This window comes from Cricetulus griseus, assembly GCF_003668045.3.
Source record: "Cricetulus griseus strain 17A/GY chromosome 1 unlocalized genomic scaffold, alternate assembly CriGri-PICRH-1.0 chr1_0, whole genome shotgun sequence".
NCBI classification, from domain to species: domain Eukaryota; kingdom Metazoa; phylum Chordata; class Mammalia; order Rodentia; family Cricetidae; genus Cricetulus; species Cricetulus griseus.
In genome coordinates, this window is record NW_023276806.1 from 108,442,318 (window position 1) to 108,586,496 (window position 144,179).

General features: G+C 43.5%; 1 protein-coding gene across 6 annotated transcripts; it reads right to left on the bottom strand.

The window, feature by feature from the left end:
- Positions 1-601: 601 nt before the first annotated feature.
- On the bottom strand, positions 602-55,485 carry Jade1 (jade family PHD finger 1). Of its 6 annotated transcripts, XM_027391915.2 has the most exons (12): positions 55,332-55,472; positions 54,982-55,208; positions 38,614-38,691; positions 29,071-29,156; positions 26,278-26,435; positions 24,207-24,397; positions 21,005-21,216; positions 17,583-17,750; positions 16,447-16,563; positions 12,919-13,440; positions 7,701-7,818; positions 602-4,312 (listed from the first exon to the last, which is right to left on the bottom strand). In XM_027391915.2, exons 3-12 carry the CDS (start codon positions 38,663-38,665, stop codon positions 3,429-3,431), a joined length of 2,508 nt encoding a protein of 835 aa, XP_027247716.1. In that variant the 5' UTR covers positions 38,666-38,691; positions 54,982-55,208; positions 55,332-55,472; the 3' UTR covers positions 602-3,428. The 6 variants fall into 6 exon arrangements, with proteins under 6 accessions (XP_027247716.1, XP_027247717.1, XP_027247718.1 ...); XM_027391916.2 differs by lacking the exon at positions 54,982-55,208 and having other exon boundaries at positions 55,332-55,485; XM_027391917.2 differs by lacking the exons at positions 54,982-55,208; positions 55,332-55,472 and adding an exon at positions 53,890-54,020.
- Between the last annotated feature and the right edge of the window lie 88,694 nt (positions 55,486-144,179).

Below are 144,179 nucleotides of genomic sequence, written 5' to 3' on the forward strand. Positions count from 1 at the left end.
ATGGCTTACTATGGTTCGATGCCTAGCACATGCTTTGCAACTCTAGTAAAACACCAAAACATTGTTCTTTACAGCAGTAGAGATGGAAAGCAGGGTCTTGCACATGCTGGACAAGAGTTCTCTCTCAGAGGTACACCCAATTATGTTTTTAGAGGTGTTGTTTTTGAAGATGTTTGAGGAACTACCTATTGATTCTTCTTCCTTAACCTCCAAAATTACAGGATAACAGGCCCATGTCACCTTGCTGTGGAAGTTGAGGTAGGAGGCATAAGCCTCTGAGAAAACTCAGGCTCATGAGGCTTAATGACTTAGCTATGGTTATGTGAACAGTAAACCACAGCTGAGCCTTTAAACCCTAAAGTCTGTGTTGCTTCAATAATTGTGTTCAGATCCAAATAATATCCTGTCAAGGTGGCAGGTGGAGACAAATGGACCCACACTGGGCAACTATTAGTGACAGTGTCTAGAAACCAACCCAGTGATTCCATGTCCTCTGTATAGGTGTGTCCCCTACAGTTCTCATTCTCCATATAACAGTGAGACAACAAACCCACAGAAGGACCCCTAACCAAAAGCAGATTAACACAACAGAAACTTAAAATGTATTGCAAAATGTACAGCATTTATTCACATACAGACAAAAAGGCACAAATTCTACTAAATAGTTCAACAAAAAAATACAGCTGTCTTCAACTAGTTTTATAAATACTTTCAAAAAGGGGGGTAGAAATAAATACAGGATTGGGCCATGTAATATAAAATAGTCATCTCTACATATACTTTGTTTAAGTTCTGATTTTAACTCTTCATGCACCTTTTTTTTTTTCAATTTTAGCTGAATGGACACCAAGCTAGGCACATAGTGAAAAATCCTCTGTACAAGGTTACAAATGTAATGACAAGTTTGTCCATTTTAAAATAATTAAGATTTGTACACAACACATAAAACCCTTCATTTAAATTTTGTGTTTATAACCTAACAAATGACATTCCAGGCAACTTTACAAAAGTTTAACTAGCCTACATTTTGACATAATACATTGATCATAATCAAAGATATTTCTTGGTCAGGATGCACAAGGAAGATTCAAAAGAACAAACAAACAAAAAAGCTCCATACTAATAAAATGCAAGTGGGTAGGTAGGCTGTCGCTGTGTATGGCCGCCTCATACAGAGTTCCCAGCATGACATGAAACTAACTTACAAAGCTGTCGTTACACTGTCAGAAACCGTGCTCTATACCATTTGAACTTCAAAGCAGTAATAAAAAGTGGGCTTTTATTTTTTGTTTTGTTTTTATAGGGGAATTTTTTTATTTTTTTTTATTTTGTTTTGTTTTTTGGTTCAGCAAACTTGGAACATTTGAAAGCTTTTCAACCTAAATATGGGGGGAAAACAGGTAAGGCATTTTTTTGCACAAAACTAGCATTCCTAATAGTGCAAATGGATCTGGTGCCCCTTAAACTGGTGAGAGGCTATACACTCACTAGATTAATTTAGGTTTTCTTTCTATGGCTTCACAAATTATTCCTCTATAAATTCTATTCTCACCCAGTGCTGTTGCTGCAATCCAAAGATAACTAGATAGAGTCCAACCTTTTCCTGGATCCAGCAAAAGGTTTTTGCTCATATGCAAAACATCTAATTTTTAAATTAGTCTACAAGCGGAAGTACAACTTGGGACTCCTAAGAACCTTCAAATACCGGTAGCAACAAGCTGATCTGGACAGCAGTCTCAAAAGGAGCTCCACAGCTCAAAAATAGTCAATCTAAAACCTGGGTCATCCTTTCCCCTCCCCTGAATTAGCTACTACAATGTACTTGAGAAGTTAAGACTTGGTTTGAAAATATACATACAATGGGATGCATCAGATCTGTCATTTGATCATCTGATAAAACTTGCATAGCAAGATGGAATTCAATAAGCCTTTTCTGTTGTTTACGATCATCTGGAAGACTTGAAAGCTTCTACAAACTCAAAGCATTGCTCATTAAATATCAGAATGTCCCTGCCACATGGAAACAGATGTATAAATGAATCAGGAATCTGAACATTAATATTAACAAACTAAGGGTAATTTAGGGGAAATGGGGCTTATTCCAAATGCCCTTAATTCTAAATCTCATTGCTATTTCCTTGTCTTAAATTTGATTCACAACTACACTGAATGCCAAAGAAAATAACAGGACTTTAACACTATCCACTTGTCTGAATACATACGCACTACGTGAGTGCAAAAACAGAACATTGTACTCAAATTCAATGCTAAATTTATTATTGCTGATAATTTACTAGTTATTGCCATTTGCAATTCGAAAGTCCAAGTTACAAATCAGAGTTTAGAACTCCAACTCCAGGAAACCTATTCAAGGACTGACTTCTTTCCTATATAGCCTTGGTCAATATAAGAACTTGACCCAACATATTGCCTTTCTATTGTTTTAAAATATAACCTGTTTTACCTTTTTTTTTTCTTTTTTTTTTTTTTTCTTTTTTTCCTTTTTGCTTAAGGAATCCATTCATGGTGGAAGCCTGGATTCCCCAAATATGCACTAGTGGTCGACTCTGGGGAGTGAGAGTCACCAGAGTCTGAAGTTCATCACTTGAACTTGAATAGTCATTGTATTATTGGAAGCCAGGTGGTCAAGTACTGGCAGTAGCCAGGGAAATCCGAATTGGGTCCAAGGACCAGCAGTTAGGTATGAGGAAAGTCAAGAGGACTAGTAACACTTGGGTCTTGGCTGCCCTTTCTCACAGAACTTTCTCATAAGCGTCCTCTCCACCCACTCTATGTCCACAGCCCACTCTGGGGCACAGGCCCTAAGTCTCACTTCAGCAGCTCAGCTCTGTCCCTCCAGCCTTCCATCAATGCCTGTTGTGTAAACTCTTCCCCTGGATGCCACATGTGCAAGATCCCAGTGTTGCTGAAGCTTCTGAGTCCCAGCTACTCACACCCACAGCCTGGGAGCCAAAATGCTGTCAGCATTTACCATTCCTAGAAAATAAGCTTTGTGGGCTATAAATAGTAGTGAAGGCTTCTATAAATAGAATTTATTCATAACACAGAATTCTATCTGATTCTGTACTCAATCCAAGAGTTTGTGCTTTGGAAAAAAAAACGTGGAGGGCAGTAATGCAAGGTGCCTTTCAAACCTGACCCTCTCTAATGTTACTTCATTTTTAGTGTTTAGTTCAGGTTCTAATCTTAGTGTCTTGTGGTTACAATCTACTCTTCTGTTTCCTCAACAAGTTGCAAATAACACAAACTTCTCACAAAAATGATTTATAAATGACTCTGGAAAAAAATTCAATCTGAATTGCAAGGAAAAATATGTCGCTCAGAAATAATGGGTTTTGCTTGCCCCCATGTCAGAGCTCTCCTCAGCATGGCCAGCAACAAGCCACGTGCTTTCCACGTCTGTTTCATCAAGAGGCTAATATGCTTCTCCTGATGATGTCTGTCCTCCTGCTGATGGTGCTGCTGGCATGGATACATTTCTTCTCTGATGCTTCACTCTCCGAGTCACTCATTTCCGCATCAGGGACATACCCATCGTTCTCACTGTCGGATCTTAACCTGTTCTTTGCCCTTTCCTTGCCTGGAACTCGGCCTAAACCCAAGTGGGGACAGTCTGAGTGCTGGTGGCAGGCCCCCTCCAGGGCTTCTCCTTGCTGCTGCCGTTCCCCTTTCTTTGGAATCCGAAATCCTCCCCAGCTTTTCACTGGGCTGGCAGGTGTTGTAGGCACTTTGACTAGGGAGCCATTGCACTTGGACACAATCTCCTTCCTCATGCCAGGTGCTGACTGCCCTATTCCAGGGGAGGTGGCAGCTCTTGTGTTGTCCAGATGCCTCTGGGATGTGTCTGTAGACCTGAGAGGCTTGTGACTCTGTTTAAAAGATTTGTCCTTTAAGTCTCCTTTAATGAGATCACAATGAAAACGATTGTCTCTTCTTTTCCCATGGTCTGGTGTCACCACACCGTTTTTCTGTTGTGCTGATGATATGAGGCGTGCTTCTGTAAAAGTCTTTTCAAAGCTCAGAAAGCTTTCTGGGACCCCCAGCCCCTCCCTTCTACCACACAGAGCTGGCTGCTTTAGCAAGGTCTTCCCCTCACTCCCAGGACTATTCTGCAATGGATCTCGCTTATGGGACTTTTTCATCGAATGAACCAAGGAAGTACTACCCATTTGTTTCCTGAAGAATGCAGAATGCCACTTCAAGTCCTCTATCTTAGGAGCATTGGGACCCACAGAAGGACTATTGAACAAAAGCATGTTCTCCAGTGAGGAGGAGCAGGAAGAAGGCACACCTACAAACAGAAAAACAAGGGAAAATTAAATAAGCAAATCCAAAAGAATAAAGTTCTTGACCTGAAGCATCATTTCACAAACTTGCCACCCAAGAGTCACCAGCACTTTGTAAAAAATGTTTTTAAAGACATGACCTGATTTAGAATCTGCTGCTTTCAATCTAAGTAGTAGTCCATATACTACATTTTTTTCCCAAACCCACTAAAATACAAATTTTCCTGAAACTGTTCAAGGACAAACGAAATTCAAAGAGGATATGACTTTAAAAGGAGAATCCATTCAGAATCTTCCCAAGAGCTGCCACTTCCTCCACCTGGCTACATAGCAGCAATTGTACCATCTACCAGTCACCATCCACCACTTCCCTTTCTGAGACTAGCCAGAGCTTTCAAGTTTTTCTCCAAAGGGCCATTGAGAACAAATATATGTAAATGTATAAACTGAATAAAGGTAGGTATTCACAATAATTCTGGACATGTAATATGAAAAAAAGTTCATTCATTGTATGCAAAATCTATTTGGGTTCAACTTGTTGTCCAAGTTAAAGATAAGTTAGTCTTTTATGTAAATCATAGAACTTAAGTCTCATAGCTTAACTTATAAAAGGTTGTATTTTATGAAATTTCAATTCTCATCTCTTCAACAGAAACTGACACTTCCTATTTTTTAAATTATGTTTTATTTCTATTTTATGTGTATGGGTGTTTTGCCTGCATGTATGTCTATGTACTACATGGGTACAGTGCTTATGAAAGCCAGAAGGAGGTGTCAGATCTGGAGCTAGAACTGGAGTTTATTATAATAGACAGTTGGGAGCTACCATGTGAGTACTGGGCATCAAACCCAGATCCTCTGGAATGCTAGAGCAGCCAAGTACTCTTGACCACTGACTGAGCCATCTCTCCAGCCTGAGACTTTGTAGTCTATTTCATAGTTGTTCTGTATGTTAGTCATGATCCACTAAATTTATCTCATATCCTCCTACTCATTAACCCTGGTCTGAAAACTACTGATGAATTCATAAGGACCATGATTCTTCAAGAGTATCAAGACCAGCTACAAAAAGGCAATTCTCACATTTTGTGTCTCCTATTGAAGAGAATAAGGTTCAGTTCCAGTGTATCACGGGAGCCCTCACAAGACCTTATTATCCATCAGATGTAGGCATAGCAACACAGCTGAGGCAAGCTGTTGGCTTGAAAATGCCTGCTTTCTCAAAGTAAAAAAAAAACCATCACTGGAGTGAGTATTTTTATGATAGCCACGTGTGAGATGGGTTTTCTGTTTGTTTTACCGAAATACCCTAGCAGGAAACAGAAAGGTAAAGAGGGTACAATGTTGTCTGAACTGTAATTTCTATCTAATGGACTTGGAGCCTATGTCTCTCAAAAGTATCTAAGATAGGCCTCCCATAAACACCATTTCCACTGAAGATGCTCTCCCTACTTGTTCCCAGAATCACAACAATTTGAGACATGAATTCTAAAGAACACATGTAAAGTCGTGGTCATTGCCCTTGAATCTGTCTTACAAGGCAGGATACTTTAAGCATCAGAGTCTAGAAATTACAAAGAAAAGCCACCCTAGAAGGCTTCAGCAGCATTTGCTATGGCCATCCCACAGAAGAGTAAGTCGTTTCAACTGACCACTTGCCACTTAACTCAAAATGAAGGGAAGATAAAATTTGTTTCTCTTTTCTGTACTTCTGTTTTTGTTGTTTTCTTTAAACACGGTCTCATTATGTAGCATGGGCTGACCTAGAACTCACAATGTCATCCAGACTGACTTTGAAATTTTGGCATTCTTCCTACCTCAGCCCCAAGAATGCTTAGATCACAGGCATGAACCATCATGCTCAGCAGTACAGAGAATTCTGGATGAATCTACATTACAGTGTCATAATCCAAAACACATCCTAACTTTGTGAAAAGAGTATTATTCACTCAGCCAAGTATAAACCTCAGCCACGACTGCTTTCAAGCTACAAGAAAGATCATCCTTCATGGGTAATCAATTACTGATCCCACAGCAAGTACCAAAAGCTTCAGCTAGCATGAGTCTGCAGGGTACACTACATTAACCATCCCAGGCAACATCATCTTCCAATGGAAGAATGAAGAGATGGAGGGTAACCTTAAAGGACCTAACCTGCACTGCTTTACCTATGAAGCTGTACTATGAAAAACTTACGTTCAAAGTTTTGCAATCAAAGTTCAAGGTCCAGACAATGCAATACAGTTGATCCCTTTGGAAAATACTTAATCTTAGCAAGAACACATCTAAGTTAACGTTACTAAGAATATTGAAAATTCCCCTCAGTCATTTTTGTGTGTTCAACTAGTCAAGTTGTATCTAGTCACATGTATATAATTCTAAGCCAGACTTTGGATTTCAACAGTTTCGAACCATAATTATCTAGAGAAAAGACCACAAAAATCAGTGAGGGAAGAGTGAGTCGACTATGACTCAGCACACAACCAAGTGTCAAGAAAGTTGTTATTTTATTTTATTTTAAAGGGCAGTCCAAGGTGGAGCAACTCATCCTCTTCCACTGAAGGCCAGCCCAAAATCACCAGTCCCTGACTCAGGGACTGGTGTTGAACTGTGTTGAACAAATTCCCAGGATAGACTTCCTCCATGAAACTCTTACATTATCTACTTCTTGGATTGTCCTCATAGAACACTGGTGCTAAAAGTGTGCTTTTAGCACACTTTAGAGGTCATGGTTCTACACCAAACTAATTAAAGAGCAAATGAATCCCAGAGTGAAACACTTGCCCAGCATTACACATGGTCTCCAAGTAACTGACACACTCTCCAGTTGAAGAAGCATACATCCCACATTTTGACTGGCCAGAACAATGTAAATAGAAGACACTAAATAAATGTCCCACACTCAGAATTCCATCTATAGCTTCAGAAGTCCACCCTAAGTGTTATAAAATGAGTTTATTTGGTGAGTAAGTACTCTTACCATTTATTTACATGTCAGGTCGATCCAAAGGCTAGAGAATGCATACCTTTGTAGCTACCCCATGTTTATCAAGAGCACTGCAATATACTCTCACTTTCATTTTGATTTCCTGATAGTTACAAGAGCTAGCATTCCCACTTCACATAAGGCAATTAGAGAAGTAAGGTTTACAACTTGCTTCTATTTAGTCAGCAGGGATATGCTACAGGTCTCAAATCCTATTTAAGGCCAAATTCAGCTCTTTCCCTATAACATAATGCCTTCAATGTTTAAAGGTGGTCTTTAAATATGAACAGCTGTACTATTTAAACTTTATACAGGACAGATGAAAGAGCAACTGTTTTCCCTCAATAGCAGTGTTAAGGCTACAAACCCCTGCCCTACATTTTGCCCTTCTATGGCTTAATGCATACCTGAAACTCTTTCTTGCTCCAAGAGCTTAGTGTAAAGACTGAAAATCTGTTCCTGGACTTTGCACACAGATCGTTTAATCTTTTCCCTGCGGGTCACCATATAAGTGAGGTTCCGAACCTAGAATGTAGAGAATAAAGATTCTAAGTGAGCAATACAGTAATGATACTTCAGTAAATTCAGTTTTCCTTTACCTGAGACATACTGGCCCTGCTCGGGCCTTGACAGACATGTGAAATCCAAACGTGTTTTAAGCATTTTACCCTACCACTAGAAAGATTGTGCTTGTTTATCCCCTCAGTGTCTGCAGCAGCCACAGAGTGACAGAGGAGGAGCAGCAGAGAATAGAGTCCCACTCCTCCCTACCAGTCTGCAGTATAGAGACCTCTACTGTTTACTCAGGACTTACTGCCTTGTGCGTAAGCTCTGCTTACCATCCAACAGTGTCATCCCAGCAATCTTACTGCCAATGGATCTAGCAAGTTCAGAAGCAACCTCCCTGCATGCTTTTATCAAGCATCTTCCAGGCCAAAGGCATAAGAGGAATCCCTTGCACAAGGTTCTCTGGAAGATCTGATGAGCTTCTTGGTCTACTGAGTACAACTTTGCAAAACCAGACCAGCAGTGCAGTGTACTCCAGAGAGGTATGCAAATGCCTGGGAACTGTTCCTGCATCCCCAGTCAATCTGAATCCATGGATCATCAGTTTAAAATTGCTACTAACCTCATTCTAGTTCATTTGTAACTGAAAGACCAAGTGCTGAGATTCCCCACTCAGACAGATCATGTACACATCCACTAGTTTGTGGTCAGTAATCTATCTTAAAGCTACCTGTCATCAAAACAAAAGAATTAACTCACTAAACCCGACTGATCCCTTGATCCTAAAGTCTCCTGGTAAAAGTGACTAGATTGGCCTGGTGGTGGCGCATGCCTTTAATCTGCAGCATTTGAGGCAGAGGCAGGTGGATCTCTGAGTTCAGTTCCAGCCTGGTGTACAGAGCTAGTGCCAGACCAGCCAGGGCTATACAGAGTAACCCTGTCTCAAAAAAACATGACTAGACTGCATGGGCCTGAAGATAAAATGTCAGCTGCAGCCCACCACTGAAAAGTTGAGCCTTTCTTCAAGAAGATGCCCATAAAACCTCAACAACCTCAGTGGCTGTGGCAGAAGTGGAAAATGACCACATGCTCAACTATCATTAATGGCACCCTAAAAATACATCCTTCTTTTGAGCAGTCTCTTTGTGCCATACTGCAAATTCAAAGTTCACTAGCTGCTTCTCTGGCACAAGCCATACCGTTTTGCACACTGACTTGTGCAGAGAGCTCCCCACCACCAAGGCTCTCTAAATCCCAGCTGCGTTCAAAGCAGTTTACAGGAGAACAGGACAGGAAGGTAAACACTATCAGACTTTGCTGACCCTGACTGACTCACTATCAGGGTCTTCCTGTCTCTATTTCTACATTAATCACTTACATTAATACTGTTAAAAAATAGGCTGATTAAAACATTAAAAAGGAAATTACTCTTCTTGTCTAAGTTAACTCTAAGAGCCATAATCCCAGGCAGAGAAGTAGGAGTTCTTTAGAGAAAATTTAATGACTAACAGGATATTCCCTCTCTTTGATAAGTAGTATCCCACCCAGATGAGATTATGGGTGGAAGTTCGAAAACAAAGAATCAAACCTAAATCCTCATCTCAAATTCAAAACTTAGGGCAGTCCACATAAGTCAGCTTTTACATAAAGATGAATCTGATTTTTGCAAACATGAAATGGGCATTCTAGTTCATGCTCATATTCAACTCAGATGGACAAGCAGATACATCTCAAACTTAATTCACAAAAATTAAAGTAGGGAAGCCATATCTCAACTTTGGTGGCTGTATGCCAGGAAATTTACCATGGCCTCTAAGTCAGAAAAACTCCTTTATTTCCAGTGACCTCAGATAAGGAGCTTCTTTCTAAATAAATCCACAAAGCAAAAAGGCCATGTTTTCCAGCTGGGATCAGTAAGGCCTAATTGATCCAGCTCTGGCTGGCTAGCCATTGTAGAGTTGAGCGCCCCAAAGTAGACGACCCCCCCCAAAAAAAGCATTCTTGGCAGGAATCTAGTCATGGCCTCATGGCCTTTGCCCAGAGAACTTGACTGATATCACTCAGCCAAACTTCCCCAATTCACATTCCCTCAGCTTCCAGCATCAGGAAGCCAAACTCATCACCTCATGTCCCAACACCAGGCTAAATCCAAGTCATACTTTCCTCTTAAAGGAAATTCACAAACAGAAACAATGCTGATGATACCTGATTCCAGTTTGCACTTTTAGGTTTCCAGAATGTTACTGTTACATCAGGGACTGTATCCTGAGAGACCTACCGGCCTAACAGCTAAGAATAGTTGCAGTGGGTTTTCTTAACTCTAAGCAATGCTCGACACACAATGCCTTATACACATTTTGTTCAGGGGACAACTGTGGTCTCAAGTGGGTTTTCAAAAAGTTCTATTCCACTAAGTGACAAATGCATAGGACTGTCCCTCAGAACTTGGCGCCTTTCCAATACAACTACAGAGTGCAGAGGGAGGATGTCTTTATCCGAACTAGTACTCAGTTTTTGAGCTAACACTTAGTACATCTTTCTAAGCAGATGCAATAAATCTCCCAATTAGATGGTCAGGAATCCTGTAAGAGTGAGGTGGCAGCTTTGGGAACTTGGAGTGATACTCCTCACATTACCATCTTCTCTTTTTATTGCCTCCTGATATCCATCTAACTTTCTGGTCCAGAATTGGTACCCAGGTGTGCAAGGCCCCCCCGAGGTGTTTATTTGCCAGAAAGAGCAATTAACATAATCTGAGTCACCTGCATTTCTAATAAATGCTACTCACTTGTTAGTTCAGGAATGACCACATACCTTGATTCCAGTCACCTATGTTAACTGGTTCTTGAGTGCCTATTGTGTAGCTGATATTGCATAAATACGCAGATCACTAACATACTGAGAAAACAAGTTATTGTAACTTTGGATTTTTTTTCTTTTGTCATGCCTGCCCTGATGAGCCTTTGGCCTGATACATTTGTTTATAATTGTAAAGCATTATACAACTCTCTAGGGCCTGGCATAGACCACAGCGTTTTCAGACAGCACTCATAGCAGATGAGGAAAACACAACTTTTCATTATAAATAAACCCTTTTAAACTGACACTGAATTCATTAAAACTTTAGACTTTTTAATAATAAATGTTAAGTAATGCCACCCACACACACATACACGCATTCGTGCACAAATCCTGATTTATTCCCTTATACATCATAGGCATTATTCTACTTAAAAGCAAAATGACGACTCCAAAAAGTTCAGAATTTAATTATACGTGTATGTTAATCTCAGTTATCTTAAATACAGAAAAAGAGTTAGTACACCACAAGCATTTTCTACACTTTTATTCTGTGGTGATTGTGAAACAAACACAGTCAAAACATGAGACTTCTCGTCCTTTGCTCCCAAGGACTATCTGACTCCATGCACCCCAGTTACAGCAGTTGTTGGGTTAGGATGGTAGCTTCTGACCATAATACCCATTTACCCTGAATCCCTTTCTCAGTAACATACCTCAAATGCACGTGGTTCTTTGCACTAACCACCAGGGGGGAGTATGAGAGCCTCACCAACCTGCTCCTGCCTCCCCCTTAGCCTGACACCAGCCACCTTACCCAGAATCCTAACATGGTTTAGAAAGGGACATCACAAAAAGCCAGCATTAGAAGGTGTGTACTAAAAGGGCCTCTAATGAGCACTTAAAACTACTTTCATGACTACCCCATTGCTAACAAGGTGGTACAGGTCTCTGTGAGAACTGATCCTTTTGGCTAAGCACATCTGCAGTCAATCTCTGCCCTGCCTACACTCTCATTTCAAATCATTTTCGAGTCAGATTCTCTTGCTGAGCAGGTGATGAATCACTCCTCTCTAATAAGTGAGGGGCTTGAGGGAGATATGCATTAACTGTTGCAGGCCACTTGGGTGCCTCTCAGCACAGGCTGCTTCAGGCCAGAAACTTGCATCCCATCTCTGCCACACTAATGAATTTAATAGGTAGCTAGCAGTCAGGGGAGTAGGTGTAAGAGGTGCTGAAGACACATCCCCAATTAGTAAGCCTCAGTCAAAACTACCTAAGGGAGCTGGAGACCCTGGGGAGGACAGTCCACTCCTAATTATTCCTGCAGCAGGAAGAGAGAGGTTCAGACTAGGACTCCAGAGGTAAAGGAGAGTGGGGGAGGCACCAAGCAGCAAACAGCTGAGGGAAGTGCCAGCAGCTGAGGCTCCAGGCAGCCAGCCACTTCATCAGCAACCCAGTAGTATGATAAACACATGTCTGTGTATATGTATGTAGTGTACTGAGACTGCTAAGGATTCCAGACAGACCCAATGCCCCTGTGCACCAGGAATCACACACACACACACACACACACACACACACACACACACACACACACACACACACACACACACACAAAAGACAGGGATACCCGAGCACACACAAGCACACACACTGCATGTACACAACCTCTGTGATGACTTAGCACCTCACTACCAAGTGTCTTCTGTAGCAGGTGTGTGTCTAAATTCATGCACACATTATCAGCACCCATAGCCTGCTCTGCTCGGCAACAGAGCTGGGAATGCCCGTGAATTAGCCTAGAAGCAAAGATGGGCCATTGGGAGGCAGTGCTTAGCTCTGTCTGATGGGTCCTCCATCAGCCCCTAGGAAATGTCTCCCCAGGTTGAACAAGAAATTCCCCTACTGCTGCCCTCTCCCCCATTAGTCAGATACATCCCAGTTCTCAAAATCAGACTGTAAACAATGCTGAGTCAACCCTTTGGTTGTGTTCCTGGTGCTCAATTCCCTCCAGCTTTACAATGATGGGAGCGAGCAGGGGATGGAGGTATGCCCCATCTGATCTTGCAGAACAGTAAAGATTAATGGGAAAGTATGTAAAGAAAAATAATCACAAAGCAGCTCCCACACTAGCAGTCTTGCACACTGCAGTGAATTTACCAGCCCATAAATATATTTAACCAACACAACCCCATGCTGTAGTGTGTACAAGAATCTGAGAGTAACGACTGGCTATCATCTCTTGCTCTGGGCAAGTGCTCGCCTCTTTACATCTTCTTCTCTAAGTCATTATAAGGTGTCAGTGTCAATCATTACCCTCTCCAGGTCCTGCCGCAGGTGCGTGAACAGCTGCAGCCTCCTAAACAAGACATCCTGCTCCCGCTTGGCTAGATTGTCCTCTTCATCTTTCTTTGGGGTGATGAGGGGCTTATTGAAGTTGACCTTCCTCTTCAACTTCCAGTACTGGTACAGGAAATCCACTACTTCCTCAGGCAGTCGCAAGGCCCTGGCCACATCCAGCAGGTTGACGAAGGTGTAGAACTCATCCTCCAGCTGCTGTAGCTTCTGCTTGCGAACACTCACCCGGTGGGCCTCTTCTCTATTCTGCTCCAAACTGGCAAAGGGCTCCAGAGGGCTCCCAGGAGAACACTTGGGGGCCCCATTCTCCTGTGCAGCCCCCTCACCCAGGCTCTCCTCGGGTTTCCTGTGTGAGCTGTGCTTTGGGCAGTAGGACTTGAACTTGACTTCATCATTCTCTGCCAAAATGGTCTTCATCTCTAGGCCACGGTCAAAAGCACAGGTCACGTGGAAGGCTGTCCGGCAGTTCTTCACAGAGCACTGCAAAGAACACACGGAGACCATTATGGAGCAGTAGCAACCAGAGTCCCTAGTGCTGGCCACCCCACATGACGACAAAGGCACACTCACTGAGACAGGAAAGCTAGACAAGGATGAAAAGGGAAGGGAAGGTCAGAGATATCGGGGAACAATGCAAACAGCCCAAACTATAGCTTGCTTCAAACAGTCACGGCACTACAATCTGGGGGGTGGGGGGGCCAGCATACAACTAACTGGCCCTGTAGATGAGGATGGCACAACCCTCAAGACATGCACTCCATGTACAGAGTATACTCTGAGGCATTAATCTAGTTTCTCAAAGATTTGTGCTCACATAGTTTTATAAAAAATGTGAACAGCAATCTCCTCAGCATACACATTCCTGGTAGGTTTTAAAAAAGACTGAATCCTCAGTACAACCCCTAGCTGGAAAAGGTCCCAACTCAGGCAGGTAAATACAAGCAGACTTCCTGGAAGCAGCATCCAGGATCACACCAGAGGAAGGCAGAATAAGGGAGGATGGAGAAAGGCCTCCCTGCTAGTGTAGAATCACCATTGCATCAGAGGCTCCCTTCCTGTGGGCCCCAGGGAAGTCAGCACGGCGGCCAGGCCTCATCAAGATGCACTGAACACCCTGCTCCCTCCCCGCCTGCACAAGGCTACAATTTAGTGTCTTTGATCCAGACACAAGCCTCTGGCCAGCAGGAGCAAAGTGATTAACTTCTCCCGTCTGATCTCACTGAGCAAATCCCTAGAAAGAGGTACCTCTCAGAGGCTGAAGCCAGTCCCTTAAAAGCAACTTATTGTGTGAGGCCAAGGGATCCCTGGGGCATGCCAGGGCTGCACAGACAACCAAGGATCTTGTGCTCCAGGACAGCTGAAAAGCTTAATTAAACTCATTCAACAGACCCTGCATCACATAACCACAGAGAGTTGAGAGAGACTGGAGCTGGATTCCCCCTCATCGTTTCAGTATTTGAGATACAACTCAGTGCCAGCCACAATTTAATCCTTTACTAAAAAAATCCAGCCCCTTCACCACCCCCAATTCCAACCACCTAAAACATATGCACTAAGATTAATCTCTACCTTTATAACTAACCTCAATTACAAGAAACGTGTGAAATCAGCTTTGGTGGCAGAACACACACAGACACACCTGGCCACTATCATGAAAAGGCACTACTTCTCCCCAGCAGCATGAAGCCAAGTGGGAAGTAAAAGTGGGAACAGATGACTGAGACACAATCTGCGTTTGGCTTAAACTACACTTAACCCAGGCATTCTAACCTTAAAGAGAAATGAGCTGCAGCAGAATATTTATACAAGACTTTGAAAAGACGCCAAATGGCCTTCCTCTGGGATTTCCTATTCAGGTTGACTCAGCAAACAGATGTTACAGAAACATAAACCAGAGTCTTCCCAGCTGCAGACATTTTGGAGAGGGATTCTTTTAATAAAAATCTAGTTTGTGAAGATATGAAAAGTCATCAGCCTTCCTTGGCCCCTTCTTCAAATTAATACTCTGGGAAAAAGAGGTCAATGGCAATAGAAAAGTCATTATATCGCTTCTCCTTGAAAGACAAGGCTCCCATCTGCCTCCGATGGAATGCCAATTAAGGAACAGGGTTGGTATACTCAAAAGAGCAGCTAACACAGACATGAGGACAGCCATTTTCCCTGATCTGCAACAAGCAAAGCATGTGTGGGTGTGGTGTGTGTGTGTGCGTGCATGCATGCGTGTGTGCTGCACACATGTGCAAACACTAAAATCATTCTTGACCTCTCCTCTAATTCTGCCCAACCCAAACCTCAGGCAGAGGCATTTATCATTTTAGTTTTCAACAAATTCTACTTATGTACAAAAAAAAAAAAAAAAAATTACAACTTTTAAGGTCCTGAAACCAAATCCTCTCAGGTTCCCTGTGCTAGCCCTGATATCCTTTTAGTGTTTTTGGATGCCTGAATATCGGTGGAAATAGTAGTAGTCAAAAATAAAAACACTTTATTGTTTAAAAACAGGAAAAGAATATAATACCACCCATTATTATATTATATCGGGTACCTTACTCAAAGAACCACTGATCAGCCAAAATATAACATATTCTGCCAAATGAAGTAATGTGTTTAAAGTCAGAACCACACTTGTCAAGTTCATGAATGTCCGTGTTGCATTCCCTGCATTGGTCTCTCAGATTTCAACAGAGAGACAGAGAGAGACAGACAGAGGAAGAGACAGAGAGAATATCTGATACATAATGATGGGTCCATTCCAAAGGAAGATAGACTTCACCTTTAAAACCTCAGCCACACACAGCATTCCAGGCCTCAAATCATAACTGACTAGTAGTTATCAATGAGTCCCAGAAATCGATTACTCAGTTTCAGGCAATATGAAGACACAGACAGCCCATCAACACCACTTTCTCCTGAATTCCACCCACCGACCTCATGACTTTCTGCACTTACCTGTACCTGAACAAGCCAATGCAATCAGCATTTTTACATGCAGGCTGGCTCTCAGGAGTCCAGACCATACTCAGATCAGGTAAGACTCATACAAAGATCACCCAGGGCAGCAGCTTGCTCGTGCCCTTTTCCCAGCCAGTGCTCCAGGACTCGTTTCTCAGTGTAAAAAGCATAGGTCTTTTTACATAGGTCTTACATAGGTCTGTTTACATAGGTCTTAACACGTCAGCTACTGGCATCCCCAGGAGGCAGTCAGAGGACTTCTGGGTCTGTGTGGTGTAATATGACTACAAGTAGGAAGGTAGGCAACTCTTGAGTGCCACAGCCTAGGAGTGTCTTTACCAGGAATGTCTACTTGTGGAAAGAAATGGACACAGGCATAGGGCCAGCAAACTGAACTGCCTCCACACCCAGATGGATGTCCAGAAAAGCTCTCCTCTCCTAACCAACCGATGATGTGCAAAGTCCGTCCCTCCCTGAATCCTGCTCCCTACCACACAGTGCAGGAAAACAAAGCCACTCTTACTGAGCTGTTACCTGTATGGAAGCCCCAAACTTCTCATTGCAGAGACTGCACACGAGTGCCCACCGACTGCTGGGGATGTGAGACACCTTCGTGATAGGCTCCATCTTCTCAGGGCTGCCAATGCTTACCTAGAGATCCAAAACAGCAAGATGAGTATAACAGAGTTCATCAGAATCCTAACACAGACCTGAGGGCCCAGCTCTGGACTATCAGCAGGAGAGCCCACAGCTCAACCTCATATGGCTCAGCATGCCACTCTATAAAAACACATCTAGGCTTTTACACTTCTTTTTAGTGTCTAATGGCAAATACACCTGTCTTAATTAAAACAGTGTACCAAATATCTAGATTGACAAGAATTTGTCAAGACTAAAAAACCCCATCATAAATATATTTAAATCATGAAGTGAGCAAACAGATAAACTTAATCTTAGTCCATCAGAACATGAAACTATATTAAAAGTAAAAATCTACCAAGACAAATATGGTATTGTTCAGCCTGGATCACTGAACTGCAAACTGGTTAATATCAAACCAGTGAAACCTCAATGTAAATCACACCTACACAGTTTTCCTCTGGAGGGGGAAAAAAAAACAAAAAAACAAAATACCAAATCACATACCAAAATACTGGAATTTGAATCACAAATGACATTCTCATCACAAGCCATGCAAATTAAATTAGTTAAGGTCTGGGACTGGAAATAAATTAGACCAGACCTGAAATTAACAAGGCTGAGGCTGAGTAAGAATTTAAATAAAACTCACAGACATGTGGCCCAGAGCACTGTGGTACTGTACATGTAGATTGCCACACACAGACTGGCAGGGACAGTAGCATGGCCACCCTCAGGACATAGTCATGAAGGTGCCAGGCCTGGCTCTGTGAGTGGTGTCAACCATGTTAGGGTTCCCAAAAAAGTACTGGTGGGGTGATGTGTGGACCTGACCAATCTGCAGCCCAAGCCATTTCTGCTTGTAGATAGCCCATCTACAGACCCACACATGATGATGAGGTGGCAGTGCTCAACAGCAGTGTGGATCCGGCAGCTCTACTGCAGCCTATGAATCACTCCCACCCACCTGCCCAATTCCACCTGAAAACCAGGACCATCTCCACTAAGATGCTCTTAAGACCCGGGCTTACCTCAGGGATCCACAGGGCACAGCTGACATGGACCCACTTGGTTCCACTGCGAGTGGGCTTCATAGCTCCACCTTTCTTGGGACACAGCAAACATTTTGGCTGAACCCCCAGGGCACATGTCCGGCATAGCCAACTACCCTCTGGCACCTTGAGGATTCCATAGCAAGCCTGTAAAGCCACAACATCAACAGAGAAGGGAAAGAGAAAAGACTTACATTTCCTATTTGATTTTTTGTCTACTGTTTACTTACTGTTTATTTGTGTGTCTGTGTCTTTTGCCTGTATACATTCCTATGCACCACATTTTTGCAGTGCCTGCAGAGGCCAGAAGAGGGTACTGGATCCCCTGGAACTGGTTGTAAGCTATCAAAGTGGGTTCTAGGAATCAAGCCTCAGTTCTCTGGAAGAGCAGTCAGTGTTCCTACGGCTGAGGCATCTCCCCAGCCCCTATTAATTAACTTAAAAACCACCTAGTAAGATTCCACAGAACCAACACCAAAGCAGACATGTACATATCCACCTAACTGTGATACCAATCCCTGAGGAAATATGCCAGTCCTTCTCCGAGCACCATGTGCTTGAACCAAAGACAAAGCGCACGCTTACTAAGAACTTGAGAAGGGAAAATTGTAACGTAACTGGTGCTGCAGTGTTCCAGAAGAGCTATCCATGGGAAGTTCCCAGCCACTGAGCAGCATACTCCAACCTGGCTGAAGATTGAGAGGGTACACCAGACCTCTCTGCCTTCATAATGGACATGATGGAGACAAGCACAGAAGACTCTCACGGGACTGCTAAGGTGAAGGGATTGAGAAACTGAGGAGCTCTGCTGCCCAAGCTGGACACATTCCACCAACTGGAGTCCAGCACTGTCCACGTGAACAAACAGCCCCGGGAAAACAAGACACTTCAAAATGAGAATTTGGCTTCTTTAGCTGATGTTTAAAACAAAGCCTGTTTTGCACAAGTTGGCAAAATTACACAAGACAGCACAAACTGCAAAAATCAAGGCTTTTACAACTAAAGTCATTATGCTGGTTTGAAGAAAGAAAAAGCAAATGTTTCAATGAGCAGAGTGAAGAAACAAAACCACAATGTTACTAGGAGTGCTTTCAGAGAGCCCTTTAAAACCTAAACTGTTCACAACTTTATCCTTAAATGAACTGGAAGTCAGTCAGGAAGTCAAGTCACAGGAACATGGCTCTATTTCTCCAGACAGAAAAAGCACAACCGCCATGAAATCTGAATGCCCAGGACACAAGAAAGGAAACCACAGGGAAGAGCTGAACACAGCAAAGGAACACTAATACTGGAGCCCTGAGAGCGCACTGAGGCCATGAATAAGATGCTGTCAACAGTCTACTGGAAAAAGACATTTTGTTAGCAGATCTAAACAATACTATGAAGGCTCCAAACATTAAGGTTCTGCATCTGGCATTCTAGAGTTGCATTTGAAGAGAATTTCCTTTGCTGGAAAGGCATATCTACACTAATTGAGTATGCCTTAAAGACAAATCATGAAGGATTTCACCAAAAGAAAACTGAAGTGAACATTAAGTGTGTCAAGAGCAGAAGAAACCGAAGCCTGAGTACCAGGACAACTCTGCCACCTCCAAGCTAATGCACTGGCAGGCAGCCTGACATCAACTTCTACTTCCAAAACACAGAGCACAGCTAGATTTCAAGCAGAAATCTTGTAACAGAGCAAATGTCCACAGGGTCACTCAGGTAATCAAAAAGTACCAGCAACAATGGTGGTTACACGGCTTCCCATCTTAACACATCACCACCACAGGGACTCCAAAAGCCACCACCAAAGATACTCTCTGGACCATTTGAAAGTCCAGAGATACAAAATGAACATTATGGTCTCAAGACTCCTGTCAAAACAAGCTGAGACAAGGCCACAGCTGATATAGTCCTCAGTTTTATAAAGCCCTAGAGGTAAATTACAGACAAAATCAAGACCTCCAGGGTATGAAAGTGAGCATGGGCAATCTCAGCACTCATGAGGCAGAGGCAGGAGGATTGTCTCAGTCGGAAGCTATACTGGTCCATATATTGAGCTCTGGACTGGCCAGGGTGACTCCAAAGAACAATAATAAAAAACAAAGTTCAGGTCACCCAAGCAACTCTTCCACTTTTCCTAAGTTTGCTTTAAATTTCAGTGTCACTGTTGGCCTCAAAAGTACTTCAGGACAGCTCTCTAAATCCTAAAAGTACATAGTACACTTGTCCCCACACAAATCCACATCACTTCATTACTGTATTAAAAAGTTAAATAATTTGAGGACAGCTCAGTGGTTAAAAACACTTACTGTTGTTCCAAAGAACCCAAGTTTGGCTCACAGCAGCTCACAACCTGTAATCCCAGCTCCAGGGGGGACTGTCTCTGACTTCCTTTTGGGGCTCCCTTGAGCATACACTCACACAGACATACACACATAAAAAATAAATTAGTAATAATAAATCTCTTAAGTTAAATGAGAGGTCAGAGGCCCGATATCTGTGATTAAGCTTTGTAAATTACCCAATGCCCACCTTCACTGCAGGAAAAGACAGTAACAAACAACCACCATATTCTACTCCCATCTTGAAATAATGATCAAGAAAAGGGGTTCTTGAAGGATGGCTCAGCAGTTAACAGCACTGGCTGCTCATGTAGAGGACCCAGGTTCAGTTCCCAGCACCCACACAGTGTCTTGTCCCAGGAGATCTGATGTACTCTTCTTACCACTGTGGGACCAGGCACAATGTGGTATATAGACATACATGCAGGTAAAACATATATACACATAAAAGTAAAGTCTAAAATGAAAAATAAAAGGAGTGCCTGACCCTCCTTCGATAGCTAAGTTTATATGCAAACACATATTAATGCTATAGATTATCCTACAAGCCTATATAGCCTATATAGCCTATCCAAAAGATAGGCTCAAGTCTCTACCACCACCTGAAAAGTGACCTTTAGGAATAGTCACTGGACATGCTGTTACTTGGAATGAGACTACACTGTTGTGGACAGGCACCTAATCCAACAGGACTAGGGATTGTATAAGAAGATAACCCTGTGAAGACACTCAGGGAAAACACATGAGTCCTAAAGGCAGCTACAAACCAAGAACATCAAGGGCTGACAAGAATAGTCACCCCACTTATGGTACTTAGGAAACTAATGAAGAGTTTAACTCCCTTTTCAAGGATTTGTTTTTCAGTGTTCCCACTTGGATCCTAGTGCCTTCAGGTTGTAAAGGTAGAGACCTATCCCCTGGGATTGGGGATGGCAATAAAACATTCCTAGAACACATCTGTGAGGATGGGCCCCCATTTGGAAGCATCCTGGACTCCAGAAAGCACAGGCTAGCTGATAGGCTCAGCCCAGAACTCCAGGAAACTTCTTTCTGGGCTCTTTCTAGACTTACCTGATGCACACAGATGTTACACTTGTCACAGAATACCATCTCGTTGCCATCCTCGCCATCAGGTGACTGGCAGACATCACAGACAACATCTTCATCATATTCAATCCCCAAGCCCTCTTCTGTCTCTATGGCATGATTCATATTATCATAGCATCGTTGTTCAAATTCCTCCAAGACCCTTTCCATGGTATACTCATCTAGCTCAGGCATCCCTGAAGGAAAACACAAGACACTTGACTAAGTGCACATTAATAATTACTATATAATGAAATAACACTGGTGTGTTAAAACTCCTAAATAAAACATAAAAGAAAATCTGAGTGCCAGAGAAATCTCCATCAAGTGACTCAGACCAACCCACAGATAAACACCATTCCACAGTGTTCCTTATGAAAGATGCAATAAAGAAGCAAGCCCTCCCAACCATCTCAGAGGCAGGCCAGGATATAACTACACACACTGTTAGATGCACCACTGTTGCTATGACACAAATTTAACTTAGAAAGTTAGGACCACATACTATGGTGTTTGGGTTTTGTTGCTTCTGGTTTGAGGTTTTTATTTTGTTTTGTTTTTAATTTTCTTTCTTGCTGCTTAAAACAGTGCCCTGAAGCAGATTTCACAGAAAACATCCAAATGTCTTTAACTGGTCTATCCCTCTCCACTCTGAATTCACCAAGCTCAAAGGCATAGTCAGATCCACCAAAGGCAAATAGGAAGAAATGTCTGGAGCAAAGAAGTCAGTTTACTATCCGTCAAATAAAATACAACACACTTCTACAAGAACCACGAAAAATAACTTGAGGGTGCTCAGTGGTCAAGAGCAACTACTGCTACAGCAAAGAGCCTGAGCTAGATTGCCAGCACCTGTGTCATGTGCCTCACAATTGCCTGTCTGTATTTCCAGATCCAAGAGATCTGAAACCCTCTTCTGACCTACCCTGGCACCTACACACACCCACACAGATACATGCATGTAATTTTTAAAAAGCCTTGCAAAAAGAAAGCCAAAACAATAACAACACACACACACACACACACACACACACACACACACACACACACACACGAACGAAAGTGGCTATTGTGGCCTAAGTGGTGGGAAAAGAGCTATTGTCTTCTATTTGCAGATGTTCTCCAAATTGCCTATAATGAAAATTTTTGTGAAGAAAGAAGTTCTGTAAGAAATCCTCATGAGTCAGGCATGGAGCTCATGCCTGTAATACAAGAACTCAACAATAATTAGTCTCAGGACAGCATGTGCTATATTATGAGATATGGAAGGGGGTGGGGACAAACTTAAAGATGGGGGTAAAATAATTTGAGCCTATAACTTATATGTGTTATTATAAAAATGAAAACCATCACATTTTCAAGTTTACAATTTTGGAGATTGGCTGGAAAGCAGCTGTTCTCTCAGAGAACCTGAGTTCATTCAGTGCCTAGCATCAATGTAAGGCAGTTCACAGCCACCTGGAATTTCCACTCACTCCAGGGGTCCAATCCCCTCTTCTGAACCCCTAAGAAGCACCCACATGCACCCATACCATGTGCGCGCGCGCGCGCGCGCGCGCGCACACACACACACACACACACACACACACACACACACACACACACACACACACACACACAGAGAGATCAATCTCTTCTTTAAGGGAGAACATACTGAGAATGTATAGTGGTAAGCACTACACACATTCAGGAAGCAACTAATTAAAATTATGAAATGTTTTCACAGGGTGCTTTTCACCCAGGGCCACCTAACTTGGCTTTGCCTTCTAATGAACCTTTACCATAGAAAGGTCAGTAGCAGCTGGAACAAACATCTTTAAACTGGTGTTCAATCTCTATCAAAGGACATGACTTATTCTGCCAAGTTAGTTCATGTTACCTAATGCCATACATAGCCAAGTGAGTCCTTACGATTTAAACTACTGCAAAGCCAGATTTTCGGCTGAGTCTTTGGATAGGACCCTGGACTGGACGGACACCTACAGATGGTCAAAAGCTTCACACTCTCTTTAGCAGTTTTAGATAAACAGTGTAAAGCATTTGAACAGCTCAAAAGACAGAACTGCACCTTCTACACTGGCATATTATAGAACTCAGATATATAAACCAAACATAATATACCACTCACATAGAATATACCACCCCCCCCCAGAGCCTTCTAAAGAGATTTTAAAACGACTCCAGGCTTGCCACTGTTCTGACCACTAATACTTAAAACAGGGAACAAAAGCAGGAACATCTATCTACTTAGTAACACATCTAAGTAACTCACCAGTAGGAAATACCAACATACCCAGCTCAATAACAGTCAGTCCCATTCAACTGGGTGGGACTCTGTTGAGGACAAGCTGCTATTGGAGTTAAGGCTGAGGTGGGCTCCATGGAACACAAACTCCAAACAGCCCTTGCTTGCCCTTCCAGCCTTGGCAGACAAACATATGTGACTCTTTCCTATGAGCTTGAGTACAAACAGCCCATGCCATCACTTCCCAACCCTGCTTCTACAACACTAATGCAGTCATTCATGCAGAGTCCAGTGTGTCAGGGCAGACATTGAAGACAAACATTCAGAACAACCATGGGAAAGGAAGGCTGGAATGTGAGGAGATCCATGTCCCATCCCAGCCTCCACACCATGAAATGCAGGTAAGAAGTCTGAAGGTCCCAGGAGAGAAACCATCAAAGACCACACTGTCAGCCAGGGCCATACGTCACTCAGAAGAGTGTAAAGAGGTAAAAATCAAGAGGGTTTGGAGCGGGCTTTATAAGGCTCACTCTGAGAAACAGCAGGCTGCAGGTTGGGGAAAAAGTGGCATTGTATCACAACAGCAAAGTGTGGGTGGGCAGGCTACTGGACCAGACCTCTGACTGATCTCTTCCTGTATGGTAACTCAGGGGTGGGGGCAGAGCATGACAGGAATCCAGTCACTGCAGCCAAAACAAGCCAGGCTTCCACCCAGGGAACCATCCCTCATCAGCCCACCACTACTCTAGGAGCTCCAAGTAGACTCCGCATCTCATCACATGTGCCAAAATCAGATAATGTGGTCTCTGAATAGCTGGGATTCTGAGATGACAAAAGCAGCTATGACTGGGTGGGCTTCAACCTCTCACAGGACTCTATGAATCACTATGGACAGAAACAGATCTTTCTTCAAGGTGAACTAATGTAATAACACAGTCTCACCCATCTCCTTAAATTCTTCATTGGTTAGTTCTAGCCATGCAGCATCCATATCGTTGAGGTCATAGCGACATACGCTGTCTGCCAGTGTCCGGATATCAACGTAGCCCAACTCTGGAGGCTCAGAGCCAGAAGATGCAATGTACTTCTTGGGTCTGATGAACATGAGAGACTTCTCTTCAGACACAACCCTGCTTAACAAGAAAACAAGTAGCCAGATTACCCTTTCTGCCATGTACAAGAAAGTTTCTTTGCCCAGATACCACTTCCTCCTCCAATCCTCAAGCCCAGACCACCCCTACACTCATAAAGATTATGGGCTTAAAACCCAAATATCACAACATCCCCAGCTAGAAATCATTAAAGGCCACAGTGCCAAAGCGGAAGCAGATCCTGCAGTCCTCAAAAGCTGCTCTTCCTAGCATACAACCCTACCCTACCACCACCCATGCTTCCAAAGCCCACGTTTTAATAAAATTTTTAATAAAATAAAATTTTCCATACTTAGTTTCTAATTCCCTTCCTGTTAAACAGGCATGCTCATTCTCCCTGGAAGTTGTTAGAATCAGACAGACCTTGCTAAGCAGAGTTCTCAGGAACAGAAATGACAATAACAGCAACAAGCTAGGTGTGCACAGCACATGCTGCAAACAGCTCTGAACCCTCACCTTCCAAAAAGACTGAGCAAAACAGTGAGTAGGCTGTTGCCATTACTAAGAATCCCAAGAGTGAGAGCCCATACTCCATGAATATATGACCCCAGAACAATTCTTCTACTATCATTCTCTCACAATCTGTTAACACCCAGAGAAGGGCTTTCCAACTTCACCCTCGACAAACTAAGGGACAGCACGAAAAAGGAGCAAACCAGCTCCAGGCAGGAGCTGAGGGCTCTCAGCCCATTAGAGGCTGAGATCACAGCACTTCCACGTCTGTTTCTGCACCATGGGCACTCACGCCAGCAGGGTGCCCAGAGTTCATAGGTTTTATCACCCTGAAACTGATGGGAGGAACTTACCTGTGTGACAGAGATGAGCAAACTAAAGGGATTCATATCTCCTACTTGAGCAAGAGCAGGTGTCGAGTGCAAAGCTCCAGTCTATCAGGCATTTCCATTCTGACTCAGCACTACACAGAACCATCCAGCACAGGCCTCCTAGTCTCAGAGCCTCCTGGTGCTGGTCAAAGGGGACTACATGCACCCGGCACTCCATGAGCCCTGCTTCACAGGCCAAGACCCTCATCTAAAAGTGACTCTCAGTGGTCGCCTATGCCTGCCTAGCCACAGTGGACTACAATAATTTGAACATCCTTCAGAATTCCATACTCTTCAGAGATCCCAAAACGATGACAATCAAATCAATCGAGTGTGTGGGGAGACACGGACTAAGGGCCAAGAGGTGAATTTAGTCCATACTTGTCCACAATAAAAGAAGCTATTTCACACAGCAAGGAGCCAGCGGATACTATGGCAGCAAAGCCAGATGCCAGCAGAGCTACTGGGCACTCCATCCTCTCAGAGGACAAACTACACCAAAAGGATAACAGTGGGGAAAAAGTACCAACATGCCACAGCCCATCTCAGAGGAACGTCAAGGAAGACAAGCTGTGAAAGGTGAGTGGCGCGGCAGGAGGTCAAGAGAAAGCACCGGCATCCAGAAAGAGCCTGTCCATAGCAGAGCTAATCAAACAAATCCTTCATCTAAGCCACTGTCATCTCCAAAATACTATCAGCCACTTCAGGCCTGGGAAGCGCCAAGGCCATCACTGCTCCCACAAAACCACTCTGAGTCATATGTAATGCACAGAGAGAAACGGCCCCAGCCAGACATTCCCTAAAATGCTTGGACCTTCTATTCTCCAATAAGAAAGCAGTATGTCTCGTGAAGTTGAGAAGCCCACTGCCCTTTGGCTCACCAGGGCTTCAATTGTGTCTACCACACTTCTACCTCTTGTCAGGCCTCATGGCATCGCACTGCTAACTCAAGAACCCCCCTCTCAGTCTCCTGGCTTTCGGGGAGGAACAAGCAGTGGTGGAAAGAGAAGTATGTGTGTCTCCTCAGGGTATCTCTACCTGGCCACGGGCTGTGGGATGGTCCCTGGGCTCACGGGCACCTGGACTCCTTTCTCCCATTCCTGTCTCCAGGGATCCGCCAGCACGTAGTACTCATCGGGGTTCAGTTGGTAGGAGTCATGCAACTTCATGGCAGTGATCAGGTCAGTCCTAAACACCTGGAAAAAGAAAGAGACACTGGCATTTGATGTCTGCACTCATTTCAGAGCACTGGCAGCAGCAAAGTACCGTAGAGCCGCCCATAACAAGGTCACTGTATTAACACAGAATAAGTCGGCCTTATTACAGAAACCCTTCACCTGACACTCCTTTCCCCACCCAGGCCTGGGTGGCTCCAGGTCCCTCAGTCAACACAAGCAGAGGCAGCAGCAACTATATCTACATAACTGTTCCCCTCTCTAAGACCTCTCAATTCACCAAGGGCTGCTGAACATAGGCTCTTGGAAATCCTTCAGGGAAGGATGACAAGTCACTCGGGTGTGCTCTTTAGTGCCCATGTTTAAAAACAAAACTTCATTAGCCAATTAACCTCAAGGCAAAAGCCAGAACTACCTGGTAGAGTTCACTAGCTTCTAAACTAACTTGCCAGCCAGACCACTTCCTGAGGTGCTAGCATTTAGGGTAGGTGGCTAGTGAGAGCAAGGTTCACGTTTGTTAACACCAGGCCAAAATGTAAGCCTGCAAACCAAACATCTAGGAGTCCCAACAACAGGTCACTATGGAACCAAGTCAGGGGATGTCATAACTTCTACCCAGGAAGCGGTGTCTGTGGAAAGACAGAACCCTGTCTTTACAGCAATCAAGACGCAATGCTCCTGTCCATCTACCAAGAAAGTGCCCAACTCATCATGAAGAAACAACAAACAAAAGGGTACTGCAGGAAGGGCACCCCCCACCTCTGCTCCCTGCCCTGGCATGGGACTCATGGGCACTTGGCATCCACATCAACCATGGTGACCGACAGTACAGCACATCTTGTCTGGCAGCCAGGGCTACACAGCTGCTTCCCTCTCCGGCCTTCTCCTCAGCCCACTTATCTGAGGGTGCACAAGGATCTCTGACCTCGGCATGAGCAGGCCCCACCACACACCAGGTACAAAATGAGCCTGAATCTATAGGCTGTCCTCCGTGTACAGAGCCTTACTCCCTCATTCAGGACAGGAAGCTTCCTGGTGCTGCTAAGCGTGGATCACACTGTATGCCTGGTCTTTTGAAGAAATGAGGTAGTGTCTAACTAAAAAGGCCACTCCTCTGGCTGTTATTTTCAGTACTAGACTTCCCCCGGGATTCCACTTCTAACTTCTAGGAGCCCTTCAAGCAATAACCTAGCTATGTACCTTCTGCAAAGGGCACATAGGACATAAGGTCCACTGGGACACAAAGCCCCTGGATCTAGAGATAAGCCTAATACTGCCCCACCCCAAGAGAAAGGCCTTCAGGGTCAAAGCCCTGAGTCCATACCTTTACAAGGCAAATCAGGTAAAACAGTGCAGCTAAGCTGTACAAAGAAAAAAACAAGCAAATCTGCCAAAGGAAGGAGATGAGAAAAGGCAGCTAACTCCATTCCTAGAGACCTGGTAGAGGCTCTGGCCCAAAGTTCAGGTGGTGGAGTAGACCAAGGGCAAGGGGGACTGGTAACCTAGGTGCTTTACACAGGAAGCAGTTTGCTCTCACAGGACTGGACACAAACCGGGTCAGGACAGAATACATGCCTACTGCTCAGAGAGGCCGAAGAAAGAGCCGTATGAACATCAAAAAGGTTCAGTGCACTTACAGAGACAACTCAGGATTTAACAAGAGAAGTAAATACAGTAGCAGAGATGTTCCAAGGCCATAAAAAGTGAAGTGAGCACTGAAGGTCAAAATGGACACAAGGCCCATCGAATTTCCCACACCAGCCCATGGAAGCACTTCCTGGAACATCTCTACCACTTTCTGGTAGGCGGTTTTACTCCATCACCAAGAAACTCCTCTGCTCCTGGACAAATCATTCTCCAGTATCCTAGAGCAGCCTGGGAAGGGCCTCAGAGAAACACCTGTCACTGTGTAGCCATCGCACCATAAGCCAACTGAGGTCATCCCAGTTGGCTTATGCCAAGAGAAATTTCCCACGGCTTTCCCTGAGAAAGATGACAGGCTCACACACCTGGCTTTGAATCCTCAGAGCATAAGGAGGGTTGTAGAGAAAACAGATCTCAGGGCAACGGGGGCCCCAACCTACTAAGGCCAGCAGGGAGATATCTCTAAAAACAATTTTAGCAGGGAAAATGAACAACAAAATGTAGGGCACCAGGGAAACATAAAATGTGAAACAAATTGGGAAGGAGGGGGGAAGCCTTAAGCATAATCCCCAAAACAAAACTTCCAAAATTACATTGGGTTGTTGCCAAATAAGCCACAAATTCATGGCTAAAACTAACTTGAGGCTGGCAATGACTTGGCAGCAGCTCAACCCGCTCATCTCCTGGCCAGAGGAAAAGTTGTGGGGAGCCAGCGAAGACAGAACAGGAAAGGGAAAAAGAATACAATTAATAATAATAGCTAACATTCACAGTGCACTATATACGTGCCACTTGCTTGGCATGCATGAACCTATGTGTACTAGCCCACTTATTCCACCAGAGACTCCAATGAGACACACATCTGCTTCTTGCCATCTTCCCGGGGTACAAAGTGGGGCACAGAGGTTAACGTAACTTGCCCAGACCTGCACAGCATGAGGCAGGCATGTGGGCAGCAGGTTGGCATGCACACATATGTAGAGCACACATGACCAAGGCAAGCCAGAAGTACCTCAGAAGGCTTTCGATCTTCATGTCTAGAGCAGGCACTCCTCCCGTGCTGGGAACGGGAATGCTGGGACCACGTCGTTGACAAGCCTAAGGAAACAAATATCAAAACAGGAACCATTAAAACACACACACACACAGGGTCAGTGTTTCAGTGGTGACATGCTAGTTTAGTTGCAAGAGCATAAGGACCTGAGTCCAGATCCCCAGCACCCTAGGAAAAAGCTGGCATGGCTGTGTGTGTAAGCAGGGCCAGCCAGCCAGGCTAGGTGTAACTCTTGAGCTTCAGGATTAGTCAAAGACCTTGCCTGGAAAGTAAGGTGGAAAAAGAGAGGCAGCCATTCCATCATCAACCTCTGGTCACCACATCTGTCCACACAGGCAAGCACATCCTCACATGTATGCACACACACAGCACACAGACAAGAAAAAACTGTGCAGGTCACTGTCGGGGGTTCTACTCCAACAATAAACCTCCAGTGACAACCTGTTATGCCATCCCCGGCCCTCACATGGTTCCTTCTTTCCTGTCATTTTGACTGTGTGCAGGGTGCTCCGTTTCGTGAACAGAAAAAAAGGGAGAGCACCACAGCATACTCCAGGAGTGGAGGCTGCACCACACTGGTACAACCAATTAGAAAACATTCCCTAATTCTTCATTAAAGTGTCTATGCCAGATCACTGGGCTCAACCTAAGGCTATGGCCCAAAACATTAAAAAAGTCTACCTCCACAAATAGAAATTTAGCATTTCCTATTTAACATCACCTACTGCACTACTGCACCTCTCCCCCAAGGTGCTCCAACCCCCTCCGATGGCTTCTCACCAGGAAACCCAGGTATCCTAAGTGCCACCAAGACTGAGCTGACTGAGCACTCCCAGAGCCTGAAACTTCTGGGCAGCACTGAGAGCATCCCCTGCCTGAAATACCCCTTCTGCCACACTGCCTGCCTTCCTTCCTGGGGTCCTTATTCTCTGGGTTTCTCTACTTCCAAGCAGCTCCTCCATAGCTGAGACTCTAACCAGAACACCCAAGCAAGCCTGTGACATTCTTAGCTTAGTCTAAGAATGACTAAGTTCCCTCTGAACACAATGCAGACCCAATGTCACACTGGTGGTAGACATCAACTTCTCAGTCATTCTAAGATCTGCTAACTCTGCAACATAAAAACCAAGCTCCAGGCTTTGCTTGAGCTACTTCGACCTCTTCTATCCCTCCTGAGACGAGTCCACCACCTTTACCACCTTTACCACTTGAGGTCAGAAACCCACAAGTCATCTAGACTCCTCCTTCCTGCTCAGAACACACCCAGTCAGTAGCCAAGAAACAAGCTAACATTCCAATGCCTCAGAACACTAGCTCCTCTTGCCCACCCCCATCACTGCCGTTGCCTCCTACTAGTCTGTCAGGTGGACAACCACAATGGCCTCTGCTACATGCGCACACAACTGCAGCCAGAGCAGAAATTGCTGTCCCAACCACCTTCACATTTTGCCTAACTTGCTGATAATTCATTTCAGTCTCCTTTCTGTAACTACAACATCCGTGCACTGAACATCTATCTACCTTATTATTTCTCAGAAACTGACAAAACTTAACAATGTTAAAAAGCAAAAGCCCAAGAAGCCACCATTTACCAGGGAAACCACTTGTCACTCAAGCCCTTACTGCCACAGAATCTATAGACAGATGCGGCCAGACTTAGGACAGATCCCGCACAAATGCCTCTCACCCAGTTCTGAATGACCACAACTCACAGGACTGCAGACTCTGACAGGGAGTTTTACCCTTTACTAAGTAAGTCATCTAGCTGCTGTAACTTCCATGGAATGAGACTTACAGGTGACTCACGACATTCCTGTGACTACTTCAGAAGATTTTTCTGATTGAGAAGGAAGTGAGGCTGATGTGTAGCCTAGTGTACAGTGCAGTGTTCGTCTAGCATTCTACAGGCCCTAGGTTCCATTCCCAACTGCGCAGCAATAATGGTACTAAGATTCAAAATGTAAAGGGACCCCACACACACACACCCACACACAGGAAATAGAGTGAGCACACCAGGAATGAGGCAAACCTACAGGCTGGTCATCACAGAGAATAAAGTAGCTGGGTGGTCCCTGAAGCCCACAGAGGACTCTGTGGGCCAAGGCCTTCCTCTAGCACAGGGATCCGTACACCTTCCCACCCACCCTTGTTAGGTATGGCAAAAAAAAAAAAAAAAAGAAATCAAACATTTGCCAACTATAAACCAAAGAAATTCAACTTAAAAACATCTATTAGCATACACATTTTTCTATATTTATTGACAAAAGCAAATGTGCATACTAATAAAATGTGGTACTTTTATGTAAAGAATTAAATTTTGTTTGAATATTTGATATGCCACAATACAGAGAATCTACATTTTTCAGTTTGATCAGTATTTTGCCCTTTGCGTTTCTACCACTGTACACTTAGAAACTTTTTACTGTTACCCAATGTTTCATGACCCCCACATTCAGTTACTTGTGGAGAGACAACTCTGTTTAAGGGCTGGAGAGGTGACTCAGGTGTTAAGAGCTCTTGCTGTTCTTGCAGGATCCAGATTCAATTCCCAGCACCCACATGATGGGTCACAATCAACTGAAACTCCAGTTCCAGGGGCTTTAACACCCTTTTCTTGGCAGGCATGCATACAGTACACAGACAAAATACCCATACATATAAAATAAACATTTTAAAAAAGAAAAACATTAAAAAAAATCTTAGGAAGCCATAATCTAGGTCCACAGTCTGTAAAAGAAGGGAGCACGGCCGGGCTTTGGTGGCGCATGCCTTTAATCCCAGCACTCGGGAGGCAGAGGCAGGAGGATCTCTGTGAGTTCGAGGCCAGCCTGGTCTCCAGAGCGAGTGCCAGGATAGGCTCCAAAGCTACACAGAGAAACCCTGTCTCGAAAAACCAAAAAAAAAAAAAAAGGGGGGGGCCCCGCACAGGTAAGCATGGGATTCCCAGAAGGTCCAAGAGTTGGGCAGAAAATAATGGTCTCTTCTGTTGTTCTTGTTGGTGCTAGGGATGGAGCACAGGCTCTGCATGTGCTGGGCAAGTGCTTGAGCACAGCCAAAACCCTGGACTCTAAATTGCTCTGGAAATAGTTATACATCTGGAATAAAACAAGCAAAAGCTTTAAAGAAGAATCATTCCTTTGCAATACTTTACACCTAGCCATTAAACAGGAAGTGGAGAAAAACAGTTTGTCCATTCTCGGCTTCCACACTTCTCTGTGTCTTGTTGGGATGTCAGGACCCCTCCCAAGCAGTCCGAGCTTCCACTGAAGTCTATCATTGTGTGGGCTCAGAATGCAAAACTAAGAAACTGTAAATCTTGAAACACTGCTTATACTACATTTGCTTTTAAAACAGACACCCAAGCCGGGCAGTGGTGGTGCACACCTTTAATCCCAGCACTCAGGGAGGCAGAGGCAGGTGGATCTCCAGCCTGGTCCACATCAAGAGTCCAGGACAGCCAAGGCTACAAAAAGAAAGACACCCAAGCCCCATATTAACCAGTTGGACCCTCTTACTTTACCTGGTGTCAATCAATGTCATACAAGAATGAGCACAAGAAACATACTTCCCTTTAAAATTTATTTTCAGAAGACTGGAAAAGAACTTAAATTCAAATTATCTCTGACATATTTTCAATAGCTCACTTACTACAACTAAAAACCAATAATTCTCTCCCCTCATCAAGGGAAGTTTTCTTTGCAGACAGAGACCACAACCAATCAAAATGCAGAGTTGTGGAGCCCAGTTGCACTGTAGAAGAGAGGGCAGGGAGACGGTAAGAGTCAGAGGACCAGGGAGTTTGCTCTGAGATTATATCCTATGTCAGACATGACAGTCTAAACATGAGCTGAACAAGAGCAGCAAGAGACATGCCAAAGTAGATGGGGGAAGCCTGAACCCTAGACAAAGATTTGCAGGTAGCAAAGGAATTCATCGAGCAATTGAAACAGTCTTCCCCAGTGAAGAGCACACCAACTGGTTATCCTACACCAAATGGTCGGCCATGGAAACATCATACACTTATAATTATAATTATTTTATAATTATACTTATATAATTATAATATTATATAAATTTATAATTATATTATAGTAAGTTAATATTATAAAGACTGGACAAATTCTGTTTATACACTTAGAAAGGCATATATCAACAACAATAAAGGAGAGGAGGCCATGAATTTGAAAGGGGGGATACGGCACATGGAAATATTTGGAGGAAGAAAAGTGAAAGGAAAAATGATGTAAATACATTATGACCCCCCCCAAAATAATAATAAATACACCCAGAGACAATCTAAAAATCCACCACCAGACTGCAAAGGGATAAAATGAATTCTGACACATCCTTTCAATGAAATATTAGCCAGCAATAAAAAGGAACACTGTTTATGGATAAATACTGAAATAATTACACGAAGTGAAAGAAGCCAGACCAGGAAAAGGTACACTGCACTGATGTAAAAGTTCAGGAAAAGGAAGACTAATCGAGACTGACAGCAGATCAGTGGCTGCCTGGGGCCAAGTTGGAGGGACAGATTATTTTGATTCTGGATGACATAATAAATGTTAGCATGGCTAAACCTCTCCAAGTACACAATTAAAATATGTGCAGCTTGCTGTACATAAATTACCCATCAGGAAACCATGAGAAGGCCATCACTACTAACACGGCAGACCATTCTCACTCAGTAAGGACAGCGGCCACCTGCCACACAGAAATCCAAGACTTTGATGGGGACCCCAGAGAACAAGGGCAACCTCCCTGCTCCAGCATCTCTGCTGGAGACCTCTTTCCTCTGACCTTCCTGTTCAACACAGTCCCTGTTTCAGAGAATATGCAAGCATAAAGCACAGAGTTTGTCAGTACATGCACACACAGGGTTTCCTGTAAGCCTAGAGCTGAAGTCAGCAGGCACAGGGACAGACTCCTGTCTGACTTAATACAAAGATGTTTCTGAGCTCCCAGAAAATGAGAGCATTCAGCAGCAGGAGAGTCGGGCTCTCCTGCAGACCACCTGACCATCCAAAAGGACTCAAGCTACTACCTGGCTGTTATTAAAGCAGCACACTCCCCTGTGCTGTACTCTCCAGGCCTTTGTGGCTTTGGAGTGGAGAGTATCATCGGGATGCTCCTACTCCAAAATCAGCAGCAGCTTGGACTGGGTATGCAATGCTCTGCCATCCTAGCAACAAAGGGGATGGAAGCAGGCAGAGCGGAAGCTCAAGACCGGCCTGGGTGCGGCGGCAAGATCTAGTCTCAAAAAACCTAGTAGGAGTAATAGTAATTATTTACATTCCTCACTAATTAAACGGTCATGGCACACAATACTTTTCAGAAGGGAGTGTGTCAAACAGGAAATGAGAAGCCTCAAAATCTAGGTAACTCACACTACAGCAAAGACAGGGCACCTGCCAAAACTAAAAGCAGCGGTGACCAAGCTGAGCCAGTGTTCCACTCTGTTCTCCTGATAGCTGCTGATAGCTGAAGGCAAACTACAGGATACCGAAATGCATCTTCCCTCCTGCCATCACAACACTGGGAGGTAGGGTCAGGAGGATCAGAAGTTCAAGGTCATATGAGGGCAGCCTGCGCAACATGAGACTCAGTCTCAAAATGAAGACACAATATGTAAATCTTTGTTCCCTTTTCTGTATGCCTTCACCAAGAAATAATAATCTTTGCAATGATGTCTAAAATTATGGCCTTTCATGGTAAGTAATTGACACCTAAAGCTAAGTCCTCTCTATTGACAAATCTGACTTAAAATCTCTACCTGTACACTGCTCAAGTAAAAACAGCCTTGTTAAACTATCTCAAACACTGAAAAGAATAGGAGGGAAAGAGTATTTTCTTTTTTACTATGCCCAGCTTTCATCAGGACAGAACATTTGAGGCTAGCACAGTTAGAAAAGGCTCCAAGATCACAGCAGGCAGCAAGTCCTGCCCATGCAAGCATCAAGCCCCTTCTGCTTCTGCCAGACACCACCAGTACACCCCTCTGAAATATTAAAAATAGCCCTGCTGGCTTGCCCTAGAGCTAAAATAAGGGAAAAGCCTCAAGAGTAAATTTAATGCATATTACACGCCACCTCCCAGCTTTGGATCTGTTGCATGTAATAAGCTGTTCTGGCTCTGAGTTAGGCCCTACTGCCACCTCCAAAAATAAGAGGTAGCAGAAGATTACGCTGTGCAAGAAAGGTTGGGGAACGGGAGACCGTGTTCACACCATCACAAAACACAGACCACGAAAGCCCTCCCCCACTACCCCAATGGTGACTCTTCATGACCAATTCAAGCTTCCATCATTCTAAGTAAAACAAGGTAACATATAACATAGGTGTAGTAATACTTTAACATGTAACACATTTCTAGCAATACTGAGTGCCATGGGCCAGCACCCCAGAATCAGGGTGCAGATCTAGCACATTGCCTCTGAGCAAATAAAGCAATGGCCACATAAATTCCCAAGTCAAGTTACGCAAATAGCATCAGAACAACCTGTTGTCCATGCTGGGAGGGGGCCCTACACCTGCCACAACTCCCGAAGTCAACCTCTATTGTCCAATCTATTCCCACCTTCTGAAAAGCAGAAGGTTTGACAGTATTCCTTGAACAGTATTTAATTTTTCTTACTTTTATAGGGAAAATATGTAAGGCTATAGATCAGAACTATAATTAGCCTGACAACCAGTAATATTCCTGCCCAAAAAGGGATGTTTTATTCTAATTAGCCTTTGCAGATAAAATGAAATCTTTAGAAATAATGAAACTAAATGCTGGCCCCTACTCCCACCTTTGCCAGACTCCTAAGGACTAAGGACCCTGGGGTGGAAGCTGAAGTTAAGGGCTTGCTTCCCCAGGCCACACCTAGGCACAGGGTATAACTTCAGACTTTGGCTGGACTACCCAGTCCCAAGAGCCCAGCAATTACAGACACTGCCTACAAACACCCCAGCACTATTCCATCCAACTGCAGGGATGGGCCTCCAGAGCGGCTGGATAAAGACCAACAACCATGACTACAGCAGATGAGGGCACCCACCTGGCACAGAAAAGGCCCATCCATCCCCAACTGTAAATACCACACTGCTATTCCCCAGGGCCAGGCCAGCAAACAAAGCAATGGACTCCAGACTCAGAAGCCAGCAGGCCCCAGCTCCGCCTGTGGCTGGTGCGGTGGCCCCATGCTGACGTCTGCAGCTGCCTCTCCTCCACTTGAACATCCTGCCAAAATCCTGGCAGGCCTGCAGGCTGGACAGGCTGGGAGGTGGCCACTGCACAAACCCTTGCTGTAAACAAGATTCAGGACATGGAAAGCTATCACAGGTGGACCTCACCGCAAGAGCAAAAAATTCCCCAGATCCCTGAGTGTATAAAAGGGGAGGGGTCCCAATGAAGTTAATGGCTTAGTGGCAGAGGCCTATACCATGAACTAGCTAAGGGAGGACTGGGGGAAGTCCACAGCTGAACTATGCAGACACTGCCACAGGACCTGGCATTTAATAAGAGCTACTTGCTCACCACTATCATCACTCACCATAATTGCCAAGTCACCAAGCCTGACCAGGTAGGTAGCCATGAAGCACCACCAGCTACCATATGTTCTATACTGAAACAACTACACGGCAAATACACAGGTGACCTTCTAGCAACTGCCTTTCCTATCCCCCACAACCACATCAGAGACCCATGTGGAGCCAAGAGCTGTGCTTGGTGGCATTCTACCTGAACCTCCCAGATGAACAGACAGGATCAGAGGAGAAAGGAAATGGCCCATCACAGCCACGGTTTTGGGATGGACACTTTTATTTTGTGTGTGTATGTATACATGTGCTAGCTTGCACATGTGTGAGCACACACACACCTGCCACAGCACATGTATGGAGGTAAGAGGGCAACATGCAGGAATGGGTTCTCTGTTGGGGTCTGAGTGATGGAACTCAGGCTGCCAAGCTCAACAGCAACTCGACCCTTTGCCATCCCTGAACAAACTTGCAATGGGAACTTTCTAAACTTAAATAGCCCAACTTAAAAAAAAAAAAAGCTTCAGGACAAAAGTAGACAGGGACAGCACTTTTATAGGTGTCACAAAGAAAAGCTAGCAGACTTTTGCCAGGGGAAGTAAAAAGCAGAAGCTGAAGCTCAAATTGAGGGCCTCATAGCCAACTTGGTGTTCCCAAACTCACACGTGTGGCTTTACCTGCCTGCATGTATAGTGGAAACCTCAAGAGCCCCCTAGGAAGTAAGAGAAAAACTTTCCCTTGGATACAACTTCCTGCCTTCCTTGACTCCTGCTTCTCTTTCACAGTGGCTCCCTTGCTTCAGTTTCTCATCCAGCTGTTAGATCTGACCACAGCTCACCTCCACACTGCCCCCTCCATCACTCTCTTGGGTCTATACCACTGCTCCATGATTTCTACAGCCACAACTCATACAGCCAAAATTTGCATGACTGTTTCAGGTTTGTGGCACTCCCACCTTCTCCAGAACTGTCCACAGCAGTAAACCACACTCGTGCTGACCACCTAAGACATCAGGCCTTCAAAAACCCTATCTGCCCAAAGCTTTTCATCCCTGGGACCTGCCCAAACATTGTCTCCTCCCTGGGTCTTCCCAGACCTCCTCTCTTGAGTTCCTACATACCACTTCTACAGCACATCATGAGATCTGTATTCACATCAGAACTGTTCTTAATGTCTGAGGCAAAGTGCCTAGAAAGCAGGCCTGGCTCCCTTCCCGCCTCACAGTACAGCAAGCTTTCTTTCAAGGCTTCCAGAGTTTAATGTGTAATGTCAAACCTAAGCTAATGGGCTAGAGTGCAGACACTGAGCTAGGTACAAAATTCCCTGCTGCAGTCTGAAGGGAGAGCTTCCCTCGGCAGTCTGTTAGCTCCTCAACACAGACACTATGTGACATTTATTTTGACTGCCTGGAAGCCAACTAACTCCTGGTTCTCAGCTACACTGTGAAAATCTGAGGTTGCCAGAGAGCTGAGATGCAGACAGTGACAGCACTAAACACCGTCCTGTTAAACCAGGAAAGGGCAGAGACTCACGTGCCATCTATGAAGAACCTGGACTTGGTACCCTCACATCACATTGAGCAGTGCTCCGCCTGCCCTTGGAGGCCCAGGCAGGTTGAGCTAGTTAATAATTACCTGGCTTTGATTAAGTTCCCTCTTCATAGAGAGCAATGTGAGGCATCATAAATGATGTTTAATGAAAACAGATACACCAGTGGCTCTTGGAACTGAATTCTTCTCCCTGCGTAACACACAGGAAGCCTGTAGAAGGCCTGCCTGCAGCCAACCTTGCCAGCACAGATCTGGTTACAGCGCTGCAGTATCACACTCAGATGTGTTTCTCTCCAGGCCTTGCCTTTCTCTGACCTGCTCGATATGCAAAAGGCCTTGGCTATTCAAAGCATTATATTAAAAAATCATGTTTGCACACTGACCCCAACCCTAGCAGGCTCCAAGAACAACAAAGCAGGACTTACTGCCATTGTCGTCAGAATCCTCACTGCTGCTGGGAAGGCGACCTCGTTTCATGATCTCCCCGGGAGACAGCAGGCAGCCTGCAAAGCAATGAGACAGCACTTAACCCAAGATGGTAACAGCGATCATCAAGTTGTGCTTCAGATGGCAGCCAGGATGCTGCAAACAAAAGCAAACATAGGGCCTCGAGGAGCATTTGAATTACAAACAGTGAAAAGACCAAAGACACATAATTAGCTGGAATCAGTAACAGACCAGGTTAAGAGTCGAGGGAGGAGTAAAGTCACACGTGGGCAGGTCTCCCAGAGATGCCACCCTACCCTCCACAGTCCCCAGACATCACTGCAACTACTCCAGGAGTCTCCTCAGCCCTAGCAGCGAGCACTGCAGACAGCAGTCCACAGCAAGGAGTAAGGCTCCCTCCCCAGACAGATCCATGCTGTATGTGCATGTTGGGGGCAGGGATGGGCATGATTAGGCTTCTTTTGGAAATTTTGTTAAAAAGGAACCCCAAATTTTGCTAAGATGAACTAAGTAACAACCTGTGGCTCTAGAAAGAGTCAGTGGGTTAATGAGGAGACACCTGCAACCCCCTCAGAAGTCCACAGCTAGAACTGGAAGGCACTACAGCTTCAGGAACACTGATGCAGAACCCTCCCTTTTGCTCCTTTACAAGTGACTTCTCCAAGGTCACACTGGGTAGGGAACTCCTCATTACTCAAATCTTTTCAGGACAAATATGAACAAACGAAACTAATTTTAAAACAATCAGAGCTGGAAAGGCGGCTCAGTGGTTGAGCACTGGCTACTCTTCCAGAAAACCTGGGTTCAATTTCCAGTGCCCACATGGCAGCTCACAGCTGTCTGTAACTCCTGTTCCAGGGATTCAACACCCTCACACAGACACATACATGCAGGCAAAACACCAATGTGTATAAAATATAAATAAATAAATTATTAAAAATAATAATAATTTAAATTTAAAAGAAAGATCTTTTCTTTTACTGGGTGGTGGTGGCTCAGACCTTTAACCCCAGCACGCTGGAGGCAGAGGCAGGCGGATCTTGTGAGTTTGAGGCTAGCCTGGTCTACAGAGCAAGTTCCAGAACAGGCTCCAAAGCTACAAAGAAATCCTGTCTGGGCGGCAGGGGGGGATGAGGGAGAAAATCAGGCAACACACACACACACATATAAACACACACACACAAAAAAAAAAAAAAAGGAAAAGAAAACCAGCCCACACAACCAGCCCTCCAGCTAATACAGTGAAGGTCTCCAGTGCATCTCAGGTAAGAAAAAGACTTCATCAAAGAGGGCAGTGGGCATCGACTACTTAGACAGGTAAATCAACACTTTCAACAAGTCTAAAAAACTTTTCCAAACTAAAAGTTTTGTCTTGCCATCTGTGGGGGCCATTGTCTTACTGTCATATCAATGACTCCCAAAGAAAAAGGAGAGCTTTTCAAGCCAGAAGAATGGCAGCCCTTCACCCACCCATCCAACTAATCCCCCTTTGCTGGGCATCACCACACATGTAATAAGGTTTGTTTCCAGTGAACACACAAAGAAGAGAAGTGTGGACAACCACTGCACCTTTTACAGACTGTAAAAGGACAGTCAAGAGGCAGAAAAACAACAGACTACAAGAGGACCGAAATATGCCACTTTGGTCTAAGGGTTATTTGGAGTTGCCTTCACCCTCCCTGACCAACAGCAAGACATAAATTTCCCTTTTGTAAAGGTAATTCCACTTATAGAGGTGCCCCACAAAACAGTTCTCATTCATACACAATCCTCAATTACCAACCATTCAAACTTCAAGGTCATCATCTTCCCACAGCTTGCCTTCCTCAAAGTCCAAAGCCCCCTTTCCTTTAGTCATCTAAAGGAAAGACACCCCTGCTCCCCTGGGGGGTGGACAGACCAGGAAACACCTCTCATTCCTCACAACAGCTTCAGCTCTCCAAAGCCTAACAGGTTAAAGGAGTTTTCTAAAAAAAATCAAAAGTCACCACCTACAAGAGGGATTCCTTAAGTAGCAGTTCTATGCAGCCCAGCCTGAAGGAAGTTCACCACCTCAGGAGCAGATGAGAGAGAGCCTGGGAGAGCCTGGGAAGGCCCAGAGAACTTGTCTGCCAAACAAGGTAGGGAGCAGCACTTGCTCCATCTTCACTGACTCAGTCAGCTTACGGTTACCTACACAGAATGGCTTGGAAATCTCGGAATCAATCACTGCCCATCAAAATGCCTTCCTCCCAGCTTTCAGATGAAACTCTAAGCTAGACTGGTGCTCTGAAGTACAAGTGAAATTAGTATTTTCCTTCTCAGGAATTCCATTCTTGTTGGCCCTGAAGACCCTGAGTAATAGAGTTGAGCACAGTGTGCTCTGCCTGTGGTGGGGGCTAATGTTCAGCAAAATTCCCTCTTCTGTGGCTCTAATGTACTTAAACCTTGACATGAGGCTGATTTATCTCACCCAGGGTTACTTACTGTATCAGAAAAATCAAAGTCCCAGTTACTATCTTTAACACACACAGGAGGCTGTATGTTGCAAGCATCTGTCCACTAAAAGCCAGAGCAAGAAGGAGCGAGCTTCTGCGTCACTATCCCTGACTTTGGGAGCACTAGCTGATTGCTACCTACACAGATGGTAGGGAGCTAAGTGATAATCAATTGAAAGGGCTACTCACAACACTCCAGAGAAAGCAGTTAAGACACCTTCCAGCAGGCGAGGCACCCACAAAGACCTGAACAGGCGGGGCCCAGCTTCGAGAAGCTTCTGGCCTACTAAATGAAAACAGGCAAACAACAGAAATCCAGCATCCCCGGTACTCAACAGTGGTCAACACAAAAGTCTATATGAACCCAAAGGTTCAAAGAATCAAGGAAAGACACCAAGATGAGGCAGCCAGAAAGCATCTCTGTATGTATGACTCAGGGCACCATCTCCATACTCAAGACGTCAGTATTTTCCTTTCCAACAGAAATCCTTTTCATTTAGTGTGTATGGGTGTTTTGTCTGCATATGACTGTGTGCACCATGTGCGTGTCTGGTGCCTGAGGAGATCAAGAGAGTGAGAGGACATGGGCTCCCCTTGAACTGGAATTACAGGTGGCTATGAGCCACCATGTGGGTGCTAGATTTCAAGCCCAGCTCCTCTGGAAGAACAGCTCCTAGATATTCTTTCTTATTTATATGTGATTGCCAAAGCTCATTGATTGACATTGTGTAACTCTGTCAAGTCCCCCTATTATGGGTTTGGTCTTCAACCACTATGATTTGAATTCATCATTGAAAAAGAAAACATGTCTGAACTAAAGTGTAGAGAGGTGGGGAGTCATGGAGATGTTCAAAGGCAGAACCCTCATGACTGCTGCTACCTCCATGGTGGGTATCACAGAAGTGAATTTAGCAAGTTTGCCGCACTCACCGTGGAATACCTTCTACCTTCTTAGGAAGGCCCTTTCCAGCTGCAGTCCTTCATTCTTGGACTTTCCAGCCTCCCAAACCAGAAGCCTAGTAAACATCTATTGCCCTGAATTTATCCAGCCTCGGGTATTCTACTGTAGTAAGAGGAAACAGACTAAAGCACCCACTTCCACCTAGATTCCCTCCCCACAACCAACGACAGGAAATGAACCAACACCCAAGATGTCCTCAAGAAGAGCCACAAATCTCCCTCTCCAGTCCACACTGAAAGCCAAAGTGCAACCTGCCAGGAGGAAAAAAACTGGGTTCTCAGACCCTTCCCAGATGCCATGTCTGGAATGGGTCTCGGCCTGAACAAGGCTGCACTGCTGCCCTCTTCGCTAGGGCCAAGTTCAAAGATGCCCTACATCATCATCCTCCACTCTAACTCCATGGAGCTCACTCTGCACCACTTAGCACAGCAAGTTTCCTCTTCTGGATCTTGTTAAGTTGCTGTGCAAGGTCATTATATACTTGAACAGTTAACAAAGCAGGACGTGGTGGCACATGTGTGTAATCCCAGCACTCAGGAGGCAGGTACAGGATTTTCCTAGTTTAAGGTCAATATGAGCTCAGAGATCTTCTCTCAAAAAACACACACTTGGGTCCATCAAGATGGTTCAGCAAGTAACGGCACTTGTCAGCAAGTCTTAAGACCTGAGGTAGACGCCCAGAACGTACACGGCAGACAGAAAGAATTAGCACACACATGCAGGCACTGTATGTACATACAATACACACACATACAAAAAGGCATGCTCGCACACAGACATGCACATGCATAGACACATGAACACATACACATGTATATACACACTTGTAATTAAAAATGTAAATATAACAGTAATGGAAAAGAAAATACGTTAAGGCAAATCTCTTCAAAGGAGAACATGGCAGTCTATGAAGTGACCACAAGTTGCCTTGCAGTGAGGGAAGATGAAGTCAAGGCAAAAGCAGCACACAGCCCAGTTGAGGATAAAGGAAGGGTCAGTGTGAAGTTCCTCTCAGAGAACTTCCAGAAAGAGGTTCTAGCTAAACCAACTTGGTAAGATGAGTGCAGAAGCCCAGCCAGATGAGTTAAGAGTCCAAACACAAGGGCAGGTGACTTTCACTGAACTGACTGAGCAAGACTCCATTTTTATTTTATGTATGTGGTGTTTTGCTTACATGTATGTCTGTGCAACGCTTGTGTGGCTGATGCCTGAGGAGGTCAGAAGAGGGTGTCAGATCCCCTTAGAACTGGAGTTAACTTGTGAGCAGTCGTATCTGGGAATTAAACCTGGGTCCTCTGGTGAAGCCAGAGCTCTAAAGCACTGAGCCATCCCTCCATCTATCTTTGGGCAGGGTGGGTAGGTGGGTAAGTGGGTGGGTTGGTTGGTTGGTCGGTTTGATTTGGTTTTTCAAGACAGGGTTTTTCAGTGTTGCCCTGGTTGTCCTGGAACTCTCTCTCTCTGTAGACCAGGCTGGCCTTGAGCTCACAGAGATCCACCTGCCTCTGCTGGGATTAAAGGTGCATACCACCACCACTCAGCCTATCTTTTGGTGTTTTAACCAGTTAGCATACAAAGCAATGGGTTAAATTATGATCCTTACACACTTAGGTGGTTATACTTTGTTTTTATTTGTCCCCCCTCCCTCTATTCTCCTCTCTCCATCGTCCCTCCCCCCCTTGCTTGTCCCCTTCCTCCCTCCCTCCAGTCTCCACTTCTGCTTTCATGTCAATGTATTCCACTGACCCTTCCTCCCTACTCCCTCAAAGTCTGTGCCTTTAACAGCATTGACAGGGACAGAGAGGAAGGACCAAAGCACTTTGAGGTCCAAGAGTAACTGCCTACCAGCATATAGTGTTCTGAAGATTATTACAGTTTCTGGAGAACAGTGACTTCTTTTTACAATGCCACCAAACCTGACTTAGAGGAATCCAATGTCCAGGAGCCCTGAGAGTCCCCCTGCTGTGAGAAACATGACAGCTAGATAGTACTAAGTAGCAGGTACTGGAAATGCATTTCCAGGAGAACACTAGGAAGTCGGGTTTCATTGAGAGCATCATTGGTCCTTCCTAGAGAACTAAAAAGAGGTAGCTGGCCAAAGACCTGGCCGGACCACTAAACAGCCATCTGGCATCATTGTTCACTGCAAGGTGAGATGCGCCAAGACAGTTGGCCAGCTGTGGTGGGAGTTCAGGGCACCATGTCTTTGGAGGACTGAACACATTCAATGCCCTCTGTCACATGGGCTAAAACAGTCATTATACACATCAACTCAAAGAAAACGGCACCAGGTAGGAGGCTACAATGTGAACAAGCTGTGGACTGCTCCCTTCCTGGATGGGGCAACCACAGAAGCTGTTTGCATGGTGAGAGCAAGGTCCCTCCAAACCTTCATGCTTGCATTTCCTTTGCCTGAAACTGAAGAAGTTGCCAAGTAGTGAAATGAAAGAGCCAGCAGAAGGTTGAGCCACCCTAAAATAGCCCCAGAACTTGAGTCAGAGTTCAGTGGCCCCAGAGACAGAGCAGAAGGAATTTTACCAAAGATTGAGAATGTGGAGGGTGTTTATTCAACACTATTCCTAGGAAAGGGACTCACAGTCAGGACTGACTGGACCAAGAAGGGACCGTTTATCAGGCCATAAACTCCGAAGCCCTAATAAGGATCACACCCCAGCGATTTTACTATCTTATGGCTCATATGCAAAAAGGCTGCCTTTTTCCTCAGAGTGTCAATTTTATGCACTATGTCTCCATTGTTATTTATGTCACTGGCAAGAAGTTCCAGAAGGTACTCAATTAAAACCTCCACACACTTCCTTAGCCATCGTATAGCCCAATTCAGTGTGATGTACTGAAATTACCTCCTGGATAAATGGCTGAGATCCTGCACATGGCCTATGCTCGTTCACAGGCTCACCTTACTCACTCAGGTATCTAACTGACCTTTAACTGGAGTACCATCTGTTATGCCAGTGTAAACCTTGCAGCTGTCCTTCCATTCTGTCACTAAAACGTTCTCTCCTAAGGAATGTACTTTCAAACACCAGGTGACCTTACACAAACCTGAAATCATGTCAACTACGTTGCCGAATTCACACATTTCAGTCTTACTTGAAAACTGACCCCCAAGATGAAATAGTGAGGCCCCCCGAAGATGACTTAAAAGAGTTCTCCCCCTGGGCCACCTTCTGTCCTGAGGAGCGGACAGCTTTCCAAGCAACCAGTACACAGAGAAACCTGTCTACCTGTCTAAGAAACCCCAGTGGTATCTGATCTCAATTCTTAAAGCAAGAGCATAAAATACCCAAATTACCAACAGTAATCCATATGCTCAGTACCAACAGCTTACACCACATTTCCCATTTTAAACAAAATGAGAAGCCAGAACACATGTAGCCATATCTAATACAAAACAATCAGGAAATTAACTAGACCCTGGTTAAACTTACGGGCACTCCAATCTAAGTATTTCAGTCAAAATAAACGGGCTTTTTAAAATGTATGTCATATACCAAACTTTAAAGAAAATGCTGTCCAAGCTACCATAGCACCTTGCTGTAGAATTGATGTCAGCAATAAATGTCCTCCAAAAGAGAACTCTGACAACTGAACCGGTACCCACTCTTTTTCAGGTGGTGTAAACATTAACACAACCCTGTAAACACCAGCTCACGTGGGTTCTTTACCAGTAAGTTTGAACTCAGATTTTAAAAGGTAAGAAAACCAGCTGGGAGAATCTTAAGAAATGTATAAATGAGTGCTCCAGAACAAATCACAAGCTGCTCCACTTGCCAATTTATCAATGACTCAATCACAGCTTACACCTAGGACAAGCCTTTGCATCACCCAGGTCTGTGACTGAGCACTCAATTAACACTCAGAACCCAAGGAGGTTAAACAAGGAGATATGCTTCACAGCCAGTCTGGGCTACATAAGATGGAGTTCCAGGTTGGCCTCCTGGGCTACACAAGCAAAACTAAAGGGGAGGGGGTGTGGACAGGATGGGACACACACACCCTGAGTAAAAGCAGCTGTGACAGGAGCACTGTGGGTCATTGGTGCCTTGGTGCAAGGATGTATCTTAACTTCATTTAACAAAGGAAAGTAAATAAATTCATACCCAAACAGCATCAGCAGTTACCCTGGCCTCAACCTTTATCTTCCAGGCCCTACTTTCTTCTAGGAGGCATACCTTCCCTATGATATGTGGTCACATATGGAAGGACGTGCCAGGACAGACTTAAAGCAGGCAAGCTCCGAGTGTAAAAATTCCAACAAGAAATAAGCCCACTTACACGTAAGGGAGGAAGGCAAGGGACACATACAATTCCTCATACTCAAAGGCAACCTTGGAGAAATGGAAAAGGGTCATGGTGGCTCTGAGAAAGGAGGGCAGTGGGCAGTCATATTCTAGACAGAAAGCCACATGCACGCACCCCTTCCTCAGATGGGCATTACAGACTCCTCAAGAGTTCCTGGAGGAAAGGCACACAAGAAAAGCTTATTTTCCAAAACATTCAAAAGTTACCATTCCATTCTGCCTTGAGGTCTCTGCACCAGGTTCTAACACACAGGTCACACTCGACCAAAGACATTTTAGGCAAGAATGAATGAACAAGGTAAGTAAGGGTGGGGGAAGGATTCCAAACCCACTACTGCACCCTTGGTGGAGGACAGTATCTACGGGGTAATTTAAAGATTTTTAAATGCTCAAACAGATGTTCATGCTGGGGTTATACAAATTAGCTTTTGCAGAAACCAGGCTCGAACAGCTAATGACAATTATGCTGCGCAGATTGACATGCAGCTGCTTCTGAGGAACTTTGGTCCTTGATTAGAGCCAATTGTCAAAAGCGATCAATTACCCCTAACGATGTTAAGTTACCAAAACCTTTATAGCACTGTCCTAAAGGAAGCAAGAACATCTCAGAAGTGTGTGTCCCAAGACTGACAGCACACTTAGCAAGCACGTACTTCGAATCACGAGTTTCACATGAGAAGAAACATTTCATCACAACTGCACGCCGAGCTGAGACGGCTGCAGAAACATCAGATGGTCTGAAAACCTCGCAGAAGGTCTGCAGAAGGCATCTCACAACCACACAGCTACACGGAAGTCCCCAAAAGAAACCGTAAAGCCATAATTGCAGAGCTAAAACAGACTCCAGAGATTAAAAACTGGGGTGCACTCTCAGGACTTTAAGAAGTACCCGGAATCCCGGAGATGACCAGCAGCTTGAAGAGAATTCACAGGTTGAGGGCAAAGGCACAAGCTGAATCAAAGGCCCCTTGCCATGTTAGGCCCACCTCCCCCTAAACCCTGGACCCTGGGCTTCCCAGATTCCTGGAGGACTGCTGGGTAAGAACTGCCTCTCTAGAAGACTGAGGACCACATTGTGTTATCAGTGAGCAGACAAGTAGCATGAAATCCAAACAGCAATGTGTCAAATGAAGCGTGGCTCCGGGCAAGCTAAGGTAAATGTGGTTGCCACTGCCATTCTGCCGAGCGGAGGATAGCATACAAAGGCAGAGCTGGAAGAGTCCATTAGAAGCTCCATAGCACTAGCCACCACAGGAAGCCAGCCCTCAGAACAGCAGGCACACACTGCTTGGCAGGACACATGCACTCTGCCTGGCATCACCTCCCTCTCCGGAGGAATCTAATCAGAGCACACGCTGCTCACTCGGGACACCTTATCCACACAAGTGACTATGCAGGCACACAGCATCCCAAGAGGAACATTGGAGCCTCAAACCACAACTCTGAGTACACTGATTCCAGTCGGAAATAATAGAACAAAGTCAATTAAGGTTAAATAGATGACTGATTGACAGGTGACAGATAAAGGAAGAATGAAGGACCACTCTCAGTCATATATCCCAGAATGGCCTCCAACTCCCTAGCTTCAAATGACCTTGAACATCTAATGCTCCTCCCTCCACCTTCTGAGTGTTGAGATTACAGGCACATATAATCATGCCTAGTTTATGTGGTGCTGGGAACTAAACTCAGGGCTTTGTGGCTGTTAGGAGACAGGTTAACACTGTCTTAGTATAAAGCCAGAGGTCAACAGCCTGTTGTAGAATTTGGATTATGGACTGTTTTCAGATAGCTGAAAAAGGAGAAATGATACAAGACTAAAATTGCTGGCCATGTGCTGTCCTCATATAGGTGCTCAGTAGCTGCAGTGGCCCACATGACTCAGAACCTAGGACACTGACTCCCTGGCCCTTTCTATCAATCAGCATGCTGGCAATGTGGTGTACAAACACTGGGTATGTCTGCCTAGAGGAATCAATTACCAAATCCTGGGCAGGGACCTCAAAACATATAATCGAGGATCAAACATGCTCAGTCCCTACCAAGTCCTAAACTAAAACAGACAAAAAAACAACAAACCAGAGGATATGGTGAGCAGCTGAAACACAGGTGAGAGTCAGAATGCTGTGAATCTCCCTCAAAGGCAAACCCTGACCCTGTAGGCTCCTGCTTGGAACTACTGGCCCCTCTGTAATGAAAATTCCCCAACAAACTGCTTACCTGATTTTCCAGCTAATAACAGAAAAGCAAGCACTCCAGATAGCAATTCAACACCAAAAGCAAAGGATGGAAGAGAAACCTACAAAGTCACCAGAATTCAAATGCTTAAAGGAATCTTGAGTTCCTAAAAGAACATGCAAAAGTCTGTACTTCCTACCCCTTCAGGGTACCCTGGAAGCCACAAGCTACCAGCCATCAGCCCCCAAGCCCAGGCTAGGGCAGAGAGCCTGGCATCATTGAGAAGATTTAAACTTTGTCTGAGCATACCATGTGCTGAATGGAAGCAAACCAGGCACTTCAGCCTCAAGAAGCTGCTAAGCTGGCTCTATTTCTTGCTTGGTACTTACCCTGGAGTAGGAAGGAAATAAAAGCTACCCAAATGTACTCCTCAGCTTGAATTCACCCCCGAAACCTTCACTTTGAATAACTGTGCAGAAACTGTCTTGGTTACGGGAACTTGGAGTGCAGGAAACATCTGACACTTGGTATTGTTTCAGTTATTCCAATTGAGTGCATTCAACAAGAGCAAACTATGGCTTTAATTTCCTCAGAAATAGCCCAAAAGAACCTAAAGTTTTAAAACAAACTTAGAGCGCTGGGTGGTGGTGGGGCTTACTGATGGAATGAGTGCTTAGTGTGTGTGAGACTGAGTTCCACCCCCAGTACCCAAACTGTAATCTAAGAATAAACCAACTTTAGCAGCCTCAGTTACTTTACTGTATCTTTACCTGAAGAACCTAAAGCAAAAAGGCAAATACGGATCTTGTTTAGAGTAACTGGAAGTGTGGTTGGTGTCGGGGCTGCGGTTTTAGCTCAGAGGTATAACACCTGCTTAGACCACAAGATGCCCAGGGGCTCTTCCCCAACACTGAAGAAAAACCAAGTCTGCTCTCTGAACATCTGTTGAATGCACGGTACCTACCACTAGGCTAGCATTAATAAAGGAGCAAAAGATGAAAGTGTGCAGCCTCTCCCCCAGGACCAAGCTGTCCAGTCCAAGTCTAGTATTTTATTTCTGTTTTTCTTGTGAGTAAAAACTTCCCAGTAATCACTCAAGTCCTGGGCTAGAAAAGGTCTTGTGCTAGTGTCTAGCACAGACCCTGCTAAATTTAAGTGTCACATTCAGGTGCAGGGTAAGGGCCTCTAAGGCTAAGCCTGCATTTAGAAGACAAAGTAACTCCCCAACAGTGCCACCAACTGACCCCCCTCAAAAAAAAAAATCAAAATATACACCTTCTTTACAGACCTAAGTTTGTGCAGAAGAGAGTCCTAGAAATGACATGAGACTTTCAATTAAATCTCAGTCCAAGATACAGTCTGTAAATACCAAAGTAGCAGGGGCTGAGAATGCTTCAGTGGGACAGTACTTACCCAAGGTCCTGTACTGTGTCCAACGCCCAGCACAGGGGTAAAATAAATGAAATAACCAAACAGTAGTTACCAAACATAGCAGTCATCCAAATGCCTAGAGTCACCGAACTAGGAAAAGCACTGTCCCACTAAGCTGTTCACCCAGCCCTAAATTCTAAATGCGTGGATCAGAACGCTGCAAGATCCTGAAAGGGGAGAAAATCAATTTACACATAAAACTTTCAGGGAAACAAAGAATTACAATTAAACTACTTTGCTAATTAATGTTAGGAGGTTAATACACTTCATGAAAAAGTGAAGGAGTCCCAAGCAATCCCCTGTGCCAATGGGGGAAAAGGGACGGGAGTAAGGAAAGAATACTGCATATAGGACCAGTTTCCTAAGGTGAGAACCTAGACAAGGGAATGCGTTTAAGATGCTCATTGTTTCTACCAAGCCAGACCTCTCAATGCCATTTCAAATCATTCAGACGTTGCCTGCAACATCCTAACAACCGTCAAGGGCTATCCAATCTATAAACCTGCAGGAAAATTGGTTTACGGAGCCAACTCTGACAGACCACTGACTGTAATTATGTAACAGGTGCCCTTAATACTAAACCACAAAGAAGAGCATGGATAGAAGCGGGTGTGTGACAGTGGCAGTCAGTCATCAGTCATCAGTCATCTACCTCCTCCTCACTCCCAAACACACAATCCCCATCCAAGACTTTCCCACAGGCTATTCCAGCCACCTCAACTGAAACTTAAGACCTTTTTCCTGGGCAATCTGAACATACATACACCAGTCAACAACGCTTCTTTCAAGCACTTTTCAAACAGATGACTTCCGAATCCAAAATTCCCAAATTACAATGATGACGTTTGAGTTGCAATTTTAGCCCAATTAACTTCATGGCCAAAGGCTCACCTCACTCCATATCAGGCATTTTGTCAAAATGTTAGGTCCAGATGCAATGTATGGTCCTTCAAGGGCCAGCAGTTTCAAAGAAACTTGCTTTATGATACAGCAGGATCAAATGGAGAAAGCAAATATGCCTTAGTAATCAATGAAAAAGTTTACCAAGCTAGCAGACAGGGGCACCTTACAGACATTCATGTAGACCTTATTTTCAATCAAGCACAGGCGTGTGTGTGCATGCACAGGCCATCACCTCTACCTGTGGTGACTCCTGGGTGACAGCCAAGTGTCCTGTTCCTCAGTATCAACAATGTTAACACCACTGCCCAATAACTTCTTAACCCAAGGGCTATCACCTTGGGGGCATATGAAGTATCTCCATGTTTAGTTCATCTCATCACTGGGCTGGACAAGCTTTGGTAAAATCACTGGGCTGGACAAACCTTGCTTCTAAATGACTTAAACTCCTTCCCTTCTGTACCACAAGGATGACTCCCTATCTACTTACTCTTGTAACCTTGGTAACTACAGTAAAGTTTCTCCTGGGTTACAAGGCTTCAAGTGATGGAAGGAGAAAGAATATGCCCCTCCCCTCTTTGGCTGTGCTGGTGACTGAATCCAGGACTTGATACAGTCTAGGCAGTGGGCTCTACCACTTAGGTACAGTCCCCACCCAGCTTTCTCTGACAATTAAATACCTAAGCTAGGAAGCAGCACAGGGCTCTTAAGTAGAAGGAAATACGACCATGCACTCATCTGACATGGGCAAGAAGTGAGGAAAACTGGCACATTAACTGGAAACTGTATTTGTTCTAGAAGACGAATAAATTTGCAAACTTTACAAAAGGGCATAAAACACCAAACATTCAAAAAATTATCTAACTTCAGTGCTTGATGATAATTCCAGACTCCGGAAGAATCTCAGGGGCAGAGAAAACATCCATATGCAGGCAACCAGGCTAAAACTCACACATGGTTTGACATTTTGAAGAGGTCACTTATATCATTTAAGATAGATATGAATCTACGGTGAGTATAAACCTCTAGTGCTACTAAAGAGACATAGTACATTCCCCCACGCACACATTTTTCAGCTTTCTCTGTGACAGTACCCTCGGTCAACCACAGTCCTACAATATTAAATGTAATAAGGATTTTCAAATGTGTAAAAAGGCTATAGTGAATGGGACTAAAATCTCTGGGATAAAAAAGACTGAAAAGTCTGAGCTGCCCAAAGTATGTGATCTCCCCTGAAGATGTGGTTGACTACTACCTATGAGAAATCCCGAGCGTGAGTGAGCTTACTTTCAATGAACTCTTCCTTAATCCAGGTAGATGTTGTTCTATCCTAACTAGTGTGGTCTAACCACCGATGAATCACTGCTTACATCGGCTTTCAGGAAAACTATTCCCTGTGTCTTAAAACTAGTTCATTACCTTTGAAAGGCATTATTAGCCTTAAGCAACAAGCAGCGAGAGGTACCCTCCACCGCAGGTATTCTAAACCGGAAAAACACTCCACCTAAGGGAGTCCTTTGGGAAAGACCCACACAAACTTTACCGGGAATGGGGACCTCAGGTCGTCCTCCACTTTGCTAAAAGCGGAGCTCCGTGGCCAAGCCAAAACTAACATTTCACAAAAGGAAATTTTAAATCCCCTCCAGGCCCGGGTTAACACAAGGGCGGAAGACCTTCGCCACCACCTTTCTAGAAAGTCACCTAAAGCAGCTTTTAAACGGTCTCCCAGAGAAGACGAGTTCTAACTGGTTTCGAAGGCACATTTAAATCGCCCGCTTTTTTGTTGTTTGCTCACAGCAATTCACCGGCGCCGGGAGTGCGGCCGCCCCCGCGTGCCCAGAAGGGGGAGCCCGGGTGTGAAGCCAGAGCGGGGATGCGGAGCCCGGGAAGCCGCGGGTAACGGAGGCGGTCAGACTCGGGGTCTCGGATGGGTGGGGGAACCCGGGCCAGGGAATGGGAGGTCGGAATGGGAGGCCCGGAACCCAGGGTCAGAAGTGGGGAGGCCCGCAGAGGGGAGCTCTAGGGGATGGAAAGTGGGGAGTATGGGGGAAGGGAGAGAAAGGGGCCTCGGAAATGGGGTGCAAGGACCCGCACCAGGGCTGGGGAAGGCCCAGGTGGGGCGGGGAAGCCGGCTGGAGCCCCGGGGTGGGGCCGTGGACCGCCGGCATCCCTGCCGCCCGGCCGCCCTCCCGCCCGGCGCCGCCCCCTCGCACTCCCGCTCCTCCCGAGGCGACAGGAACAACAGCACGGGAGGAGGGGAAAGTAACTCCGGCCCCGGTGCGGGGATGACACCGCCTCCCCGCGGCGCAGCCGGCCCCGCGCCCGCGCCGCCGCCCTCGGCGTTTGAAAGTGGCCACCCCCGCCGCCGCTCCCGCCCGCCGCCGCCAGCTGCACCAATCCGCTCGGCCCCAGTTGCAAATCAAACGCTCCCTCGCGTCCGCACGCCACTTGCGCCGCTGCAAACGGCTACGCCGTCCCTCCCCGCCCGGCCTCCCCGCGGGCCCGGGGAGCAGCAGAGCGGCGGCGGAGCAACGCGGCGGGCTCGGCTCGTGCTCCCGCCCCCAGACAGTTCTGGAAACTGTGGATCACCTCTGTCACAGGAAGCCATCCGGCGCGCAGGGCGGCGCGCAAGCAACAAACAAACGCCTGCGGCCGCCGCGGCGCGGGAACAGGGACGGCGTCGGGCGGCGGCCACCCCGCGCCGCGGGCTTTGTGCGGGGCTCCGGCGTGGGGACGGGGCCGGGCCACCCCCGCGCGGACCCGGAGCGTCTGGGACCGTTAGGCGACGCTCGGGCCGCGGCAGGGAACCGCCTTGGGGCCGCCGCCCGGCCCCGTCTCTACGCCCGCCGCCTCTCACCCATACAGGAGGGCGGGCGGCAAAAGTTGGCCCCGGGGCCAACCAGCACCTGCCCACGTGCCTCGTAGGCTCGTGCCCCGGCGTCCCCGGTCCCTTCCCCCGCCTCCCGCGGCCGCCAGGTCACCTATTACCGGTGGGAGGGGAGACCGGCTGCTATTTAAACGCCCGCGGAAGTTGAGGCACCCCCACCGGCGGTGCTGTGCACCTGCCTCCCGCCGCCGCGCTCCGCCACTTTGAGCAGCAGCGGCGTCCTCAGCCCCGCCTCCTGCCCGAAGGCGGGCGATGAGGGGGGGCGGGTAAGAGGTGGAAGGTATCGAATTTCTCCAGCAAATGGGACCGTTCCGAAAGGATTCGGTTCTCTGGTCAACATTCCACATTCCATCCCTCTCCCGCATTTGCAAGCCCACGCCGAGCCGAGCCGACCCGGAAAGCCTACTGGCTACCGAACAACAGCACCCAACTCGCAAACACACTCACAGGCACCAGACACGTGCACCGGGAAGATTTTGCAACTTGCAGTCCCGGGGTGCACACCGCATGTGCATGTGCACGAAAGGCAGCGAGGAGACCCAGAGACCCCACCCCCCACAATTTGCAGATGGTGCCAAAGGTTGCAATCTGCAATCCGTTTTAAGTTCATGATTAATAGGTACTTTGCTCAAACGATGAAGTCCTTCCCAATTTCACCGACGAAGTCTTTTACACTTTATAAGCAGTCTCGCTGGAAGTAAAAGATCTCATCATTGAAAAACCCATTCTGAAAAAAATCTAATTGCCCAGCTTTCCCTTCGCCCCCTTCTCACTGCCCTTGAATTGATGCAATGAATATTTTGGACATGTGGTGACGCGGTGACAAGAACCAGGGCTGCGGCCACTTCACACAGATGTACCCCCTCACACCTATGTTAGGAAAAACATACCCTCATACCCTCCTTCCCCCACACACACTGTCACACACTCTGGAATCATATATGTACGCGAACCTGCGCTCTGCCATAACCATCTGTCTACCAAGTTGCTACTATGCTTCCCACTTTCATGCAGCCTTAAGGCACTTTGGCTTTTTTTTTTTTTAATGTATAAACTAAACTGGATTTCTGCTAATGAAAACGTTTGATGAATCACCTGAAACCCTCATATCATTCGCACATTTAAAAGGAAAAGCTCTAAGCCTTCGCCCTCCTCCGATTGAAAATAACAATAATAATCGAAATAGAACTTACTGATCCAACACCGATCAATTCTCGGGTTCCGCGGCCATCCTGGCCTCGTCGCCGGCCCCCGCCCGGCGATGCCCAAGTTGCTGGTGGGATAGTGCCGCGGCGCTGGCGGCCGCCTCCTCCCTCCGCGCTACAGATCCACAGCCCAATCTTTTGGCGCCATATTAATGACGTACTATATTATTTCCACTAGGCAGCGACCTTCGGCATTACATTACTCCCGAGAACTCCTGAGCAAAGCAACAAAACCATCAAATATGGCTGAGCCTCTCGGCTCGTCCTGCAGCCGCCGCGGCCGCGGCCTGAGACGCGCACCCCGACCCGCGCGCCCCCGCGCCTCCGCCCCCACGTACCTGCTGCGCACGGGCTGGGCCTCCGCGGGCTGCGCGCCGTGCCGCATGGGTCCGGGCCACCGAGGCCGCGCGGGGAGCCGGGCGGGCCTCTGCTGTCGCCCGCGCGCTCCGCCGGCCCGGCGCGCCCAGGCCCTCCCGGTCGGGCGTGCGGCTGGCGGCGGAGGAAGCGCGGGGACGCAGACTCATTTCTGGGTCACTGCTGCCACAGGGGGGAGCACTTTAATCCCCAGCCAAAAGGAGAGGGTGGGGACGAGGGGGGGGGGACGCTGGCAGGGGCTTGCGCCCGTTAACTCTTGGGGTCCTGCCTGCAGCCAGCGGGGCTCGCCCCCTCCACCCACCTCGGGAGCCCCCAAGACCTCCAGGTGTCTCCTAGCAGAGAAAGGGTTTTAAAATCACCCCCTCCAAACTTCTGTCCCAGTTCCAACTCCGGGCGACCTGCAGAAATGCATTTCTTACAAATTGGTTTTAAATCAGGTCGATTAAAAACAGTGGTTATTAAAGCATATAGTTTGGGTGAAATGTTTTATTTTTAGGCTGAATAACAAAATAGTTGTTTTTGTAGTAACAGGTTTGAAGGAGTTGTGAATTCGCATGACAGTTTTAGTCACTGACAATCCAGTTCTGGAAGGGGGAACGCCCGCTTTATCTAAATTGTATTAAACCCACTGCAAATTATTGTTAACACACTAAAAGAAAGCCATCCTCTGCAAAGTGTCACCACGTTTATGTTACAAAGCATTCTGATCAGAGAACTGGACATTCTCTCCTTCCATATAGGACTGGGGCTAATGCTAAAACTTGAACTTAAGACCAGTATAAAAGCAATCTCCAGAAATCCATGTTGATACATATGTGTAAAAGTGAGTGGTTGTTGGTTTTTTTACATACTACAAACTAACTTATATGGAGAATAATGATTTTCATGGAGACCCTGAGGAAATACAAATTTATCACATTCAACAACCAAGGGTGGGGAAATAAACATTAAAACTCCCATTTAGTAAACAGGAACAATAATTATTAATTACAAAATCACATATTGAACCCAAAAGACACGTTTATACACTGGGATCATAATTCTGAATAAATTTTTACAGTCATACATGCAGAACATCATAGTCTGATAAATGGGAAAATAAACCTAACTGTGCCTTTCAGCTTTTTTTAGGAAACAAAATAAAGCATCGGAAATCCTAAATGTCTTCATGTACTGGTTCTTCTTCCCCACTTCCTTAATAAGAAGTATAAAGACTCCCTGGTAGAATGTGTCACTCAGAACAAGTAAGGCACTGTGAACTAAAGATGGTTGGAACCCTTCCTGGTTCTGTGTGGCCTACAGTTACTGTTACTTCATTGCTTCACCAGACGTACTACACCACAGAGATCCTGTATTGGATCTGGTTCTACTCGGTATGCAGCCTGCCATTTTGTGTGGCCATGGAGTGGGGTTTGGAACTTCCCAACGCCTCAATCCCACCCTCCACCCTCCCACCCCTAGTAATAGAATGAAGTTAAAGCTTGGCACTTATATAAGGAATGAGATAAGCTGAGCCAGGTTGTGGAGACCTGTCATCACACCTACTTTGGGAGGCAGAGGCAGGTTATCAAGTTCAAGACCTGCCTGGCTTATAGGGTGAGTTCAAGGCCAGTGAGACCCAGTCTCAAAATGAAAAGTAAAAAGCAGGCTGGAGAAATAGTTCATTGAAAGAGTATTGAGAAGGGGACAAAAAGAGAGAGAAATAAGATAACCCAATTGGAGTAAAGAGTAGGCTTTCAAAGGAGGTGTCTCCTTCCGCACTACCATCACTATTTTGCCATCATCTCTCCATGACAAATTGATTGCAAATATTCTAACTTCCAGCCAGCCTTTACTCATTCTATCACAAATAAATACTTATTTAAACCTCTGTTTGGGGGCCTGGAGAGATGGCTCAACATCAAGAGTATTTGCACTTACAGAAGCCCGGGATGTTCCCATCAGCCACATCAATTCACAACCATCTGTAACTTCAGTTGCAGGGAACTCAGCATACTCTTCTGACCTGCATGGGTATTGGGCACGCTCGCACACACGCGCGCACGCGCGCACACACACACACACATACACACACAAGTAAAACACTCATACCATAAGCATAAAAGAATTAAATCTAAGGATATTTTTAAAAATAAAATAAAAGCACTGGTTTGCTTTTTTACTGACTGCTTTCATGCCTAAAAACATCAGACAATAAACTCAAAGTATATCAAATTAGTAGAGGATCAAAAAATGTAAAATGGCACACAAACTCCCCACACCACAGAGGCTGTGGCCAAAACACCCTCTCAATTATGACAGATTCAGAATACTCATCAGGGGCTGGAAACTGTAGCTCAGTTGGCAGTGTTTGCCAAGCAAGCAGGAAGCCCAGGATTTTATCCCCAGGACCACATAGAATATCTATAAATAAATAAATAAATGCTGGTGCACACCCTCATTCCCAGAAACAGAAGCAGGAGGATCAGGAGTTCAAAATTAGCCTGGGATACTCAACTGAGGCGGCTCCTTATACTATAAATAGCCCTGGCCTAGCACTAGGAAGACCCCCACCAACTACTGTAGGACTCAGGACTTAACTCTTTAGACCCCGATTTTGCCCCTGAGATCATATGAATGATGATATTTAAAGATCTCTTTCCTTATGAACATTTGATGATTTGATGGGGGGGATTACAGGGTCTCACTATGTAACCCTGGCTGACTTGAAACTCACTGAGATCTGTCTGCTTCTGCCTCCCCAGTGCTGGGATGGAGTTATGCTCCACCACACCTACCTAATTTGATTAACAAACTTACAAAAGTGATGATTCTTTGAAGAAATGGGGACAACAGACAACTTGAAACCACAAGAAACAGATAAAAAAAAAAACATTTTGTTATTCATGATCAGATTTGGCATTTCTTAAAATAATAGACATTTCCTGCCATCAGCACACAAAGGAAACTTAATTTTTTTTTTTTTTTGATTTTTCGAGACAGGGTTTCTATGTGGCTTTGGAGGCCATCCTGGAACTAGCTCTTGTAGACAAGGCTGGTCTCAAACTCACATAGATCCGACTGCCTCTGCCTCCCGAGTGCTGGGATTAAAAGCGTGAGCCACCACCACCCGGCCAAAGGAAACTTTCATATCACCCATTTTCCTAATCTGGGGAAGGCAATGACAGGGTTTTCTCTGAGCAATACAGACCGCACAGCCAAGAGTAAGTGTATAAATGAGAAACTGACAGTAGGAAAATGAAACTCTCATTCCTCTCTGTCACTGTCCCCTTGCCAAATCATTCAGATCACCATTGCCTAGTCTCTGGAACATTCTGTTAATTCCCTCTGTATTATCAGAGAAGGAAGGATGTTCAAAAAAGTTGCTACAAAATGTGGTAGAAATCAAGATGTTACTTTCCTAGCAGATGTGTTTTCTCATAGCAATTACAATGCCACATACCTCTTGAATTCCTAGCCATACACAGCTCAGCCATGGTCTTCCATATTAACGGATTTTTAACAACAACAAAAAAAATGAATACAACAATATTTGTATTCATATTCCTGATGAAGGAAACCATACGTAATTAATTATTTCTCTGAACATTCACTGGGTCATTTCATTTGTGCATTTGTCTTTGAGTCAAGAATTGAAAGGCCACCAGGGCAGTGATGGTGCATGCCGTTAATCCCAGCACTCAGGAGGCAGAGGCAGGCAGATCTCTGAGAGTTCAAGACCTATCTGGTCTACAGAAGTAGTTCCAGAACAGCCAGGGCTACACAGAGAAACCCTTGACAAGAGATGAATTGTTGATATTTCAGGACAATGCAGCTTGGAGGCAGAGCTTGGACCTGGCACTCATAAGGCCCTGGGTTCAGTTGCTAATACTACCAAGAAAAAGGCACTGTTTGTATTTGAAATAAGAGGCAGTCCTTCAGGAAGGTGAATGAGAAAGGCTTAAGGCAAACCCTGTTGCCAGTATGTATGGTATGTATGATAACGCATAGATTTTTTTTAACAAGGTCAATATTAGACAGAATGAGTTGTAGTCCAAAGGTCATTTGTACTGTTTTAACTTTAAATTTGATTCAAACCTTAAATAAATGGTGTTATAAAAAGGATTTGTAGCTGGGTATTGGCGGCACACACCTTTAAACCCAGCACTCAGAAGGCAGAGGTAGGTGGATCTTTGTGAGTTCAAGGCCAGCCTGGTCTACAGAGTGAGTTCCAGAACAGGCTCCAAAACCCTGTCTCAAAAAAAAAAGAAAAAAGAAAAAAAAAAAAAAGAAGAAAAAGAAAAATGGGATGACTTACAAGGATCACTCTGTTAACTTAGTTGGATTATATTACTTGGAGGAGGGCTCTATTTTCATAGCAGGATAAGTATATAGAATTCTTAACAAGTCAAGAACCATCTTTAGTTCCTGTCTAAAACCTAAGAGAAGAAGCAGGAGATGGTAGGGTGAGAGACTGGACTAGAGTTCCCTGACTGGCCTAGAAAACAGGTCACCACTCCTGAACTGCCTATGGATCCTCCACATAGATTGTGACAGTTTTCAATCCATGGAATGACTGATAACCCCAATACCCCTCCCTCATGACTCTTTTGTTGATACCAGTACCAACTACAGTTTTATTTCTCAAGATATTTCCTTTTTTCTGTTCTCTTTTGTCAGTTTTGTTGTTGTTGTTTTGGTTGCTTTAGTTCTTCTGTACTTCATAGTTTTAACACAATATGTCAAAGAGAAATGCCTGAAATGGGAGAAAATGCGAATAACTTAATCCATCCAGGTAGAAATGTCCAAGGCTGAGGAGGTCCAAAATAAGAGGTCATCTATTATCTATAAATATCATAGAACTTTGAAACTGCATAATTATGAGAGAAATAAAATTCAATCATAGATGTAACTTTTGTAACCACTGCCAAATTTTTATGTCTTCATTGCCATTTTCCTGAAATTGGAATGATGTCAAACATTCTTTTCACCTACAGTATTCATCTTTGTTCAGTGTCCTTCCATGTGGTTGGTGCTTGTTCGTACCTTTCTCTGCTGGACACTTCACACTCCCTGGACCTCATCAGCCTGTGGAAATATCTGATATTTTTATCAGCAAGCTCAACTATCTGCCTTTTTGATAACTACCTTTAAGACTTCCAAAGCCTTTGTACCCCACCCTGCTGTTCCTTTTATCTGAGAAAAGACTCTAACCCCATCTACCCTTCTCTTTGTACTAGAAGGGTCGTCATTGAGAAGGCAATCTCTAGCCAACTCTAGCATCAATAGCACCGAGGACTTGTTGGAAACCCATTCCTGTTGGCCCCACTCAGACCTGAGGATTTGGAAAGTAGAATCCAGCCATCTACATGGAGCTTGCAGTAATACTAACCCACTGGCATTCCAGAAATCGTTTCACAAAACCCAGAAATGGTGGTGGTGCATACCAGTTATTCTTGCCCTTGTGAGGCTGAGGCAGGGGATCATGACTGGGTTACACAGAGAGAAGCACTTGTGTAATTCCTGCCTTCTCCCCTCACACTCTAACCAAGTGTTTTCTCAACTATCTGATCTATTTTTCATTCCTTGAGGAAGATGGAGATCTAATAATCATTCCCAAACCCCAACCAAACTGGGAGTAGAACCCAGAGTCTTGCCTGTGTAAGAGAAGCACTCTGCCTCTGGACTACACCTCAAGCACTATTTTTACTTTTGATTTTGAAACAGGGTCTCATTAAGTTGCCTAGGCTGGTCTAGGGTTCACTCTATGGTTCAGGTCTTGAATTTACAATTCCACCTCAGCCTCTACAGAAACTGGAATTATAGGATTATGCCACAACACACAGACGAACGTTGATATCTTTCATGAACCATGGGACTTGAGTATGGAGAATGGAAAGGCTGACAAAGCAGTGTGAAGTCGGGAATGGAATCAAGAGGCCCCTGCAGGTAAGAGAGGAAGGGGGTCTGATGTAGAAGTGGGTCACCGTTGGGAGACAGCAGGCAAACCAGCCTAGAGAAAAGGCGTTGCCAAGGGCAACTAACAGTTCCTACCCCTCCTTGGTTGGGGCTGTGACACTGAGGGATCCTGGGTCACTGCAGGGGTGCTTGCCAGGAAAAGCAGAGAAGAGATTGTGAAACCGGGAACCAGCTAGTGCAAGGCCTAGGCCGAGGCGTCCCAGGTAAGAGCCCCTCCTCCCACAGACTCCTAGGGTCCTTTTGAGTAGCCACCCCAGGATCTCTTTATGCCTTCACCAGAAAGCTCCATTTTCTTCTTTTCTTCCACAATACACCTTAATGGTCTGCGCCCACTTTATTAGCAAATGAAAAACCAAGGCGGGTTTCCCTTTTTCTGAGGAAGAGCTAGCTGGGTGGGAGCTGGGAGATGAAGAAAAGCTGTAAGGATAGCAATCTCCCACTAGCTTCCTTGAATGTTCATGAAACAAAGGAGATGAAGTCTTACTGTGACAGACTTTTCTGGGCCGGGTGTGGGGGAGTGAGGGAGGGAGTTTTCCTGAGGCATCTAGATTGGGCAACAGTTGAGTATTAGCACTAGGGGAAAGTGCAAGCCTTTAATCCCAGCACTCGGGAGGCAGAGACAGGCAGATCTCTGAGTTCGAGCAAATTCCAGAATAGCCGCCAAAGCTACAGAGAAATCCTGTCCCCAACCCATCCCCCAAAAAAGGAAGTTGGTGAAGGCGCCCTGGTCTTCCGGGGCCTAGTAAATTCCTTCCTGTGGGCCTACAGGATAAACCAGACCCTTGCACGTTCCCGTTCTTCCGCAGAAGGATCAATCTGAGCTTCCCCTATGACACCAATTTAGACATCCAAGATACCCAGAAAACAGATAGGATAAGGAGAGTGGTACCAGAGGGGGCGGCGGGTTCAGAGTTATAACACACAAATTAACAGGATGTGGATGAGATAGATCATTTGAAAGAAGTAAGAACACAAGGCCTAGGTTGGACACAGCAGAGTAAGTAAGCCGCAAAGTTACGCGGTTTTCCTGGAATTCAGATATTAGAGTTCCCTATGGCGGAATTTGAACTGGAAGCGGCTCTGGAGAGAATCGTGGGGCCTAACATACATAAACCCCTGTGTTCCATCCATTGCACAGCACGAAATGATCCCGGTGCTCCGGCGCAAGAGGCAGGAGCGCCACAAGTTCCATTTCATCTCAGCTCCAATGCCTTTTCCACCAGAGAGGGTGTCACAAAAGCTTGGTGGGAGCAAAGCGGAGAGCGGAGAAAGGGAAGAAAATCCCAGACTGCTACGATCATTGGTTCCAGAATATAGTCGATCACTGGTTCCAGAATATAGTCGCTATCTCCTACCTCAGCAATCCCGGAAGCCATTCGCATTTCCCTCACCAATGTCCTCTTCTCCCCAGGACCCACCTCAAAGGTGTGCCACCTACCTCAGTACTTTGAGCAGTTGAGCGGAACCACCGGCTACCTGGGACACTGGACAAGAAGGTCTCCTGCCGTCTAGTACCCACGTGCAAGTGATCTTCCCAGCAGGCTCTTTTCTCTGGTCTTTCCAGTCACAGTGGGAGGAGTTGACCTTTCCACACACCACAGCACCCACCCGCCTACCCACATGCTCCGAAGCCCCTCCCAGCCCGCCCTCTGAGCCTCCAACTCTACCTCATACTTCTCTGGCTACAAACTCCTTGCGGGTACATTTGAATACAGTGTGGGGCAGAACAGTATCCCCCACTGCTCCTTACACCCACTCCTTTTGAAAGAACAGTGGATCGCCCGGGCGGTGATAGTACACACCCTTAGTCCCAACACTTGGGAGGCAGAGGCAAGCAAATCTCTGTGTGTTCAGAGACAGACTGGTCTACTGAACGAGTTCCCAAGACAGCCTCCAAAGTTACAGAGAAACCCTGTCTTGAAAAACCAAAAAGAAAAAAAAAAAAAACAGAACAAAAAACATTGGGTCTGCCACAGAGAGAAAGACACAAAAAGAGACACACAGAGCTAACGCTGACATTCTAGGTAAATCCCAGGCCAGTCTCTTACGCTTAGGTTGTTGGACCTCACCAAATTTTACACTGTTGTTCATTCACGCCATTTCCTCTTTGTTCTTATTTAATTTTGTTGTCTGTAATATGTAGATAGTTCTTACAAATTAATTTCTTATTATTTAATTATTCATTTACGGAGAGACAGTGTGTGTGTGTCATGGCAGGCATGCAGAGAAGAGAGGACAATATGCAGAAATTGGTTCTCTCCTTCACCACGTGGATCCCGACATGGCAGAAAGTGCCTTTATCTGCTGAGCCACCTCATTGGTTCCTTCCCTGTCTCTTGAAATGTCATCTGGCTTCCACAGAGCTCTAACATTCCTCTGTTTCCTCATCTACCTCTGTTGATTCCCTGGTCAAGCCTCACCCATGAGAAGAGGCATTTTGAAAAATCTCAAAGACGGGGTAATTTTAGTTGAGATATTTTATAAGAAAAAAAAAAGTTGGCCTGATGATTATAATGGGTACAAGAGAGATAAGGAAAGAAAACATCTGGTTAAAGATTATTAGACTAGTCAATCAGCTGGGCAGGTAACCCTAGCTTCCCAGAAGGAGTTCTCTGTCTTATTAAAGTCTGTTAGAAAACTGTTGACACACTTTATCAAGAATGCTAATTGCTTTCCTGACGGAGTTGTAAATTACATCACACACACAAAAAAACTCTTCTGTTCCAGACCGAGTCTGAACCCATTTTCTTACTCACCCTCTTAAATGTGAATTTCCTTTAGGATTCTGTCCTAAGTCACTTCCTATTCTTGATGAGATCTCCAAGGATCCTCCAAACATCAGTTTCATATTTAACCTTCAATTCATATCCTTTTTAAGTCTTTTTTTTTTTAAGTTTAAAAAGGCCGGGGGGGGGGGGATGTTTTGTTTTGTTTTTTGACAAAACAGTCTCACTGGCTGTCCTAGAATTCTTTGTGTAGACCAACCTGGCTTGAACTCACAGAGATCTGCCTGTCCCTGCCTCCCAAGTGCCCAGATTAAAGGGTAGGATACTGGACTCATTTCAGATCTTCAGCAGTTTTTTGTTTGCTTGTTTGTCTGTTTGTTTCAAGACAAGATTTCTCTATGTAGCTTTGGAACCTGTCCTGGAACTTGATCTGTAGACCAGGCTGGCCTCAGACTCAGAGATCTGCCCGCCTCTGTCTCCTAAGTGCTGGGATCAAAGGCCTGTGCCATCACCACTGGACCTTCAGCAGCTTCTTAAATACCACTAGCCTACCCTAAACAGAATTTATCTTCCTCCCACTTCATGACTCTTCATCTCTGCCTCAGTTAGTGATGCGCCTTTGAAGTTTTGAGGACATGGGGATCTGGGGAACTGGGGAGGGAAAGAACTCTTTATCTTGGTATCTAGTTGAAGGCTCTTGTTAGAGCAGAAAACCTCCTGGTCCTGGGAACAGAATGTCAGACCAGGATAGAGACCTGACATTGCAGTTGGGCTTGTCAGTTTGATCTGAGGACCACCTCTACAAGGTAGCTAAGCCGTGCTAGAGAGATAAGTTGAATGATAACCCTTTAATGAGATACTGCACTTTCCTTCCCAGCATCCCATCCCTTAGTGCAGAAGCCTGTGGACCATGGTCACTTAAGGATCATGTCCGGTTACTTCTCTGAATTATTCAAAAACATTAACATTACTTCTTTCTATCTCTTAGCATGCTTTCTCTAACCCTCTGGGCTCCCCCTGTTCCCCAACATTTGGACTTCCTGACTTTGTCAAAAACGTGCCTTGCTTGCCACCATGAGGCGGCTCATCAGACCCTGTGTCTGGCCTCCATGCCTGCTTCAATAAGATAAGTTTTTCCTTGTCTCCTCCATCCTCGCCATCCTTCTCCAGGCAGCTGCTGAGGTTCACAGCTTGTCCGTCCTGGGGTTTTTCTTTTAAACTCCAATAAAATTATCCTTGAGCTTGCATTTGAGTCCATTCTTAAATTATTTTATCTTGGAGACTAGGAACCACAAGACCTGGATTTCCCTGCATCACTATCACCAGCTGAGAGTTCCAACATAATTAGTAGCTTTTATTTAAGGCCTTTCTGCACAGTTCCCAGGACTTTCACCAGAAACTCCTCCTACGGTACAAACTACAGGTCCTCATCCCCTTGTACAACCCTGATGGCTTCTGGTTTTATCCTGTCTTACTGTAATCCTACCCCAGTCTCCTCTAGAACCACTCTATAATCTCAGTTATCAATAAAAGAAGTAGAGACAGATGAAGAGAGGGGCCTAAGAAACCTACTGAACAATGAAATTCAAATATCCCAAACCTATATGTAATCACCACTGGAACACGTAATCACACTCAGCTCTTGGTGTTCCTTACTCTCTATTTTTAATAAATTCCAACTCTGCTTTATGTTGTTTTGTCCTCAAATTCTATCAACAGTTTCACTGAGGATCAAGTTTTTCTTATGTGGAAATCTCTCAAAAAGAACTCCATCCCGGCCAGCCCTGGAGGCACATGCCTTTAGTCCCAGCATTTAGGAGCAGAGGTAAGTAAGTCTCTAACTTTGAGGCCAGCTGCATCTACATAGTGAGTTCCAGGCTGGCCAGGACTACATAGTGAGACCCTGTCTCAAAAGAACTAATAAATAAATAAATAAATAAATAAATAAATAAATAAATAAGCAAATAAATAAGACAAAACACAACCCCAATTCTTGACCTGGAGAGATGACTCAGTGATTAAGAACACTTACTGCTCTTGCAGAGGACCTAGGTTCTGTTCCTAGCACACAGATGGTGGCTCACAATCGTCCATAAATAATCCCTGTTCTAGGGATCCAATGTATTCTTCTACCCTCCATGGGCATTATGCTTATGGTACACACGAATACATGCAGGCGAACACTCACACACACAAAAAAATACATCTTATATATTTACAAAAAAAAAAAAAATCCTCCATCCCTGCCACTGATAAGCATGTCAACACTGATGCCTGTTCTTCCAACACCTCTTCCTCATACCACAGCCTAACCTACCATTAAGTCAAATTCAAGCCAGGTCTCCTCCCTCTGTCCCTATGGCTATCATCATCTCAGTGGCCTTAGTTCCCTGGCTACCCTGATTCATTCTTCCACTCAGAGGTCAGTATGATTTTTTCTAGGGCAAAATTCATGCAGTTTTGTCCTTATCGTAAATGGTGATTACATTGAAAACAATTGGCATTGTTTTCCTGATTATTTTTATGGTTTTTGTTATTGTTGTTTTCGCGTGCGTGCGTGCGTGCGTGTGTGTGTGTGTGTGTGTGTGTGTGTGTGTGTGTGTGTGTGTGTGTGTGTGTGTTGAGTGTTATTCAAACATGAAGAATAAAAGCATGTTGTTTGTGAGAAAATGAACAGAAGTAGAGACCTCGTGTTGTCCAGGGCTGTACAGCAGGAGACACAGATACTAACTACCACCAGCAGCCTGAGGGGTTTCTCCACTAGAGTAAAGGTGGATTCCTGTTTTTGCTAGAGAAAAGAATTCCAGGAGGCACCATCATGAAGCAGTTGGAGATTGGTTTGAAGACATTTTTAACACAGATCTCAGCACAGAGGTTAATAGAGAGGCACTTGGGAAGAAATGTGTGAGCTTCCCAAAGGAGAGTCACACTTGTGTCATCAAGATGACCTTCTGCAGGGTTTTGGAAGCCTTTGACTCTGAGGTGTGATTGTTCATTGGGTCCCTAAAGGGCAGTCTCTCTGTCTCCATGGATGGCTGGGTTTACTGAGTGGCTCCTAGGATGCCTTGGGTAGAATTTCAATCTGTGAACGTAAAACCAGGAAGGAGCCACCAGAGTTGCACAAGCAAGCAAGGCTAAGCCCTTTGACATCTGTTGAGATGCCTAGAAAATTACAGGTTTTCGGGGTAAAGGGCCCTGAATACTTAGTCTCAGCTGGCTAGAGACTTCAACTAGATTTGGGGGTGAGAAACTCCTTTACCTTCCCATGTGTCCATAGACTCCCCATCCTTCTGTCTGGCTTTAGTTTTAAGCAAAATAAGCCAGACCCACAAAGTCAAATACTTCATGTTCTCTTCTATTATGCAAAAATATAGATTAAAAAAAGACAGGAGAGTAGAAGGTAAATGATTTGGGAAGGTAAGAGATGGGAAAAGATGATAATGGGTGAATATGATCAAAGTTTGTTATATACATGAACAAAATGTCTTAAGACATGTGTTAACCTGGCATGACAGGTATGTACTTTTACAAAGATATATTTTTAAAGTCTCAGACCTGATGAAAATAAAACACTAAAAAATCACACTAAAAAACCAGGTCTCTACAGCCTCGCTTTTTACTTGTCATTTTGATGCAAATAAGAAAAGTGACCCATGAAGAAGTCAGATAATTATAATAAGAAAAAGAGTATGGTTGCCTGTCCTGGTGCATGCCTGTAACCCACTTGGGAGGCTGAAACAGGAGGATTGGATTGGTCTTGAGGCCAGCCTGGCAAACATGTAAGACCCTGTTTTAAACTATAACTGAAAAAAGCTAACAATACAAACTCACAGGGGACTATAGCTTTCATTTTTATTTTCCTTAAAAATTTTTTTACATTTATTTTTATTTTGTCTGTGTCTGGGAGGGGGCAGTGAATGTGCTGAAGCATAGTGTGAAGGTCAGGGGACAGCTTGTGGGAGTGGATTCTCCTTCTACCACATGAGTTCCAGGAATTGAACCCAGTTAGACTTGGCGGCATGCACCTTTACCAGCTGAGTCATCTGGCCAGCCCTCATTCTTGCTATTTCATGTCAAAATAATAAATGCTATGTCCTAGAGAAGCTGTAGCTGAAATGAAAATGACCAAAAGGCTAGTGCCAGAAGACTATTACCATTCTTGTCCTGTGTGTTTGTGTTCAGAGCTACATGTACAGACATTTGTTTAAACAAATGAAGTCATATTGTCATTCTGTGTTTTAACAACTTAATTTATCCACTGGTTGGGCTTCAAGGTTAATTTTGTGTTTATAGAGAAATGCCTTTACAGCCATATAATCAATCCATGAAACAATTTTGTTTAAAATTGTATTGACAGTATAATATTCCACCATATTTGTGGAATTTGTCTTGATTCCTGATATTTTTATCATTGGCATTTGTAGTTTTCTAAGTGCTTATTTTTACAAATAAGAAGTATTTCTATCACACATATTTTTCCATTTAAATATCTGACCAGTTTTAAATTTCTTAGAAAAAAAGTGAAACACTGGATCAAAGGGAGTGATGAATTTTTTTGTTTGTTTGTTTGTTTTTTGTTTTTTTTTTTTTTGATGCTTCTAGGTTCTAATCCCAGGAAGAACTTCCCAAATGCTAGGCAAACATTGCAAGATTTATTTTGCCATATTGATTTCCACAAAACATGATGAAGGGATGAGCTTCATCTGCAAGTAACTGTGTCTGCTAGCCAGACCTGGTGACCCAAGTTCAATCGCCAAGACCCAAATAGTGGAAGGAGAGAACCTACAGCTCTCTTCTGACCTCCACACACATACCATGGAGCAGATACACACCTTCAAACACAAAATAAATAACCAACTACACAAATGTATAACAATGTAATAAAATGTTTAATTGTTCCATTGGACCCCTGGTTATCAGTATGTTAGAAACAGGTTGCTTTTCATAGCATAGAGCTGCACACTGAATAGGGCTGGCCACAGCATGCTCACTGGAGACATGAGGTTACATAGAGATTATAACAGATGCAAGTGATGAAAGCTGTAACATGAATGTGAAACAAATTCTATCAAGCTAGGCAGTGGTGGCACACACCTTTAATCCCAGCACTTGGGAGGTAGAGGGAGGCAGATCTCTGTGAGTTCAAGGCCAGCATGCTCTACAGAACAAGTGCCAGGAGAGGCTCCAAAGCTACACAGAGAAACTTTGTCTCAAAAAGAAAAAAGAAAAAAAGGAAAAAAAAAGAAAAGGAAATAAAGAAATTCTATCAAATGCTGAGGTTGACCGGGAAGGCTTCAGAGACAAACTAGATTAATTTGTACTGAGAGAAGGAGGCTAGAGAGTTGGTTTAGTGCTTGAGAGCACTTGTTGCAGAGGACCTGGGTTCTACTCCCAGCACCCACATGGACATCAGGCTCTCATGTAATATAGTGCACAGTCATGCATGCAAAGCACTCATCAAAAAATAATAAAAAATAAATCTTAAAAGTCATTGAGAAAATAAAGAGAAAGGACCCTGGGGAAAGAGAGTAGTACCTAGGGATCTTTACATGGGCACAAGGGGGAAGCATTAACGGTTATTATTATTTTCTATGTATTTGCTTGACAGTGTGCAAAGCATTTTACACAGTGTTCCACTCACCTCTCAGGACAAACCTTCGGTATTGTTATTTTCATAAAGATGTGTGTGATGTGAAAATTCAAGGTTCAGAGGTCCTAGTGACATGCTAAAGATCACAAAGCTATTTTGAGGTGGCATCAGGCTTGATCCAGGACAGTCTGGCTCCAGAGGCCATGTTCTTGAGGACATCACAGGACTGACTCGCTGCATAGTCAGAATCACATGATCAGGAACTGTGTGCACAACTTGAGATCAGTGACTTGAGTCACAGCAGCTCAGGGCTCTCTGGGAAAGAATGTAAGGACAGGAAGGACTCCGCAACTTATTTTAGACAGCAGAGATGTAAAGTGGGGCTTAATGGCTAATTAAATACATGTGGAAGTGAACTTATATAAAAACATTCCTAAGGTCCACACTGAAAGCACAATCCTTAAAGGGAAAAACATGTTTTGTTTTGTTTTGTTTTGTTTGAGACAGAATTCACAGTTGTAATCCTGGCTGTCCTGGAACTCGTTCTGTATACCAGGCTACCCTTGAACTCAGAGATCTGCCTGGCTCTGACTCTATCTCTGCCTCCCATGTGCTGGGATTAAAGGTGTGTGCCACCACTACCAGGCATTAAAATATTAATGTATTGGATCCTTCAAAATTAAAACATAAAAAAGGAGAGTAAAAACATGAACTACAGAATGGTAGAAATATTTTTGAACTGAGACCCCAACAAAGGACTCCTGGGTAGAAGGTGTAGAGAACACGAGGCTGATGATGGATCAGTTAATAGATTGCTTGCTGAGCATGTTTACTTTCATCCCAGCACTAATGAGTGTGAGGATGTGTGCCTGTAACCTCAGCGCTTGGAGGTAGCGGCAGGAGGGTCAGAAGTTCAAGGCCATCCTTATCTACACAGTGAGGCCAGCCTGGACTATAGGAAACCACTTATAAAATAAATAAATAAATAAATAAATAAATAAATAAATAAATAAATAAATAATTTAAGTGTGTGTGTATGGGATGTGTGGGCACACGCAGTGGTGGTAGTAGTAATAGTAAGATCTCTCTCTCTCTCTATCTCTCTCTCTCTCTCTCTCTCTCTCTCTATATATATATATATATATGTATATATATATAATACTAAAACTTGAAATTAAAACAATTTAGTTAGAAAACTAAGAACAGGCACATCACACAGAGAGTGTTTATCAGGCAAGCAAGCACAATGAAGGATGGTCAGCATCTTCAGCCATCAAGGAAACAATGCAGACCAAATCACAAGATGTTACCACAGAATGGCTAAGATGAAAATGTGACAACATCAAAGGCTGGCAAGGCAAATTTTTGCCTTCTCAAACTGGAGATTGTAAGTCTACAATCAGGGTCAGAGTTGGTTTGTAGAGAGGCCTTCTTTTGTAGATTGCCATGTTATGTAGCAGTTCCTGCCAAGATGGAAGCAGTCCATCCCGCAGGGAGTAAACAACTCAAAATTCCTTCAAGAAGTCCTTGAAATTCACTAAACCTTTCCCTCTTAATTGTGGTGAGAATTAAAAAAAATAAAATAAAAGGTCTTCTGAAAATGTTTTGGCAGTTTTCATACAAAGCTAAAACAGGCCAGCAAGATGACATACAGGGAAAAAAACACTTGTCATCAAGCCCGGTGATCAGAGTTCAATCCCCGAGACCTACATGGTGGAAGGCAAGAACCCTTCTCTTCAAGCTGTCTTCTGACCTCTACCTATGTGCTATCACACATACATTCTCCACTCCCATGGTAAATAAATGGAAAGTAATAATTTTTTAATTAAAATACATTAAAGCCAAGCAAACAGGGCCTAGCATTATAGTTTAGTGAATTTCAAGGACTTCCTAAAGGCATTTTGAATTGTTTACTTCCTGTCTAGCATGCTCAACCTAGGCTTCAACCTGCAGAACCACAAACAAACAAACACTGGCAGTATATAAATAAACACAAACATACAAGTACCATATGGCCCACTAATAACACTTCCACATTTACCCAAAAGACATTAAAACTAACATTCCTATAAAAGCCAATAGTGAATGTTTGTAGCAGCTTTATTTGTAATAGACCCAACTTGAGGCAACCCAGATGTCCTTCAATGAATGAATAGTAAAACAAACTATACTACACCACAGCACAGATATCACTCGGCAGTAAGCAGAAACAAGCTGGTCCTGCGTATGTATGAGTCTCCAGGGATGTGTGCCTAGGGTAAAGGGTACCAAAAGGTTTCATACCACATGACTGCATTTATGCAGCACTGTTGAAATGACAAAATGACAGATAGGGAAAACTGATCAGTGGCTGCCAGGAGATAACAAGAGAGTCTAGGCTGGAGAGAAGGTTGTGTGACTATGAAAGAGCAACATGAGAGACCGTGTCATGACCAAGATCTCACCGTTCAAACTGCTTATGCATCTACAGTTCCATCAAAATTAGAATTGTAATTAAATACACATACACACATACTCAACAGAGGGGGCATGTGAAGGATTCATCTGACCATGGGCTGTGTTGAAGCATGCTGCTGAGACCTGTGGGAGGAGAGCAGAAAGTTCAGTGCTAACAGAAAGGAGGCAGACAGAGTGGCACGGGTAGAGAGAAAAGAGCTTAAAAAGAGGGGAAACACAGAGCCCTTTACAAATATTCTGTCTCCACACAGACAACTAACGGGGGAGAGGGACAGTGCTCTTTCTGTGGCAGAGACCACCAAAGACCTTCTGAGGGCAACAGGAAACCCAGATAAATTTTACCTAATGGGATTTCTCCAGTCCAGCCCTGGAGATTCCACCCTGGATGCTCTCCTGTGTTCCTAGAATCCCATTTGCCTGCCGGCCTCCCTAGGCAGAGCAAAGCACTGGTGTAGATATTCAGTAGTATTACTGCCTGACTTCCCATTGTGGGTCGAGCCTACCAAGCCATGCTGAAACATTCATCTTAGTTTTAAAAACATGAGAGGGACACTGTTGGCAAGGATCCAGAGGTAATGAATTCTATGTTCTAGAAAAACAGACAAAAAGAACTATTTTCAACTTGAAAGTACAAGCTGGCAGGAAACCAACAAAGCAAAGCCCTCCGGGGGCTGGGGGTGGGGGCTGCGAACTGGCTAGTTAACCTCTAGATCTCTAAGGTGGGCAGATTCCACTAAAGCAAACAAGGCCCATTTAGTTTTAAGAGACTTAGTTGCCATCCAGGGCCAAGAATACTAAAAGTGTTTTGTAAAGGCCTTGCTCAAGTGGGGATTCTTCAACCCAGGCATTGCGACTGTAATGGCTAAAGCTTAAAGGAAAGGAAAATAGAAACGGTACCTATTTATCCAGTCACATAGCATAGTGTCAAATATCTATTGCATCAAGATCTGAATTTCCTTTTGCATCAAGAGAACGGTTGATGGCTTTTTGAATGTCTATGTCTAGGGGAGCACAGAGCCAAGAAGCTTCCCTAGGTAAAAGAGGGTACTTTGTATTTTCCTTGACAAAATGAGAAATTTCATTTAGGTGTTCAGATAAAACTAGAGAATTCATAATAGCTTAGTGACACTCTAGGTCACTGTAGTAGTAACAAAGGACAAGGAATAGCATATACAAATAAAATTCAAAGATAAACATCATCATCTTTGCTTTATTTGATCTTCTTTTATACCTTTCTTGCCTCCCTAAACTATTAGCTGAGAATCAGGAGAAAGGCACACAGGAGCAAAATCAGGGTAGTGGCCAGGTGCAGTGATACACACCTCTAATGCCAGCACTGAGAGGCTAGACCAGAACCAGTGACTGGAATCAGTACAAAAAATCAGTGTGTGTGTGTGTGTGTGTGTGTGTGTGTGTGTGTGTGTGTGTGTGCCTCCACATGCGCACGCCTGTAACACGGAAAGTCACAAGAAGACACCAAGAGGGACAAGGCAGAAATGGAGTAACTCAGCTACAGGGAATGCCAAGGACAGCCCACAGCTTCCCAAAGCTAGAGAGTCCTTCCTGCATCCAGGGGGAGTAGGGTTGTGTTGACACCTTGATTTTAGGCTGAAATAATTTATATTGGTTCTCTTGTCTGTTTTCAAGTCAGGTCCCCTGTAAAACAGACTGACCTCTGAATTATTGTGTGCCCAAAGATATCTCAGAACTCCTGATCCTCCTGCCTCTACTTTCTGAGTGCCAGGACTATAGGCCAGTGCCAAACGCTTGACTAAATTTATATTGTTTGATGACAGCAAGTATATGGTAAATTTTATATTACAGTTGGTCAAGAGGCACCCTATCCTCCATCATTGGGACTTGAACCCTGGTTTCCTGCTTATTAGGCAAGCTTTCATGGCTGAACGGCATCTCCATTTTTTTTTTTTTTTTGATTTCTCAAAACAATTTCTCTGTAGCCCTGGCTGTCTTAGAACTTGCTCTGTAGACCAGGCTGGCCTGGAACTCACAGAGATCTGCCTGCCTCTGCCTCTCAAGTGCTGGGATTAAAGGTGTTTGCCACCACCGCCCGGCTCCCCTTTTCCTTTATTCCTATTCGCTTTCTTTTTGAAACATGTCTCACTAAGGTTTTAGAACCAGCCTTGAGCTCAATCTGTAGCCTAGGAAGACCTAGGACTTGAGTTCCTTCTGTCTGAGCCTCCTGAGTAGCTGGGATTATAAATTTGTGCCAGTAGGGCTGGATCAGTCAGAAACTTTTAAAAAGTAAACAACAACAACAAACCACCTTCAATTTAGCTTAAGGAAAAAGAGAAATTATGGTAAAGCTTTTACCTTATTTTAGTGAGCCCAGAGACAGAAATGCCTCTGAGCCCTATGACACTCTCCCCTTTATATCTGCTTTGTTACCCCCTTCTCCTTCCTCTCCTACCTCCTCTCTCTTCCTCTGTTTCTCAAGATCAAAGTCATTGATAGATCCGGAGTTTACCTTTGATATCCAAAAAGAAATTGACTGCCTTTTCTCATTTGCAGTACCAAAAGGCACCAAGGAAGAGAGATGAGCCTGTTGGATGACTGTTCTACTAACATTCACTGGGCAGCAGGTGTGATCATGTAGTCCCATGAATCTCACAGAAACCACTGGCTGGAAAGGAGAAGGGAAAGGAAGCATTCACCCCCTAAAAATCACAGCTCACAGTATGGGAAGTCAGTTTCAGTGGATGTATAGAAACACTATTGTTGCATCTTGGAGCCAGTGTATGTACTTCCTCCAATGCTCAGACACAGGATGGACCCAAACCATACCTTGTGGCATGACACAAAATAGAACAGCCTTCTTCAGCCACTACCCCTGGGGCTTAGATCTTAGGGCCCAGGGGAAGCATGTCACTCCCAGAATCCCAGCTGTTTGAGATCTCAGGGAGGAGGAGGAGACAGAGGTAGGTGAGGAATAAAGGGCCTGGACCACTACAGAGGATCCATAAAGATCAAGGGTGAGATTTTTACCCAAGTTGCTGAGGAAGTGCTAAGAGATCAAAGGCTGATGGCTGACTAGACACTCCAGATTTTGGAAAGGAAAGTTAAGGAGAAACAAAGATTCCATAAACAGCTAGGAAACAAACCAAAAGTATTGGTCAGTTGGAAGTTGCTGGATTTAGGACCTGCTTCCTGGGTGGAGTTCTAGAAGATCCACTGCCTTAGACCACACCAAGAGCCTCTGAGGTTGGGGACTGCAGCTATGCACCACAGATAGCTGCCCTGACAGCGCAGGGGAGGAAACAGGAGGCCCCAGGAGACATCTCACTGGGAAGTTATAGTGGATTCTAAAATCTATGTTATCGAAGGGCATTGGGGCAGGGTAATGGGCAGATGCTAGGTGTGTATACAGACATCCACCACCTCAAATCAAAGTCACTTTTGCTCCAGACATCATAGACTTCTGAGACACTGTATCTGCACCAAGAAATCAGCACGACCTGGAGCTAGACTTTGATGGAAGACAAAAAAAGAACAGGTTGTAGAGAATTCAAGAGTGCTCCTTCCCACAGCCCAGTTGGGTAGGGGGTTCATAGCAAACTACAGGACTAAGTATGGAACTCTGCACCCTTTATCAACCAATGACTGGGTATACTTTTGTCTTAAGTGATTGGCCATATTCCTGCAGTATAATGAACTGGCACCTTTCATGCAAAGGGCTCTTCAGGCTTTTTCTGTACTCTGCTGAATGCAGCCACAATTAGTCCTGTAGGTCAGTTAGGACTCCCCTGGACAATCAAATCACAACAAAAGAAAGACCATCATGACATGTGTGTGGCTGTTTTGGGGAGAGCAAGCACCATGCTGTAAGCTGGTAATTAGGCAAGGGTCTCACTTATTACCTATATGAGTCACCCTACTGATGAGGGAGTGGGACCACAGACAGCCAGGCAAGGGAGTGACTTCCTGCTTTCCTTCCCCATTCCTTTGGCCTTGGCATTGAGGAGAAAGAGTTGGGCCAAGCTAACTCAGTCCAAGTCTGGAACATCAGTGGAAAACGCTTTCCTCTGCCCCTCCCTTCCTAACAGGGTCCCACATACTCGGTAAATGGCCAAGGGTTACTTTGATCTGCTTTCACCTCCTGAGTGGGCCTGTGGACTACAGTGCTGGGCTATAGTCATGCCAGGCAAGCACTGTACTACCCAAGCCACATCCCAGCTCTCCAGAGTGACTTCTGTACATTGTTGCATGAAAAGTAAAAGACCCGGAGACAGATATTGGGTTCAAACTTCAAGTTATAGGTCAGAAAAGCTGAAAGGGCTAACTCACGAGTTCTCCTCAGCGTGGCTGGAGACTGAATGTTCCTATCTTCAGCGTGGCTAGAGAATCAGTTCCTCCTGTCCAATACTGAAGACCCTGCTTCTATCTTTTATACCCCTCTAGTGCTGGAATTAAAGGCGTGTGATCTGTTACTCTTTTATACTGATTCAATCTTGTGTATCCCTGGGTGGTCTTGAACTCAGAGAGATCACTCTACCTCTTAATCTTGAGTCCTAGGATTAAAGGCGTGTGCCTGGCTTCTATGTCTTGTGGCTGACTTTGCTTTCTAAATCCTCTAGCAAGCTTTAATGAATCATAAATAACATATCACCATAACACATAAAAATTATTCATAAGAGTAAGAAGGCTCAGTGGGTAAATGTGCTTGCTGTGAAGGCTGGCCACTCGAGTTCAGTCCTGATGATCACATGGTGGAAGAAAAGAACCAGCTCCCAAAAGTTGTCCTCTCACCTCCACTAGAACACAGTGGTATGCACCCTCCCCCCCATATAAATACATGTAATTAAAAAAACAACTTTAAAAACACTATTCAAAAGTTCCCCAGGGTCGCAGAGATCCTCCTGCGTCTGCCTCTGCCTCTGCCTCCCTAGTGCTGGTATTAAAGCCTTGTGCCACCACAACCCAGCTGCATTTTGCTTTGTTTTCCCCAGTAGTTAGTGTTTTTCTAAAACATTCAGTATATTTTTAAAAATTGTTTTTATTCACGTGGACGTGTGTTCACGGATGTCACATGTGCACTGGGTACCCACAGAAGCCAGAAGAGGCTCCGGGAGCCCCTGGAGATGGAGTTATATGTGGCTTTCAGCCTTAGGCGGGGTTCGGAACCAACTTCCAAGGTTCTTCAAGAGTAACAGGTGCTCTTACCCACTGAGCAGCTCTCCAGCCTGTTACTTACTTTTAAAAAGTGTTCTTTAACTTTACAAAATCAAAACCCTAGAGAATTTTTCTGTTACTTTATAAATTAAACATAAATTTTTATAGACATGGCTAAATTTAAACAATCACTTTAAGAGGGCATTTGATTGCTGTGTGGTCACATTTACAAATTCCCTTAATTAGCCTACTTTAAATATTTTAACTGTATTTATAAATTTAATATATTCAATTTATTTTGTTGAGTACTTCACTTGCGTGACTAACAAATCTTCATGGAGTACTTAACTGATTCATATATAGCCAATAAATTAATCTTATAAATATGTTAATCTTACATTCTTATACATGTCTAATATTGCATTTACATTTTGAAATACTTCCACTTAAAATCACAAATGTAAATCAATTACTTAGATTATACATTTTTAAATAAGGGCTGCATGTCTAACATATTTCAAGAGGCCACATTCTTTGAAATATTACAAATACTTAAATCACTAAACACAGATTTCTTTACACAAAAATACTACTAATACAATGTGTGTGATTTACTTAAATATTTATATATTCATCACAAACCTTCCCAGTATTAAAAAAAAGTTACTGCTTTTTTAAAGTTTATTTTTCAAGTTATTTTCATCTTATTTGCCAAACTGGTTGAATTGTTCAGTAAACCTGGAGCCACAGACATATGGGGATATTTTGCTCATGACACTATTACCAATATGGGTTTCTTAGTCCCATTCTACCTCCTTATTCCCTCCCGCCCCTTCCCTCCCCTCCCCTCCCCTCTCCTCCCTTCCCCTCCCCTCCCTCTCTAGTCTCCTGTTTTGAGACAGGATTTCATATGATGAGGCAGACTTCAAATTTGCAACCTTCCTACCCCAGCATCCCAAGTACTGAGATTGCCTGCATGTAACACCATGCCTGGCCCACTTGTTCTTGGTCTCTTCTCTCTTTCTCTCTCCCTCCCTGCCTGCCTTTCTTCCTTCCTCCTCCAGCCTCTCTCTCTCTCTAACAGTGTCTTGTGTACCCTAGGCTGGCTTTGGACTCAATATGTAGCAAAGGATAATTTTGAACTTCTAATTCTCTTGTGTCATCTCCTGAGTGTGGGGATTGCAGGAGTGTGTCACCAAACCCAGTTTATCCTAGGCAAGTACTCTACCAACTGAGTTATACACCAAGTCCTTGTCTCCCTGATTCTCCCCCCCCCCTCAATCAGCAGAGATGAAGATGCCTGGGCTGTAATGTTTTAAGACTGTCCATTAAGTGCAAACAAAGGAAGCAGTGTTGGCAGAACAGGAGAAGTGATGTGTCCAGGGGGTCCTTCCTAAAGATGTCACTGAGCAGGGGAAGGTCATCAAAGCCCAGCCACAGAAACATGAAGAGCATGACTAAGCTGTATGCCATAGTTTAACATTTAAGTCTGTCTGATCATCAAGTGTATACCACTTCTGCCTTGTACTCTTACTGTGTGGCAAACTTAAAACATTCAGGAATCACCAGCAGCCTCTGAAAAGACAGATCCCCAGCACTTCTCACCCCCCAGTCCTCACTCCCAGGGTGGGCCTACATAACCAGTTGGCTATTGTGGGAGAGCCCATGAAGGTGAGGTCATAAATGACACTGGGGCTTCCATCTTGCATCTTAGGTCACTTACTTTGGTGGAAGCTGGCTGCAAACACAGCCCAGTGCCCTGGTCTGCTAAGGGTCTGGACTACTCCAACTCACAGCCAGCAGCGGCTTGTGTGTGACTCACCAATCCAGAAAGCAGATTGGCCAGCTCTAGGCAGGTCTTCAGATAAACACAGCCCTGGCCCACATTTCAACAGTGGTCTCACAAGAGACACTGACTCAAAACTAACCAAATTTATCTCCTCCCCTCACAGAGATCCCAAACGATAAAGTTCTCCCAAGGTCCTTATCTGTAGAAACCCTGCGTACATTTTGGGATTCATTTATTACATAGCAATGAATAACCTGTGAACGGTCACATAGGGCTGGCTAGAGGCTCTGAGGGCAAAAGCTGTTGCTGGCAAGCCAGTGGACCTGAGTTTGATCCCTAGGACCCATGTAGTAGAACAGAGAAGTACAAGTTCTTTCTGACCTCAAACACACATCAAGTCTTGGGGCAGAGGGGCTACAGTGACCTCCACACAAGCAATGTGGCATAGGGTGGAGGTGGGGGTCACAGTGACCTCCACACAAGCACTGTGGCATGGGTCAGGGGCACATCCACACATGCACTATGACTTCATCCCATCCTGAAGTCTTTCATTCTTGTTTTGTTTGGGTCGGTTTGGGTCAGAGTCTGCATATGTGGACCTTCCTGGCTTTGAACTCACTATATAGCCCCAGCTGGTCTCATACTAATATGAATCTCTTGCCTCAGTACAGTCTTTAGCACAGGAATCTACATATTGCTCTCTTAAAAAAATTTTAATTTTCTAAAAATGTGTCCTTTCTTTTTTCTCTTTCTTTGTGAGTGTTCAAGTGTCATAGCACATGTGTGAAGGTCAGAAAACAATCTTCAGAAGTGAATTCTCTCTGCCCACCAGATGGGCTCTGGAAATGAAACACAAACCATCAGGTCCCAGTGCCATCTCACGAGCCTTCTTTTCCCGTTCCTTCTATCATAACTGTCCATAATTCCCAGAGACACACATTATACTAAATTCAGTATTTTTGTTTGTTTTGGTTTTCAAGACAGGGTTTTTCTCTGTTTATTCTTGGCTATCCTGGAACGTCACTCTGTAGTCCAGGCTGGCCTCCAACTCACACAGATCTGCCTGCCTCTGCCTCCCAAGTGCTGGGACTAAAGTTGTGTGCCACCACCACCCAGCATCTTAAATACCTCTCATAAGTCCTAGGATTAAAGACATGTGATCCCAAGTGATGAGATCATCTTGTGTGAGCTATTTCTCTTTAGGACTGAATATATTTCTTGTAATTCAGTATGGTTTTGAACTAACAGAGATCGGTCTACCTCTACCTCCCAAGTGGTGGGATTAAAGGTGTGCCACCACCACCTGGCTCCTATAGTGTTTGGCTGACTTTGCTTTCTGAATCGTCAGGCAGACTTTAATAAATCATAAATAACATATCACCACACATTATGGTGTTTTGACTGCGTGTATGTCTATGTACCACTTGTGGAATAATCTTTTTGTACACTGTGAATGTGTGCCTTTGCCAAGGTGCTTTCTGATTGGTTTAATAAAGAACTGAATGGCCAGCAGCTAGAAAGGAAGAGGTTAGGTGGGACTTCAAGACAGATAGAAAGAGGCAATGAATCTAGGTGCAAGAGAGATATCAGAGCACACAGAGAGGAAAAGAGAGATGGAAGATTGAAGAGAGGTAAAAAGCCACAAGGCAACATGTAGATTAATATAAATAATATAAATTATAGTTTAAGTTATAAGAGCTAGTGGGACAAGCTTAAGCTGTAGGCCCAGGTTTCATAATTAATAATAAGTCTCCATATCATTTTTTTTTTGGTTTTTCAAGGCAGGGTTTCCCTGTGTAGCTTTGGAGACTATCCTGGCACTCACTCTGGAGACCAGGCTGGCCTCGAACTCACAGAGATCCGCCTGCCTCTACCTCCCGAGTGCTGGGATTAAAGGCTTGCGCCACCAATGCCGGGCTTCTATATCATTTTTTGGGAGCTGGTGGCCCCCCAAACTCTGTCTACACACTTGTGTGCCAGGTGTATGCAGAGGCCAGAGGAGAGCATAAGATTCCCTGGAACTTGAGTTACACATGGTTGTGAGCCTCCGCGTGGGTGATGGGCACCAAACCTTAGTCCTCTGGAAGAATACTTAATGGCTCTTAACTGCTGAGCCATCTCTCCTGCTCCAAGACTTTATATTTGAGTGGGAAACATCTTTGCCAAAAAATCTGCTGCTAACATGGTCATAAGTCCAGCTACTGTCACAGCCTTCTGCATGGTAACAAAGAGCTTTGGAGCACCTTCAACTCCAGCCAAATCTTTCCAGTAATCTACAATACTGTCAATGACATCATCATCTAGTATTAGGCTGCCTATGCCAAAAACTTAAGAGACATTCTTTTTCAAAAAGTTTTTATTACCTTTAATTTATTTACTTTCTGTGTGTATGTCCACATGCCAAAGCACTTGAGTAGAGATCAGAGAACACCTTTAGGAGTTAGTTCTCTCCTGAGAAATTGAGGTGGCATCATTCCTTGGCAGGGTACCCTGAATTATATAAATGGAGAAAGAGAGCTGAGTAGGGGTCTGGGTTTATCATTCTGTCTGCAAGGTGACCATTTAGCTTCCGGCTCCTGCCTGCCACACGCATCTTCTCCACCATGAGGAACTGTCTTCCTTTGGAACTTTTCTCCCTTAAGTTGCTTTTGTGAGATTATTTTATCACAGAAACAACCAAAGAAACGAAGACACCCCCTTTCAGTCATTCCCCACTAGAGGCAGCCACTTCTATGATAACTGTACTTTTACTTTTCTTTTTCAGTCCTTTTCCCCCTCCCTCCCTTCTTCCCTTCCTCCCTCTCTCATGTGTTTGTTTGTTTGTTGTTGTTATCATGTAGCTGGCTGCGAATTCTGGAAATGGCAGCTGTGAGCCACCAAATCCCAAGGCCTGACAGCAGCTTCCCCTCTCCTCAATATAATGGTTTTGGGAGCCATCCATGTTTTTGTATGTCGGTGATTCTTGGCTTTTGCTATGGAGTAATATTTTATTGCATGAACATGACATGCTTGTTTATTTGCCCCTTTGTGGGGGGAGGGTGTTTCATTTCACTTTTGCTTTTTGAGACAAGGTTCCCATATGTGGCTTTGGCTGGCCTAACACTTAACTGTGTAGACCAAGCTGGCCTCATGTTTATGGTTGCCCTCATGTGTCAGTCTCCCAAGTGCTGAGATCACAGGCATGCACCACCATGCACAGTGAGCTATTCACATTCTGTTACTGGAATGTTACTAAAATCTTATTCCTAGGTGTTTATTGGAGAGAAATGAAGTCATGTGCAATATGTATCAAGCCTGATGGCCTTCAGTTATCAGATCCCATGAAATGGAAGGAGAGAAACAACTCCTTCAAGTAGTTTTCTGATCTCATACTCTGTGTGTGTGTGTGTGTGTGTGTGTGTGTGTGTGTGTGTGTGTGTGTTGATAGGCAAGCATGCACAAACACACAAAATGATATTAAAAGTTTTAAAAAAATACAACAAAAAATAGCTTGCTTCTTCTCTCCTCTACTTTTCTTTTCCTTTCTTTGTCTTTTCATATTGTGCTAGGTTTTGAACCCAGGGCCTCATGTTTGCTAGCAAGTATACTACCACTGAGCTACATTCCATCTCTCCTACTGCAATTCGATCTTCACAGGGCAACTGAAGGGATCTTTTAAGTAAATTACTCAAATCTCATTTCTCTTCTGCTTAATACCAGTTCGTGGCTTCCCTTCCTATCTAACTGGAAGAAGTCCAAGCTGCCTACTATGGTGAGTAAAACCCAGACCTCAGTAAGCCTCAACTTGGCTGCACAGGAGACTCTTCAGGGACCTTTTGATCAAGTGAGTTGGACTCTCTGGAGGAGGTCTGCCGCTCTCTGCATCTCCCTGGGAGATGCTCACAGGCCATGGCATGTGTCATGGCCCCTGGCTCTCCTGCTTTAACTTCACACCACAACCCCTCCTCCTGGTCCTCTGAACGCAGCGACTCCATTCCCCACATCAGGGCTTCACACTCATATTTCTTCTCTTTGCAATGTTCTTTAGATCTTAGTGTGACTGGTTCTTTCTTGTGATTCAGGCTCAGCTGTCATCTGCTCAGAGGGGCTTTTTTTTTTTTTTGCCCACCTGGTCTAAAAGAGCTGTACAGTCACAGTAGCTTGTCACTTGTTCAGCCTCTCCATGTCACACTTGCATCTATTGTTGCTTTGTTCATTTTTCCCCCTGGGTGTTTCTCTCCAGCGAGAGGATGGGATTTGTTAGCTTGCTCACTATGGCATCTATAGCATTTATAACCATGCCTGACACACAGCTAGGCCTTAATCAATGTTTGCTGGCAGATGTGTGTTTAGACAAGATGTGTGTTGCCCAGCAGGAGAGAATAATCCAGAAAGGTTTTTCTATCTGTCTTTCCCCTGATGTTCGTGTGTAAGACCATTAATTTACTGGAGAATGGAGAGTCTAGCCTTAGAGGAATGAACCCAAATAGCAGAGCTCATTAGATCTTAAAAAGGAGAGATATAGCCTTTAGTTCACAAATGAATAGGGATTTTGTTATTGTTTGTTTGTTTGTTTTGACTGACAGGGTCTCAGGTAGCCCAGGTTGGCCTTAAACTTGCTATACAGCTGAGGAAGACCTTGCTCTTCTGGTCTTCCTGCCTCCACCTCATGAATGCTGGGATTACCAGGGTATGCCACCATGCCTGGCTTATTGATGTTGAGGATCAAACCCAGGGATCTGTACCTACTTGTTAGGCACTGTACCCACTCCCCACCCCTGGTCCCTCATGTCTTATCTTTGGTTCCAGCTTGATGCTTTGCACCAGTTTTGTTTGTTTGTTGTTTGTTGTTTGTTTACAATGAGGTGGTGATGTTGACTTCTAGGAGATAGGAGTGTGGGACATCAGTGTTCCATTCTCTTCTATATGTAGATTCTCTTTATAAACGAGATGATGTGTTAAAGCAATATTTTAAAAGAGTTTTAAAAGGCAAGAAGAAAATGAGACAGAGTGGAAGGTAGGGAGGTCCTGGGAGAATGTGAAGAACTCTCTAAATACCAGGTACAGCACTAGGTGTGTCTAGGATTCACTTACTCAAGATGACTTTATGTGAAATATGTATAATTATTTTCATTTTACAGAGAGACAGACTGAATGGGGCTTAGGAAAAACTCACTTTCCTTCTGAGTGTTCCTATCTCATAGCTGCTATAATTTATAAGAGTGGAAAAAATACATGACATCCTCATCAAAACATAGATGGCATTAACAATGGAAAAGCCATCTAATGAAAGAACAATTGATCAAAGATTCTGATCGATCTTGTCAGGCCAGTACACTGGACTAAAGCCAACAGTCAGACCCAGCATGCTGGGTAAAGTGAAAATCCCACAGTCAGCTGCAAAGGTTAACAGAGACACAGAACTGGTTTGGCTGGAATTTGTGTAAATTTGATCTTGTGGATTTAGCTGACTTCTTGTCCACTGTGAAACAACAGGCTGAAAGTATGACAGGGACGGTTCTGTCATGACCATCTTTCATGATGGCCCTTAACATATTTGACTTTTCTGATATTTACCGTCAGTGCTGTTTTTAAACATTCTCTTCTCTCTTCATTTCTATTCCATCTGGTTATCTTTCATCCCTGAAGCAGATTGTTGCTGATACTAAAACTAATAATTTAACAGCCTCAATTTATTAAGTGTCCATGCTAGCTAAAATATTTACCATATCTCATCTGCCCCCAGAATAACACTAATGAAACAGATATGATTGTTTCCCCTTACTTTGCAAATGAGAAAATTTAGGTCTAGAAAAATCTAAGTGACTTCCTTGTGACTCGGGGGCTAATAGGAGTGTCCCACTTAGTAGTGTGACTACAGAGCCCTGCCCTTGTCCTAGGCACTCTTCTGTCCTGCTCTGTGGCTCTCAGAGCTTCCTCTGCCTCCTGTCAGTGTGCTTCAGCATCCTGTGCTCAGGTGTCACCAGGAAACACCGGTCAGCAGTCAGTGTCAACTGGCAGCTTCTACCCTGGTGAAGCCTACAGCTGCTATTGACAGCTGTTTGCTCCATGGCATGGCCCTCCCCACTTTCTTACTTGCTGGAAGCAACCTTGCTAAGCTGTAGTGGAGGCTGGACCCTGGCCCAAGCCTGGCTCCCCTGAGCCAAACAGGATGCTCTCCGTCTTCCACAAATAACTTAAGCACTGGGAAGGAGGCAGCTGAGGGTTGCTGAGGAAGGATCATTTGGCTTCTTCCCTTTCTTTTGCTTTTTCCTGACACAGGGTCTCGTGTATCCCAGTCTGGCCTACAACTGGCTTTGTAGCCAAGATGACCTTGGATTTCTGATCCCCTGCCCCCATTTCTCAAGTGCTAAGATAACAGGCATGGACTATCACACCAGCTTTAGTTGCACTGGGAACAGGACCTAGGACTCATGCATTCTAGGCAAGTATTCTCGAAACAGAGCTACAGCCCCAGCCTCCATTGAATGGAAGAATTAATTAATGGTTAATGTCCTTTTGTCACATGTTTGTGCATGATGTTAGGTGAGATGGCTTTCTTGAAGCCTTTAGCAGTTTTCAAAGTGTCCAAGATTTCCTGAAACCAAAATATTTGAGAACTAATGCCTAGCCTAAACCACCACCACCCCTGAGCCCCGTTATTAAGGCAGTTTCCTAAAAGGGTTTTCTACTGCTTGTCTTGTTACTGGGAACTTTGGGGAGTCACCTTGGTGGTTGCTGAGTGATAGGACCTCATTCTGATTAATGAAAGAATTCTAAGATGGACTCAAGTGGAAGCTTGAGCATAATTTTATTAGAGTTTAAGAGAAAAATCCCAGAGCAGGCAAAATGTAAATCTCAAATGTTCTGGGAGGAAGAGAGTGGAGAAGAGAAGTGGGAAGGGAAGGGAAGCCATGTATTAAGGGAGGCTGGCAAGCAGGCCAGTTATACTGTAATGGGCAGCTGCATGGTGAGGAGAGGAACATTAGACAAAGAGTAAGGAAGCCCAGCATGGAAGGCATCTTTAAGATGCAGAGGGAAAGAAAAAGAAAAGTTTAAGCTTTTCGAGTACTTTAGGAAAGTGGTCCTCCCTTCCTGGGGGTGGTCCTGCACTCCCTTGGAGTGGTCCTTCCTTCCTAGGGGTGATCCTGCCCTCCTGCGGATGGTCCTTTCTTCCTGGGGGTGTTCCTACCTTCCTGGGGTTGGTCCTGTTCTCCCATGGAGTGGTCCTTTCTTCCTGGGTGTGGTCCTTCTTGGGCATGGTCCTTTCTTTCTGGAGGTAGTCCTGTCCTCCTGGGAGTGGTTCTGTCCTCCTGCAGGTGATCATTGGTCTTCAACCAGGCCAGAGACTTCATCCCTCTTCTTCACAATCCAACCCAAGCAGGCACAGGAAGCAGCCTCTGACCCTCAGTGGAGTTTACCTTGGCCTTGTCTGTGCTTCCAAAGCCCCACTTATCACAGCCTAGCTGTTATCTGAAAGTACAGTGACTACTTGCTTATTCAGTGTCCCCACAGGACAATGAGCCCTTTCAGGACCAGGGAGGCATTTTTTGGCCTTTGTCTTGGTGGAGGCCAGCATTGTATGTGACTACAGTGTTGGGATCTTCAGTGTGCTGAGAAAGTGTTTCCTGGAGATACTAATCAATTAATTATTCTTAGATAATTTGTTTCTGGTGTGGGCTCCATGTTTGGAGGCCTTTGCTTCTGCTTGGATGGCCCCTGAGAAAGGATGTTATTTACCCGCTTACCACTTTATCACCTCAGCAGAGGGTGATTCAAATCTGCCTTCTACCTTCTGTAATCCTAGCCTCTTCCTTTACTTGGAGCTGTAATCCTGGATGCAAGGCCCTTTTGCTTTCTTCCCAACTCTAGGATTAATTCTGCAAGCTGCCTTCTAACAGAAGCCAACATCGACTGTAGACTATATTGTTTTGTGTGTTTTGTGTGTTTGTTTTTGAGACAGGGTGTCTCTACATAGCTCTCTGGCTGTCATGGAACTCACTATGTAGACTAGGCTGACCTCCAACATAGAGAGATGCACCTGTCATTGCATGTAACACCATGCAGAGCAGATGCCATGTGTTTTCACATCCCTTCTTTCATTTTGGATAAAGATAATAGGTAATAACAAAGGCTTAGCTGTATTTTGAGGATTCATGGTTATCATTTAGATATGACCTTGTGCCTTGTAATGTGTTTGACACAGTCTCCAGTCTGTGTATGTACTAAGAGGTCTTTTGATAGAGTGACAATTAATTGACAAGATTTAGAGTCACGTAGGCTACAAACTCCTGGGAGAATTTGTGACAGTGTTCCCAGAGAGGTGCAACTGAGGGGGGAATTGCTACCTGGAATGTGGGTGGCCCCATCCCCTGAGCTAGGGTCCAGGATGAATAGAAAGAGCTGAGTGGCATTTACCTCTCCCTGCTCCCAGGCTGTGGATGCAATGTGACAGGCTGCATGATCCTGCTATGGTATTTTCCCTACCATGATGGACTGTGTCTTTCTTAAACCATAAGCCAAAAGAAACATCCAAAGAAGAGCAATATATACTGAGAATAAGAAGGCAACGAGAGGTGAGAAAATAGGACTATCCATATGCAAACTACCCCAACATCTCACCATCACTGTATTAACTCAAAAAAGACAAGAAATTATTGGACTGGAGAGATGGCCTTCCACCACTAAAGGCTAGGATCACAACCAAAAGGAAAAAATAAACCTACTCTCCTACCCCTGACAGCTACCTACCCACTGACTGTCCTTGTGGATTTCCCTACAGATAGACTCTTGTCATACATTATTCTGTACAGTCTAGAGAACAGTCTATGATAGCTACATATTCAGTTTTGAATGGGTGACCTTATTAAGTATAGCAAGCAAAAGTAAAAGAATAAACAGCAGCAGATAGACATTGTAATCAAATTGGAAGCTCACTACCATTTAGCAGACACAGACTGGGGAAGCTCTGAAGCAGTCATGCTAGACTGGCCAATCAGCACATCCTCTCCTATGACCTCCCAAACTGGGGAGGATTTTGGCCATGTTTACAGTGTCAGGTATGAATTCCCTCCAGTGCAACAGACCTCCAATCCATTCAGACAGCAGCTGATAAACTCCATAACTTTCATGCTACTATTATACCAGTGGAGCATCTTGTCAGGATGGTTGCAACCAACATGTGCCTGTCTTTAGCAACAAGGCCTTACCATCTAGTGCTGGTGGGCAACCGTATTGGTTTGAATAAGAATGTCCCTTATAGGTTCATCTATTTGAACATGTGGTCCCCAGTTAGTAGTGCTGTTTGGGGGATGTTTAGGAAGTAGCAACTTGAGGCATGCTTCCAGAGGTTAAAGACTCATGGCATTTCCAATTTGCTTTCCATGCTTCATTCTTGGGTCTCAAGATGTGAACTCTCAGCTTGCTGTTCCAGCCACACTGCTTGCTGTCATGGCTCTTCAATGCCATGGTAATGGACTCTTTCTTTTTTTCTTTTGGTTTTTTGAGACAATGTATCTCTGTGTAGCTTTGGAGCCTATCCTGGCACTGGCTCTGGAGACCAGGCTGGCCTGGAACTCACAGAGATACCCTGCCTCTGCCTCCCAAGTGCTGGGATTAAAGTCGTAAGCCACAAATGCCCGCCTTTGGTAATGGTAATGGATTCTTATCCCTCTGGAACCTTCAGCCCAAATAAACCCTTCCAAGTTGCTTTGGTCATGGTGTTTCATCACAGCCACAGAAAAGTAACAAATTCAGCAACCAAGAGCAATGGCTATAACCTGTATTGTTTTGGGAGCCACCCTGACCAGTAGTTCATAGGGAGATATCCCACTGTAGCACTGAGACTTTCATTTAATAATCTGTATTTCGTGGGGGAAGCACAATGCACCAAAGCATAATACCTGTGTTCGAACTCCTTTTTAAAAAGTGTCTGTGTACATGTGCATATGGATGCCTGGCGATCCTCTGGAGCTGTAACTGCCCAGCACACATGCTTGGGACCAAACCCTGCAAGACCAGCAAGTGCTCTTAACTGACGAGCCATCTGTGCAACCCCAAAATTCTTTTTTTTAAATTAATGCACATTTAAAAACGTTAAAAACTGCATTTATTTATTCTGTGAGGTACGTTCATGTGGATGTCAGAAGATAACGTTGTGAAGTTAGTTCTCTGCTCCCATCTTTGTATGGGTCTGGGGATCCAACTCAGGTCATTTGATTTTCCTGGTAATTGCTTTAGCCCTTTGAATCACCTCACTGGATCTGTTGGTCTTATTTCATATGAAGGTGTGCACATGTACATGTGTTTGCATGCCTGTGGAGACTAGAAGTCACTCTCCGTGTTTAACTTACAATTTTGCTTTTTATTTTTGAGGCAAGTTTCCTCATTAAACCAGTGAATTCTCATCATGCCAGAACTGGGATTGCAGATATGTGTCATCATGACTGCCTCAAAAAAAAAAAAGTTCTTTTTACACTTATGTGTGTATCGTGCATTTGTATGAGTGTAAGCCATGTGTGTGCATGTGCCAGAAGAGCACCTTAAATCCCTCAGAGACAGAATTATGGGCAATTGTGAAGCCATTTGACATGACTGCTGGGAACTGAAGTGGGGTCCTTTGGAAGAGCAGCAAGAACTCTTAGTGGCTGAACCATCTCTCCAGCCCCACACCTGGAGTTTTATGTGAATGCTAGAGATTTGAACTCAGGTTCCCGTGTCTTGCAGCCAATTGAGCCATCTGATCAGCCTTATAGATGGTATTTCAACAAGTCTTAGTTGGAAAAGATTCATCTCACCATACATTCATGTTGGGCAGTCTCTAGAGATGGCTCTTTTGAGCCAATGTTATGCCTGCACAGAGATAGCTCAAATGGTTCATTTTTCTAGTTCTGCCCATACTGAGGAAATACCAAGGTGTCACTTTGGATACACCAGGAACTTCATTTAGACCTTTGTTGTTAAGCCCAAATGCTTCTTGGGTACTCTGAGGATAGCCATCAGCTCCTTGTGAAAGAACATTAGAATGTTTTATTTTCATGAGAAGAGACTTGCCTCATGGCTAGCAGTTTTGAATTCTATTAAAATGTGCTTCAAACATGTAGATCAAAGTATAATTCTGATCAAAACAGTTTTATTTGTCAAAATTCACCACTGAAACTCTTTTTTTGAAACAGTACACGTTATTTCCTTGGCATCTGCTTTCATTTTCTTTTATACAAATGAATTTAAAATGAACTTTTAAAATTTCTTAGATATGGGCAGTGGGTTTAGATCACTTTGTGGAGTGCATACCTGGCATGCACAGGGCTTCGGGTTGAACCCCAGCAGGTATACTCCAGGCACTGTGATACATAGTGAGTAATGCTTAGAATCTCAGGACTCAAGAGGTAGAGGTAGGTTGGCCACAAGTTCAAAGTCATTCGTAGCTACCTAGTGAGTTTGAGACTTGCTTTGGCTTTGAAAGTTCCCGTCTCAAAATAGAAATAAATAAATAAATCTTAAATATATAGCATCTTGTTATGGCATTATCAGACACTGCCTTACAGATCAATAAATTTTTGTTGCTGTTAGTGTTTCTTTATCTATGAGACCTACTTTGCCTCAGAGTGATCACTATTTCTTTCATGAATTTGTTTGCCCCATCATTTTTTGGTGTCTTCAATATAGCAGATCCTCATCAAACATGTTTATTGGTTGTTAGGTCTACCAGTAACTTGAACACCCACTTCCCTGGTCAAGAATGGGAAGCCTCACACTGGAAAAGTTAAGGAGAGATATAATAGACCATAGATCTCCAAGGGCAGAAGCAAAGCACACCTAGTATGAGACATAGAATGTGACATACAGAATTCATGGCTACATCTCGACATCCTGGGGGCCCTGTAGTTTCAGGTCAGTGATTTTACCTGTGTGTCTCCTTCCTTGAGCTTCTTTGAGTAGTAACTGACTTACTTTTCATTGTAGCATTTTAATCCCCTGGGAGTTTAAGCTTGCATTTGGTGTTGGCTTGCTACGGTCTTTCTCATGTATTTTATACCATCATCTAATTGGTTCCTTTTCATGTCATAATTCCTAATTCCGTGGAGATCACCTGGCAGAGCAACTCAGAGCAATTTAGTCATGAGTTGGAAAGAAGTAGGAAGTACTGAGGAATCAGATAATATAGGAGCTGAAGGTGGGCTGGTTCTCTGAGAAGGAGCCATGGGCAAAAAGTTACAACTGATATGTTTAGTCTATTTAATACACCCTAGAATTTGGGCATGAATGCAAAAGTTGGACACTAAAGACAACTAGGTTCTAGCTTTGCCCTTGACTAGAAATTAACAAGTGTGATGGTTAATGTTGTCAACTTACAGATCTAGAATTACCTGGGAGACAGGCCAGTGCAGGATTATCTTGGTTGCTTTCGTTGAGGTGGTGTCTTAATCAGTGTTCTATTGCTGTGAAGAGATACCATGACCAATTGGCAACTGTTATAAAAGAAAGCATTTAATTGGGGCTGGCTTTCAGTTTCAGAGGTTTAGTCCATTTTCTCTTTTTACTTCTTTTTTTATGGTAGCTTTGGAACTAGCTCTGTTGACCAGGTTGGCCTCAAACTCACAAAGATCTGCCTGCCTCTGCCTCCCAAGTGCTGGGATTAAAGATGTGCGCCACCACTGTCTGATGGTTTAGTCCATTTTCATCATAGTGGGGAGCATGGCAGCACTCAGGCAGACAAGGTGCTGGAGAAGTAGCTGAGTTCCACATACAGATCTTCAGGCAGCAAGAAGAGAGAGACACTGGGCCTGGCTTGGGCTTTTAAAACCCCAAAGCCTATCCCCAGTGACACACTTCCTCCAACAAGGCTACATCCACTTTAACAATGCAACAATTTCTAATCCCTTACAAGTAGTGCCTCTCCATGATGACCAAGCATTCAAATACATGAACTTATGGGGGCAGACATTCTCAGTCCCACTGAGGGTGGTGCCATTCTTTAGCTGGGTTCTCAGACTGTTTAAATGGATAAAGGAGCTGAGTAGTACTAGGAGGTCATTGCTTTCTAGCTTCTGAGCATGGGCATGATATGACCACTGATTCCCCATTTTGGGCAGTGGACAGTACCCTTGAGCAGTGAGTCACAATTAACCCTTTCTTCTTTAAGTTGCTTTGTCAGACTGTTTTATCACAGCAACAGGAAAATAAATGAAGACAGAATGTCTAGTCTGTAGTCTTTTTTATTGTTGTTGCTCTTTTTTTCTTTTAAAAACATTCTTGACACTTTGGTTTTTCTTTTTCTGCAAACGTTTTATTTCCTTATGTGCATGTCCTCTGACAACCCTCAGGGTTCAGTTTTTTCCTCCCACCTTGTGGATCCTGGGGATTGGACTCAGGTCATCAACCTTTACCCACTGAGCCATCTCACAGGCCATGGTACTCTGTCTGTCATGGGGCCTGTCTGTGGTCTTCACATGAAGAGTCAGTGACAGAGGCCTTAAATGGCTGCAACGTAAAGACTTTCACTATTCTGTTTCTTTTTAGAAGAAACAAATTCCTATCCCAGGTCACCTACTTCCTTCTTCTCTTCGTCCCGTTATCAAACACTCACTGACTGTCTGCCATGTTCTAGGCATGGTTGTAAGTGCTACAGATAGAGTGATACCATAAGACCAATGTGGTTCCTGCCCTAAAAGCTTGCTGTAGGTAGGAAAAGACCAACTGTAAGCATCTCTGCTAATAAAAAGAGAAAATTTATGTCACTGATGCAGTAAGCAAAGCACACAGAGATTACCAGTCATTGAGAACAGCCAAGGAAGGAAAGGCTGCCTGACATCCACAGTGTGGAAAAGCGCTGCCATGGAGATGACTATCATGAAGCCTTGGAAGGTCACTGCTACCCCAGAAGAAGCAAGGGCAAAGCCCTTGAGGAAAACAACCTGACTCAGCCAAAGTCCTTGTGCAGGTATTCAGTGTTGGGGAACAGGAGAGGAAGTGAGGTTGGAAGACAGTATAGGCTGGACCATGTGTGACCTCATAAAAAGACCATTGGAGATTTACTCAATTGGAACTCAGGGATGTTTTAGTATCTCTTTGATGGTGTGAGAAGGATCAAGGGGAATTTCTAGTGAAGAAGTTACTGTACAGGTGCTGAGATGTCGCTCAGTTGGTAGAGTGTGCCTGGCATGCATGAGATCATGGGTCAGACCCAGCACCACATGAACTGAGTGTAGTGGTCTATGTCTGTATTCCTAGTACTTTGGAAGTGGAGGCTGGAGGAACAAAAGTCCAAAGTCAACCTCCGCTTCATATGGAGTTGGAAGCCATCCATGGATATGTGAGATGCTACCTGAAAAAAGGAAAGACAGGAAAAAGTTATTACAGCCATAACTGTTATTTAGACTATATTAGCACCATGGGAAAGTACATGAATTAAAATACTCTAGCCAGACAGTGGTGGTATACACCTTTAATCCCAGCACTTGGGAGGCAGAGGCAGGCAGACCTCTGTGAGTTTCAGGCCCGCCTGGTGTCTACAGAGCGAGTTCCAGGACAGGCTCCAAAGCTACAGAGAAATTCTGTCTCAAAAAACCATTAAAAAAAAGAAGGAAAAATACTCTGAAGAGAGGACTAATGGACTGGGTTAGGGGAGTAAAGGAAGAAAGAGTCAGCCCTACTCAGGACTTCATAGTGAACTGCTGAGTGGATGAGGTCTGTGGCCTCATCTAGGCCATCGTTCATAGCAGAGTGGTGTATACTCCAAACTTAAACATTTATCTTACGTATCCGAAAAAGTGTCAAGGCAAGAAAAGATTCTCAATGTTGAATTCTCTTTGTTTCTAAAAAAAATTCATTATATTTATTTATTTATTTATTTATTTATTTATTTATTTATTGTTGAGGGGCAGCTTGAGGGAGTTGGTTCTCTCCTTCCATTGTGTTAGTCCCAAGGACCACACTTAGTCACCAGGCTTGACCTAGAAGGCCTCTACCTACTGAGTCATGAGGGGTTTTTTTGTTTTGTTTTGTTTTGTTTGAGATAGGGTTTTTCTGTGTAGCCCTGGCTCTCCTGGAATTCACTGTGTAGACCAGGCTGGGTAAAACTTAGAGATCTGCCTGCCTCTGCCTCCCAAGTACTGGGATTAAAGGCATGAGTCACGATTGCCCAGCTAGAATTTTCTTAGTTTATTTGCATTATACTTAAAAACATTTTTAAAAAAGAGTTACTTGAACATAAAACACATTTTTTGGCAAACTCTAGCCTAGGCTTGCTTGCTGTCTTTCTCTCTTTCTCAAAAAATGGGGAGGGTTTTTTCTTATTTATTTATTCATTTTTCTGCTGTCTACAATGAAAACTGCATGTACTTGCTGACAGTGGAGTGGCCAGGGTGCCATTGTGTACTGAGTTTTTATCTTATGACTCTGAGTTTCCCTTTAACAGATGCAGTGGGAAAACCTGCACCATGCCCTCCACCCAGTACCCTGTCTAGTAGGACACACCCAGTACCCAGGCCTCTTCTATTCTCCAGGATGTGTGCAAGATGAGACCCAACATCAGCCTACTGAGATCTGATCTGAAGCATTCAAATAGGAAATGAGTCCTCAGAGAAAGCTGCAAATTTTTTCTAATTGAAGAAGCTGAATTGCAGAAAGCTATCTCTGTCATGTTAATCACCAGGTCCAGTGTGAAGCCAGTCAACTCTAGAGTTAGTTAAAATGACTCGGCTCTTTCCTTATCTCAGTCCCTTCAAGCCTGAGCTCCCCAGATACTCCAGGCTACACCTAGTCACTTCAGTAGTTCCTCTCGTGTTCCTTGACCTGTGGTCTGTGTGTGGCCTAGGACTCTGCCCTGCAGACCGACAAAAACCTTCAGTATTCAGCCCAGGGTTGAGGGGGATTGTGAGCAGACAGATCTAATGTCAGACTTGATGGTGGCAGTTTAGGTGCCACCTGGACTCCCTGAGAGATCTTGATCGGTTCAGTTGAAAATGAAGCTGATTATACAGAAATCTTTTCTGAAGCTAGTTTTTCTGTGTCAGCCCTGATCTCCCTTCACTGAGTAGGGCAAGGACTTATCTTAGAGCTAAACTTTTACCGAGCTCCCTATTGTTTCAACTTTAACTTTGCTGATCAAATGCCTAAGACTGTTTTGATTCTGCTTTGTCCTTATTTTATCTTGTCTTTCAGAGCCTCAGATTATACCAATCATTAGTTACCTTGGATCAGCAGATGAGCTGCATGACCCCTGATTATAACCACGAGTTATTCTTTCCACAAATTTCCCTCAGAGCTTGTTCTAACAGCTCCGACCTCCAGTGATGCCCACTTTCCTTCCTGCACCAGGCTCTCAGCTTCCCTCGGTCAGAACTGCACAATTCCACCAGGCCCTTTGCTCCTATTCAGTTAGGTACGTTGGAGGTAATGAAGTCTTTGGGGAAAAATAAACAAAGGAAATGCACCAGGTTGATGTCAATGGACTTGTTTAACTATTTAAGGCCACATCTCAAAGTCTAAGTGTGCTGCGGTGTGTTTTGTAAAGTAGCGCTTATAATCCATTGAGCTTTCCCAACAGCCCTCTTGCCTATTAAGCCTGCACTAAGAAGTGGGTTTAATTTGCCAGAGTAGGTTTTTTTTGTGATAATTACAGGACTTGCAGATTAGCTTGAGTGACTTGGCAAGGTTCTGTATCTAATAAAAAACGCACAGGAAAAATTGTTACATTCAATTGCTTCAAGGTTCTTCATGAGAGAAACATTAAACAAACCTGATAGGCCAGTTTCCAGTCCATGCAGCACAGTAATTCATACTTAGGGAAAGATACCTACAAGTGACACATGGCCCAACAGCCCCAGAATTAAAGGCATAGTTCTCTTACTTGGAGACTTGAAACTTAAACCATAAGGACAGGTAAGTGTCATTAACTAGAAGGTATTTAGTGTAAATTTTTTTAGTTGATTGTTTTGCCAGGTATTATGCAGCTGCTTGTTTTGTGAGAAATGTACACAAAACACTGTGGCTGCCCACTGAACTTTGGTGCATGTTTCCACAGCTTTAATGAACTTCTGGATTAGTTGTTGTTGTTGTTGTTGTTGTTGTTGCTGTTGTTTGTTTGTTTTTTTGAGACAGGATTTCACATAGCTCAGGCTGGCCTCAAGTTCTTTGCATTGCTGAGGCCAGCCTTGAACTCCTGATCATGATCCAAATGATAGAATCACAGGTGTACAGCACCACACCCAACTAGAACATATGTTAAGTACCTACTGTGTGTCAGGTATCAGTCTAGGACCAGAAGAAGATGGGACCCCACAGATAATCGTCCTTCAACACTTTTGCTCAAAGACCCCCATAATGTAGAATCATTGTTATGTCAGACTGCTTAAAATATCTCCCTAGTTGCATGTGGCTGGACTCTGAGAGCTGTAAGGAAATCAGCCCTCTGTTGTAACACCGAGCTGCTACTGGCACCAGGGCACACCGCCACCTGGAGAGTCTCTTCCAGGTCAGTGAGTTATGTACTGTCATTGCATCACCTAATCAAAGCACCAGCACAGCTGCCTTCTGCTTTAGCAAACCCAACTGTTCCCAGCACCCACTGGGGCAGCTTACAACTGCCCACATAACTCCGGCTAGGGAAATCAGACTCCTCTTCTGGCTTCCATGAGTACACACCTCCATAAATAAAAATAAATCTTAAGAAAAGGAATAAAATTTATTATTAAAAAGGAAATGATTATTACCAAGTTCATAAAGAAACTTTAGATTAACAGACATGATGAACAGTAGGCCAGGACTCCCCTATCTCTTGAGCCGCACCCTAGTTCCACCCATTATTGACACACTAATGATCCAATATTGGTATATTATTAATACCTAAACTTGATATTTACTTAAATATTCCTATTTTTTCCTTTTTTTTTTATATACAAACGTTCTTTCTGAGGTCCAGGATGCCGAGTTGACTTGAGGTCTCCTTAGCTCTTCTTGGCTATGACAGACCCTCAGATTGTTTTTCTACTTTTGATCATGTTGACTTTTTTTTCTTTTCCTTTTTCACATTTGCTTATTTACTTGGAGGGTAGGCAGGCCACAATGTGCACAAGGCAGTCAGAAGACAGCTTTCAGGAGTCAGTTCTCTCCCACTATGTAGGTCCCAGGAATTGGACTCAGGTTGCTGAGTGGCAGGGGGCCCTCTACCCACTGAGCCGTCCATCTTAATGAGCCAGATGTTGGTAGTAGTTGAGAGGCACACTGGTTAGACGTTTAGCTTATCTCATATTTCTCCATGATTAGATAAGGATATGAGGTACTGGGACAAGGGTCATTGAGGTCATTTGTGCCAATATTTATTTGTTTGTTTCTTTAGAGGTGAAGTTTCACTGTTGCACTGACAGGATTTCACTCGTGAGCTCAGGTAATTCTCCTGCCTCAGCCTCCTGAGCACCTGGGACTACAGGTATGTGTCACAGCAGTTGTCAACAGTGCCATGTACATTAAGTTAGGCCTTGTTATCACAACTGCTGGTGCTGCTTTTTGCCTGGCTGTAGCACAAAAAATAAATGACTGAGAGACAGATATTGGGGTTCAAGCTTCAAGCTGAAGATCAGAAAAGCAAAGTAGCTGGTCACTAGCTCTTACCTCTACCTTAGCTCAGACCAAAGGGGTGATCCTCAAACTGCTCCGACTTCACTCAGATTCACTCAGACTGGTATGCTCTCCTCATCATGGCTAAGACTAACAGACTGAATGCCTCTATCTTTTGTATCTCTCAAATCTTGGAATTAAAGTTGTAAGATCTGATTCACTCTCTGGTAGCACACGGTGGTCTTGTACTCAAGACTACCTTTGAATCCTGAATCCTAGGATTAAAGGTGTGTACCACCATCACCTGATCGCTATAGGTTGAGGCTGGCTTTGCTTTCTGAATCCTTAGGCAAGCATTAATAAATCATAAATTATCACCATATCTGCATGTGACTTTTTATTCCCCTTCTATACTGTATTCTTTCTTTGGATGTTTAACTTGATTTTTTTTTCCATACTGGGAACCAAACCCAGGTCCTCACATTAGCACTGAGCTAATATAATTAAACCCAGCCTCCTGGAAAGGTTAATGGTTAACAGTAACTGAGTATGTACACAGGCTATTGAAGATTACCACAAGTTAGAGGCAGGTCTGAGATACATAGTGGGTACTGGAAGGAAGGACGGAAGGAAGTAAAGAAGGAAGGAAGGAAGAAAGGGAGAGAGGGAGGGAGGAAGGGAGGAAGAAGAGAGAGAGCAGGAAAGATTTTAAAAAGAAAGCCTTTGTCAAGGCAGGATGGGGTTAAACCCAAGCAGGCTCACTCCAGAGCCCTGAGTTTACCCTCATCAAGTAGAGAGCTTTTAGTTGGAGGTTCTTATGATAGAGAAGGGAAACCAAGACCAAGGGAGGGATAATAGTTTTCTACTTTGCAAAGCCAGTCATGGTAACCCAAGCCACCAAGCAACTGGTTCAGCTTCTAATGCACAGTAGGGTTATCTCCAAAGTAGGCTGTTAAAGGAAGTCTTAGCACCGAAGGACGGGGGGGGGGGGTTTGTGCTGCTTCTCATGGCATAAATTATTTGTATTCTTCTGTAGAAGAACATAACAGAATTGTCTGTTTATTAATTTATTCCATAATGTATTTATTTTGACACAGCAATGGATAATCGCATGTTGAATCATAAGCCAACTCAACTTTAGCAGTTTGTTGCTTAAATTACTTCAACTTTGCCTATGGGATTTCTTCAGCCACTCTCATTTCCCCATGATATCCTCTTCCCACCTCCCCTGCTCGTTAAATCAGTTTTCTTGATTTTGTTTGCTTTTGTTTTTGCCTTTCGAGACCCTTTTTGATTCTTTTTAAACAATACTGTCTCACGTGTCCTCAGCTGGCCTCAAACTAACTAGTTGAGAATAACCTTGAACTTTTGATCCTCTTGGCTCTACCTCCTAAATGTCAGGATTTGAGGCATAGAATAACATGCCTGGTTTTATTCAGTGCAGGGCTCATGCCTGGGCAGTACTTTTTCAACTGAGCCACATCCCAAACATGACCCTTTAAAAAAAAATTACTAGTTATCCCAGTGGCGGTGGCATACACCTTTGAGGCCAGCCTGGTCTACAGGATAGACAAGGCTACACAGAAAAAACCTGTCTCAAATCACCAAACTGTAAAATAGAATAAATAAAAATTATTAGATGATGATTCTCTAATGATTCGATCAAGCCCGAGAAGAATGTTGTTTATTTTATGTTTTAGGTACCTGGGTCTAGTTTGTTAAATCTTGTGCGAAGTTGCCAATCATTTAGACTCATTCAAAGATATGAACTACTTCTGTAGTTCCACCTGTAGAAAGATGAGGTAATGCTGTTTCTCATCTCAGGGTACATCATCATCATCACCATGAGTCTGTGCAAACAACCACTTTTATTTATGTATTCCTTCTTATTCCAATACTCCATTTGGATGCGCTTCTCCCTGCCTCCAGAGCCATTGCAATACCGTCATAATATAATTTGGCTTCTTAAACTGCGTGTGCGTGCGTGCGTGCGTGCGTGCGTGTGTGTGTGTGTGTGTGTGTGTGTGTGTGTGTGTGTGTGTGTGTGTGTATACACATGCATTCAAAGGCCAATGGCTGACACTGGGTTTTTTCCTCTGTCGCTCTCCACTTTATTATTTTTTTCCCACATTAGTTTTTGAGATAAGGTCTCTCACTGAACCTGGAGCTCACTAATTTGGCTAAACTGGCTCGCCAATGACTTCCAGGGATCCTCTTGCTTCTGCTTTCCAAATGCTGGGCTTACCCATCTTTATATGTGCATGTTGGGAGTTGAACTCAGGTCCTCATTCTTTCAAGGCAAGCACTTTACCAATTGAGCCATCTCTCCATCCTCTGTTGTATTCTTAAAAAATAGATATTGGTTTTGGCTCAAATTTTCTTAACTGAAACAATGGGTAGGTGTATTATGCCTTCCAATCTTGTTTTACTTAAGTACATATTTAACATCTGTGCATGTGATCCCTTTCTTCCCACTGTGGTCTGATGCTGTGTATTACCTCTCACTATCAATTGGTCTCCATCTGTCCACAACTACAAATAACCCTTCTGTAAACACCCTGTGTGTATCTCTGAGTGACTGTGTTAGAACTTCTTCGAGATGCATATCCAGGAACAGAACTGCTGGATCCCAGAATATCTTTATACTTAATTTAACTAAATAGAGACAGATTGATTTCCCAGAATACACCAGTCTGCCTTCCACCAGCACACATCACCAAAAACACTTGGCATTAACCAGATACTACTTTTTTCCAGGCTACTTGGTATAAAGTGATACTTGGTTATTTTTATTTTAATTTATTTAGGGTTCCTCTTTAAGTTCTTGATTTGTCTCCATATAAGTTGCCTATTTTAGTCTATGTCCAGATTTTTCTTTAAAGTTTCTGCCATTTTGTCAATTTGCAAGAGTTCTTTGTGTATTCCAGATAGTCATCTGCTTATAAATTAGTGCAATGAAGATATGGTCTTCACTCTCCATTGTTTTTTTTTTTTTCCTCTTAATTCTAACTCTTAGATAATCAAATGCCTTAATGTTTATGTTTTAGAATCTTGTTTTAAAAATAGTTACTTTTATCCCTCTTACTAAACACAGATTCTTTTCTATACAATATATTCTGAATCTGAATATATCCCCATCCCTCTGTCCGTCCCAGTTCCTCCCCACATCCTCTCTCATCTGGATCTACTTCCTTTCTGTCTTTCATTAGCAAGGGACAGGCTTCTAGTAGGTAGCACAAAACATAACAAAATAAAACATAAGAAGATAAAACAAAAACCATCACATCAAAGTTGGATAAGCCAAGCTAACAGGAAAATAAAAGAGCCCCAAGATGCCAGGCTGGTGGTGGCAAATGGCTTTAATTCTGGCACTTGGGAGGCAGAGGCAGGCAGATCTCTGTGAATTCAAGGTCATCCTTCCTTCCTTCTTGGGACAGGGTCTCATGTATCCCAGGCTGGCCTTGAACCTTCTATGTATTTGAGGATGACCTATGAATTTGTGACACCCACTACCACGTCCTGAGTGTTGGCATTACAAGCCAACCATGCTGGTTTTATTAGGCAGTGGGATGGAAAGCAGGACTTCCTGAGTGATTCATAAGGACTCTACAAACTAAACCACCTCCCCAGCCCCATATTTGAAATCTTTTAATATTTAAAAATTAATATCATGTTCTTTCTTCATGCCACACAATTTCCTGTATTTTATTAATAAAATTTTATTAATTGCACTTTTTATATTCAGGTGTGTAGGTTTAGGCAGAGACCTAGATGTATTTTCCCTCAGATTTCCCCAAAACCATTTGCTACATTTTCTTCTCTTCTTTGTTTTGTGGAGCCACAAACTTAACAGCACAGACCACCATAAACTGGTGTGCCACGTTTCAGCTGCTATGAAGCATAGCAAATTGTAACAGAAGGTCATTTCTTAGCGTTCTAGGGGTGAAAACCTAGGGCAGATGCTGCAGATTGTGTCTGGTTCCTCACACATGATCATTTTCTCACCACGAGAACTTGTGCCCAAAGAGGAAGGGCTTACCCACCTCCCACCCCGCCCCTGGTTCTCTTTTTTACAACAGCTGTGGATTCATGAAGGCTCTTCCTCTTATTGCCTAAATACCTTAAAAGTCCCTGTACCCCAACAGCATCACCTTGGGGTTCAACATTAACACAGGAACTCTGACCACTTTAGGTTGCTGCATTTTTTGATTTGTTCCTTTTATCAACCAGTTCTGCCTTTACTACTAGGTGTATGTGTGTGAGTGTGTGTGTGAGTTGTGTGTGTGTGTGTGTGTGTGTGTGTGTGTGTATCAGTGTGTGGCTCTATGCCTGAGTGAGTACAGGTGTCTGTAGAACAAGAAGGTGTTGGATGACCTAAAACTGTAGTTACAGTGTTTATAAGTGGCCTGAGGTGTCAGGAATCACACTAAAGCCCTCTGAGAGAGCAGCAAACACCTTTAACCACTAAGCTGCCTGTCCAGCCCCTTATATTAAGTCTTCATACACCTACTAATATCCCTTTGTTTTTATTTTTAAAAATCAAGTTAGGCATTTATGTATCTTCTTCATATGAATTCCAGATACACTTACCAAGTTCTTAATGAAATCCAGCTGCATATATGATTGGATTTATACTAAGCACAAAGATACAACAGAGAGGACCGACAGATGTAAAACCATGGCTCTTTCCCTAACATACTGACTTAATAACAGAATAAACCCAAGGTTCTTCTCTCAGAATCTGGCCAATCCATGTTATTTGTCTGATTATTAACGAGCAACAATATAATTGAAATGTAAAAATGGATAGATCTGGTTTCCAAATACCAAGTGGGTGGCAAGGAAATCAGAAGTCAGAGTCACAAAAAAGCATTTATTAAACTCATAATTATTCATGTTGCTATGTTAGATCCTGCAAGGCGGGGGTGCTCAGTGTGTGTATCTCAGCTTTGGGAAGCTTACACTGAAACAGTCAGTGCTGAGTGGATGAGCATGTATAAGATTTGCCACTAATTAGGGAATGGAATGTGTTGCTAGCACACAGAAGTGCAAAGTAAACGCCTATTAGGGGTGAGAGGATGAGCGCTAGGAAAGAGGACTAGCCAAAGCAGGAGAGTTCTTCGAGGATCTCATTTTTATTTGTTCTTGAAAAATATCAGCTCAAGAGTATACAAAATTGGTTGCTATTTGTGTAAGCAGGGATGCAGGGACCTCAGGAATATACCTTTTCCTGTGTGTATGTAACCTATGCCCCAAAGAACACAGGAAACTCTGAAACATGGTTTGTTTGCAGGATGAAGAAGTAATTGTTTAGACCGGGAACAGAAAGGGGAAGAAAGGCTTCTTACTATGTACAGTTACATTAAAAAAAAATCAGAAACATGCAAGTCAGTCAAAATGGATGAAACTTTCAAATTTGATGGCTATATAAAAAAAGAAAAAAAGCTTAGTATAGTGGTTCATACCCTCTGGAGGCTGAGGCAGGAGGACAATGAGTTTAGGGTGAACTTGGACTGCGTAGAGTTTTCGATCAGTCGGAGTTACATGGAGATATTCTACTTTCCAAACCCCTTGCCTCCCTCAAATTAAACAGGAAAAAGGAATAAATACATAAAATGAAACAAAAATTCTGGGTACTTGTAGTAGTGTATTTCATAATCTCCACTTAAGAAGTGGAGGCAGAGGGATCAGAAGAAGTTTAAGGTCATTCTTAGTTACATAGCAAATTTGAGGTCAGCCTGTACTATTTGAAGTCCCATGTTAAAACAAATAAGGAAATGAAAATCCTTTAAAAATAAAAACTATAATGCTTACAACTTTCACATGAATTGATTTTCTCTGAAAACTATAATGTAACAATTATATTCCTTTTTTCTTCTTTTTTTTTGTGTTTCGAGACAGGCTTTCTCTGTGGCTTTGGAGGCTATACTGGAACTAGCTCTTGTAGACCAGGCTGGCCTTGAACTCATAGAGATCCACCTGCCTCTGCCTCCCAAGTGCTGGGAACATACTTGCTTTAAAAAAAAAAAGTAAAAATTATTTTGTAAAGACTCAAATGTAACAGCAGTTAACTTCATGAACAGCAATCCTATGACATTACATACCAGAGGATAAAAAGTGACAACCTACAGGTAGTGAGATGGCTTGATGTTTTGTGGTCAAGTCTGACAAGCCGAGTCTAATGACCCGAGTTTAATCCCCAGGACCTGTGCATATGGTGGAAGGTGAGGGCTAACACAAGTTGTTCTCTGGCCTCCATGGATGTATAGTAACACACACACACACACACACACACACACACACACACACACACACACACACACACGTAAACATTTTTTTTTCCAAAAAGGCAAACAAAAAAACAAAGAAAAACCAACAAAACCTCAACCAAAACATAGTCAGATCTCTGAACGACTGATTTTGGCTGCATGGCCACCAGAAAAAAAAAAAAAATCTGCCCCTCTGATCTTTTGTTTTATCACTTGGAAAATTGGGCTTGAAATGAACTTGCTCTCTATCTTGTTTACAAAACATAGAGGGAGGTTAAAATAGTTTTAATATAGTTATTTTAGATAAATAACTAAATAGCTATTTCTACCCAATTAAATAATCTGGAAGGCTACTATCTGAAATATTTATACTTGCTGCCCTCCCCCTTTTCCTTCCTTCTCTCTCCCTTCTTCCCATCCTCCTTTCCCTCCCTCCCTCTCTCTTTAGAAAGTCCCGACTTTCCACTGGCAGCAGCATGCTGCACCCAGGACTTGTGATGGACCTCAGTTCCCCACAGAAGAAATGTTAACTACGCTTTACCTAAGCCATATTTTGGCAGATGACACAGGCCATTTCCCCTTCCCATTCTATTTATTGCTCTGATTTCTTTCTTCTCATCTTGAACCAGATGTTACTTAGGTGACAACAAGCACATTGGGAAGGAAAAGGTCCTGCAGGACCCCGGCAGGCTTTCCCAGCAGGGTGATGAAAGATCCAGACATTGGGCCCAGTAATGGCTCCATGGAGCTAAAGGGAGACAAGACTCTGACCCAGGGACACAGTTAACACATTAGCTCTTTACAGGGGGAAACGTATTGTAACCTCACTTTAAGAGTTTCTTGCTCTCTTCTCATGGAGGTCACATGCATCAGAGGGGTCACAACCAGGAAGAGAACAAGCCACCAGGCCTCGGAGAAAATGAAGGGACGGGAACTCAGAGGGAAAAAGAAGAGAGGCTGTTTTTTCTTAAAAGCAAGATTTGACAAAGAGGTAGGAGGAACAGGCGTGGAGATGAGAAAGGAGAGAGCTTCGTCTCCAGGGAGAGGCGTGGGAGTAAATGTTATGCTTAGTGGGTGGCAGTTAGCAGGTTACACTTTGAAAATGAGAAATAAAGGGCAGGGATCTGGGGAGACAGCTGGGGCTCAGCAAAGTGCTTGTAAGCATGGGTACCTGAGTTCGATCCCCAGACCCCATATACTGAAACGCAGGATGTGGCAGCATACACTTGTTAGCCAAGCACTGGCAGACCCTGGGGGTTGCCAGGTAGTCAGCCCCACCCTAGCCTACTTGGTGAGTTCCAGTCCATCATCTGAGGAATTACACTGGAGGTTGTCTTCTGTTCTACACACACACCCACCCCCCACCCCCCCACACCCACACATGCACACATATTCATACACATACAAAAAAAAATCAAAGAGCAAGGAACAATATCAGAGGACAAATGAAACAACTTAAAACAGAATTCACAGAATTGAGAAGGGAAAGGAAGCTTCTCTTTCTATTCAAGCTTTCTACACCATCTGAAAACTCCCGACAAGCCAGGGCCTTCTGGCTGACATTTGTCCCTCCACCCTGTTTCTACCTTTTCTTACATTTACTTTTCATTCAACTAGGTAACAAGTCACCCTCATAGGTCCTTGCCAAATTGTATTTCGAAACTTTGTGAAAGACTTGTCCCTCCTGGAATGGAGTCCCAAGGCTACCCTGTAAGCCATATAGCATTCCTCTGTCCCCACATAGTCACAGCAACAGGCAAGTTGCAACTCAGCTCCCAGGTTGGAGTTAAGGGCTCAGGTTACCTCCTCATGTGGCCCAGTTGGCTGTGCTTCGTTCTGTAGCAGCAAACTAAATTGCTAACCTATCCAGCTGTCAAAGCTGCCTGTGGTCAAAAGATGTCCCAACTCCCAATATAACTCAGGATCCTTGCAAGGCACACCTCAGGCAAGACCAGCTGCCCAGGCTCTCGGAGGTGGGAAAGGTCACCTTCACTCAACAAAGGCTCTCAGCAGAGGCTACATTTGAGTACTCTGCACAAACTGAACAGACTCAGGAAGCTTCCCCACACAAAAAGATTCCCAGTCATCCTTTCCCCTCCTTTCTTGTCTTGTATAGATAGATGCCTGCGATGTTCTATTTCTCCCAAGTCTTCTGTGGCCTCTCTCCCTTTGATTTGGAGCTGATAGTATTTCCTTTCTCAAGGTGGTTTTTATGTATTAAAAGGACTATAGGAATTTTAAACATGTACAATTGTCATACAGTGTGAATTTCCCAATGAGTCAGTTGCCTAGCTTCATCAGGTATCAACACAGAGCCGGTTTTGATTTCTGTTTGTTTTGTTTTGTGTTTTGACCTATATCCCTGTCTATAACGCTTGTTTATTTGAAGAAGTCTTAGACCATGTGTAATTTCACTGGTCCATGGTTCAGTGTTAGGTTTAGGTCTCTTCTTAAAAGACCTACTAACCATAGCTTCTTACCTAAAACATCGGTCTCCTCCTCCTTCTGTGCTGGAGATTGAATTCAGAGCCTTGCATTTTCTGGGTTAGTGCTCTGCCACCAAGCTAGAGCCCCACTGAAGAAACTTAATTGCTTTAGAATGTTTTTTAATTGTTTCATTTTACCATTACTTTTGGGTATTGTCTACATGTGGAGTGCATGTGACTTGGTGTGTGTGTGTGTGGAGGTAAGAGGGTAACTTTATGGACTCAGTTCTCCTCTTCCATCTTCACATGAATTCCAGGGATCACACTTGGGCTGTTGGCTTGTATCTTAGGGTGGCAAGTTCCTTCATCCACTGAATCATCTCACCGGCCAATATTTTATTCCTTCACATTTCCAAATTTGTGTGTCTATGTCGCTTCAGTTGTCTGTTTTTGCTTCTTTACAGTTTCTCTGTCTATGAATAAGACCCAGCCATTGCAATTGATTGACAGGAGTTTTGTCAGCCTCCCTGCCCTACCTTCTCATTACAATCACTGATTCTTCTGTGTGCATGCAAAGACATGTGTATACACATGAGCAGGCCCATGTGGAAGCCAGGGGCCAAAGTCAGGTGTCCTCTTCTGTTGTTTTCCTTGTTTTTTGCAAGCTAGGTTTCTCAGTGAACCTGTAACTCAATGACTCCTCTAGACTTGTTAGCCAGTGAGCCCCAGGGATCATCTGCCTCTGACTTCCCAGAGCCGAGATGACCTATGCTGTCACAAGCAGCTTTTACATGGGTGCTAGGTATCTATCTCAGGTCCCCAAATGGGACAGTCAGCCCTTCACCCACTAAGCCACGCCCCCTCCACAGCTCCTGATACTTTTAAACTTAAGAATTGTTTTTCCTACTGAGTTTCACCCAGTCTAGATTTTTGTTGATTCTATCCTTACAGCAGTTTAATTTTTTTAAGATTTATTTTATATGTATGTTTTACCCACAAGGTATGTTTGTGTTTAGCACGAATAATATAAACCCAGAGACAGATATATTGTAACAGGAATAATAAAAAACCAGAGATAGATATTGGGGTTCGATCTGAAGATCTGAAAAGCAGCTGGCCACTAGCTCTTACCTCTACCTCAGGCTGAAAGGGGCTGACCTGTCCTCAGTGTGGCTGGAGAATAAATCTCACATGAGATCCTTTGCTTCTTTTTATACCTCTTAAATCCTGGGATTAAAGGCATGGGATCCCAAGTGCTGAGATCTCCTTTGTGTGAGGTATTCCTCTTTCTGACTGGATCATTTTGGTGTAGTTCAGCATGGCCTCAAACTAACAGAGATCTAGCTGTCTCTGTCTCCCACATCCTGGGATTAAAGGTGTATGCCACCACTGCCTAGCTTCTATAGCTAACTAGTGTGGCTGGCTTTGCATTCTGATACTTCAGGCAATCTTTATTAAATCATAAATAATATATCAGTACATTTGTGCATCATGTACATGCCTGCTGCAAAAGGGGCAAGAGATCCTCTGGAACTGGAGTTATAAATGGTTGTAAGCTGCAATGAGGATGCTGGGAACTGAACCTTGGTTCTCTGTAAGAGCAACAAATACTCTTAATTCCTTATCCATCTCTCTCTAGTCCCATTTTAAAAAATAACAATATATATATTTTTGTTTTCTGAGACAGGGTTTCTCTGTGTAGCTTTGAAGCCTGTCCTGGAACTCACTCTGTAGACCAAGTTGGCCTCGAAACTCACAGAAATCTGCCTGCCTCTGCCTCCTAGACTTCTGGCATTTAAGGCATGCACTATCACCAACTGGCTCCCATTTTTAAAAAATGTATTACTTTGTCACTAGCCAGAATGTTAATGTGTGGATTCTGTGGAAGGCTAGGGTAAATTCTTAATTCTTTCTATTAACTGAGCTTTAAATTAGCCAGTTTCCCTTACATGTTTTGAAGATGATGAATGATATTGTATGCCTGCTTTTGTGGAGGTAGAGCTCTTATTATAAACTAGTAAATTCAAACATAAATTTTAGTTTTTAAACATGAGATATGGAGCAAATGAATGAAGAAATGATTATAGTCATCCATTGCATGCACAGAAGTGTTGATCCCAGGACACTTAGCAGCAATGGGGATTCAACACAGGTGTTAACTAACACTTTACCATTGAGTCACATCCACAGCCTTCTTCCCCTTTCTCTTTTGAAACTGAACCTAAGTTGTTTGAATTGACTGTGTATTATAGGCAGGTCTTGAAGTTCTAATCCTTCTTCCTCAGCTTCTCTAGGAATGCCACCAACCCTGGCTGATAAATATCTTTTTCCTGTCATTCTCATTGTCTGTAAACCAAAATTCTAACACTGATGGGAATGTAGGTTTTGCTATGCATTTTAGAAACTGCTGTCCATCTGGGGCTTTAACAGTATCTGAGCAGCTGGGCGTTGGTGGCGCACACCTTTAATACCAGCACTCGGGAGGCAGAGGCAGAGGCAGGTGAATCTCTGTGAGTTCGAGGCCAGCCTGGTCTCCAGAGTGAGTGCCAGGATAGGCTCCAAAGCTACACAGAGAAACCCTGTCTTGAAAAACCAAAAAAAAAAATCCAAAAACAAACAAACAAACAAAAAAACAGTGTCTGAGCAGTCTGACATCATCTGTCCCCAGAGCTGCTTCTACCAGCACCGGGCCCACATACATAATCTGAGATTTAGCACCCAGATAATCTGATTTATTTTTACCCCGTTTCTTTCAATGCATTGATGATTCATTTACTTTAAATCCAAGTCAAAGAAGCTCTTTATTCTAGAGACAGAAGAGTTTCAAGTAAACTTTGGTCAGTATGTTTCACTCTCCCTGAAGCCATGTTTCATTTATAGGCGAATACTTTTGATTGTTGCAGGTCCAGCTGTTGTCTGAATGACTACAATTAATTTGCAATATCATCTGAGAAAGAGATACTTATAGGTAGCTTTCAACTAATCAGTCCTTCTCTTGGAACCCACAAAATGGTGGGCAGTTTAAGTGAAATAGCTGTTAATAGTAAAATCTTAAGGGCTACATCCAGTGGCTTCATAAATGCTCAAGTCTCCAGCATGAGTAATACTGAGGTCTGTTCACCAAGCATGGTTGATTTTTTTCCTGTAAAGTTGTTTACAGAGATTTTCCCATAATTTCATAAAACCTCTATGAAACAGACATTCCTGTTGTAAGCCAAAACACAGTAAGACCCTTTAGGTGACCTGCGAACAGCACAGCCACAAATATTGCATCAAATAATATCTGGGTTTGCTTTGTACATTATAATGTGACCACTTGTCACTATCGTTATCAAGGTAGGTTGGATACCACCTAAATGAGAATGACCTGGGTTACTGAAATAGTATAAAACAGAACCTGAAATTGTAGTGGTTTTATCCCTTCAAACTAAACTTATCAGCCAAGGGAATGACACACACAAGGCTGACATAGTCCTGTGAACTCTCATCTTGGTGCATGGAAATTTCTTAAATGAGGGAAAGTTTAATCTAACCTTGCAGCCAAGGGACCAGGAAAGAGGAACAAACAAAAGACACAAGGGAAAAAAAGGAGAGGAAGACCCTTGGACATAATAAGACACAGTCATACAGTGCACTATGTCTAACTTAGACTAGAGGGAAATATAGGAGATTGATGGTCTTGCTCTGTGCTTTATTGAAATACTGTAAGAGTATAGCAGCAGAGGGGAAAATTAGGCGGTACAAAGAAACCAAAACAAGTGTCCAGACAGCCTGCTCATCTCCCCGGTGGTGGTGATATTTTCTTTGGTCACGTTATGGCTGGGGGATGAGGATGTGATAGAGAAAATGAGAAATCCCCAGTCAAATTCAATGGCACCTTGGTAAACCTCAGTTTGATAATTTATATATACACTTCTATGCGAGCACAGACACTCCGCTGCCCTGGATTTGTTAGTGAGGAGAGGGTAGCTTACGGAGAAAGCCCACATTACAAAGACTTCATTACTTTACAAAATATGCACTGAAGGACATTTACTAGTGCACTGAGTGCTATTATCATAAATAATTAAAACCCAACTATTCTCTGAATAAATGTGTAAAGTACATTGGGTTCAGAGCACTGAGCTTTCCCAACCTACTGCTTTGTACACTGGGAATGCAAGAACCCACCCAGCCCATTAAAATCACACTCCTGCTTCTTCCATTGAGCCTTTATGAAGCCGATTTGGATGGGATACAAGCACTTAGGGTGCCAATGTCCTTTCTTCTACTTGTTCTTTTTCCCTTCTAGTAATTATAAGAAAATGAAAATGTTTATAGACATCTTTTAGAGAATGAGTCATGATTGCATTTTACACAAATACTTTGATACGTAGTTCAAAAGCCTGAGTGTTAAGCAACACGGCATTTCTCAAGTATTGCTGCCTATTGTGGAAGCCATTGTTACTGAGAGCTTTCCTTTTAGAGTCTTCCAAAGAATGTAAAACAAAGGGCCATCTCAATGTGTCTACAAGGACTTTTTAAATGTTCTTCAATATAGAGCCTATTTGCTGGGAATCAAACCCAGAACTTTGACCATGATACATGAGCACTCCACCACTGAGAGATAATCCCCAATTGCATATCACACTCTCAGTACTCTACTGAACATCAAATGCCTCGGAACTTTCTGGGTGAGCTTTCCTGTGAGTTTTGGAGAAAGCTGCTGAAGTATGAGGAGCTTCTTTAGAATTCAAGAGTCAGGATATACCTTAAGTGGTCCATTGACTTCTGGGCTTCAATCTCCAGGAGTTTAGGGATTCCAACATCCTTGAGGTCTCTAAAATGCAATTCTTGGAACTGAACTCAGTTCAAAGGCAGCTTAGAGAAAAATCTAACCAAGATTGTAATTCTGGGAATCTTTAAACAGAATCAGATTGATCCTTTGTCCATTCCTTCTAAAGCTCTGTGCTCAATGGGAATCTGCTGAAGAATCCAAGCTGTGAGTCCCACGGCTGAGCAACTGAGGAGTGCTACCCATTTGAGCAACCACCAGGCCCGAGTGAGACAGGATGCTCCAAGATGCCCGCAGAAGTCATGTCAGTGAAACATCTCCTCCTGATAGGTTAGAATAATAAGCAAATAGGCCTTGCCATCTGAGAGATTCATGCTAGCCATTTTCCTAGGTGCTGTCAAAATCCCTGACAAAACAGGAAGGATTATTTCATTTTGGCTCACACTGAGGTTGGTTTCAATGCCAGTTTGCCACAAATTAATATTAGCTGAGCAGAGATCCTTACCTGAAAGATGCGTCCTGATTGCTGATTGATGTGGGAAGACTCACCCTGATTGTGGTCTGCACCTTCTGGTAAAAAGATGGCCCAGGTAAAAAGGGGTGTGGCAGAAAGATCGTTTCTCGACAGGCCTTTCATCTTGCCTGTAGTTGATACGCCATGTTCCTGCCAAGGACGATTCCTTCACCCATACCAGAACCAGGTTTTCCAAGCTCTTGTTGTGGATTAGGGACCAGCTGCTCTTCCAGGGTTTCAGTGCCGACTAGGACTGCTGAAGCAACTGTCTTGTGGGCAGACTGGTTGCTGTTCTCACCCCACACAGTGGGAGATAACCACTGTGGGGCTACCACCACTGCTAGGCACCCAGGCTCAAGGGTCAAGCATACTACCAGATTCTCAGCCCTCAGGTGTGGCTTTGCTATTGTTTCTAATTTACATCTGACTTGATAAATTCACACACACACACACACACACACACATATATAATTATATATATAATTATATCTCCCATTGGTCCTGTTCCTCTAGAGAACCCTGACTAATACAGCTCACAGTCTAACAGTCCATGACAGATGGGAAGGTATGGCTGAAAGAGCAGCTGTAGTTGAGGTGGAGTGGCTGAGGCAGCTAATCATACTGCACCCACAGTCAGGAAGCAGAAGGGGTGAATGTGGGTGCTCAGTTCCCTGTCTCCTTTTTACTCAGTCCAGGGCCTTAGCCCACATGTGACGCTCACACTTAAAGTGGCTCTTCTCACAATCTAGAAATGCCCCCACACATTCATGGAAGTTTGTATTTCTGCTAATTCTAAATCCTACCAAGGTGCCAATCAAGATTAATAATTACAGTCCCAAACTGATTTTTTTAATCATTTAATTTAATTTTATGTGTGTGGGTAAACGTTTTTGCTTGTATGTTCCTCTATGCACAGCGTTTGCGCAATGCTAAGAGAGGCCCCAAGAGGGCGCCCAATCGTCTGGAACTGGATCTTACAGAAAGTTATGAAACTCCCTGTGGGTGCTGGGAACTGAGCCTGCATCCTCTGGAAGAGCAGACAGTGCTCTTAGCCAGTGCTGAGCTGTTTCTCCAGCCACTGTAACTGTTTGTTAGATACACAGGGCTCACTGTCACTTCTGAAGCAGAGGTAAATAGAGCAAAACAAAGTACAAGCTTTAAGCTGCTCCCAGTTTTAACCTCATCAACTCTCCACTTCTCATGAGCACAGCAGTTATCCTGGGCTTGAGTCTTGTCCTTCCATGGCAACCACATCACTTGCCACTGGCTGGTAGACACAGGACAGTCTAGAAGCTTTGAACACATGTGACAATCTACTCCCCTCTGGATCTCTGTCCATTCTTTCTAGTCTAACACAAAGTACTAGAAAAATAAGCAATTCTGAAAAGCATTTGGCTGAAAGATGGCACAACCTGCCTCATTTGAAAGTTTAACAACTGGTATAATTGTCCTGTATCTTTTATAAGACATTCTGTGAGCAAGGTGGCACACACCTTTAATTCAGCACTAGGGAGGCAGAGGCAGGTAGATCTCTGTGAGTTTGAGGCCAGCTTGCACTACAAAGGGAGTTCCAGGACAGCCAGTTGACACAGAGAAACCCTGTCTCAAACAAACAAACAAACAAACAAACAAACACAAAATAGACATCTGTGATCTATTCCAGTGTGAGATACATACAGCAAAAGTTGCCCAAGCAGAAAAACAGGCTTTGAGGTACATAATTAGAAGTCAAAGAACAGGCATGGTGAATTTTAGAAGTACTGGCAAGCCTTCTTAGTATAACTCAAGCAATCTCCTCCTCTCCCTCCTCCTCCTCCTCCTCCCTCTTTTCCTCACCTCCTCCTCTACTTTCTCTTTTCTCCTCTTCTTCTTTCTCCTCCTCTCTCTCCTCTTCCTTTCCTCCTCTTCTTCTCCTGCACTCCTCCTCATTCTTCTCCTCCAATTCTTTCTTCTCCTCCTCCTCCCCTCCCCCTTCTCCCCTGCTTCTGTTCTTCCAAGTCCTCTGTGTCCCCCTCCTCCTTCTAGTAGGGTCTCACTATGCAGCCCAGGCTGGAACTGATAACCCTCCTGTCTCTACCTCCTGAGTGCTGGTATTACAGATGTGGTCTATCACACCCAGCTCCGAACTTTTCTTTTAATTTTCCATATTTTACTTATTTGGGTGTATTTGTGTGCACACATATACACATGGGCACATGCACTATGCCATGCATCTGGAATTCAGAGATCCACCTTTAGGGGTTGGTTCTCCTCTTCACCCTGTGGGTCTCGGGGATCACATTCAGGTCTAAACCCCTTATGCCATTTCACTAGTCTCAACCTCTGTTTCTTTACTGGTTCCTCCTTGACTGTGCCACAGTGCCTGTAAGTGTCTACCCCCCACCTTGCAGTGGGCATAAGTAGGGGTTAGATAGTGTGCAGCGCTTCTGTGGTCACTCATTTTCAGGTAGGCAGAGAGAATCCAGCTGTTTTCTGTTTTGCTAAACTCATACATGCCCTTAGAACACTTCTCAGACCTTTCTACAGAGCAAATGTTGGTGTTCACCTTTTAGAAGAAGCCTATTTGCTCCTCTGAGGGTAAGGCCTGATGTGTCATTTAGTCTTGGAAACTGAATGACACATCAGTCACAATTTGATTCTCAGGCATACCCTCCCCCTCAAGCTAGATGTTTGTATCAACTGACTGTTGGTCCTGATAAGATGCTAAAAGGTTAACAGAAAGGAAAGGGATGTTGGAACATGAATTTGGAGCAAGGAGCGAAATATCTTGAAAAAAGGAAAATTCAATTGCAACATGAGCACTCCCTCCCAGTGTTGTCAGGGCAGATGCCATTCTCTTAATGCGGTATATATTTTAGAATGAAAACATCAACCTTCAATCCATTTGTTACCCTTAACCAGAGACTAGGAAATGACGTGGTATTTTGTGATTGTTTCAGGTGTAGCCAGAAAGGAGTGATCAGGAAATGGTTTTCTTTTAAAAACTTCCTGTTTTTACTTCCATGGTTTGTTCTGTTCTACAAATGAGGAAGGGAAGAAAGCAGTTGAAGGCCAGGTTTAAAAAACAGAACAATATGCCAAAAGTGAAGCACTCACTGGTGAAAATCAAGGAGCATTAATTAGTACAATAGTCCAAACGACGGGCAAGGCTGAATCTTCGAGTCAAGTTAGAAAACGCCAATACTGCATCTGTGTTCTGGGACAGGCACAATACTAGGATTTGTCCTTAGGTCAACTTGTCATTTCTGTTCTCTGTGGTGTGTTTTTGACCAGTTAGCCCCCATCCCTCAAGGGAAACCACAAGCCACGGATCCAAATACTTCCGAAAGGAGACATCTGTTTGCTCAGTTCAAGCAATGTAGCCAGCTGAACAAACCATTCCTCTCCAGGGGAAGGGAATATCTTTTCGGAGTGATCTGTATTTCAATTATTCCATGCATAAAAATGACTTCATTCCTGGGAGATATGCATTAGGCTGTTTCATTTGGTGACCAGGACACCAGATCTTGGGAGAAGATGTGCACTCTCAACAGCTCTCCAGTGTGCACCTGGATGGTTTGTCTCTCATTCACTCATCCCCTAACTTGACCATTGTCTGTGGACCCCATTACTCCTGCTGTATTCAGGATTGACTCCCCCCCCCCACTCCAGAGCAGTGATATTACAGGCGTGTGCAACTGCCTCGGTTTATACAGTGTTGGGGGGGTGGAACTCAGGGCTTCAAGTACACTGAGCAAGCACCTTATCCACAGTGAGGTTCTCTTGATGCCTCCTGCAGTCACCCTGAGTCAAGTCTCATCCTTGTTAAGTACCAGAGTAATTATCCCCCAGCCATAGTTATGATTCAGTGATGTGGGTAAGCTCAGGCTCATCCCTGGGCCCTGAATGCATGCGCGCGCGCGCGCGCACGCACACACACACACACACACACACACACACACACACACACACACCACTCAAGTGTGTGCCTTTGATGAGTTGGAGTCTGTCTGCATTCGTGACCAGCTTCCCAATTCCTTTGATGAGTCAGCCTCCTGAGTTGGTGAGGCAGATCACCATGTCACAATGGTATGTGTTGTGGGAACAGACTTTGAATCTTAAGATGCTGAGTGTACTTTCTGCTGTTGTATCTCCTGGGCCAGAAGTCCTGCCTGCTCTCTGTTTCAAGCCAGGACCCACTCCCTGAATGCTGGGAGGCCTCTATGTTCTGTTTGATCTTGTTTTCTTCCCCTTAGGGGTGAATTGGGGATGAATGGGGGAGGGGGCATCCCACAGACAGACTGTTCTTAAACTTCTGCTCTTTCTCTATTCTACTACTGCTGTGCAGACTTTGTGCCTGTCCATTTGTCCCTCCCTCCCTCCTTCCTTCCTCCCACCTGCCTCCCTATTCTCCACCCCCCCTGCTCCCACCCTCACCATCTCCCTCCACCCCTTCCTTTTTCTTTCTTTCAACAAGTCCCTTCCCCCCTTTCTCTTCCCCTCTTACCTTTCTCTTCTCTTTCTTTCTCTCTCTCTCTCTCTCTCTCTCTCTCTCTCTCTCTCTCTCTCTTTCCTTCTGTCTCTCTTTCTCTTTCTTTCTTTGTGTCTTATATAGCCTGGGTGGCCCCAAAGTTTTTATGTACTAGAAGATAACTTTAAACTCTTGATCCTTCTGCCCTTACCTCCTGAATCTGGGCTTATATGCATGTGCCACCATGACCAGTTTGTACAGGGGATGAATCATAGGGCTTCTTACATGCCAAGCAAGAGCTCTACCTTCTGAGCAACACCTGCAGCCCTCTGCTGCCTTCCTTGTGGTATGATTTTACTAGCATGACCTGGAAATTAAGCTTTCCCCAACTGGCTACTTTCCCAGTGCTTCTACCCCTCCTTCCTTCACCATCACTTGCCTCCTCGATTTCCTGTGATACACCCCTTCAAGCCCCTACTGCTTGCTTCTCTACTCAGCCACAGGCCTTCCTTTTCCATGCCATATTGTCAGCTCACAACAGAGGCTACAGCGTTAGGCCCTGTCCCCACCAGGACTCTCAAGGGACTCATGGACCTCTGTAAATCACTATCTGAAGCTGCAGAGGAAAAAAAAAAGTGTATCTCAGATGAGCATTGGAGACATGCAAACAACCACTTGATTCCCCCTCAGCCTTTGCCACAGCCTTTGTAAGACTGCAAGAGAGGAGAGTCCAAAAGCTCCTTCTACAAACACTTACAGAAAGCTTGAGCCCTCTACTGTGTACTCAACCTTAACATGTCCCATTTGCCAAAAAACATAATTCAGATAAAAATATAAACTGGAGCAAAGATGAGCACCAACTATTTTTTATAAACCACTAAGTTGGGTATTGTTGTATTTAACTGGTTCATGGCTGAATTCTAGAGCAAAGCTATGTGAGGTCTCTGTTTGAATGTATGTATATGCGTGTGTGTGTGTGTATATGTTATCTCTGCAGGTTTTATACCTCTAGATAGTATTATCAAATTAATTTCTAAAGTATCTCGAAGGATTTAGATGTTCTATTTAAACATACTTAGCCATAAATGTTTATAAAGATTGAAAATGATCATAGATCTCAGAAGTACAGAAACAAACAAAATGTTTTTCATTTCCACATGTTTTAAGGAAAATTTTTGATGAGCTCAGTTTGGCATTATTGGTTTAATAGAAGTGGATATGCCTTCTACTCTTCAGTATTAAACATAATGCAAGCATGGAGGTTTCTAGGGGAGTAAAGGAATTTTTGTCAGGTGTTTAAATATCTAAAATATAAAATTAATTTTGGGAGAAGTGCGTGGGTAAAGATATAGAAGAGATGAATTGCTTCTTATATTTCTCTATGTATGGCTACCACAGCAGTAAGATAACACTCTCAGGCGTTCAGCCTGTTTAGGATTTTATTTTGAGTATATTTGCCTGATATGTATGTGAGGTAAAGACAATTAATAGATAGCAAGTTCAGTGACAAGTTTCCCAGAAGTTTTCAAAAATCTTGCTGGTAGTATGTATCCTTAGAATTAGGCTACATTATGGTAAATTAGAGATGTCTACTAAACAGTCAGGTTATTTATAAGTAAAACAGTGATTGAAAGCAGATTTATTTATTTATTTTTGAAACAGAAGCCTTCCTATATATCACAGGTTGGCTTTGAACTTAATATGCAGATCAGATTGGCCTTGAAGGTTTGATAATTCTGCCTCTGCTACCCAAGTGCTGGGGTTACAGGCTTGTGCCACCATGCCAGTTTAAAACACTCATTACTAAGCATGAGAATAAGTTGATATATTTATTTGTCTTGAGTCTTTTGAGATAGTCTCATGTAACCCAGGCTGGCCTTAAACTTACTATGTACCCAAGAGTAACTTTGAACTCCTGATCCTCCTGCCTCTGCCTCTTTAATGCTGTGATTATAAGCATGAACCATCATGCTTGGCTCTTCATTTTTACAAGGTACTGAGAGAATACTTTCAGTTGGATCTGTTAGTTAACATATTCTTTTGCCAAACTGGAAAGCTGTACTGTGAAGAAGCATGTACCTGTAAACATCATGAGATGGCACAGGGGCCTATAATCCACCCGTCTACTGAAGAAGGGCTCATCTGTAACAAACCACTCCCAGCTGCCACTTCCCAGCATTTTTCTGTGAAAAATTATAATCAACACAGGTAACTAAAAATACCAGAAAAAAACAAAGGCAAAGAGAAATAGCTTCACAGGAAAATCATTCAAAGAATGTAGGATTTGTTTCTGTTGAAGAGAAAAGAAAGTGATTTTGTCCTAAATTGAAATGACTGGTTATCTCATAATAAGAAAGAGGAAGTATAGGACAAGGTCTGGATGTACAGCCAGTGTGGAGTTTTGGATGACATGAGTCTCGTGGGGTCAAAGGTGACTGAGATTGGATAGATTGATTTATAAGGTTTTATTTTTAAAGGGAAAAACTTCTTCAAACAATGGTGTAGGTAGGCACAAAAGCACATAGCCGTGCAAGTAGAATTTGGGTCTCTCTCTCTCTCTCTCTTTCTCTCTCTCTCTTGGTTTTTCGAGACAGGGTTTCTCTGGAGACCAGGCTGACCTCCAACTCACAGAGACAGAGAGAGATCCGCCTGCCTCTGCCTCCCGAGTGCTGGGATTAAAGGCGTGTGCCACCAACGCCCTGCTTGGGTTTCTTTTTTAAAGATATTTCCTTATGTCTTGGTTCTTTTCCTGTTGCTGGGACTGAAAGGCTCCGACAAAAGCAATGTAAGGGAGAAGGGGTTGTTCTAGTGCACAGTTCCAGGTTACAGCGTCAAGGAGCCACAGTAGCAGAAACTGGAGATGCTGGTGACACTGTATACACAGTCAAGAGCACAGTGCAATGAAGACCTACATGCTTAAGCCCAGCTTGCCTTCTCCTCTCTTAAACAATTCAGAACCCTTGGCCTAAGGTCTAGTGCCACCTACAGTGGGCAGGTTTTCCCACTTCACTGTAATCAAGATAATACCCTAGAGACATTCCTGTAGGCCAAACTAACATACATTTTTCTCATTGAAACTACCTTGCCAGGTGATTCTAAATTGTGTTGAGTTGAAAATGAACACTGACCTATGCACTTTGTATTATTGTTCTGTTCTTTTCTTTCTTTCTTTCTTTCTTTCTTTCTTTCTTTCTTTCTTTCTTTTTTTTTAAAAAAAAACTTCCTAGGGCTTATTTATAAGTGTGTGTGTGTGTGTGTGTGTGTGTGTGTGTGTGTGTGTGTGTGTGTGTGTAGGCCAGAAGAGAGTGTGAAGTGTCTTTTTTCGACATTCTCTGATTGTTCCTTTGAGTCAGGGTCTCTCTCTGACTATAGTGCTTGCATTTTTTCTGCTAAATCAGAAACCAGCAAGCGCCAGCCTGTCTGGGAGCTGGGGTTACAGGAGTGGGTGCTGGTATCCAGCTCTGGTTCTCCTGATATACAGCAAGCACATTTACTGCTGAGCCATTTCTCCAGCCTCCAAAGAGATTCTTATAAAGACTATATTCTTTTGCTATGTTCAATTGTAACAAGCAAGAAAAGATATACAATCTTCCCAATGTTATATTTAGTAACCATTGATATAAATATTACAGAAATCATATGACATTCATAGATAATTAAGTTTCTGTTGATCATTATATATTCCATTTCATATCACCAGTTATAATTTTAGTTTTATAGTTGTTATGTCAAAATGTGTGCACAGCTTGGCATAGTGACACACGCCTATTTGTAGTCCTAGACATTAACAAGTGGGAGTGAGGCTTGAAAATTTTGAGGTCAATGGTCAATGCTGGGTGGATGCAGTGGTGCACACCTTTAATCCCAGAACTCAGGAGGCAGAGACAGGAAGATCTCTGAATTTGAGGGCAATCTGGTCTACAGAGTGATTCTAGGAAAACTAGGGCTACACAGAGAAATCCTGTCTTCAAAAACGTTTAAAAAAGAAAAGAAAAAAATTTGAGGCAGGACTCTGATTCAAAATAGACTAGAAAACCATAGTAAACAAAGGGTTGGGACGTAGCTCAGTTGGTAGAATGCTTGCCAGCTGCCACAAAAACCTGGAATCAACAGATCTTCTGGCTGCACAAACCAGGCTTGGTGAAACACACCTGAAACTTCAGCATTTGGTGGAGGTGGAAGGATCAGAAGTTCAAGGTCATCTTCAGGCTTCACAGTGAGTTTGAGGCTACTCTGGGCTTCAAGGAACCCTGTCTCAAAAATAAAACAAAAACAAACAGCAACAAGATAAAATGTGTGTCACAGAAATAACTAAATTGCTTATTTAAAAATATTTATTTGTATATTTTACACACAAGAATATTTTGCCTGTATGTATGTTTGAGTGTCACATGCCTGCTTGGTGCCCAGGAGGCCAGAGGAGTTCATCAAATCCTTGGAAACTGGATTTATAGATGGTGTGAGTCACCATGTGGGCACTTGGAATTGAACCTGGGTTCTCTGGAAGAGCAGCCGGTGCTTTTGACTACTGAGCCATCTCTCCAGCCCCCTAAATTTTTTATTGAAGATACTCTCATTAGATCTTTAAGCATGGCCGTACTAAAAATTTTGCCTTCCATAAATAATTACTGTTTTACTCTGGTTATCTCCTGCAATCAGCTCTGGGCAATACTCCACAAATAATAACGGTCGGGAAGCTGGTAAGGTGGCGTATGGCTGTAATGTCAGTACTCAGAAGGCTGAGGCAGGTAGAGGAGGAGTTTGGGGCCAGCTTGGGCTATATGCAGAGTTCCAGGCCAGCCTACACTATAGAGTGAGCTCCTGCTTTCAAAAACCAGGAATGTTTCAGAGACTCAAGGAAAGGTACCTGCCAGGTGCTCAGGGTTCAGGATTTCTACAGCAAGGTGTGGCGAGTGTGAGGCGGAGCTACTGCATGAGGTGGGGCTACTGCCTGAGGCGGGGCCACTTCGTGAGGCGGGGCTACTGCATGAGGCAGGGACACTGCATGAGGCGGGGCCACTGCGTGGGGCGGGGTCACTGCGTGAGGCGGGGCCACTGCGTAAGGCAGGGCTACTACACTGCCAAGACTGCCAACTCTAGTGAGAAGCTGCATTCCTGAAGCTGCCAACTTGAGGTCAAGTAGAGTAAGCAGGGTTAACTTTCCTGTACAACTGAAAATGGATGGTTGTTGCTTTTTGTTCCGGTATTTCCCAGTTCTTTGGTGTTTTGTTTTGTTTTTGTTTTTGGGGGGATATAAGGAACTTTTTTTTCTCTTAATCTATTCATAACTAATGGCAATGGTTTTACCTTTATAAACAGAAACGAAACATATTTTTTTCTTTGCTTAATCCTTTCCAAATTCAGAAATTCTGATTGAATATTCTTATTTCCATGGTAATCTTATTATTTGCACAAGTTCAGGATGAACATGTCCCCTTTGTGACAGAATGTAACAGAAAGTGGTTGGAACATCAGACATGCCCACATGGTTTTCGTAACTGTTACTGCAGAACTGGGTGAGGTGACCGTAGGTTAGGGTCGACTCTCTAGAGCACCTCCCAGCCAAAGCACCAAAAGGGATCTGAAAGGGAGTTTGAAAGTGCATGCAGGGGGAGCAGAACGTGTGTCTTCACACTAGGAAAAGAGCGCAAAAGCAGCTAAGAGCAAAGGAGAGTGCAAGTCCTAAGACTGGTTCTGGTCTGGCTTCTTGCCATGGCTTCCTAGTGTCATAGGGCTTTGTGTGTGGTGTTTGTGTTTTGCATGTGGAGGCCAGAGGACTACTTGCAGTAATCAGTTCTATCCTTCTACTGAACTCAGGTCATCAGGGTTGGTGGCAAACAATTTTCATCACTTAGCCATCTCTCTGGTCCCATGTTATTTTTAAGACTGAACCTGGAACTTGCAGATCTGGCCCTGCTGGCTGTCCAGCCAGCTCCAGAGATCATCCTGTGTCTGGCTTCCCAGAAACGAGGTTAGGGGCACAAGTAACCTTGCTCAGCTTATACAGGGATGCTGGGGATCCCAATTTAGGTTCTCACGTTTGTGAAGTAGGAACTTTACACACCGAGCCTCTCAAGAGGCTTTAAAAAAAACATAGTCCGAACCCTTATGAAAAGTCCCAGCCAAGCAAACCAAAAAGCCAGTGTGGTCCTTTACTGCTTTTGTTTTATTAATGTAATAATCAGGCCAAATCTAATTAAACTAGATTTATTTTGTAAACAGAATATCAGAGTAGAGTGACCACAGAGAAATTTTATGTGTCACTGGGAAATTGTCCCTGGGCTACATTGTGTCTTCTTGCTTTGAAGAAGGGGACGGACAGACAAGGTTCTCTCTTGGACAGAACCTTAGTCAGGCTTTGCCAAGCTCTCCTCAGCAGGCCTTGACCTTGGTCCCTGTCCTACTCTGATTGTTTTAGGAATGGAGTTGAGTCCATTTAGAGACAATCTGACTATCTAACTAAATTCTTCATCCTGTCCTTTTGGCACCTGATGACTATGGCCCACCTTCAACAAGAATCTTATTGAGTCAGTTTAACTAGGATCCCTTGATGTAATTTTCCATCCACTGGCCTCTCTGTCCACATAGGCACTCCATGCTTCGGTTATGAATCCTGCCCTTGTTGTGTTTGGAGGAGAGCCCAGTCTTCTCCCTCTTGTAATAATCTTGACACCTTTCACAGTGGTTCTGAACAAAGTCTTTCTTACACTTAGCATGTGTCAATATTTTCTTTAGCAGTACTTTGGGTCCCTAACCTGCAACTCAGCACACCATGTTCTATGCTAACCTCCATGACTACCCCACAGCAGGGAAGTGACAGATCTGTGTGCCAGGCAGCTCAAGGTGCCTGGATCAGAGTGGAGAGGGCACTTCAGAGGCATTGTAGCATATGCAATTGGAGGACATTTGCATACCAGCATGGAAAACCTACCAGGGTCAATGGCAGCCCAGGCAAAATAAAGGAGCCTGAAGTGTAAAAACAAGAGCAGAACAACACATTTGTTCTGGAGCATATGAAGTAATCTTCTGAGAAATTTCCAGACATATTCAAATGAAGATTTAACGGGAACTCATTTTAAACAGAGGAGTCAGCAGTATTTTAGCTTCAAAATATTAAGGATTATTTCATATATGCCAAAGTCTCTATTGCTGAGTGCGGCATGTATCAATTGCACATTCCAAAAAGGGGAATGACAATTATCATCACTGTTCCGAAATGCAAAGAGAGAAAAAAAAACTATTGCTATTCACTGCTCTAGAAAACAAGCAGAAATGCTCTCTGGGAATTAGCCATGTAAGCATCAGAAAGTGGGCAAACTGAACTTCACACTTCATGAAAATTAAAAACTTCTAGGAAAGTGGTCTACCACTGAGCTGCAAACCAAGCCCCAAAATTTGAAAATTTTGTGCACCAAAGTAAAAAGGCAACATATAGAATGGGGAGACATATTTGCAAGGTTCATATCTGATAAGGGGTGCATATTTAGGCTATAAAACATATAAGAGGAGAGATAGGGAGTTTCTGTTTAATGATACAGAGCTCAGTACAGTTGATGAAATGCTCCAGAGTGTTCCAGAGATGAAAAATGGTGATGGCTGAGTCAATGTGAATGTCCTTAATGCCATCAAAAATTGGTTATAATGGCAAATTTTATGCTACATATGTTTTACTACGATAAAAATGCCAGAAAAATCTAACTACTCCAAATCCTGAATTTATTAACCCAATAAATTAGGAGATGGTTATTGAACTATAAATGGATTTGTCAATTTTAAAATGATTTCCTTTAAATTGAATTCTTTCCTAGAGCTTTATTGTCTCTTCACAAACCATTAAACACTCGTTAAAGTGTTCAGAGAGGGCAGAGATGGAGGAGGAAGTAGGAAAAAGCAAACATTCAGGGACCTTCCCCCAAATGATGTCTTGTTAACAGGCTTCTTGAGTATTCTGTGTATGGAGATTGTACAAATGTTTCATTTGAGAAAAACATTGACTAGATCTTACAGACTAAGTCAGGCCTAACAGCAAATGCCTGTCTGTACTGAGCACTTGGTTACTTTTGAAGACCTGATTTAGACATGGTGATTCTGTACCCTAAGTAACATGAAGTGTGTGTCTTCAACAATGATTTTGTGGCTGTGTTATCAAGTCATGGAATTTAACTCGGATGCAATTCTGTAGAATGTATATACAAATCCCCTGTGTCTCCTTTTAATGTAATGTATAGAAAAAATTCTCTTTCATATTTAGATTTTGACCCAGGACTATGCATTGCATTTGGTTTCCATGTTCTTTAATATCTTGTTGTACAGAACTGCAACCTTTCTTGACAGGTTGAACAACCTTGAATTGTACAGGTCAATTGCAGAATGGTTCTTTTGGTGTGTAGGGCTGAAGTATGAAGCACAGGCCTTATGCATGTTAGACAGGTCCTCTAGCACCGAGTTACATCAGCAGCTAAGCATGTCCCTGGTGGTACTGGTCTCATCGATTGTTATTGTTATTGTCATTATTATTATTATTATTATTTTAACTAAATGTGTTGGGGATATGTGCACGAGAATGGAATGCAAGTGCCCACAGAGGTCAGAGGTGTGAGATCCCCTGGAGCTGGGGGTTACAGGCAGTTGTAGGCCTGCATTTACAACTGGGTCCTCTGGAAGAGCAGTGTGCACTGTTAACCATTGAGTCATCTCTCCAGCCACAGGTCTCACTATTTTTGATGACTAGTGTTTATCTGTGCATTTGGATGAGCAGATCACACAGGTCCCTCTCTCAGAGCTTAACAACAGGGGACTCAACATTGGTTTGTCCTCTCTATTTCAGTTGGGCTAGTGTCTGACAGTCCTCCCCCTCCCCATCATGTTGCTACTTTTTTCTTTATCATTGTAATTTGCAAAGGAATACTTGCAAGATTAGGTAATATTCTACACAACTTGACCCCAGGGGTTTTATCTTTTATTGAAAATTCTGCTGGAATTATTTTTATAATAGTTTTGAAATGATAAATTTCCATTCCTATCATTTCTTTGATTGGTTTAAAGATTTATTTTACTTTTAACTGTTTGCGTGTGCACGCACTCATGAACATGTGCCTGTGTGGTTATGTTGCACACGAGTGCAGGTGTCAGAGGAGAGAAGCTAGAGGCATTGGAGCTGGAGTGGTAGGTGGCTGTCAGCTGTGTAGGCTGTTGATAGGAACCCAGCTTGAGTCCTTTTCAAGAGCGATATGAGCTCTTAACCACTGAGCCACCTCTCCAATCCCTTCATTCATTTTTGAAATTTTATTCTCATTGTGTGGGTGAGTGTGGGTGAGTGTGTGTGCACACAGAGTTCAGAGGATCACTGTGTACAACAAGTTCTCTCTACCTTTTGGTGGCCTCTGAGGATTGAACTCAAGTTGCTAGGCTTTTGTGATAATGTTTTAATCACTGTGCCCTCTCACCTGCCCTTAAATGTTATTTTAAATCACAGCAAATAAGTACATTCTTTATATAACAGGTATGCTAGAAATAAATATGTCCTATTGCTGTTAATATGCAAAAATATGCTAATTTTTATATCCACAACCAAGTGGACAAGTATTTCCATTTTCCTTCCAAAAAGTATAAACTTCTTCTGGATACAGCCACATGGATTATACTACTTAACAGAAGGGAGCCATGTCTCCAAGATACACACCTAGAGGGTGAAGGAAAGATTCCTTCCTTCCTTCCTTCCTTCCTTCCTTCCTTCCTTCCTTCCTTCTTTCTTTCTTTCTTCCTATCTTTCTTTCTTTCTCCCTTCTTTTCTTTTGAAGGAAACATTTTAAAGGAGTGTCATTGTGAATATCCAAGCTCAGAAGAAGCACCAATTGCTAACAATGAAAGATTACTGAGAAAAGAACCGGGCTGGTTTTCAGTACTTAACTCTTAAGTTTATTTGAAAATGAGGTTAAGGGGCTGGAGAGATGGCTCAGTGGTTGAGAGCACTTATTGGTCTTGCAGAGGACCCAGTTCATTTCTCAGCTCTCCCACGGTGACTCACAACCACCTGTAATTTCAGTTCTAGGGGATCAGATGCCTCTCCTGACCTCTGAAAGCTCCTACATACCCACAGTGCAATACTCAGGTACATGAGCATGGAAAAGATATACGTATTCAAATGACCGTAGGACTGTGGACTCTGCTCATCCCTTACACACACATTGCTAGGGCTGTGGTGACGTTACTTCTGCTGAAGGATGCACAGGTATTCATCACACACAGCATCCATTTGCTGTTTGTCACACTGTTCTGTGGTCTCAACAACCACATGTACCTCTAGCCTCCAGCCAACAGCACTCAGACAAAATTCATGTCATTCTTCTACTGTGTCATGCTTGTGCTCAATCCATTCCAGGTTTAGGAGAAGTCTTGGAAAGTCGGTGATCTTTGCCTGGCTCCTGGAGCAGCTAAGGGACCATAATAGTCAGTGTTAACAGGTCCTCCTTCCAAACAGATATGCGCCATGACAGTTTCCACTTTTCGAGTTCCCCCATCCCAATTACTGTAGTCTATTTTGACTAGAAAATTCTGAGGTCTCAGATGTGGTCACTGTGTGGTACTGACCTACATCTACACTGCAGAAGAGCATCATCAGCAAGTCCTTTCTTATAAACGTTCCTTTACCACATAACTTCCAAAACTCTTTGGAATAAATTTCAATATGATTAAAAAACAAAAAAGGATTTGCGAAACCATGTCAACCATGGAGACTGTAATACAATTTTTTTTAAAAAAAAAGTTTAAAATGGAGGTGATGAAATTGATCTCTGGACACACACATGCACACACACATGTACACACAGGCACACATCCACACATGCACCCATCCACACATATGAATGCATAACATAAAAACAAACAAAAAATAAATACAATTAAAATGGAGTAAATGATTATAACGTTTTCAGTTGTTTTAATCAGGTTCATTTTGTCTTCTCTTTAAATATTTGAGTGTGCTAAATATTTTTTTTCTGTTTCATATCCTTGAGGGCTACCTAGACACTGGCCCAGAGAGCTGAGAGGTCATTACTCACATAAAGGCAGGCTATAGTAATTGCATATAATAACCTCGAAACATCTTCAGAAGCTGACCCTGCAAGAAAAAACTTATTAAGGAAAACCCCTTACCTCAGTGGTTCTAAACCCTGATACTGCACAATAAACACCTGGGGCATTTGCAGCTCCTAGTCCCTGGCACCACCTTAACTTACGACACTAGCTGGCAGGGTGTTTGCCCCAGAATGGCCAGGGCACAGAAACCTCCAGAGAGTCTAGAGTGCAATGAGTAAATGGGTGAAGAGTTTCCTCTCCCTCCTCCGCCTCGAAGCGGGTTCTCATGCATGCTAGGCTTGCCTAAAACTTTCTGAAGAGCCTTCCAAGTGCTGGGTTACAGGTGTGCACCATCACATCCAACTTACACATTGCTAGGAACCAAACCCTAGCTTTTTGCTTTTTGCATGCTAGGTAAGCACTCGACCAACTAGCTGCATTCCCGGTCCTCAAGCACACTCCTTGTTTTGGCCATAAACCCTCATCACTTTCTTACCCCAAATCTTTAGGGTTTGGCTCAGGGCTTCTTTTCTGCAGCTGTTTCCACCTGCCCTACCTCTCCCACGCTCAGAGTTCTTCCTTTGGGTACACATAAAATAAATGTTTCCATTTCTCCTATTTCCTCTGCTGCAAAGAGCCCTTCCATTTTAAGAATTACAGTGCAATAAATGAAACAACAAAGCACACACTGCAAAGCTATAAATATTATGAAGATCTTGGTTAATTTTTCAAATGTCTGTTGTTTATTGAAATATAAACAAAATGGGGCTTGCTATTTTCCCATCTCTCCTCTATTCTTTGATGGTATTAGGAAACAATTCTCTGCTCTTCTCTTATTTTTGTTTGCCAGAGCTTAAGTTCACCAAAAGCTTCCATCTCTGATAAGAGTCCCCAAACTCCCCATCAGATTTTCTTCTTGGAGGTCCCGAAGATTTCACTAAGGCAAATGTATCAATGCATATATTGATATGCATATGTATGCATGTACACACACATATGCTGGTTATACATAGCAAGGCATTCAGCTGCCTTAAGACTCTAGAGGAAGTGGTTTATGTAATCTCGAATTTCTCAGTTTTTGCACAGGAAAAATCAGCCCATAGGTCCCTGCTGCTGTGTGCCGAAAATCGTAACATGTAAAACGATGAAATAAATACAGAGTTAAAATATAAGCCAATGGGATACATTTTAAAAAAAAAAAAAAAACTATTAAACTTGCTCTGAAATATGACCAACAGAGGTTAAATTGGAGGAAATGGAAGAGAGTGAAGACAGATAAATAAATGACAACAGTGGTAATTTGATCAGTAGTGACTGCTTTCTCAAAATGCTTCTAACTGGCAACATGAGGATTTTCATACCATACAATAAAAAGTAATCCAGGGTCTCAGGCTCTTTCCTAAATATGAACTGTAACCTTGAACATCCAATTTTAGCAACGTGTACTCATTTAAGTGAAAATGTTGGGAAACTATACTTCTTTACAGTCCAAAGTAAAGACATGTAGAATTTTAAAACTGCTTAAAAAAACATTTACTTTTATTTATGTCTGTGTGTCACATGAGTCTCGGTGCCCATGGAAGCTAGAGGAGGGCATTGGATCCCCTGGAGCTGGAATTATAGATGGCTGTGAGCTGCCCAGTATGGGTCCTGATCCTCTAGAGGAGAAACAAGTGCTCGAACTGTCAAGCCATGCCTCCTCCCAATTTTTAAAAATTAATTAGTAATTAATTTGTGTATATTTGTATGTGCATGTGGGAATGTGTACATACCCATAATATGGCCCACATGTGAAGGTCAGAGAACAGCTTTGGAGAGCCTAGTCTCTTCTCTACCATGTGGGTCCCAGGCATTGAGCATAGGTCACCAGTCTTTTTGAAGAGCACTTTTACCTCCTCCGCCATTTCACTACCCTGGCGTTTTAACACAGGGTTCGATTTGGTCAAATAATTTCCATCTTTCATAGACCAAAGCACTGCAGCTCTAACCACAAATGCTCCTGGACAGTGTTTGTTTACCATGATGATTATTCAGGAAAGATGGGCACTCGACACTGTGTGCACCTTGACTGATGATGCAGGTGGTCAACTGATATTGTACATGAGGCAACAGGCAGGACCTATCACCTGCCTTGGCACTTAGTCATTTTTCATCTGGCATGCAAGAAACCATTTTTCTTGTTCAGAATCTCTCTACCCCAAAGAGGAAAACAAACAGTAAGCATACACCTAAGCTATCCATGTTTCCTACTCCTTTTAAATGACAGTGTGACTTAAGTAGCTCAGTACTCACCTTTGTGGTATTGTGTGATGACAACCAACCAATGGAAATGCAGCATGCTTTTTTCTAAATGAGTATGCAGTCGGATGGGTTAAATCTGGGTTCCAGGATTGGTTCTTTGTGGTTTGGAAGTCTTTCTATTCTGTAATAGCCTCCATTTCACTTGATCTTTGATCTTTCTTTCTTTCTTTCTTTCTTTCTTTCTTTCTTTCTTTCTTTCTTTCTTTTGATTTTTGAGACAGGGTTTCTTTGTGTAGTCCTGGCTGTCCTGGAACTCACTCTGTAGACCAGTCTGGCCTCAAAATCACAGAGATCTTCCTGCCTCTGCCTCCCGAGTGCTGGGATTAAAAGCATGTGCCAACATAGCTGGGCTGATCTTTCTGTTCTTAAACATCAGTAATGGACTTGTTTGGTATGGAAATGGACTTGTTTCTTGCTTGTTTTTCCAGAAGTGGGCCCATTTTACATTTGACATATTGTTTCCTTGTGGTTGACAGGTTCCCATGCAATTATATGCTAGGCATTCGGAAGCTGAACTTGGATCTGAAATGCTCTCTAGAATTCTGGAGACGCTTTGCCTCAGACTTAATCAGCATAAAGGTACATAATTTTAAAGAGAGTATGAACAGAATAAAGTAGTTTATAGGATAATAGTTAGGGGCTGGGTAGCTCAGTTGATAATGTGTTTGCACTAGAACCTGAGTTCAGATTCCCCAGCTGGGAAGGGTCTTGTGTGTCCATGACCATAGGTAGCAGCAATGGCAGAGACAAGCATATCCCCAGAGCTCATTGGCCAGCCAGTCTAGCCAATCAGTGACTACTGAGTTCACAAAAAATACTGCCTAAAACACACGCACACACACTTGACACTGATCTCTGGTCTCCACAGACACAGATGAACACCTGCATATGCAGCCTGAATGCATATGTACATGCAAATATACATACCATATCCATACAAATAGATAAAACAAGGCTAAGAGTTAAAAACACTCAAAAGAATATAGAAGAAAACCCCAGATGCCAAGAAATAGTCACTGGCAGGAATCACAGGATTGCTGACAGTGGCTTGTCATTGTTCCTCTTCTCTGACATCCATCCCGAGTGGTGCAGAAGCGTCCTTTCTACACTGGTCTTAAGGTTCTTGACCTTTTTCTCAATGTGTTCATCTTTCTTTAAAGGCCTCAGTTGCATGCACAATGCCAATTTTCATTTGAGAAAAGTGTACCTGACGAGTGTTTTGCTTCCCTCTAGCAGAACCATGCAGAGCTCAGACAGGTGCCTTGTAATCATCCCTCAGCTTCTGGGTGATGTGACGGTCCCCTGATCTAGGACAGTACTGGCTTTCTAGCTATTGCTGAGTGCTTTGAACATAAAGCATGCAGAGTCTTTGATAACAGATGGGCTTCCGCAGAGCCGAGGCTGAGACCACATGAACAAGGTTCAGCTGTAATAAATAGCATCAAATGCAGTGGTCTTGTGCACCAGAAGAGGCAGGAGCTTGTTTGAGCCATCGAGTCAAAAGAGCTTCTAAGGACTCAATGTGACAGTGACCCAACTCAAGCTTTTGGTACCTTCTGGATATGTGACTCGGGTGTGAGGAAAGCATTAATTATTTTCCAGTTTTATTACTTTGTTTTAAAAGAGAGATTATTGTATTGAAGCCCATGATTATCTAACTTCAATAATTATTAACTTTTTTGCTAGTCTTGGGGAAGAAAGGATGTTCATACCAAAGAGCTATAGTGGTCAGACCATCACAATGAAAATAGGGCAAGCTGACTTGCAAAACTGTATGAGAGTTAGCAGGATGGTAGTCAATTACTCGGCAGTTGATTTCAGTTGGCTTTGTACTGGGTGTTGGTCCACACTGCAAAGTGTTATAGAATTGTAGGGAGGATTTTCAGTTGTAGCAATGGCTCAGTGTTGCCTCTGCTGTGAGTTTTCTGACACCCCTTCCAGAAGGAGTAGCACAGTCCATCTTCCAAGACAGCTGCAAGACTTGAAAAGATTCTGAGCATGAGAGAAATCAGAAAAGGAGTCTTCTCCCAGAGACATTCTGGGATGAAAAGGATCTGGAACTTGGCCTTGGAGGTTTTAGTCTCTTTTGGTTGACTATGTGTCTGTGTAACCATTAACAGATTAAGAAGCCACTGTCAAAGTCAAGTGCTATATAGAATAGACACTAAAACCAAAACAAAACTAAGAGATGTGGAAAGAAAATATACAAAGTCTCAAAGCATATTAAAGTAAGTAGAGTTAAGGCTTGACATGGATGTATGACTAAATCTGAAATTGGACCCGAGTCTGTAGGATGAAGCAGCATAGGAGAGGTTCAAGTTCAAGGTCAGAAGGAGAGCAAGGGATGTACCCCTGAGAGTAGAATGGTCACCTAGTATGCACAAAGTCTTGGTTGGATCTCCCAGCACCCCAGAAAATTGGGCATAGAGGCATATTCCTATAACTCCAGCCCCTTGAACTCAGGAGGTATAAGTAGGAGAATCAGCAGTTCGAGGTCATCCTCGGCTACATAGTGAGTCGGAGGCCAACCTATGCTACATGAGACCCATCTCTAAACAAGCAAACAGCAAACAAAAGCAGCATACCAGGCCTAGGAGGGGGACCTCTCAGTAAAAGGTTTAAGCTAATTTCTACAACAAATTGTTGTATAAAAAGAAAAAAAAAGATGGGCTCTTAGGAATTAAAAAAGAAGCCATAACAAACAAATGTACAGAAAACTTTTCTGGATGAAAGATATCTAGAAAAACTAGTGTGTCCCAGTGAAAAGGAACTAATGGTAATTTTGTTAGGTGTGCTGATAATATGGTGATCATATCTTTCCAAAAAAGGTCTTGTTAGAAATGTTGACAGAGTACCAGAAAAATGAAAAGACATCTGAGATATCCCAGGAAGGATGAAACAAAGGAGAAATAAAAAGGGAAGAGAAGGAAAGTGGCATGGGTAGTGTTGGTTGTCAAACTGACACAGCCTAGAGTTACCTGAGAGGAAAGCCTGTATCCATCCATCTTCATCGGACCCTGCTATGTAGAAGATTAAGCTTGAGACAACCTGCCATGACACCAACCACAAGAGCTGGAGCAATCTCAAAAAGGAATAGATACTTTCTAGACCAAAATGTTCTTAAGACCTCGAGTCAAAAGGGGCAGATGAAGATGCTATGAATAAGAATAGATGGGGTAGGCAAAGGGTGGGCCCTGTGGATCCCTTGCATCTGTCTGAGTGTAATCTTCCTTCGCTCTGATAAGTCTAACTCACTGCCTTCTTCGAGCCTTTCTGAATTCTTCTTGATGAGGACCCATGAGCAGAGAGACACCTGGGTACCTACCACTGGGCTCATAAATCACACCCAGCAGCCCCCATTTTCTTCCTCACTAACCCATTACTCCTCATCTTTACTGAAAGCCAAGTTCTGTGCTCTAGTGCCATGTTTAAATGTTATGTAAATAGGCCCATGTAGTGTGAAGTTCTTAGGATAGCACAGTTTGTAGCATTCAGCTGCAGCCTGGTAGCCGTGTTATTTCTGTTGCTGAGAAGTATTTGCTGTGTGCTTTCTGGTTCTCACTGCTATTGTTTTCCATGCAGAATTTCATGAACAGCGATAACCAAATATCTGCAGTGTCCTTGGCACACCTATGGGTAGACATCTGTTGAGTATATATGGAAGGCATTTGTTTCAATAGGACCCAAGAGTCACAGTGCAGAGACCTATTTTATCCATCTTTGTAACGCCAAGACTTCCCAGTATCTGGTACTTAAACAGATACTGATGAATCTTTGCTAAATGAATGATGATCAGCGTGGGTTTTCCTCCAGGACTTAATGTCCTGTCATTCACGTTACTGCATTTTCAGTATGCTGAATGAAGTCTTTCTGTTTAGACAAATTTGCCAGTTTCCTTTGAGGTAGTTTTATCACAGAGTTTTTCTGAATAGGGTGATTGATACCCTGCAGGTACTTCAAACAACATCATGCATATCAAACCTGCCCTCTGCCAGGGCTGTTTACAGCTGCCTTTTTGCTGGCTGAACTGCCTGACACTTCTGCTCATAGACTCATTTCTCACTGAGGTGCCTTCCTCAATTATCTGTGGCACCTTCCCCTCTTCCTGCACCATCACTAGCCCTTGAATTGTCTATCGTTAAAACACACATGCTCACAAATTGGCTACATAAACTTAAAAGAATGAACTTTAAACTAAACTTTTATCTCTTTACAGTGTAGGCATGGGACAAAAAAAGAATTTTTGGAAGGCTATATTTACATGGAAAAATGGGAAACCCTCCCTACACATGAGCTGCAGATGCTAATACGAAGTCAGGAGAAATGTCTAGCTGTGTTATGATCCTGCCTCTCTCCTTTAGAAGACGTGCATTTTTCATGGCGGGTGGCATTCATTAATGAGGGTGGTGGAAATGGAGGGAGAAAACATCATCACGAAGCTCTTCATGTTTCACACACTGGCCAAGTAGCTAGCCAGGTAGGTTTCCAGGCTGCTGTGCGTCTCAAGATGATGTGGCTCCTTCCATTAGCAACCTTCCTGAGCAGAAACCTTTACTCTAAAAATTAGAACTGATATACAGCTTACCTCACATTTTTGCTGAAGATTAAAGATCTTCATGAAGGCACTGCCTCAAAGACATCAATCCCAAGTCTTTCAAAGGGAAGTGTTTGGGACTGCCATGCCTCATGGTGTGTCCAATTAACTTAGAAATACCCTTGACGTTTCTCAATGCTGAAAAAAGGCTTTGGGTGACAGTTTTCATGGTGCAGTGACTCAGGGTTGCCTAATTTTCTTTTTCCTTGTTTTCAAGCCTGTCAGGGAAATGGCCTTGGCCTTCAGCTCTGGAGTATTGTACCTTCTTACGTGGATACAGCTACTTTCTGAATCATCGTACTTGAAGTCCCTTCCGTCCCCTTCTTTCCTAATGTCCTTTTGAGAGCTCATTTAAAAAATTCTTCTCCTTAAGCCTGGGGGTGTAGAGTAGCTCAGAGATGGAATGCTTACCCATGACCAGCAAAGGCCTCTCGGTCAGTCCCCAGCACACACACAAAAGGGAAAACGAATAGCCCTGAGAGACATTTCGGATCCGAAAGGCGTCCTCCAGATGCCTTTTGGAAGACTGATATGCCAGCTACCTACACTAACAAGGCTCTTTCCCATTGTCTTTCAGATGACTGATTACAATCAAAAGAAGAAAAAGTAAAATAAACTTTAAAGGGGAGAAATCCAAATCGTTTAAATCGGTGCCATAAAGCTATTTTAGAAAGCCAGCTTTCTATATTTTAATACTTTCCCCGTCTGAGGCATCTTTCCAGACTTTGGTGCTATAATTGTAACACCATCTTGACACTTCTACTTTTAAGCCACCAAGTTTTTTTGCCTTTTCCTTTTACAAAGAAAAAAAAAAAGAGTCAAGTGACCGTTGTGCACACGCTGACTCAGGTAGCAGGGGCTGGAGAGACAGCTGTGCTGAATAAGCAGACCTGTGGCGTGGGCTCCTAGGTTGTATGTGACACAGGCTAAGAACCAGGAACTGAAGAAAGGAGAATAGACTTGCTCTGACCAGGTCCAAAAGACACTGCCTGGAGGGAGAAGGTAGCAGACACTCCTTTGTGGGGCAACAGGAAGGTCTTTGCAGGAGAGCTGCTGTTTTCCAAGTGACTTGTTTAAAAAAAAGGGCCTGGTCTCTCTACTGAAGCTGGAGGATGTCCTCCTAGATGCCATGCCTTTTCAGCTATGAGAACATACTCTTTGCAAAAAACAACCCCTGGATCACATGTCATACCAAAACTTCATGGCAGCCTGGCCATTTATGGTTTTTGACTGTCCAGCTTGAAAGGAGTGTTTGTTTGGATGAGTCACCCCAAATGACCTTTCCAATGGCCTCCTAGGAGCAGGAGTGTAGGGGAAGGAGCAGCTTGGCTTATGTATCCTGGACTGGCCTCAAACTTGCTATGTAGCCATCGACTTAGGTTGTTGGAGAATGGGCGAGGAAAGATGGAGATGAATACCTAAACTCTAAGCTCACCTTAGGAATAAAAGATCTTGGGTAAGCAGAACACAGGGAACTGTTTGTAAGAGAATAAAGGAGAATCAAATTTCCTAAAGACTTCTCCTACACCAGGGACCGTCGGATTCTTTATTTCTAACGAATATTACCCGAATCATTAGCAAACAGTAAGCAGTAGCTGGAAACTGCCAAGATGACAAAGCTGATCCATTGTAGAATTGGCTCCCAAATATCTCTGCTCTCAGTGCATGTGTCCCCTTTTTCTCCCTTTTCCTCAGAACTACCTAGAACATGAGTACAACCTGGAATTTTGATGTTGTCTTGGGCATAAAAGTTAAACACAGATTAAAAAAAGTAAAACAAAGAGATGGACTTTGCCTCAGTTTCTGACATGTCAATATTCACCTGGAGTTGTCTTCTTTTATAATAAAAAAGACACGATCTTCTCAGACCACTGTTTGGGTCATACTTCAAACAATCCTGCTCCGGTGTACTATTTATAGGATTTGTACCTCTGAGCAGACATCAGTGCCATTTTCTCTTTCTGCACCTCATAACCCCTTTGTTTCTCATTTTTATGACCCATTGAAACTGTTTAAGGGTGAGCTTGCTCTTTCCCCTTTTCAGAAAACCTACTTGTTGGAAGAGACTGCTTGACAGTTCCTAGATTTTCTGTTATATTCTTGCCCAGAACAGTAAGGACTGCTTCATGTTGAAGTACATGCAAGGTACCCCAGTCATCTGTGTGCACCTGAAGGAAGTCTGTCTTACCTTAGAAGACTTGCTCCTCTGCCCTGGCTGAAGCAGGGCAGCTACCACAGGGTGCCCTGCTGCACCAGGACTGTGAGAAGAGAAGTCACACCTTGTGTGTAGGCTCTGTGTTACCCAAGGGCATTTTCCTTGAAAAAGACTCACTGTCTTTTAATAAGTTCAAAGAGCTGTTTAATGCCAAGCTATTTCCTTCCAGGTTACCCTTGCACAGGTATTGTTTGGGACAGTTGTATGCTTGTGCCAACAAGCTTTAATCTCTTTCTTTCTCTCCATCATACACACAAACACACACGTGTATGTATGTACACTCACTCCTTCATGAATTCCCAGTCCCCATGTGTGTCTCTATATAAGGTAAGAGTTCTGAAGTACTAAATAGATTTTTAAAGTGTTCCTCCTGGTCAAAGATTCTGCCACACTTTTTCTTTAAAGACACCCTGTGACTATTCAGGTTAAGATGGTCATCTGTCTAGCATCATGGCCTTCAGTTATCCATCATTACTTGGGAATGCTCTGTTCCCTTCTTGTTGATGTCCCATCCACTGTTTTCACAGGAAAGATCATCCCTATATTGCTACATCTACCACTGCCCAAGAGTTCCTGGTGTGTAAGTCATTTATTGATGAACAGAGTTACTGGCCATTTTTATAGACTATGAATGTTTCCAGTGACACAAATACAGAACACTATTATTAATGAACACTTAGAACTTTGGTAAGTCTTTTTTATTTAAATTTTTTAATTACTACTCATATTTACATATCCATTCCCCCATTTCCTTGCCCTCCCACCCTCTCATGTTCTCCACCAACACCCCCATCACATCCCCCAACTCCTCCCCAGAGATAGTGGGGCCCTCCACCAGGGACCTTCAAAGTCTGTCATATCGTTTGGGGGAGGGCCGAGGCCCTCCTTGCTGTATCTGGACTGCAATAGTATCCCTCCATAGGGAATGGGATCCCAAAGTCCATTGTGCTCTAGGGTTAAAGACTGGCTCCACTGTTAGAGGTCCCATAGACTTCCCTGGCCTCCTAGCTGGCACCCACAGTCAGAGGGCTTGGTCCGGTCCAATGCTGTTTCCACAGCTTTATGACTAAAGTCTCCATGCTCTCACTAGGTCAGGTCAACTGTTTCTGCAAGTCTCTCCAGCCTTCCCTTGGCTCCTTTTCTCATCCCTCCTCCCCCTCCACAACTGAATTCCAGTAGTATGGTTCAGTGCTTAGCTGTGGGTGCCTGTTTCTGCTTCAAAAAGCTACTAGATGAAGGCTCTAGGAATGGTAACCAAGGTAGACAATAATCTCATTATAGGGGAAGGGCATCAATGGCATTTTCTCCACCACTGCTTGGATTCTTAGTTGGGGTCATCCCTGTGGATCCACTAACATTTCCCCTGTGCCAGACCTCTCTCCAAACCTGTACTGTCTCCCTCTATCAAGACATCTCCTTTCTTGCCCTCCTCTATTCCTCCCCTGTCTCAATCCTCTTGTTCTCCTTCCCCCTCCCCTTCTTCCCTTCCCACCTCCTTCCTCTCCACCCACACCACATACTCCCACTTTGTTCAGGGGTTCTTGTCCCCCTCCCTTTCTTCGAGGGATTATGCAATCTTCTCTTGGGGTCCTCCTTGTTTCCTAGCTCCTCTGGCAGTGTGGATTGTAGATTGGTAATCCTTTGCTCTATGTCTAAAAATCATATATGAGTGAGCACATACCATGTTTGTCTTTTTGTGAATGGGTTACCTCACTCAGGATGGTTTCTTCTAGTTCCATCCATTTGCCTGAGAATTTCAACATTCCATTGTTTTTTGCTGCTGATTAGTACTCCATTGTGCAAATGTACCACATTTTCCTTATCCATTCTTCAGTTGAGGGGCATCTAGTTTGCTTCCATGCTCTGGCTATTACAAATAATGCTGCTATAAACTGCTTGAACAACTGTCCTTATTGTATGAATGTGTACTCTTTGGGTATGTGCCCAAGAAAGGATTTGCTGGATCTTGAGGTAGACTGATTCCCATTTTCCTGAGAAACTGCCATACTGATTTCCAAAGTGGTTGTACAAGTTTGCACTCACACCAGCAATGGAGAAGTGTTTCTCTTTCTCCACATCCTCTCCAGCATAGATTGTCATTGGTGTTATTGATTTTAGCCATTCTGGCCGGTGTAAGATGGTATCTCAGAGTGGTTTTGAGCTGCATTTCCCTGATGGCTAAGAATGTTGAGCACTTTTTCAAGTGTCTTTCAGCCATTTTAGATTCCTCTGTTGAGAATTCTCTATTTAGTTCTGCACCCCACTTTTTAATTGCATTGTTTGGTGTTTTGGTGGCTAGCTTCTTGAGTTCACTGTATATTTGCATATCAGCCCTCTGTCAGATGTGGGGTTGGTGAATATCTTTTCCCATTCTGTGGGCTGGCAGTTTGTCTTGCTGACTGTGTCCTTTGCCTTACAGAAGCTTCTCAGTTTCAGGAGGTCCCATTTATTAATTGTCGATCTCAATGTTTGTATTACTGGTGTTATGTTCAGAAAGCAGTCTCCGGTACCAATTTGTTTGAGGGTACCATCTACCTTCTCTTCTAGGAGGTTCATTGTGGCTGAATTTATGTTGAGGTCTTTGATCCATTGGGATTTAAGTTTTGTGCATGGCGATAGATATGATCTATCTGCAATCTTCTACATGTCCGAATTCAGTTATGGCAACACCATTTGTTGAAGATGCTTTCTTTTTCCCATTGTATAACTTTAGCTTCTTTGTCAAAAATCAGGTGTTCATAAGTGTGTGCATTAATATCAGAGTTTTCTATTCAATTCCATTGGTAAACCTGTCTATTTTTGTGCCAATACCAAGCTGTTTTCAGGACTATGGCGCTATAATAGAGCTTGAAGGCAAGGATGGTGATGCCTCCGGAAGTTCCTTTATTGTACAGGGTTGTTTTGGCTATCCTGGGTTTTTGTTTTTCCATATGAAGCTGAGTATTGTTCTTTCAAGGTCTGTGAAGAATTGTGTTGGGATTTTGATAGGAATTGCATTGAATCTGTAGATTGCTTTTGGCAAGATTGCCATTTTTACTATGTTGATCCTACCTATCCAAGAGCATGGGAGATCCTTCCATTTTCTGGTATCTTCTTTACTTTCTTTCTTTAAAGACTCAAAATTCTTATGATACAGGTCTTTCACTTTTTTTGGTTAGTGTTAACTCCAAGATATTTTATGTTGTCTGTAGCAATTGTAACGGGTGATGCTTCTCTGATCTCTTTCTCGGCACAATTATCATCCATATATAGTAGGGCTACTGATTGTTTTGAGTTAATCTTGTATCCTGCCACTTTGCTGAAGGTGTTTATCAGCTGTAGGAGGTCCCTGGTAGAGTTTTTCAAGTCACTTATGTAAACAATGATATCATCTCAAATAGTGAACGTTTGACTTCTTCCTTTCCAATTTGATCCCCTTGATCTCCTTTTGTTGTCTTATTGCTCTAGCTAGAACTTCAAAGACATATTGAATAGCTATGGAGAGAGTGGACAGCCTTGTCTTGTTCTGGATTTTAGAGGAATCACCTTGGGTTTCTCTTCATTTAGTTTGATGGTGGCTGTTGGTTTGCTGTATATTGCTTTTATCACGTTTAGGTATGTTCCTGTTATTCCTGATCTCTCCAAGACCGTTATCATGAAGGGATGTTGGATTTTGTCAAAGGCTTTTTCAGCACCTAGCGAGATAATCATGTGGTTTTTCTTTTTCAGTTTGTTTATATGGTGTATTACATTGATGGATTTTCATATGTTGAACCATCCCTGCATTCCTGGGATAAAGCCAACTTAATCATGGTGGATGATTTCTCTGATGTGTTTTTGGATTCGATTTGCCAGTATTTTGTTGAATATTTTGCATCAATGTTCATGAGGGATATTGGTCTGTAATTCTCTTTTTTCATTGTGTCTTTGTGTGGCTTGGGTACCAAGGTAATTATAGCCTCATAGAAAGAGCTTGGCAATGTCCCTCCTGCTGCTATTGTGTGGAACAATTTGAGGAGTTCTGATATTAGCTCCTCTTTGAATTTCTGGTAGAATTCTGCACTGAAACCATCGGGCCCTGGGCTTTTCTTGGTTGGTAGACTTTTGATGACTGCTTCTATTTCATTAGTGGTTATAGGTCTGTTTAAATTGTTTATCTGCCCTTGATTTAATTTTGGTAAGTAATATCTATCCAGAAACTTGTCCATTTCTTTTAGATTTTCAATTTTGTGGAGTATAGGTTTTCAAAGTATTACTTGATGATTCTCTGGATTTCCTCAGTGTCCATTGTTATGTCCCCCTTTTCATTTCTGATTTTGTTAATTAACATGCTCTCTCTCTGGCTTTTGGTTAGTTTGGATAAAGGTTTGTCTATCTTGTTGACTTTCTTGAAGAACCAACTCTTTGTTTCATTGAGTCATTGTAGTGTTTTCCTAGTTTCTACTTTACTGATTTCAGCCCTCAGTTTGATTATTTCCTGGCATTTACTCCTCCGTGGTGAGTTTGCTTCTTTTTGCTCTAAAGCTTTCAGTTGTTCTGTCAATTCTCTATTGTGACTATTTTCCAGTTTCTTCATGTGGGCACTTAGTGCTATGAACTTTACTCTTAGCATTGCTTTCAAGGTGTCTAATAGGTTTGGGTATGTTGTGTCTTCATTCTCATTAAATTCTAGAAAGTCTTTAATTTCTTTTTTTAGTTCTTCCTTGACCCAGAAATAGTGCAATTGTGCATTATTCAATTTCCATGAGTTTGTAGGGTTTCTGCAATTTGTGTTACTATTGAATTTTAACTTTAAAGCATGGTGGTTTGATAAGATACAGGGGGTTATTCCAATTTTTTTGTATCTGTGTAAGCTTGCTATGCTGCTGAGTATGTGGTCAATTTTAGAGAAGGTCCCATGTGGCGCTGAGAAGAAGGTATATTCTTTTGTGTTTGGATGGAATGTGCTATAGATATCTGTTAAACCCAATTGGGTCATAACATCTGTTAGTTCTTTTTCTTTTAAGTTTCTGTCTGATGGTCCTATCTAGTGGTGAGAGTGGGGTGTTGAAATCTCCTACTATAAGTGTGTGAGATTTTATGTGTTATTTGAGCTTTAGTAATGTTTCTTTTATGAATGTGGGTACCTTTGTATTTGGGGCATAGATGTTTAGGATTGAGACTTCACCTTGATAGACTTTTCCTGTGTGAAGTATAAATGTCCTTCTTCATCTCTTTTGATTGATTTTAGTTTGAAGTCTAATTTGTTGGATATTAGGATTGCTACACCAGCTTGTTTCTTGGGTCCATTTGATTGGAAAATCCTTTCCCAACCCTTTACTCTGAGGTACTATCTGTCTTTGAAGTTGAGATGTGTTTCTTATATGCAGCAGAAGGATAGATTCTGTCTTTGTATCCATTCTGTTAACCTGTATCTTTTTATAGGCAAGTTAAGATCATTGACATTGAGGGATATTAATGACCATTGATTGGTGATTCTTGTTTGTTTTGGATTTGTTGTTATTGGTGTTATTGTGTGTGGATTTCCCCAATTTCTTTTGGTTTTTGGTAAAATGGGATTATCTATTGCCTATGGTTTTTTTAGTGTAGTTATCCTAGTTGCATTGGAGTTTTCCTTCCAGTAATCTCTGTAGGGCTGGATTTTTGGATATGCATTTCTTAAATCTGGCTTTGTCATGGATTATCTTGTTTTCTCCATCTATAGTGATTGAAAGCTTTGCTGGATACAGTAGTCTGGGCTGGCATCCATGTTCCCTTAGTGTTTGTAAAACATCTATTAAGGATCTTCTGGCTTTCAAAGTTTCCATTGAGAAGTTGGGTGTAATTTGGATAGGTGTGCATTTATATGTTACTTTGCCTTTTTCTTTTGCTGCTCTTAATATTTTTTTTATTCTGTATGTTTGGTGTTTTGATTATTATGTGGCGAGGAGACTTCTTTTTGTGGTCCAATCTATTTAGTGTTCTGTAAGCTTCTTGTACTTTCATAGGCATATCCTTCTTTAGGTTGGGGAAGTTTTCTTCTATGAGTTTTTTTGTTAAATATGTTTTCTGTACCTTTGAGCTGAATTTCTTCACCTTCTTCTATACCTATTATTCTTAGGTTTGGTCTTTTCACATTGTGCCATATTTCCTGGATATTTTGTGTTAGGGACTTGTTGGACTTGAAATTTTCTTTGGTGGATGGCTGTATATCCTCTAATGAGTCTTCAATACCTAAGATTCTGTCTTCCATTTCTTGTATTCTATTGGTTATGCTTACATCAGGGGTTCTTGATTGTTTACCCAGCTTTTCTATTTCCAGCATCCCCTCATTCTGTTTTCCTTATTGTTTCTAATTCTGCTTTCAAACCATGAACTGTTTGAATTGTTTCCTTCACTTGTTTGGTTGTTTTTTCTTGGCTTTCTTTAGATTCTTTAAGAGATTTGTTTATTTCTTGAATTTTTTGGTTTGTCTTTTCCTCCATTTCATGTAATTTTTGCTTGTTTTTTCTTCTATTTCTTTAAGGGGTTTTCTTGTTTCCTCTTTAATGGTCTCTATCATCTTCATAAGATAATTTTTAAGGTCCATCTCTTCCTCATCCTCTGCATTGGGCTTTACAGATCTTGCTGTTGTGGAGTCCCTAGATTCTGGTGGTGTCATATTGGTCTTTCTGTTGTTGAGTGTGTTCTTATTCTGTCTTCTTCCATCCCTTCGTCCCATCCCATCTTTCCATCCCTTCTTCCAGTGGGTGCAGGTGGGGTCTCTCCCTCTCTCAGGAGGCAGGTGGATGGCAGAGGGCAGAGGGCAGAGGGAGGACAAGGGCGAGGTCCGTCCAGAGTTACGGTGGGCCTTCCAGTCTGGGCAGGTCCAGTCTTGTCCAGGGGGAGGCTCAGGAAGAAGTCAGCAGGGGGTGATGGGTGAGGTTGGGGGCAGAGCAGTGCCCAGACTCACCTCTGGCGGCAGGCAGAGGACTGAACTTTGGGAAGTCTTAAGGTACTCCTGTTAAGGGGTTTACTTCCTTAAGCCTCCCCACAATCACATTAGCTACTGAAATATCTAAAATGTACAAGGAAAGAAAAAATAATAGGGAAACACTAAAAAGGCAGAAGTACTAGTATATAGATAAGGAAACAGATGGTTATTTCTTTGTTTCAATGCTTACGTGCATTGAAAATAACAGATGTATTTATTTTGCCTATTCATAAACACCATTTTGGGGGCTGGAGAAGTGGCCCAATGGTTAAAAGAGCACACTGCTCTTGCAGAGGACTTGAGTTCGGGTTCCAGCTAATCAGGTAACTCTCAACTGCCTGTAACTCCAGCTGCAGGGAATCTGATGCCCTGCATGCATGTGTGCATACCTACTCACAGACATGGGTACATACACAGTTTAAAAATTAAGACAATGAAATAAAAATTTATTGGGTTTGTTGTTGCAGTTGTTTTGAGACAGGGTCTCCCGTATCTGACATTTGCCAAATAAGTGAGCATGACTTTGAACCTCTGATCCTCTTACTTTTTCAGGTCCCCATTGCTTAGATGACAGGTGTAATCAAAGCCAGGTGTATGTAGTTCTGAGATCAAACCTGCGACTCCATCCATGAACTGGGATATGCCCCCTTATTTTTACCTTTTGAGGCAGTCTTACTATGTAGCCCAGCTGGCTCTGTCTAGAGGTCTTCATGCCTCAGCCTCTAGGACATTGGCATTGGAAGTCCACTAGACAGGTTTACAAGCACCAACTTAAATTATACCCAGAAGGCTATTGTTTAGGTATTCTGCCACAGAAGAATAAATCTACTAAAGAAAAATAGACCAGCATAGTGATAAGGCTGGATGGTGGTGGAACATGCCTTTAATCCCAGCACTTGGATAGTAGGGGCAGGTGGATCTCTGAATTTAAGGCCAGCCTGGTCCACATAGTGAGTTCCAGGACAGCCAGGGCTACACAGAGAAACCCTATCTCAAAAAAGGGAAAGAGAAAAAAAGAAATAAAGAAAGGAAGGGATGACGGAAGAAAAGAATAGAGAACAGACATAGGAGCTTTTG

Excerpts from the sequence above, each read along its gene's own strand:
- Jade1 (XM_035450377.1), bottom strand. Across the intron at positions 24,398-26,277 it reads ATCCCACAGCCCGTGGCCAG|CAGGGTTGTGTCTGAAGAGA; the intron begins GTAGAGATACCC and ends TTTCTTGTTAAG. Across the intron at positions 16,564-17,582 it reads GTGCCCTGTGGATCCCTGAG|GTAAGCATTGGCAGCCCTGA; the intron begins GTAAGCCCGGGT and ends TTGGATCTCTAG.